Raw genomic sequence first — 111537 nt, 5'->3', positions numbered from 1 at the left:
AGTTCTTATCTAGAAAAGTTCTTAAGCAGAGATTAGGTAGAGGTACCACTATATCTACAGTACAATGTGCTATTGGTTCTTGGATGCTGCAGTACCTGGATCAGGCCCCTGAGGGAGCCCTTCACCCTCCTTTCCCAATTCTGTTAATGTATAAACACTATGACCAGGTTTGCTATACTGTACACAGTATTTTCATTTGATTGTGTGAACATTGTGTTCACCTGCAGTTTAGTCTATTTTACAAAACTGTGGCTGCGAACGTGCCCCAGGGAGCATTTCAAGGCTTCATGGTATACCTCCTTCGTAGTATCATGGAGAGCTGGATGGCATGCCATTTCAATAGACCATATCAATAGGCAGATTGACCTTGGTTTAAAATGTTATATATACAGCATACCCTCATTTTGGTGTGGGGTTTGAATGTAGTCTAATTGTGGGTGCACAGATCAATGAGCACTGTGTTGCGTATAGTGTGTATGTTTTTATTATTATAAAAAATAATAAAATTTATTTTTTTTAAAAATAGACCACGATTCTTCATTGAATCCTGGTTTCATCATGGTCCAAGGGATGAGGGCACCTATCTCTAGGGGTGCCCTACTCCAAGGTTGGGGGCTCAACTTAATCCTGGTTAGTGCTAGCCGCTTTCTCCAGTTAAGCCACAAGCCAGGATTGACCGATTGATAAGGCTGGGCTTGCCCAATTTTACTGTAAGCCTGAATCAAACCATGATGATTAGTTAATATGTTGAGAAGGAGAAGGTGTGAAGCTTGAAAGAAAGACTGCATTTTGCAGCCTTCTCCTTCTTGTCCCTTTTAAGGGCCACATCCAACTGTCAACCGGACCCCGGAATCCTGCAGAGCCATCGTCTGATTGGCTCCCACCACCAGGCATCATTTCCAGGCCTAGTTTGTTGGTCATTTACTTAGGCCTTGAATCCGTTTGGTGCAGGACGGGTAGTGACCGGGCCCTCTGGCCTTCAAGAGGAGGCCACCCAAGCCTTGGTTGAACCCAAAGTCTGGCTGGTAAGGAACTGAGTTGGAGAGGGGGAGGGGGCTGAGAGGCTGTCTGGCCTAGTGGGCGAAGAGGGACATTGAAAAAGGAGAGGCAGAGCGGGAGGGGAGGTGTTAGAGAAGAGAATAAAGTAAAATATTAAGTTTGGGGGGGAAGCCAAACATTTTTGAATGGCCTCTAAGTAAGCTCCATCCTTCCCCCTCTACCCCTTCTTTCCTTCCTTCCTTCTTGTTGTCACCTCCCTCCTTTCTTCCTCCTTCTTGTGTTTCCTTCCTCCTTCCTCCCTCCTTCCCTCCCTTCTGTATTTCCTCCCTCCCATTTCCATCTCCTCCCTCCTCCCTCCCTCCTTCCATCTCTTCCCCTGCCTTCTTTCCTTCCTTCCACCTTCCTTCCACCCACCCTCTCTCTCTCCTGTTTCCTTCCTTCCTTCCTTTTTTCATTCTTACCTCCTTCCTTCCTTCTTTCCTTCTTTCCATTCTTACCTCCTTCCAGTCTTCCTCCCTCTCTCCTGTGTTTCCTTCCATCCATCCATCCTTCCTGCCTGCCTGCCTGCCTGCCTGCCTGCCTTCTTCCTTCCCTCCCTCCCTCTGCAACCCTCATTAGTTGCCGAGTGTATGAATTCCCACAAAATCATCTGCTACAACATCCTTCCTGTCAACAACTACTTCAGCTTCAACCACAACAATACATGAGCACATAACAAATTGAAACTCAGAGTAAAACGCTCCAAACTCAACCGTAGGAAATACAACTTCAGCAAGTGAGTGGTTAATGCCTGGAACTCACTACCAGATTCTGTAGTTTCGTCACCACCACCCTTCAAAACGTTTCCCTTAGACTATCCGCTGTTGACCTCTCACTGATTCCTAAAAAGCTAATAAGGGGCGTGCATAAGCACACCAGCATGCCTACTATCCCTTTCCTAATGTTTCCCTCTTATTGGTACCTATCTCATGTATACTACTTCAGCTTCAACCGCAACAACACACGAGCGCACAACAGATACAAACTTAAAGTAAAAACCGCTCTAAACTTGACTGCAGGAAATATGACTTTAGTAACTGAGGAGTTGATGCCTGGAACTCACTACCTGACTCTGTAGTATCATCACCTAACCCCCAAAAAACTTTATTGTTAAACTATCCACTGTTGACCTCTCTCGATTCCTAAGAGGTCAATAAGGGGCGTGCATAAGTGCACCAATCTTGTCACCCTGAAAATGCTTTATAGAAACATAAAAGATTAACGGCAGAAAAAGACCTCCTGGTCCATCTAGTCTGCCCTGATGCTATTTCCTGTACATTTTATCTTGGGATGGATCTATGTTTATCCCAGACATGTTTATATTCAGTTCCTGTGGATTGACCAACCACGTCTGCTGGAAGTTTGTTCCAGGCATCTACTACCCTTTCAGTAAAATAATATTTTTTCACGTTGCTTCTGATCTTTCCCCCTCAGAGAAAGGCGGCATACAAATCTAATAAACTATAACTAACCTCAGATTGTGCCCCCTTGTTCTTGTGTTCACTTTCCTATTAGAAACACTTCCCTCCTGAACCTTATTTAACCCTTTCACATATTTAAATTTTGGGGTCATGTCCCCCCTTTTTCCCTTCTGTCCTCCAGACTCTACAGATGGAGTCCATGAAGTCTTTCCTGATCAGTTTGATGCTTAAGACCTTCCACCAATTTTGCAGCCCGTCCTTGGACCCATTCAATTTAATCAATCTCGTTTTGTAGGTGAGGTCTCCAGAACTGGACACAATATTTCAAATGGGGTCTCACCACCAGCGCTCTGTTCTCCTTTTTTTCCCCTTCCCAGGTAGCTTGTTGTGATGGACGACCTCGCAAACCCACCTTCCTCAAAAGGAATCATGGAAAGCAGGCCATATATTGATAGTAAAATGATTAGGACCGAGTGGGCCCAGGTGAATGTTATTTTTTTCGGGCTAGAGATCAGAAGAAATAATAATTTATTAAATGTATTTGCATTTTGGGCTATGGGCCTTCTCTGAGCCAGGCAGCGAAATTTGGCCAAAATGTTATCTCTATAAAAAATTCCTCTTCCCTCCCCTTCCTCCCTCCCTCCCTTTCTTCCTCCATCTCTCCTTCCTCCACCTCTCCTTCCTTCCTTCCTTTCTATCTTTCTTCCTTCTTTCCAATTTTCCTTTTTTCTTTCCTTCCTTCCTCCATCTCTCTTTTCTTCCTTCCTTCTCTCCCTCCCTCTGTTTCCTTTCCATCCTTCCTTCCTTCCTTCCTTCCTCCATCTCTCTTCCCCTTTTTCTAAGATGCGATCCCATCTTTATTTTGGTCCTTGCATAAACAACATTATCCTTCCTACCTAAAACTATTACTGCTTGGACACTTTCTATAGCTGCTTCTTTAATTTTTCCGAATTCTCCCATATCACTCCTTATTAGTAGATGCTTGGAACAAACTTCCCGCAGACGTGCTTTGTAAATCCACAGTAACTGAATTTAAACATGTCTGGGATAAACATAGATCCATCCTAATAATAAAATACAGGAAAGAGTATAAGGGCAGACTAGATGGACCAGGAGGTCTTTTTCTGCCGTCAATGTTCTATGTTTCTATATTACTAATACTGCCCTCTCCTTTGTAATCACCCATTTTATGTTTAACATCCTATTAATTTCCTCTTGCACCTCTTTCCAGAATTCCTGCACTTCCAAACATTCCCAAAACATGTGCATAAGCACCCCTCTCCCCTGGCATCCATGCTAACAGACACCCTTAACATTCCCATAAAAGTACGCAAGTTGTGCAGGTGTATGTTACCAATTGTGGAAAGTTTTTCTCTTCATTTCTCTAACCGTTGCATTCTTCATTTTCCTTATAGTCCCCACTATATTCTTCATCTCATCTTCAGCAGATATACAGTGGTACCTGTACTTATGAACTTAATTTATTCCGTGACCAGGTTCTTAAGTACAAAAGTTTGTAAGAAATAGCAATTTTTCCCATAGGAATCAATGTAAAAGCAAATAATGCGTGCGATTGGGGAAACCACAGGGAGGGTGGAGGCCCTATTTCCTCCCAGGAGATTCCTAGAGAGGCCCCATGGAGGCTTTTCCCCGCCTTTTCTGGCGCTGTTTCCTCCCAGGAGATTCCTAGAGTGGCCCCACGGAGGCTTCTCCCTGCTTTTTCCGACCCTGTTTCCTCCCAGGAGATTTCTAGAGTGGCCCCACGGAGACTTTTCCCCACTTTTTCTGGCCCTGTTTCCTCCCAGGAGATTCCTAGAGAGGCTCCACTGAGGCTTCTCCCTGCCTTTTCCAGCCCTGTTTCCTCCCAGGAGATTCCTAGAGAGGCCCCACGGAGTCTTATCCCAGTCCTTTCCGGTTACAGTTTCGGAGGCTTGGGTTTGTAAGTGGAAAATGGTTCTTGAGAAGAAGCAAAGAAAATCTTGAACACCCGGTTCTTATCTAGAAAAGTTCGTAAGTAGAGGCATTCTTAGGTAGAGGTACCACTGTATTTGTAATTCACTTTGCCATCATCTAGTTAATCCCTGGTTCATGCACCCATCTTCAGCAGATATATTCTCATTGATAGAAAATGGACTGTCTTTTATTTATGCTTAAAAACTAAATGGAGATCTGCGTTCAAGTTGAGACCTCTCCTTGTCTTTTCTTCTTTGAAGCTTACAGAATCCTGTCGCCAGCTCATCTTTGTAACGGGCCTAGCATCGCTCCAACTGGGTTACAACCACTGGTTCTGCTACGCGGACACTACGGTGAGTGGCCTTTGCAAAGCAGGTGCCAGCTAAGAATGCAACAAATTGGATGTTATTTGTCATCTTTGTTTTGTTTTGTTTTTTTAAATCCATTGGTTAGTTTAAAAGTTCTAGCAACTTAGAACTAAGGAGAAATTTCCTGACAGTTAGAACAATTAATCAGTGGAACAACTTGCCTCCAGAAGTTGTGAATGCTCCAACACTGGACATGTTTAAGAAGACGGATAACCATCTGTCTGAAGTAGTGTAGAGTTTCCTGCCTACGCAGGGGGTTGGACTAGAAGACCTCCAAGGTCCCTTCCAATTTTAATATAATGTTATTCTGTTATTTTATTTTATTAACTATGTTGTTGTTGTTGTTATCTCTTTTATTCATTAAATATGAAATTCAGTCAACTGAACATTTAAACATGTATCACAAGTATTATTGACCAGTGCTGATGGTTGATAGGGGTTGCTGCCTGCATACTAGGTCAGGGGTAGGCAAAGTTGGCTCTTCTATGACATGTGGACTTCAATTCCCAGAATTCCTGAGCTAGCATGATTGGCTCAAGAATTCTGGGAGTTGAAGTCCACAAGTCAGAGAAGAGCCAACTTTGCCTAACTCTGTCCTAATTTAAGTCTTCAATGAAAAACGCTGCCGCAGGATTTCTTGTAAAATATATATTTTACTTTTCCTCTTATCAAAATGCTTCTCTAAATAAACTGTCACTCTTACATTTAACCACTGTAACAAACTATCCACAATACTATTATATAACTCTTATTACATCCACCACTACCAACACTAAGCACTAAGCACTAACTACAAACCACCCAGCACAAAACCACTCTATAACAAACCACTCTATAATATACCACTCTCTACTATAAGAAACCACACCCATACAAGGGTGTTACTCCTTATATAGGTTACAGCCAATCAGGTTGCAGCACATTTAGCAAACCCATGATTACATGCTGATTGTGGCTTACATCAGCTTTTCCTATGGTTACAAGCCATTTCCTTGCATTGTAATATTACCTCCAGAAATACACTTATTTCTGACAACTGCTGCTGCTGCTGCTACTGCTACTACTATTTTTAGGGAATTAGCCTAAAAGGAGCCTGCTCAGTGGAGCAGAAGTGCTAAGTCAATGTTGCCCTAAGGGCTATACCTGGTGGTCTCTATTTCAGCTGCTTCTTTCTTTCTTCCAGCTCATCGGACAATTTTATAATCTAACACGTTACAGCAGTGGGCAAAATGCCAGTGAAAGTGATAAAGTTTTCGATGAGAGGGTGGTCTTCTTCGCAAGCAGCCTGTTCCCCTTCGGAGCTATGATAGGGTCACTTCTAGTTGGAGTCCTGATGGATGCGTATGGCAGGTAAAGTGGATTCAGGGTGCTGGGAAGACCCCCTCCGTGCAGGCTGTTTTGGTGGTAGAGTGAATGAAGAAGGAGGGAGGAGGAGGAGAGAAAAAAGAAAAGTAATAGGAAGGGAAGAAGAGGAAGAGGAAGAAGAAGAAGAGGGGGAGGAAGAAGAGGAAGAGGAGGAGAAGAAAGAGAAGGAGAAGAGAAAAAAGAAAAGTAATAGGAGGGGAAGAAGAGGAAGAGGAAGAAGAGGGGGATGAGGAAGAGGAAGAGGAGGAGGAGAAGGAAGAGAAAGAGAAGAGAAAAAAGAAAAGTAATAGGAAGAGAAGAAGAGGAAGAAGAAGTAGAGGGGGAGGAAGAAGAGGAAGAGGAGGAGGAGGAAGAGGAGGAGAAGAGAAAAAAGAAAAGTAATAGGAGGGGAAGAAGAGGAAGAGGAAGAAGAGGGGGATGAGGAGGAGGAAGAGGAGGAGGAGAAGGAAGAGAAGGAGAAGAGAAAAAAGAAAAGTAATAGGAAGGGAAGAAGAGGAAGAGGAAGGAGAAGAGGAAAGGGAGGAGGAGGAGGAGAAGGAAGAGAAGGAGAAGAGAAAAAAGAAAAGTAATAGGAAGGGAAGAAGAGGAAGTGGAAGAAGAAGAGGAAAGGGAGGAGGAGGAGGAGGAAGAGAAGAAAAGTAATAGGAGGGGAAGAAGAGGAAGAAGAATAAGGGGGGAGGAGGAAGAGGAAGAGGAGGAGGAGGAGGAGAAGAGAAAAAAGAAAAGTAATAGGAGGGGAAGAAGAGGAAGAGGAAGAAGAAGAAGAGGGGGAGGAAGAAGAGGAAGAGGAGGAGAAGGAAGAGAAGGAGAAGAGAAAAAAGAAAAGTAATAGGAGGGGAAGAAGAGGAAGAAGAAGTAGAGGGGGAGGAGGAAGAGGAAGAGGAGGAAGAGGAGGAAGAGGAGGAGAATAGAAAAAAGAAAAGTAATAGGAAGGGAAGAAGAGGAAGAGGAAGAGGAAGAAGAAGAGGAGGAGGAAGAGGAAGAAGAAGAAGAGGAAAGGGAGGAGGAGGAGGAGAAAAATAATAGGAGGGGAAGAAGGAGGAGGAGGAGAACATGGTTTAAGATTCCAGATACTTTAGTCATAAAACTGATCAATGAAAATATCACTTCTTGGTTTATATCGTTGGGGAGTGTTGTGTGAACTCAGAGAGTGTTGGCTTGAATGAATAAACCGTGGTCAAAGCATCTCTTAGATCAGTGGTTTCTCAACCAGCTCCCCCCAGAGATTAGGATTGCCCCCACCCTCCTTGCCTTTCGCAAACTCCTTAAAACCCACCTCTGCCGTCAGGCATGGGGGAACTGAGACATCTCCCCCAGGCCTATATAGTTTATATATGGTATGCTTGTGCTGTATGTTTCTTTTTTAAAATAATGGGTTTTTAGATTTTTTAAAATATTAGATTTGTTTATTGTATACTGTTTTATTGTTGTGAGCCACCCCAAGTCTTCGGAGAGGGGCGGCATACAAATCTAATAAATAATAATAGTAATAATAATAATAATAATAATAATAATAATAATAATAATAATAACAACAACAACAACAACAACAACAACAACCTGGGAGTGTCAGGACCTCTTTGGGGCGGTCAAACGACCATTTCTCAGGGGTCGCCTAAGACCAGGGGCAAAGACAAATTTCTCATAGTGTTAGGAACTAAAGCTTGCATTCTGGCGCCTTGGGACATATTTTTTTACAATCTGACCAATCAGGCATTTACAGTGGGGGTGTCCCTCTGACCTTCCTGCCAATCAACTTCAAGCTCTATTGGGAGAATTGGTGTTCGACTTATGGTTGGGGGTCACCATAAGGGGTTGCGGCATTAGAAAGGTTGAGATCCACTGTCTTATATAGTTGCTTACCATCGCTGGGCAAGTTAAACCGAAGCAATTGGTCCCTAAAATGAAATCTTCCGCCTCATTAGGACCTCCCAATTTTGTCCCCAACCACCAATTCTTGTCTTCTTCTCCAATGCTGCCCAAGATGGAAGGAGCCTCTCAATCCCACCTTTTTTTTTTCTGTTGTGCCTTCAGGAAATGGACCATGATGTTCGATAATTACATTTCCTTGGTGTGTACCATGTTGATGGTTTGTGCCAACCTCCAACACGGATTTATCTTCGCCATGTTTTCGCGTTTCTTTATTGGCATCTCAATGGGTGAGTTTGGGGTGGGGGTGTCGGGGTCATTTCGCATGGAACAACCTCCAAGCGAAGAGAAAAGGGGCCCAGCGAAAACAACGCCCACTGTTTAATATTTGGTGGGCCGAAACATATAAACATAGAAGATTGACGGCAGAAAAAGACCTCATGGTCCATCTAGTCTGCCCTTATACTATTTCCTGGATTTTATTTTAGGATGGATCTATGTTTATCCCAGTCATGTTTACATTCAGTAACTGTAGATTTACCAACCACGTCTGCTGGGAGTTTGTTCCAAGCATCTACTACTCTTTTAGTCAAATAATATTTTCTCACGCTGCTTCTGATCTTCCCCCCAACTAACCTCAGATTGTGCCCCCTTGTTCTTGTGTACACTTTCCTACTAAAAACGCTTCCCTCCTGGACCTTATTTAATCCTTTCACATATTAAAATGTTTAGATCATGTCCACCCTTTCCCTTCTCTCTTCCAGACTATATAGATGGAATTCATGGAGTCTTTCCTGATCAGTTTTATGCTTAAGATCTTTCACCATTTTTGTAGCCCGTCTTTGGACCCCATTCAATTTCATCAACATGTTTTTGTAGGTGAGGTCTCCAGAATTGAACACAGTATTCCAAATGTGGTCTCACCAGCGCTCTATATAGCGGGATCACAATCTCCCTCTTTGCCACCCCTAAATCCTTCTCTTCTGAAGCTTTTGCTAACACAGAACTGCCAATACAATACTCAGGCTGAGAATTCCTTTTGTCCAAGTGCATTATTTTACATTTGGAAACATTAAACTGCGGTTTTCATTGCTTTGACCACTTATCTATTAAAGCTAAATCATTTGCCATATTACAGACACCTCCAGGGATATCAACCCTAAATGAGACCCTTACCAATGAATAGGATTATGTCAGCGGTAAAATCGACTTACCTTCGTTACTGGTTCAGAAGGGGAGTTGGTTCCAGAGGGCCTGGGCCACAACAGAGAAGGCTCTACCCCTGCAGTCCCGCCAGCTGATGGGACTGGGAGGAAGCCGACTCTGTGTGACCTAATGGATTGCTGGGATGTGTTAGGCAGAAGATGGTACCATAAATAATGTGGTCCTAAGCATATGCGGCTTTATAGGTGATAACCAATGCCTTGAATTGCATTTGGTAGACCAATAGGAAGCTTGTGCAGCTCGTGGAGTGTTGGACTAATATGGATGTATCTAGGTACATCCCATCATAGCTCGCGTGGCTGCATGCTGGACAAGTTGCAGTCTCCAAATATTCTATGCTTGGCTGCATAGCTAGAGGTATAACAAGCAGGAAGAGAGATACTGTGATTCCGCTGTATAGAGCGCTGGTGAGACCACATTTGGAAGACTGTGTTCAGTTCTGGAGACCTCACCTACAAAAAGAGATTAGTAAAATTGAACGGGTCCAAAAATGGGCTACAAAAATGGTGGAAGATTTTAAACATAAAACTGATCAGGAAAGACTTCATGGACTCAATCTGTAGAGTCTGGAGGACAGAAGGGAAATGGGGGGGGGCCTGATTGAAACATTTAAATATGTGAAAGGGTTAAATAAGGTTCAAGAGGAAAGCTTTTCTAATAGGAAAGTGAACACAAGAACAAGGGGGCACAATCTGAAGTTAGTTGGGGGAAAGATCAGAAGCAACCTGAGAAAATATTATTTGACTGAAAGAGGAGTAGATGCTTGGAACAAACTTGCAGCAGACGTGGTTGGTAAATCCACAGAAACTGAATTTAAACATGCCTGGGATAAACACAGATTCATCCTAAGATAAAATACTGGAAATAGTATAAGGGCAGACTAGATGGACCATGAGGTCTTTTTCAACATATTTAAATGTGTTAAAGGGTTAAAGAAGGTTCAGGAGGGAAGTGTTTTTAAATAGGAAAGTGAACACAAGAACAAGGGTCCACAATCTGAGGTTAGTTGGGGGACAACTTACAGTCTCCAGATGTTCTTCAAGGGTAGCCCCAAGTGGAGATCATTGCAGTAATCAAGCCTCGATTTTGTTCCCCAGGTATTTTCTCCACCTTGATTCCCGTGTATCTCCTGGAGACCTGCCCACTGATTTTGAGGGGTTCTATTGGCATGATACCCCATTTTTGTTTTGTGATCGGGGTCCAACTGGCTCAGATATTTGAATATCCTGAACTACTGGGTACCGTAGAAGGTAAAGTCCGTTTCCTCTTGATAAAGGGTAGGGTGGTGGGGGCAGTGTTGGGATGACACCACCCAAACTTCTCCTTTGACCATTCGTTTCCGTTCACGCAGCTTGGCCAGTACTGGTGAGTTTGCCCGGGCTGTTGGCTATCTGGCAGATCGTCCTGCTTCCTTCTTGCCCCGAAAGTCCCAGATACCTGTTGATACAGAAGAATGAAGAAGAAGAAGCCAGGGAAGGTATCTTCTAGGAAGTTGGCATGGACCAGAGAAGGGCTGTACCATTTTTTACTACTATGCTCTGGGCGTGGCTTATTTTGTGGGTGTGGCTTGCCGGCCATGTGACCAGTTGGGAGTGGTTTGACGATCATGGGTTAAAGGTCATGTGACTGGCTTAAAGGTGGCCAATTTGACATTACTCATGTCAAGGATTTGATTTAGGGTTAGAGTGCCTCCTCTCCTCACCTCAAAAAGATAAAAAATTCCCTATCTATTTACCATTACTGGACATCTAAAATATACTTTGAATTTACCAACCACGTCTGCTGGAAGTTTGTTCCAAGTAGTAGATGGGTTAAAGGGTTAAATAAAGTTCAGGAAAGAAGTGTTTTTAATAGGAAAGTGAACACAAGAACAAGGGGGCACAATCTGAGTTGTCTTTGGGAAAAGATCAGAAGCAACGTGAGAAAATATTATTTGACTGAAAGAGTAGTAGATGCTTGGAACAAACTTCCAGCAGACGTGGTTGGTCAATTCACAGGAACTGAATTTAAATATGCCTGGGATAAACATAGATGCATCCTAAGATAAAATACAAGAAATAATATAAGGGCAGACTAGATGCACCATGAGTTCTTTTTCTGCCATCGGTCTTCTATGTTTCTATTTTTCTATACTTGTTTGTATGTCTCAGTATGAAACCTTCAACACACATTAAGCAGAGTTGTTGTGCTGTAGGAAAATGTGGGTTAGCCAGAAAATGACTCAGACTTAGTATCAATGTATATACAACGATATTATTATTTACAAATATATAGAATCAACAATATAATAGGTGTAAACTCTAATACTGTAGTTTACAAATTACGCACACAGCAAGAATACAGCTCACAGCAAATATATTTATTTTATTTATTTTTATTTTATTAATCAAATTTGTATGCCGCCCCTCTCCGCAAACTCGGGGCGGCTAACAACAGTAACATAAATAAATCTAATATTTAAGTTAATTTAAAAAGAAACCCCAATTTAAGAAACCAATCATACATACAGACATACTATGCATAAATTTTTGATAAGCCTAGGGGGAAGGGAATATCTCAATTACCCCATGCATGACAACAGAGTTGGCTTTTAAGGAGCTTACAAAAGGCAAGGAGGGTGGGGGCAACTCTGATATCTGGGGGGAGTTGGTTCCAGAAGGCGAGGGCCGCCACAGAGAAGGCTCTTCACCTGGGTCCCACCAAACAGCATTGTTTAGGTGACGGGACCCAGAGAAGGCCAACTCTGTGGGCCCTAACTGTGGTCGCTGGGATTCGTGCGGCAGAAGATGATCCCGGGGGTATTCTGGTCCGATGCCATGAAGGGCTTTATAGTTCATAACCAACACTTTGAATTGTGACCGGAAACCGATCGGCAACCAATACAGACTGCGGAGTGTTGGTGTAACATGGGCATACTTAGGAAAGCCCATGATTGCTCTCGCAGCTGCATTCTGCACAATCTGGAGTTTCCAAACACTTTTCAAAGGTAGCCCCATGTAGAGAGTGTTACAGTAGTCGAGCCTCGAGGTGATGAGGGCATGAGTGACTGTGAGCAGTGACTCCCGGTCCAAATAGGGCCGCAACTGGTGCACAAGGCGGACCTGGGCAAATGCCCCCCTCGCCACAGCTGAAAGATGTTTCCCTAATGTTAGCTGTGGATCAAGGACGCCCAAGTTGCGGATCTTCTCCGAGGGGGTCAGTGATCCCCCCCCAGGGTAATGGACGTACAGATGGGATTGTCTTTGGGAGGCAAAACCCACAGCCACTCCATCTTATCAGGGTTGAGTTTGAGTCTGTTGACACCCATCCAGACCCCAACACTGTCCAGACACCGGCACATCACTTCCACTGCTTCACTGACTAGACAAGGGGTGGAGATGTAAAGCTGGGTATCATCTGCATACTAATGATACCTCACCCCATGCCCTTGGATGATCTCACCCAGCGGTTTCATGTAGATATTAAATAGTAGGGGAGAGAGAACCGATCCCTGAGGCACCCCACAAGGGAGAGACCTAGAGGTCAACCTCTGACTCCCCACTAACATTGTCTGCGACCGACCGGAGAGGTAGGAGTAGAACCACTGAAGAACAGTGCCTCCCATTCCCAACCCCTCCAGTTGGCGCAGATGGAGACCGTCGTCGATGGTATCAAAAGCCACTGAGAGGTCAAGGAGCACCAGGACAGAGGATAAGCCCCTGTCCTGGGCCTGCCTGAGATCATCCATCAGAGCGACCAAAGCAGTTTCCGTGATGTAGCCGGGCCTGAATCCTGACTGCTGAGGGCCTAGATAATCGGCTTCTTCCAAGGACCGCTGGAGCACCACCACCTTCTCAACAACCTTGCCCATAAAGGGAAGGTTGGAGACCAATGTTCCCTCTAATTTTTTTCCGGTGTGGGCGGAGGCTGTTGGGGTCTGGATGGGTGTCAACAGACTCAAGCTCAACCCGGATAAGACGGAGTGGTTGTGGGTTCTGCCTCCCAAGGACAATTCCATCTGTCCGTCCATAACCCTGGGGGGGGAATTACTGACCCCCTCAGAGAGGGTCCTCAGATTGGGCATCCTCCTTGACCCACAGCTCACATTAGAGAAACATCTTTCAGCTGTGGCGAGGGGGACATTTGCCCAGGTTCGCCTGGTGCATCAGTTGCGGCCCTACCTGGACCGGGACTCACTGCTCACAGTCACTCATGCCCTCATCACCTCGAGGTTCGACTACTGTAATGCTCTCTACATAGGGCTACCTTTGAAAAGTGTTCGGAAACTTCAGATTGTGCAGAATGCAGCTGCGCGAGCAATCATGGGCTTCCCAAGGCATGCCCATGTTACTCCAACACTCCACAGTCTGCATTGGTTGCCAATCGGTTTCTGGTCACAATTCAAAGTGTTGGTCATGACCTATAAAGCCCTTCATGGCATCGGACCAGAATATCTCCAGGACCGCCTTCTGCTGCACGAATCCCACTGCGACCGGTCAGGTCCCACAGAGTTGGCCTTCTCCGGGTCCCGTCGACTAAACAATGTCATTTGGCGGGACCCAGGAGAAGAGCCTTCTCTATGGCGGCCCCGACCCTCTGGAACCAGCTCCCCCCAGATATCAGAGTTGCCCCCACCCTCCTTGCCTTTCGCAAGCTCCTTAAAACCCACCTCTGTCGTCAGGCATGGGGGAATTGAAATGTTTTCCCTTCCCCCTAGGCTTATAGAATTTATATATGGTATGCTTGTTTGTATGATTGGTCTCTTAAATTGGGGTTTTTTAGATTATTTTTTAATATTAGATTTGTTACATTGTTTTCTTTATTGTTGTTAGCCGCTCCAATTCTTCGGAGAGGGGTGGCATACAAATGTAATAAATAAATAAATAAATAAATAAATAAATAAATAAATAGTGTCTGAGTGGCAGTCCCTTTGGGACTGGGCGGCATAGAAGTACAAATAAATAAATAAATAAATAAACAAACAAACAAGCAAGCAAGCAAGCAAGCAAACAAGCAAACAAATAAATAAACAAGCAAACAAATAAATAAATAAACAAGCAAACAAATAAATAAATAAGAAAAAATTACCTTCTTTTTTATTAAAATAAATTAATAATAAAACAAAACCAAAATCTATTACTATTATTACTATCTTCTCTTTTTCCATCCCTGTCTCCTCCCCCCCTTGTGTGTGGTGTGTGTGTGTGTTAACTCTTGCACCATTTCCAATAACAGGTGAGCTATTGGAAATGGTTCAAGAGTTCACACACACACACACACACACACACACAAACGGCTGGGGTTTTTTTTTCTGTGTTATTATTTGGGTGCTTTTTACCATATGCTTTAAATCAAGAGTCATTTCTCTCTTTCTCTCTCCCCCTCTTGCTCTTTCTCTCTTTTTCTCACTTTCTCTCGCCCTCTTTCTATGTCGCTCTGTCTGTTGCTCTCTCTCTCTCTCACACACACACACTCTTTCTTGTTTTCTTTCTCTCTCTCTATTACTTTCTTTCTCTCTCACTCTTTCTTTCTATGTCTCTTGCTTTCTTTCTCTTGTTCTCTCTCTTGCTATCTCTCTCCCCCCTTTCTCTCTCTCTCTCTCTGTCAGCGAGGGGGCTGCGAGAGCGCTTTCTCCTAGCGCTTCGGGAACGCCTGCCCTGCCTCTACTGCAGCCCCCTTGCTGAAAGTCCGGGATGAAAGCGCTCCCAGCAAGGGGGCTGCGCGAGGGGCAGGGCAGGCATTCCTGAAGCGCATGGAGAAAACCCTCTCTCGCAGCCCCCTGGCTGGGAGCATGTATGAGAAGGAGAAGAAGCCGTAGGAACCGCCATGGGAGAAGTTGCGCCCCAAGGCAGGAGGCGGATCGGGGGCGGATCGGGTGGGAGAGGGGCAGCGCCGAGAGGTCAGGGGCGCGAGGGGGCCAGAGGCACTGTGGGGAGGCAGGGGTGGCCGCGGCTCCCTTTCCTTCTACTGCTGGCGCCTCCCTGCCCCCCCCCCGGCGGGCTTGCAGGGGATAGGGAGCGCACGCCCGTGTAAAAGGGTGTGCGGAGGGTATTTTGCAGCGCGCGAGGGCGCACGAGCACAGCCTACAGGGAACACTGGGTGATAGTTGGACACTGGGTGATAGTTATTGAGAATGGCTGGGTCCAGGGAAGGCTTCTTGAGGTGGGGGCACACGTGCCTCCTTGTAGGGATCTGGAAAGGACCCCCTCCTCAGAGAAGCATTGACAATCTCCTGGACCCAGCTCCGTGTCACCTCCATGCTGGCCGAAACCAGCCAGGAGGGACACGGATCCAGTAAACAGGTGGCAGAACTCACAGCTCCAATGGCCTTGTCCACTTCATCAGGTGTCACCAGATCAAACTCTTCCCAGACAGATGGACAAGTACGGGCCCCAGTCACTCGACTGACTCGTTGTCAGTTGACTCTGTTTTCCAATTGGAGTCGAGGTCCACTCAGATTCGAGCGATTTTATCAGCGAAAAACGTGTTAAAATCCTCAGCACTACTCTGTAAGGGCTCCTCAACTCCCCTCTGGTTAAGAAGGGAGCGGGTCACCCTAAACAGAGCGGCCGGGCAGGATTCCGCTGATGCAATTAGGGCGGTATGATACACGCATCTTGCCGCCTTGAGTGCCACTTTGAAGGCTTAATATGAGCTCTTACAAATGTTCGATCGGATTCGGACTTACTCTTCCTCCATCGCTTCTCTAGACGTCTCTTCTGGCGTTTCAACTCCCGGAGCTCCTCGTTGAACCATGGAGCTCTACGGGGTCTAGTGCCACAGAGAGGTCGCAATGGCGCAATTCGGTCAAGAGCCTCCACTGCAGCCTTGTTCCAGGCCTCAGCCAGAGACTGCCGAGCTGTGGACGAGTGTACCTGAAACCCACTGGATCCATCAGGCGTCTGGGGCGGAACAACCTAATCGATTCCGCCTCCCTGCAGGGAAGGATTGGAGCCAGGAAGTCAAGCCGCAGTAGAAAATGGTCAGAACATGACAAAGGCAACACCTCTAAGCCCCTTAGTCTCAGACCATTACTCAATTGCTCAAAGAATACCATGTTGGGTGCATGACCCCCTTGTTCTACTTGGGTCAGGTCCATGGCTGTCATGGTGGCCATGAACTCCTGTGCCAGTCCAGAGGTTTCACCGAGTGACGGCAGGTTAAAGTCCCCCAAGACAATAAGTCTGGGGAACCCCACTGCCAACCCGGCTACCTCCTGGAGTAGCACAGGCAGGGCTTGTGTTGTGACACGCAGCTGGGAGGCAGGTACATGAGAAACAAGCCCACCTGAACCCCTAAGTCCAACTTCACCAGAAGGGACTCGCAACCCGCAATCTCTGGAGCAATGAGTCTACGTAGGCCAAGGCTCTCCCTGACTATAATAGCCACTCCTCCCCCCCCCTTCCCTGGGGTCGAGGCTGATGCCATATCTGAAACCCAGCTGGGCAGATTTCAGAGAGAAGAACTCCTCCCTCCGGGCCCAGCCAGGTTTCAGTTACACATGCCAGGTCGGCCTCCTCATCCAGGATCAGATCCCAGATGAGGAGAGCTTTATTTACCACCGACCTGGCATTGAGTAGCAGCAGCCTGAGCCCAGGGCCAGAATTACACTCATCACCAGTGCCCAGGGCTGGGTTCACAGAGCCGGAACAAGGGATCATTATTAAGCAGCGATCCCTCATTGCCCTGGAACGGCTAGCTCTGTGGCCCCCGCCATATCTGCCTCTCCCCAGCAAGACCGGGATATTCCGACTCTCCGCCACCCCAGACGTTGGTGCCCCCTCCCCTCCTGCCTCTCCAGTGTCAGATAGGCTAATTAAATCATTCATACCATTCTCATTTGTTTCATCCATACCAAAATCCCACCCAGCCCACCCATAACAGTCACTCATTTCATACATATTACCACAACCACTCCAATAATCCATCTAATTTAAATCGCCCCTCCAATAAACTAGCTAAAATATTAATAACTAAAAACACTATATAAAATCTTATTAATAATTAATATAAACATCAAATTAGCCTAAAACTAAAATACCAAATTACACTAAGTTACTCTTAAAGTCTTAAAAAGAATAACATATTAATTATCAAAAATTTATAAATTTATAAAGTGCAAGATTATAAAGTGCTGAAAATATAGGAAATAATTAAAATCAATTGTCCATCAAACCAGCAATATAGCACCAGATCTAAAAGGTGAGTTCTGGGGAAAAGGATCAATGTTCAGGGAGAAGTCCTAGCACATTGTTCTTCAGGGTCTTTGGTGCCAGCCACTGCCACTGGCTGGCACTCTCAGGCCTTTCACTGGGTCCAGAATCATAGTTCCCTCTAAGCTGAGCAGTGAGCAATCGCTCACTTAAAAATCATCATCAACTCAGAGTTTTCCAAACCTGCCCAGAAGCCGAGAGGGAAAGAGTGAGAGGGAAGGAGAGAGAGAGGAAGAGAGGAAGAGAGAGAAACAGATAGAAAAAAGAGAGGAAGGAAAAGAGAAAGAAAAAGAATGGGAGTAAGGAAGAGAGAAAGAAAATCAAAATCTAGTTTGAAACTAGCTCAACTATTTAAGTGGCATTTTGATATTGATAGAGTTGCCCTATTATGAGCTCACTGTTATAGACACTCAGTACAGTATTTTATTTTGAAATTCTCGGAGGCAAAACAGGGTGGGTTTTTGTTTGTTTGTTTGTTTGTTTGTTTGTTTGTTTGTTTGTTTATTATTTCTGTGCCGCCCAGTCCCGGAGGGACTGCCACTCAGGCATTATACTTTTCCGCCCACCCCCCCAAAAAATTAGAGGGAACACTGACTCTCAGGCCTTTCTCTGGGTCCAGAAGAATCACTTTCACGCCTCTGCTCTTACAGTATTTCTGCAAGAGTAGGTTACATTCAACACTAACCATACTATTTATTTCTATGTATATATGCCACGTGCGTACATACGTATTACACACAGGCACACAAAAATATTCATTATCTACTCCAACACTGGAAGTTTTTAAGAACAGGTTGGATAGACATTTGTCTGAAGTACTGTAGGGTTTCCTGCCTAAGCAGGGGGTTGGACTAGAAGACCTCCAAGGTCCCTTCCAATTCTGTTATTCCATATCTAACTGTCTCTCCCCCTCCCCCCCCACCTCCGCAGAATAAATTTCCCTGGTTGGCAATCTTCAACAACGTCCTTATCAATATTTACTTGGTCATCCAAGCCATGGGGCCAAGTAAGTACTGTATTTGTGTTTGTGGGTAGGTGGACGCCTCTATGTGGGTTGGCTAGATTCGCACCCGGGCCTGGGATTTCCCCACCCACAGGGGAAGAAAATCCAGAATCACTTTCACTCCTCTGCTCTTACAGTATTTCCAAGTCTCCAGTCCCTCTGAGGTCTTATATGATTTTAATACAGACTCCATGTGGTCTCAGTAAGGCGAGCCTCAATCTCCGTCCCGGCCTCCTCCTTCCTCTTTCTTCTCCTTCCTCCCACTAGTAGTCCGGTGGAGCGGTAATTCCACCCCCTCCTTCCTGCTTCCCCCAACGGAACCGGAATACAGTGTTCCCTCGATTTTCGCGGGGGTTGCGTTCTAAGACCTCCTGCGAAAGTCGAATTTCAGTGAAGTAGTGGTGCGGAAGTAAAAACACCATCTGCGCATGCGCACCCTTTTCCAAGGCCACGCAAGGGCTTGAAGTTGGAGGCGGGGAGCGACGAAAGTGCGGAGGCTGGCAAAGATAGTTTTTAATGTCGGTCACCCACCCAGCGCCTCCGGCCTCCTCGCCGCTACCCCCCGCCCTCCTGATTTGCCCCTCTCACCGGCTTTTTTGGGGCACGAGTCCTCCTGCAGCAGCGCTGGCGGCTACGGCTTCTCGGCCTCCTCATTTGTCCGCTAGCCGCTCTGAGTGCTTTGAGAATGCCCACCCCACCCCTCTCGTAGTCCCTTGGCTGAGAGTGCTTTTGTCCCAGCTGTCAGCGAGGGGGCTGCAGGAGGCGGGACAGGCGTTCTCACAGAGAGCAACAGACAGAGCGAGATGGAAAGGAGAGAGGGAGAGAGAGAGGGAGAAGGAGAGAGAGAGAGAGCAAGAGGGGGGAGAGTGGAAGGTAGAGAAAGAGAGAGAGAAATTATAGAAAAAAGGGGAGGAAAAAGAGAAATGAGAAAATGATTGAAGCAGAGAATGACAGGAAAGAGAGAGAAAGAGAGAGAGAAGTGACTCTTGATTGAAAGCATACAGTATGGTAAAAGCACTTAAATAATGACAGAATAAAAAAACCCAGCCCTCACCTGTGTTTGAAAATGGTTCAAGAGTTCACACAGAAACACACACACACACAGGTGTGGGGGGGAGATTTACATACAGGTACAATATTCATTCATTCACTCATTCATTCATTCTGCTATGTCACTCAGTCCCAACACTTTCAACCCATAATTTACCATTTCCCATCCCCTTAATTACCATTTCCCCTTCCCATTACTGTACTGTACTGTACACTGTACCTCTACCTGTACCTGTACCTGTACTCACCATTGAATAAGACACTTAGTCATCCTGATAGTTATAAATTATAATTATTTATTAACAATTTTTTTGTGGGGGGGGTTTATTTGCAAAAATTATTAGCATAACTAGGGATCTTCTTCTATCACCATTTCATCGGGCACTTCTACAATGGACGCTGAAGGTAATGGTGTGACAGACCTCTTGGTTTTCGTGACAAACATAGTTATGGGCAGTTGTTGGCGCAGTTTCTTTTTCTGGGCTAACATGGCTCTGTATGGTGCAGTGATGTTGTCAAGGGAGGCCTTAAAGTGTATAGAGCGAGTCATGTTGGGATCCCAAAGTTCCACAATCTGTTGGAGATGTGCAGCAGTTCTGTGCACTTCTGCAAGCCGCTCAAGCGTTAGGCCAACATCTTCTTCTTCCTCAGCTTGTTCAGCTTCCTCTTCTTCCTCTGCTTCACTCGCTGACCTGGTCAGCTCCTCCAGATCTTTGTCTGTCAGTGGTAGGCCATGCTCATCAAGCAACCCATGGACTTCATCTGGTGTCATGTCACTGAAGCCTTCTCCACCCAGTGCCTGTGCCAGCTTCACAGATTTCTGGACTGCAGCATGTTGAATTTCTTCGGGAGCAAATCCCTTGTAATCATGCACCACTTCTGGCCACAATTTCTTCCAGCAGGCATTCATTGTCTGTGACTTCATATCCATTAAGGCATTCTGAATGTTCTTCAGACATGATGTGATCGTGTACTGACGCCAGTAGCCCTTCAATGTGAAGTTTTCATCAGCATCCATTGCTTCCATGAGGCTTCCAAGGGAATTGCGTGTGTACAGTGCCTTAAATGCGCGGATAACACCTTGAACCATCAGCTGGATAAGCGATGTGTTTGGTGGCAAGAATTCGACTTGTACCCCATCATGTTCATGTGCCAGGTCATCATGGCCTCCAGCATTATCCATTAGGAGAAGCACTTTGAAATTGAGTCCTTTGCCAGCCAAATAATCCTTCACCTGTGGGATGAATAATCCTTCACCTGTGGGATGAAGCACTGATGAAACCAGACCCGCGTGAGGGCTTTTGTAATCCATGCTTTAGGATTATGCATCCAGTACACTGGCAATGCATTCTTATTTCTGTTCTTGAGGGCTCTTGGATTTCGGGACTTATAAATTAGCCCCGTCTTCTGTCCTAATGTCTCTCTTATATTTCTACTTCCTCCAAGTATATGAACTCTATTATTCCCAGTGATTATTTCTTCTATATTATTCCTAATGTCTTTCCTTCTATTCTTCTATTGATGTATTTTACTATGATTATATCCTCTGAAACTTACATTATGTATTAGACTAAATAATCAATCAAACAAACAAACAAATAATTAAATAAATGGCTGAATTCGATGACCTGCTTTTTTTGAGTCCATCGATATGGGTGTTGTTTTGTGGTTCTTGGGAAAACCCTTGGTCAAGTCACATGATTGTCAAGCCACTCCCATCTGGTCACATGGTCAGCAAGCCACACCCACAAAATAAGCCACGCCCACAGCGTGGTAGTAAAAATTTTGGTAGCCCTTCACAGCATCGATTCCAGTTGGTCTTCCTCTGCAGATTCAGGCTTGGAGGTTTTCTTCTTATTTTTCTTTCCTCCCCTCAGCTCTGAAGCTCCTCAGGCACGACGATGATGTCGAGAACGAAGTGGAGGAACTCCGACAGGAGGACCTATTTGAGAAGGATGAGAAGAAAATGAACACCGTGAGGTTGCTGAAGTATCATGGGCTTCGTTGGCAAGTGGCTTCGGTGGCGATCATAGAAATAGGCCAGCAGCTTTCCGGTGTCAATGTGGTAAGGAGTCTCTAGAACCCATAAGAAGTGAAGCTAGACTCTAGTCCACGAATGTTAGTTAGTTAGTTAGTTAGTTAGTTAGTTAGTTAGTTAGTTAGTTACTTAGTTACTTAGTTACTTAGTTAGTTACTTAGTTAGTTACTTAGTTACTTAGTTACTTAGTTACTTAGTTACTTAGTTACTTAGTTACTTAGTTACTTAGTTACTTAGTTACTTAGTTACTTAGTTACTTAGTTACTTAGTTACTTAGTTACTTAGTTACTTAGTTACTTAGTTACTTAGTTAGTTGATTGAATGGGAATGAGAAGGTTTTTTTTAATGGTTTTAGGGTTTTAGATTAATTACATTAAGCTAATTGGATTTATTGTTGTTGTCATTATTATTATTATTATTATTATTATCATCATCATCATCATTATTATTTATTAGATTTATATGCCGCCCTTCTCCAAAATCTTTGGGCAGCTCACAGAATAAATATAGAAACAAAGCATACAAAACGAATCTAATACATCAAAAAACTACAGCTAAAAACTCAATCAGACAATCCAGGATGTGATATTTATTTATTTATTTGTTTGTTTGTTCCAGCAGATGATAGATAGATGTTAGATAGATAGATAGATAGATAGATAGATAGATAGATAGATAGATAGATAGATAGATAGATGACAGACAGACAGACAGATAAAAATAAAATAAAATTAAATTAAAATAAAATAAAAAATAATAATAAAAAAAATAAAAAAAATAACCAATGATGTTGAAGGTCTTCTGAGCATGTCTGGAGAGTGAGTCCTTTTCTTCTGCTGGTTTTCTTTCAGATCTACCTCAGCACTGAAGAAATGCTCAATTCGACAGGGCTAAGCGACAAACAGGCCCGTTATTTCAAAATGATAAACAATTCCCTCATACTCCTGGCTATCTTATGCGGGGTGAGCTCTCCTCCTCCTCCCACCTCCTTATTGTCTTCCTCTATTTTTAATCCTGTTTTGTTAAAGAAACCAGATGCAGCATTTCAGCCAAGCGAAATAGCCATCCTGACTTGAAATCAAACTAGCGGCTTTGGCTTTTGGGGAGGCGGGTGCGTGGGAGCTTAATGGAGGTGGAAAACAGACCACCAGGTGATCTCTGTTCTGACCTAGGAGATAAACCAGCGGGTGGTGATTCCATTTTCCTCCCCCATCCCCCATTTTGCAGATGTACATTGTTGACAGAAAAGGACGGAAAATCCAGTTTCTCGTTGGGTTTGGGATGGCCACATTCTTCACCCTCTTGCTGATGTCAACCCAAGACTTACAGGTAACGTAACATGGGAGAAGTTGTTCACAAAGGATGGGATTTTAGAATTTAGAATAAAAAGAGTTGGAAGGGACCCTGGAGGTCTTCTAGTCCAACCCCCTGCTTGGGCAGAACACCCTACACCACTTCAGACAGATGGTTATCTTCTTAAGAACTTCCGGCATTGGAGCATTCGCAACCTCTGGTGGCAAGTTGTTCCACGGATCAATTGTTCTAACTGTCAGAGAATTTCTCCTTAGTTCTCAGTTGCTTCTCTCCTTATTTAGTTTCCACCCATTGCTTCTTCTTCTACCCTCAGATGCTTTGGAGAATTGCTTGACTCCTTCTTCTTTGTGGCAACCCCTGAGATACTGCAAGGCTGCTATCATGTCCCCCCTAGTCCTTCTTTTCATTAAACTAGCCATGCCCAGTTCCTGCAACCGTTCTTCATGTGTTTTAGCCTCCAGTCCCCTAATCATCCTGGTTGCTCTTCTCTGCACTCTTTCTAGAATCTCAACATCTTTTTTGCATCATGGCGACCAAACCTGGATGCCATATTCCAAGTGTGGCCTTACCAAGGCCTTATAAAGTGGTATCAACACTTCATGTGATCTTGATTCTATCCCTCTGTTGATGCAGCCTAGAACTGTGTTGGCTTTTTTGGCAGCTGCTGCACATGGCTGGCTCATGTTTAAATTTATTTGCTTGTTTGTTTATACACCCTAAGGACTATATTAAAATATATAAAAAATGAGCAATTTAAAAAGACAATTAAAACCGCTAATAAACCCCTCGTGTGTGTTCTGCCTGGCTTCTAGCCACCCAAGAGCAAAGTAATAAATCAAACACACAACATGGGAGCAATAAAACAAAAAGGTTTCCTTTATATATGCCTCTGGGAATGCACAAGCAATGCTAGGTTATTAGTTCAGAAGGTCAGAGTTACTCACTCAAGTCCATACAATACTTTCAAGCTTGTGCCAGAGCAATGCTGAGTTATTAGTCCAGAAGGTTACTCACTCAAGTCTGCACAGTACTTCCTGCTTGAGTGTCAAAGTGTTCACAGAAATCCAAAATCCAAAATGAAACCACAATGCATCAATGTCTCTTCTTCAAAGCTCAAACGATAATCTCCCACACAGCTCACTCCAACCCTCCCTTTTTTATCAAGGTTACAGCAGCGTCATTAAATCTTATAAGCTGTGTCCTATTGTTTGTTTCTGCGCTTGCGCAGCTGCTCTTGTCTTTCCAACATTCTTCATACTTGAGGATTCAGAATAGGATTATTCATTAATTCATCCCCTTCTAAGTCCGAGGAACCTGTGGCTGGAGGGCTGGCTGAATCCATTCCCCTCTCTTTCTCTGCTGTCCTTTCCTGCTCCCTGTCTTTATTTTATTTTATTTATTTATTTATTTTATCTAATACATAATGAAGGTTAATGAGATTAACCATGTAGAATATATATCAAAGAAAGGAAGGAAGGAAAGAAAGAAAGGAAGGAAGGAAGGAAAGAAAGAAAGAAAGAAAGGATAGGAGTGAAGATATAAGAATAAAATTCAATACAACAATGGAGGATAGAGGAAGAGATATATGGGTGGAAGAAAAGAAATATGAGATATAGGAGAGACAATTGGACAGGGGACGGAAAACACCCTGGTGCACTTATGCACGCCCTTTACTGACCTCTTAGAAATCTGGAGAGGTCAATAATGGATAGTCTAAGGGGAAAATGTTGAGGGTTAGGGGTTGCCACTATGGAGTCCGGTAGTGAGTTCCACACTTTGACAACTTGATTGCTAAAGTCATATTTTTTACAGTCCAGTTTGGAGCGGTTAATATTAAGTTTGTATCTGTTGCGTGCTCTTGTGTTGTTGCAGTTGAAGCTGAAGTAGTCTTTGACAGGCAGGACGTTGTAGCATATGATCTTATGGGCAATACTTAGATTAAGGTGTCGTAGTTCTATGCTTTCTAGACCAAGGATTGTAAGTCTGGTTTCGTAGGGTATTCTGTTTCGAGTGGAGGAGTGAAGGGCTCTTCTGGTGAAGTATCTTTGGACATTTTCAAGGGTGTTGATGTCCGAAATGTCATATGGGTTCCAGACAGATGAGCTGTATTTGAGGATGGGTCTGGCGAAAGTCTTGTAAACTCTGGTAAGTAGAGTGAGATTGCCGGAATAGAAGCTATGTAGGATCAGGTTAATAACTCTTGAAGCCTTTTTGGCGATGGCGTTGGCACTTATGTCATTAGATATTAGTATACCAAGGTCTTTTACCGAGTGGGGGTTGTCTGGGAGATTTTGTTTATTCAGTTTATATTTGAGGGTCGGATTCTTTTTGCCAATGTGGAAGACAGAGCATTTTTGGTTGATAGTTGAAGTTGCCAGGTGTTGGACCAATCAAAGACAATGGCAGGGTCTTTTTGGAGAATAGCTGAATTGTCCGTGGTGTTGAAGAGTTTTACATCATCAGCGAAAAGAAGACAGTTGCTAGTGATATGATCGCAGAGGTTGTTGATGTAGAGCAGTGTTTCCCAACCTTGGCAACTTGAAGAGATCTGGACTTCAACTCCCAGAATTCCCCAGCCAGTGAATGCTGGCCGGGGAATTCTGGGAGTTGAAGTCCAGATCTCTTCAAGTTGCCAAGGTTGGGAAACACTGATGTAGAGGATGAAAAGAGTAGGTCCTAGTACGCTGCCATGGGGAACGCCATTTTTTCTCCCTGTGTCATCTTCTGATTCCCTGTCTGACTCATGTTGCAGCCAGATGGGTCTTCTGGAAACAGACAGCTCTCTGATGCCAACCACAACACCGTGTATCTTTTATTTGTCAAAACGTATACAAGATAATAAGTATGGTATAAACATAATAGGTCCCACAGAGTTGGCCTTCTCCAGGTCCTGTCAACAAAACAATGCCGTTTGGCGGGACCCAGGGGAAGAGCTTTCTCTGTGGTGGCCCCGGCCCTCTGGAATCAACTCCCACTGGAGATTAGGACTGCCCCCACCCTCCTTGCGTTTCGCAAGATCCTGAAAACTCACCTTTGTCGCCAGGCATGGGGAAATTGATTCCCCTCGGCTGCTTCATTTTATGTATGGTTTGTTTGAGTTGTATGATTGTTTTGAATTAAGGGTTTTAAAACTGTTTTTGCTTTTAACATTGGATTTGTATGTTGTATTACTGTGGTGAGCCACTCCGAGTCCTCGAAGAGGGGGCGGCATACAAATCTAATAATTTATTATTATTATTATTATTATTATTATTATTATTATTATTATTATAGGTAAATTTGGACAATGGGACAGTAGGACAGGGACGGTAGGCACAATAGTGCACTTATTCACGCCCCTTACAAACCTCTTAGAAATGGGGAGAGGTCGACTGTAGACAATCTGAGAATAAGGTTTTTGGGGTTTGGGGGAAGAAACCACAGAATCAGGTAGTGTATTCCAGGCATTGATCGCTCTGTTGCTGACGTCGTATTTTCTGTACTAGGAAACTAGATTTGTCCACTCGGGCTCAAAGATCCCTCTCGCAGTTTATTGAGTAAGGTACCACAAAATGGACAATGCAAAACTGGTATAGGTACATGGTGGACCATAGTCAATTTCAAATTATGGATAAAAGGATAAATTTGGATAATGAAACTAAATTGGGACAAGTGATGGGACGGTGGGACAAGCTAAGACGATATATGATGAGCAGAATCCGAGACCAAGCTACAAGAAATAAATTGGAATCACTCTATAATATGTAAATAGATATATTGCTCTTGGGTCAAGTGGACTATATAAGAAACACCCCCGATTTGGTGGTGGGGTATGTTTGTGTGTCTGGGTGGTGGGCACTTTTCACTATGCACTGTTTTATGTTGTGTGTATATTAAACTTGTTAAAAATTGATAAAAATATTTTTTAAAAAAAGATTAAGGTACCACAAATACGGTACCTAGTACATTTTGTTTTTCTTATCTAAATCTTGTGGCCTGCAAGACAACTTTTAAGGGGAGTTGGCTCCAGAGATGCCCAAAATCTGGATTTTTAAAATTTTCTACTACCTCAGGACGGTTTGAGAAAATAAATGCTTACTTGAGTCAGGAGTTTTGGTCAGAGGTAACGTAAGGCCGTGGCTTCTTATTTTGCTAAAACCCAAATTTGTGAACACTCCAATTCTGGACGTTTTTAAGGATCATGATAGCAGCCTTCCAATATCTCAGGGGTTGCCACAAAGAAGAGGGAGTCAACCTATTCTCCAAAGCACCTGAGAGTAGGACAAGAAGCAATGGGTGGAAACTAAACAAGGAGAGAAGCAACTTAGAACTAAGGAGAAATTTAGAACAATTGATCCGTGGAACAACTTGACACCAGAAGTTGTGAATGCGCCAACACTGGAAGTTTTTAAGAACAGGTTGGATAGACATTTGTCTGAAGTAGTGTAGGGTTTCCTGCCTAAGCAGGGGGTTGGACTAGAAGACCTCCAAGGTCCCTTCCAATTCTGTTATTCCATATCTAACTGTCTCTCCCCCTCCCCCCCCCCCACCTCCGCAGAATAAATTTCCCTGGTTGGCAATCTTCAACAACGTCCTTATCAATATTTACCTTGTCATCCAAGCCATGGGGCCAAGTAAGTACTGTATTTGTGTTTGGGGGTAGGTGGACGCCTCTATGTGGGTTGGCTAGATTTGCACCCGGGCCTGGGATTTCCCCACCCACAGGGGAAGAAAAAAACAACTCCTCCACTCAATTGCTTTTATCGAAAGGCTGCCAAGAAAAAAGACTTCAAAATTCTCCAATTGAAGTAGCCCTCGGCTATCTGGTTTTAGTGACTGGAAAAATAATGGGGCCAGTTTTCGTATCAGCATCCCTCGGGGGTGGCGGTGTCATGCGATCAAAATTGGCAGCTGGTATACCAGTGGTACCTCTACCTAAGAATGCCTCTACTTACAAACTTTTCTAGATAAGAACCGGGTGTTCAAGATTTTTTTTTTGCCTCTTCTCAAGAACCATTTTCCACTTACAAATCTGAGCCTCCAAAACTGTAGCTGGAAAAGGAAGGGAGAAGCCTCCGTGGGGCCTCTCTAGGAATCTCCTGGGAGGAAACAGGGGCAGAAAAGGTGGGGAGAAGTCTCCATGGGGCCTCTCTAGGAATCTCCTGGGAGGAAACAGGGCCGGAAAAGGCAGGGAGAAGCCTCTGTGGGGCCTCTCTAGGAATCTCCTGGGAGGAAACAGGGCCGGAAAAGGAAGGGAGAAGCCTCTGTGGGGCCTCTCTAGGAATCTCCTGGGAGGAAACAGGGTTGGAAAAGGCAGGGAGAAACCTCTGTGGGGCATCTCTAGGGATCTCCTGGGAGAAAACAGGGCCAGAAAAGGCAGGGAGAAGTCTCCATGGGGCATCTCTAGGAATCTCCTGGGAGGAAACAGGGGCGGAAAAGGTGGGGAGAAGTCTCCATGGGGCCTTTCTAGGAATCTCCTGGGAGGAAACAGGGCTGGAAAAGGTGGGGAGAAGCCTCTGTGGGGCCTCTCTAGGAATCTGCTGTGGTTTCCCCAATCACATGCATTATTTGCTTTACATTGATTCCTATGGGAAAAATGGCTTCTTCTTACTAACGTTTCTACTTAAGAACCTGGTCACAGAACAAATTAAGTTTGTTAGTAGAGGTACCACTGTACATTTTTGCGACCCCCCACCCAAATCTTTTCCTTCCTTCCTTCCTTCCTTACGTCCTTCCCTCCCTCCTTCCTTCCTTCCCTCCTTCTTTCCTCCCTCCTTTTCCTCTCCCTCCCTCCTTCTTTTCCATCCCTCTCTCTCTCTCCCTACCCCTCTCCTTTTCCCCCTCCCTCCCTCCTCCTTTTTTTTTCTGCCTCAGGTGCCCTGATCAACCTCCTGGTTGGAGAGCTCTTTCTACAGTCTTCCAGAGCCTCTGCTTATGTCATCGGACAATTCTTACACTGGTGCTTCAACTACCTATCTGTCATAAACCTTGTCTACGTGGAGGTGAGTCAACCCACACCTATTTTTTCGGACATCTCTCAAAAGTAAGACATTAAAAACCAGTGGTCCAATCTACTTACCTTCCCTACCGATTTGGAGGCCTAGGAAATGGCGACCTCTGGGCAGGTGGGCGGAGCCTCACGCTGCTGCCATTACTGATTCGCCAAACTGCTGCCGGCCGCTGCTACCAGTTCGCCTGAATTGGGCCGAACTGGTAGGATTTCACCACTGATAACCCACCCAGAAATCAGGAGGGCCAACAAACCATGAATTATTGGGGGGATTTTCTCTGGCTAAGAAGGGAGATTTATAGCTTGGGGATCCATATTCTGGGTAAATGGAAGCTGTAAACGCACATTTTTCAAGCTTGATAAGTTTAAGAGATAGGGACTTTAGCTCCCAGAATTCACCAGCTGACCATCTTAGGGAACTCTGGGAATTCTGGGAGTTGAAGTTATCACACTTTAGAACCTGCTGGTTGGGGAAATCTGGGAGTTAAAGTCCACATACCCGAAAACATGCTGGATGGGGAATTCTGGGAGATGAAGTCCATGCACTTTAGAACCCGCTGTCTGGGGAATTCTGGGAGTTGAAGTCCACACACTTTAGAGCTTGCTGGATGGGAAATTCTGGGAGTTGAAGTCTACATACTTTAGAACCTGCTGGCAGGGAAATTATGGGAGTTGTAGTCCACATACTTTAGAACCTGCTGGCTGGGGAATTCTGGGAGTTGAAGTCCACTCATCTTAAACTCCCTTTGGACATTAACTTTCCCTCCTTTTGTTCTCCAGAGGTACACCGGGCCTTACAGCCTCATCCTTGGCAGCCCGGTTAGCTTGGTTACCTTTTTCTACATCTGGAAGGTTATCCCTGAAACTAAAGGCAGGACCTTTCTGGAGATCAGGGGCCTGATGCCGTGGTACAAGGTGAGCAAAGAAATCAGGAGAAAGAAATCAGCGCTTTCCACTCAAATTTCAGTTTAATAAGGAGCGACTGTCGGCTTTTTTGCAAGCGCCCAGCTCTGCTTCCCTCTCCGTTCGATTTTCTACAAAGTCAACATCGCTTTCCATATTCTTGGATTGTGGCAAGATGGTGGCACACCGTTCTTTGGGTCGTTCTCTTGTAAATACAAAAAGTTTTGTGTGTGTGTGTTTGCTTTCTTTTCTTTTTTTCAAAATTTCTTCATTGAGTTTTCACAAATAATTCAACTCACAATTTATTCCATTTTACAGATCATAAACCATCTTTGTTAATGTTTTTTAGTAGAGTTTTTTTACCTGGACACATTCCATTGCATACATTAAACTATATACATTTATTTTCTAATATTTATTACATTCACTAAATGATAAATGAAACTATTTACAAGGTAACTGTAGTTTGTTTCAATTGTACTGTTCATAGTATATTATTTCTATATGTTTGCTTTCATTAAAGTATTTTTTTCATGAGGGGGATGTAAACGTGGAGTGTCTGTTCCGTTGTCACCCACAAGCACACAACAGATACCATCTCAAAGTCAACCGCTCTAAACTTGACTGCAGGAACTACGACTTTAGTAACCGAGTAGTGGATTCATGGAACTCACTACCTGACTCTGTAGTATCGTCACCTAACCCCCTCCCAAAACTTTACACTTCGAATGTCCACTGTTGACCTCAACCAATTCCTAAGCGGTCAGTATAGGATGTGCATAATAATAATAATAATAATAATAATAATTATTATTATTATTATTATTATTATTATTATTATTATTATTTAGATTTGTATGCCGTCTCTCTCCGAGGACTCGGAGCGGCTCACAACAGAACAATACACAATATACAAATCCAATGTTAAAAATAATTTTAGAAAACCCTTATAAAAATAATCATACAACTCAAACAAACCATACATAAATTATAATAGCTAAGGGGTATATTAATTTCCCCATGCCTGGCGACATAGATGAGTTTTCAAGAGTTTACAAATGGCAAGGAGGGCAGGGGCAGTCCTAATCTCGGGGGGGGGGAGTTGGTTCCAGAGGGTCGGGGCCTCCACAGAGAAGGTTCTTCCCCTGGGCCCCACCAGACGACATTGTTTAGTCGATGGGACACGGAGAAGGCCAACTCTGTGGGACCTAATCGGTCGCTGGGATTCCTGCAGCAGAAGGCAGTCCCGGAGGTACTCTGGTCCGATGATGACATGAAGGGCTTTATAGGTCATGACCAACACTTTGAATTGTGACCAGAAACTGATCGGCAGCCAGTGCAAGCCGTGGAGTGTTGACGAGACATGGGCATATCTGGGAAGGCACATGATTGCTCTCGCGGCTGCATTCTGCACGATCTGAAGTTTCAGAACACTTTTCAAAGATAGCCCCATGTAGAGAGTGTTGCAGTAGTCGAAGCTCGAGTTGATGAGGGCATGAGTGACTGTGAGCAATGACTCTCTGTACAAATAGGGCTGCAACTGGTGCACCAGGCGAACCTGGGCAAACGCTCTCCTCACCACAGCTGAAAGATGGTGCTCCAATGTTAGCTGTGGATCGAGGAGGACGCCCAAGTTGCGGACCTCCTCCAAGTGGGTCAATAATTCCCCCCCCAGGGTAATGGATGGACAGATGGAATTGTCCTTGGGAGGCAAAACCCACAGCCACTCCATCTTATCAGGGTTGAGTTTGAGTCTGTTGACACCCATCTAGACCCCAACAGCCTCCAGGCACCAGAACATCACTTCCACTGCTTCACTGACTAGACATGGTGTTGAGATGTACAGCTGGGTATCATTAGCGTACTAATGTTACCTCATCCCATGCCCTTGGATGATCTCACCCAGAGGTTTTATGTAGATATTAAATAGCAGGGGGGAGAGGACCGACCCCTGAGGCACCCCACAAGGGAGAGACCTAGAGGTCAATCTCTGACCCATCACTAACACCAACTGCGACCGACCGGAGAGGTAGAAGAAGAACCACTGTAAAACAGTGCCTCCCACTCCCAACCCTTCCAGCTGGCGCAGAAGGATACCATGGTCGATGGTATCGAAAGCTGCTGAGAGGTTAAAAGCACCAGGACAGAGGACAAGCTCCTGTCCTAGGCCCACCAGAGATCATCCCTCAGCGCGACCAAAGCAGTTTCCTTGCTGTAGCCGGGCCTGAATCCTGACTGCTGAGGGCCTAGATAATCGGCTTCTTCCAAGGACCACTGGAGCTGGAGCAACACCACCTTCTCAACAACCTTCCCCATAAAGGGAAGGTTGGAGACTGGACGATAGTTGTTAAGCATGGCTGGGTCCAGGAAAGGCTTCTTGAGGAGGGGGCGCATGAGTGCCTCCTTGTAGGGAGCCAGGAATGAAGTGTTGACAATCTCCTAGACCCAACTCCGTATCATCTCTCTGCTGGCCGAAACCAACCAAGAGGGACACGGATCCAGTAAACAAGTGGCGGAACTCACAACTCCAATGGCCTTGTCCACTTCATCAGGTGCCATTAGGTCAAACTCTTCCCAGACAGATGGACAAAGACGGACCCCAGTCACCTCGTTGTTGCCTACACTGCAATCCAATTGAGTCAAGGTCCATCCGAATCTGAGTGACTTTATCAGCGAAAACTGAGTTAAATTCCTCGGCACTACTCTGTAAAGGCTCCCCAGCCACCCCCCATTGAGAAGGAAGCGGGCCACCTGAACAGAGCAGCCGGGTGGGATTCTGCTGATGCAATCAAGGTGGCATGATACGCGCATCTTGCCACCTTGAGTGCCACTTTGTAAATTTTAATATTAGCTCTTACAAGTGTTCGATCAGATTCAGATTTACTTTTCCTCCATCACTTCTCTAGACGTCTCTTCTGGTGTTTTAACACCCAGAGTTCCTCGGTAAACCAAGGGGCTCTCTGGGGTCTAGTGCCGCAGAGAGGTCGCAACAGCACAATCTGGTCAAGAGCCTCCGCCACGGGTTTAGGACATTTTGCCTCTGCCAGTTGGACGAAGCTCTTTCTTCCGCAGCAGCGGATCGGCCGCTGCCTTCTCTCCCTCGGCCAAAGGGCCCTAGCTCTTCACCCCAGCCCTTTCGTCACAAAAATCCACATTCAGTCACAGCCTTTTCTTTTTTTTCTCTCTCTCTTCTAGGCTCTGGACATGATTTTCCTATTGCAGTTGAATGTGTATAATTTTAGAAGAGCTGTACACTTCATATAGTAGATCAGTGTTTCCCAACCTTGGCAACTTGAAGATATTTGGACTTCAACTCCCAGAATTCTGGGAGCTGAAGTCCAAATATCTTCAAGTTGCCAAGGTTGGGAAACACTGTAGATAATGTATATTTTTGTGTGCCTGTGTGTAATATGTATGTACACACATAGCATATATACATAAAATTAAATACTGTAGTATATTTTGGATGTTCAGTAATAGTAAATAGAGACGGAAATTGTATCTCTTTGAGACGAGGAGAGGCCAGGCACCCTAACCCTAACCCTTGACATGAGTGACGTCAAGTTGGCCACCTTTAAGCCAGTCACATCCCCCGGTCACATGATTGTCAAGCCACTCCCACCTGGTCACATGGCTGGCAAGCCACACCCACAAAATAAGCCACGCCCCATAGTGTGGTAGTAAAAAGAATTGCAGCCCTTCACTGGGGTTAGTTTGTGTCTTCTGAGCAAATGTGTTTTGTCCATCACTTAGATTGTCTCAAATTGATTGATTGATTGATTGATTGATTGATTGATTTAATATATTAAAGATATTTATGTGCCACCCAACTGCCGAAGGACTCTGGGCGGCTCCCAACAGATTGGGGGGACCAATTTCAGAAGGTCTGAGATAGCAAAGTGTGGGGTCATCCTCCTTTCCTTATAATGACCGCTCCAGCGGTCCTTGGAAGAAGCCGATTATCTAGGTCCTCAACAGTCTGGATTCAGGCCCGGCTACAGCACGGAAACTGCTTTGGTCGCGTTGATGGATGATCTCTGGCGGGCCCAGGACAGGGGCTTGTCCTCTGTCCTGGTGCTTCTTGACCTCTCAGCGGCTTTCGATACCATCGACCATGGTATCCTTCTGCACCGACTAGAGGGGTTGGGAGTGGGAGGCACTGTTCTTCAGTGGTTCTCCTCATACCTCTCTGGTCGGTCGCAGTCGGTGTTAGTAGGGGATCAGAGGTCGACCTCTAGGTCTCTCCCTTGTGGGGTGCCTCAGGGGTCGGTCCTCTCCCCCCTGCTATTTCATATCTACATGAAACCGCTAGGTGAGATCATCCAAGGGCATGGGGTGAGGTATCATCAATACGCCGATGATACCCAGTTATACATCTCCACCCCATGTCCAGCCAACGAAGCAGTGGAAGTGATGGGCCGGTGCCTGGAGGATGTTAGGGCTGGATGAGTGTCAACAAGCTCAAACTCAACCCAGACAAGACGGAGTGGCTGTGGATCTTACCTCCCAAGGACAACTCCATCTGTCCGTCCATTACCCTGGGGGGAGAATCACTGGCCCCCTCAGAGAAGGTTTGCAACTTGGGCGTCCTCCTAGATCCACAGCTCACATTAGAGAAACATCTTTCAGCTGTGGCGAGGGGGACGTTTGCCCAGGTTCGCCTGGTGCACCAGTTGCGACCCTACTTGGACCGGGAGTCACTGCTCACGGTCACTCATGCCCTCATCACCTCGAGGCTTGACTACTGTAACGCTCTCTACATGGGGCTACCTTTGAAAAATGTTCGGAAACTTCAGATCGTGCAGAATGCAGCTGCGAGAGCAATCATGGGCTTTCCCAAATATGCCCATGTTACACCAACACTCCGCAATCTGCATTGGTTGCCGATCAGTTTCCGGTCACAATTCAAAGTGTTGGTTATGACCTATAAAGCCCTTCATGGCACCGGACCAGATTACCTCAGGGACCGCCTTCTGCTGCACGAATCCCAGCGACCAGTTAGGTCCCACAGAGTGGATCTTCTCCGGGTCCCGTCAACTAAGCAATGTCGCCTGGCGGGACCCAGGGGAAGAGCCTTCTCTGTGGCGGCCCCGGCCCTCTGGAACCAACTCCCCCCAGAGATTAGAACTGCCCCCGCCCTCCTTGCCTTTCGTAAACAACTTAAAACCCACCTCTGCCGCCAGGCATGGGGGAATTGAGATCCTCTTTCCCCCTAGGCCTTTACAATTCTATGCATGGTATGTATGTATGTATGTTTGGTTTTTATATTAATTGATTTTTAATCATCAATACCAAATTACTATTGTACACTGTTTTATTGTCGCTGTTAGCCGGCCCGAGTCTCTGGAGAGGGGCGGCATACAAATCCAATAAATAAATAAATAAATAAATAATCCACTGTGGGGTGGATTTCTGGGCAACTGAATGGAGCCAGCATAATGTTTTACTCGCTGGATGCTCTACCTATCGCCGCTGTGGAGTCTTGTTCGGCGGATATATTCTCCATGTGCCCAAAGAGAGAAATATTTGCCTCTACCTAGGATCGAATCCACAGCCTCCTGACTGGGAGGCAAGAGCTTCACCTCTGGGCCACTGGGCCACTCATAGCAAAGCGTGGGATGCGCCCCCTCCACAATCGCATAATTTCTGGCAACTCTGTTGTCCTGCTGGATGGACCTTAAAATTTGACATTTTATGAACCAGTGAGATAGCCGAGGCGGGAGGGGGGGGGAATACAGGTACTTAATCTATATAAATAAAATGCAAATGTTTGTTCAAAATCTTAAATCTCTGAAAGTTCTTCACTGATTGCTTTGAAATTTTGACACAACATTGCATTTGAATACACACATGTTTTTATATTTGATTCATCTATCTATCTATTTATCTATTTATCTATCTATCTATCTATCTATCTATCTATCTATCTATTTATCTATTATTTATCTATTTATTGGATTTGTATGCCGCCCCTCTCCGAGGACTCAGGTTGGCTCACAACACGTCAAAAAAACAATATAATAATATTGTTAATATTATTATATTATAGTTAATAATAATATAATAACATATATTATATAGATGTCACACCTGTGACAGGTAAAAACATACAGGTGCTTAAAAGGGGGCCTTCTTCGCCAATTGCTTTGAAATTTTGACACAATGTTGCCTTCGAATACATGCATACATTTAGATCTACACACGGATTGCTTCTCACATGGACAATTATATGTTGCGTGTTAGAGTCGGCAAATCAGACAAACCAGACTGAGCCACAACAACACGTGGTGGGTATAGCTAGTAGTAGTAGTAGTAGTAATAGTAGCAGCAGCAATAATAATAATAATAATAATAATAATAATAATAATAATAATAATAATAATGTGGTCCCAGAGGTCTTTGGCACGCTGGGTGCAGTGCCAAAGGATCTCAGCGGACATTTGAAAACCATCGGAATTGACAAAATTGTTGAGGGATGGATTTTTAATTAGTACTCGGCAGGCAGGAATCAAAGTAAAACAAACTTTATTTAGAAAACAGGAAGTAAAATAGAGTGTGCCAGGAGTGGCACTTTATAAGCAGCTGTAACATGGCTGAACACAGAAGAATACAGATTGGAATGCTTGCCTACGTAAGCAGGTGGATGTGACATGTAGGAAAGATATGAATTGTGGGAGTGATGTATGAGGGGGTGTGATCAGAGGGGAAAAACACACATTAACTCTTTAACTACTGAATGTCTCTGTTGGCTGGCAATTCTCAGCGTGACACCCCTTATTTGGTAGTCATCAGGGACATTGGTTCACATAAGGCACATTTTCTCGGAGAGGTATTCGTGTTGGTCAGCTGGCAGTTGTTTATTCAGCACGTCAGCGATCTGTTCATTTGTAGGCACATATTGTAGTTTCACGAATCCTTGTTGCACATATTTTCTAGCATTCTTATATCTTAAGTTGATGTGCCGTGAACGGGCTCCCACATATTCAGCTTCAGCAATGAATTTTACTGAAGTATTGTCCTCCATAATAACAATTGGCTTCATTGGATCAGCCCAGATACTATTAATGAGAGCAGAAACATTGATTAAATCATTACAACAGTCAGAAACACAAGCATATTCGGACTCAGTGGAGGAACAAGAAATAAATTTCTGCTTTCTAACTTTCCAATAAATTGGACAACCATTCAAAAACATTATAAAACCAGAAGTACTTTGACGAGTTTCAATGTCACTCGCCCAATCAGAATCTGCATAGCAAATCAATTCAGGATACTTGTTGTGTTCTGGTTCCAGGAACAACTTCATGTTCATCGTGTGCTTCATGTATCTGAGCAATCTCTTTATGCATGTCCAATGAAATGTAGTTGCATTGCCTACGTGTCGTGACAACAAATTCACACTAAGTGAAATGTCGGGTCTTGTCCAACTGCTAATGTATAACAGTGACCCAATGACTGAGCGATAAAGTGTTTGGTCCTTAAACAAAGGACTGTTTTGGTATGTCAACTTGTAAAAGTCTGTCTGCATTGGAGACCGACATGGGCGTGTATCAGCCATGTTGCATTGTTGCAAAAGTTGATCAATTTTGTTTGCTTGTGAGAGGCTAAACCCCTTCTGAGTTTTCTGAATCTGAACTCCCAAGTAAGCATGAATGTGTCCTAAGCTTTTCAGTGTAAATTTCACGCCTTTCACGTAGATTTCTTCATCTAGATCAGCATTCAGATAGGCAGTTTCGACATCGAACTGGAAAACTTCTAAATTCAGGGCAGCGGCAGTTGTTAAGGTGATTTTGACACTTTCATTTCTGACAGTAGGTGAATAAGTATCGGTGTAATCATCTGGAAAAGTCTGAGAGAAGCCTTGTGCTACTAATCTTGCTTTGTATAGTTCCTCACCATTTGGCTTTCGCTTAATTCTGTAGACCCATCATGTACCAATAACTCTTTTGTCGTCTGGAGGTCAACGTGTTTGTACACCTTAAGTTTCTTTAAACTGTCAAGTTCAGCTTGCATGGCATCATACCATTTTTCTTGTTCAGGTTCAGGTAAATGTCTTATTTGATAAAAATTATCAGGACGAAGTAAAACATTGTTGCAAATAACAGGAAACAGTTTTTGAGTTACTTGCGCTTGATATCTCTGAGGAGGAACTCCTTTTGTGGTTCTCTTGGAACGTCTTAGAACCGTGGTCCATTCATTTTGGTCATCTCCGTCTTCATTTACATCGCTAGTAACATTCTGCGACTGGTGAAGACTGTACATCAGGAACAACTGGAACATCTGGAACAACTGGAACATCTGGAACAACTGGAACAACTGGAACAACTGGAACAGCTATCTGAGAATCAGGTTGCGCTGTACCTTGGACATCTTTAGGAAAATAAACTGAAGTATCATTACTGTGTATTCTGGACCAATTTGTATCTTCCTCAAATTTTGCTGAATTGGAAATAACACCTCTGTAGTTAGAGTCAGTAAATTTGTAGTACTTGGAACTATCATCAAAACCTATAAATCTCAGTCTTTCTGCCACTGGACCGCCCTTCTTTCTTTGAGCCAATGGAATGCTAACCATGGCATATGAGCCAAAAATGTGAAGGTTTTGAATGTCGGGTTTCTTCCCATAGAACATGCAGTACGGAGTTTGTTTTAAAACACTGCTCCAAGTACGATTAACAAGGTAGTTTGCATACCTTAGTGCTTCGCCCCAGTAAGCATTGTCGAGATCAGCGTCTTCTAGGAGACAGCGATACGTAGTCTGTAGAACACCTTGGCGTCTCTCAGAAATCCCATTGTGGGCTGGAGTGTAAGGAGCTGAAGCTTGGTGCCGTAGTCCTTTGCGTCTCATCCAGTTCTGGAATCGCTGAGACATGAACTCACCGCCACGATCACATTGGATTCTTCTGATACGGACACCGAATTGATTGAAGACCTGTGCAGCAAAGTCTGTAAAGATCTGAAACGTCTCTGATTTTTGTTTCATTAGACACACAAAACCATATCGAGAAAAACTATCAACAATTGTTAAGAAATACTTATTGTTACCCCTAGTAGGCCGAAATGGACCGACAATGTCGGTATGAACCAAATCAAAAATGCGTGAAGACAAACGAAGGGCATGCTTAGCAATGGGGGAAGCTTTTGATTTAGATTTGTTGCAAACAAAACAGTCGAGATAAATAGGACAATTACTATCGACTTTGAAACCGTTTACGCACTCGGGCATCTTGGATAAGACATCATATGAAGCATGGCCCAAGCGTCGATGCCAATGGTGGATGCACCTGGAATGAAAAGGTTTATTTGTTAGTACAGGTTTAGCATTTGCAACATCATGCGGAACACCTTGAGATTCATTGGCTTTATGAGCCTCTGATTTTATAATAGCAGCAGGTTTTCTCTCTGGGCCTGTGCTTTCATGGTTTGGAACGCTTATACTTACATCTACCAGTGAACGAAAATTTGGCTTCAGGTAGAAGACACCACCAATCGGAATGGCATATGCGACAATAGTTCCATTTCTAATAAGATTGATATCATAGTTCAAGAGCATAGCTTTGTAGCCTAAGTCTTTGTTTAGGCGATGAAGGCTGAGTATGTTGCTTTCAGATTTTGGAATGTAGAGAACACGTGGAATCATCTGGTCCAGTTCATCTATGTAGATAGTTCCTTCTCCTTCGACTCGGGATAGGTTATTAGAGAATCCATACACCTCCTTTATGTCAGACTCATGTAATTCAGTAAAAAGTTCTTTTTGGTGAGTAATGTGAAAAGCAGCTCCGCTGTCTAAAGTCCATAAATGTTTTGTGCTGTACTCACAATTTGAATCAGAAACATTTTTAAGAAGCACGGTATTGATTGTAGAGTGTGATTCGCTTCCGGAATCTCGTTGAGCTGATTTGGAGTTACTGGGACTCCTGCGTTCCAAATTAATGCCTTCTTCTTCTTTTAATGGCGGCAAGGCGGAAAATTGCTCGAGTTGCAGCCGGCATCTGTTTCTGTAGTTGAGGACGTGGTGCCAATAATGGCTGAGCCGACTGAAGTAGAATTTGCGCCGGTTGCACGGGACTAGCAGGAACTTGTGGCGGTTGTACCTTTGATAATTGCACCCCTTGACTTGGTTGGGGTACTTGTTGCAAAAATGTCTGTTGAGGTACAAACCTTTCTTTGTCTGCAGAGTAGAATTGTCCTGCTGAAGCTTCTTTATTTATTTGGAAATCTGAAAAGAAATCCTTTTGGCGTAAATCAACATTTTTCTTCTGAACTTGAAGCGGTTGTACCTGTGAGAATTGCACCCCTTGACTTGGTTGGGGTACTTGTTGCGAAAATGTCTGTTGAGGTACAAACCTTTGTCTGCAGTATAGAATTGTTCTGCTGAAGCTTCTTTATTCATTTGGAAATCTAAAAAGAAATCCTTCTGGTGCAAATCAACATTTTTCTGGCCATCTAAATTTTCTGGTGACTTGCATTGCTTAAAATGGTCACTGGATGGCGTTTCTGAGCTTTCTGGCAATAAAATAACATTTTGGTGCAGTTGCTTAATTTGGCCACCAGGTGGCGCATTTTGGATCTGGCTTGGAAATTAGCCAAATTCCTGAGGATAAGTTGAACTGGGTATTTTCTAAATTTGGCCACTGGGTGGTGCTGCACCTAATTCCTTGAGTGCAAAGGAATGCATGATGTCATTGGGTTGTCTTTGGACAGACTTCATTTTCTTCCTTTGTTCTGGTAAACCACATATTTCTCCTTGGCAAAACATTAATTGCATGCTTGTTATCTCATCAAGTTTAATCTGTTTTCTGATTAAATCAGTACTATAAAAGTCTATAAGATCCTTCTTATGCTGTGGTAAATCATATGCATTCTTGTCTAGCTTCAATTGTAATAAAGATTTCTGCATCATATTAATTTCAAGCCTCAAATTATTTGCTAAAACATTTGCAGTTTGCATATTAATACATTGTAAGAAAGGCTGACATTCTTTTGAAGCTGACTCGGAAAGCTTTGGCAGAGCTCCAAGGATATTTTGCATAATTTCTTGCTGATAAGAATTTGTTTCTGTTTCAGTGGCTTCAATAGTGCATTTTAAATTAGTCTGTGTGCTTCGCTCAAGATTCAAAACATTTGTTTTTTGTAATGCCACTGGATTAATATTGCTTGCATAATTCTTCAGAGGACACTGTTTTTCACAGAGAAATGCTTTTTGCTTTGCAGAGAAGTTAGGAACATCAGGGACAGTTTGACTGTCTTTTAATTCAGGCAAGCAATAAATTTTTGTAAAAGAGTCATTGTTAGAAGCGTCATTGTTACTCACATTTTGCTGAGCTCTATCTGGAATCAGAGATAAGATTCTTTGAGAAGAAATTCCTTGTGCTTTGGAAATAGGCATAGTGTTTCCAGCAGGAATGTTGTTTTGAGAGAAGCTAGGCAGCTGTTGAGCTGAAGTTGTGAATCTTTCTTTGGAGGCATCTCCTGCCGAGGTCTCCATGTTTGTAAATCTTTCTTGCAGGCATTTCTGCCTGATTAGTTTAAAAATAAACAACCATCGTCTCTGCTTCCATGTTGAGGGATGGATTTTTAATTAGTACTCGGCAGGCAGGAATCAAAGTAAAACAAACTTTATTTAGAAAACAGAAAGTAAAATAGAGTGTGCCAGGAGCGGCACTTTATAAGCAGCTGTAACATGGCTGAACACAGAAGAATACAGATTGGAATGCTTGCCTACGTAAGCAGGTGGATGTGACATGTAGGAAAGATATGAATTGTGGGAGTGATGTATGAGGGGGTATGATCAGAGGGGAAAAACACACATTAACTCTTTAACTACTGAATGTCTCTGTTGGCTGGCAATTCTCAGTGTGACAATTGCAAAAGGCCACTTTACTGGGATCGGCAAACATAATTCGCTGCAACATCACGCAGTCCTAGGTGCTTGGGAAGCGCCCGACTGGTGATGAAATACGAAATCCAGCATAGTGATCTCGTCTGCTGTGTTGTAATGATGATGATGATGATGACGACGACAACAACAACAACAATAATATTATGATGATGAAATATGAAATCGAGCAGTGATCTTGTTTGCTGTGTTGTATTGATAATAATTATAATATAATAATAATGTGTTTATGTATAATTGTTTGTCTTAAGTGTTTATATGTTCTGTTTTTAAAGTATATATTTCAATAAAAAAATATTTTTTTAAAGTAAAAAATAAATTTGGGGGCTCCATTGCAGCCATAGGTCGAGGGCTACTGTAATTAAGATTTCACCGTTCATACCTTTGGTTTATAGTTTTCTCCTTTTTAAAACGATCCTTGTTCGTTTTAATTGCTCTTGTGTTTTTTGGAAACACGTCCTGCAAATTGAATAAATAAATTATCAATAAACTTCCTCCAACAGATGACGATTTCCTGGCTGTCTTACGTCACGTATATTTTCATGCTCATCTTCCTCATCGGACACGTCTTAGGTCCAGGTAGGGCATTTTCATCTGGGGGGCAGGGGGTAGGGCTGGGCCCCCACCCACTGAGTCGGAGGATAATTGGGGGTGGGCCCCTCTGACTGCCATCTTTCCCTCTTCCTCCTCCTCTTTCATCCCCTCCCCATCTCCCACCTTCCCCTCCCCTTCTTTCTCTTCTCTTCCTCTTCTTCCTACAACTCCCCCCACACCCCACCTCCTCCCCTTCTTCCTCCTTCCTTCCTCCTGCTCTTCCCCTTATTCCTCTCCTCCTCCTCTCCTCTTCCTCCCCCTCATCTTTCCCTTCTTCCTCCTCTTCCTCTCCCTCTCCTCTCCCACCTCCTCATCTTCTTCCCATTCTTCCTCTTCTTCTCCTCCTCTTCCCCTCTTTCTTCTCCTCTTCCTCCTCTTCTTCCCCTTCTTCCTCTTCTTCCTCTCCATCTCCCACCTTCTCCTGTACCTCTCCTCCTCTTTTCCCCCTTCTTCTTTCCCTTCTTCCTCTCCCTTCTCCTCCTCCTCTTTCGCCCCCTCCCTTCCCTTCCTCACCTTCCCCTCTCCTTCTCCTCATTCCCTTCATGCTCTTCTCTTCTTCCTCCCACTCCTGTCTCCTCCTCTTCTCCCCCCTCTTCTCTTCCTACTCCTCTTTCCCTTCTTCCTGCTCCTCTCCTATCCACCACCTTCTCCTCCTCTTCTTCCCCTTCTTCCTCTTCTCTTCCTCCTCCTGTCCCTTTCTTCCTTTCCAATCCTCCTCTTCTTCTTCCCATTCGTCCTCTTATCTTCCTCCTCTTTCCCTTCTTCTTCTTCCTCCCCCTCTCCTCCTTTCCTCCTCTTTCCCCCCTTCTTATTTCCTTTCTTCCTCTTCTCTTTCTCCTCCTCCTCTTCCCCTTCTTTCTCTTCTTTTCCTCCTCTTCCTCCTCCTCTCCTCTTCTTCCTCCCCTCCTTCCTCCTCCTCCCCTTCTTCCTCTTCTCTTTCTCTTCCTCTTCTCTTCCTCTTCCTCCTCTCCTCCTCTTCTCCCTCTTCTCTTCCTCTTCTTCCTACCCACCCCCACCTTTTCCTGCCGCTATCCTTCCCCCTCCTCTCATCTCCTCCCTCCCCTTCTTTTCCCCCCTTCTTCCTCTTCTCTTCCTCCTCACCCCCTCCCCTCCTCCTCTTCCCCCTCCTCCTCTTCCTCCTCCTGCAGGTCCATTACCAAATATCATCCTAGCTGAACTGTTCCTTCAATCATCCAGGTCAACGGGACTTGCCCTCGGGTGTTTTATCCATTGGTTTCTAAATTTTGTAACTGGGGTTGTGGTCCTTCAGGTGGAGGTGAGTGAATCTTAACACACACACACACACATACACACACACAAATATATATCCCCAGGAATGTTTTCAGTCATCCAGGTTACAATTCTCCCAAAAGCGTTTTTTCAAGAGGCAACTCAACTTTCTTAATCCTATTTGAAGACCATTATTATCTCTCTCCTTCTGACCCTTTGAGTCTTAATTTTTTTAAAAATACCCTTTCAGTCTACTAAGAGTGAGGGCATTTTTAAAAAAAATAACCTTGCTTTTTAAAACCTCCATCCAGTTCATTTTCCATTTTCCCTTAACAACAAAAGGAACAGAATAGAATAAGGAAGAGGAGAGAATATGGAATAGAATAGAATAGAATAATGAATAGAATAGACTAATGAATAGAATAGAATAGTGAATAGAATAGAATAGCATAGCATAGCATAGAATAAAATAGATTAGAATAGATTAGAATAGATTAGAATAGAATAGAATAGGAGTGTGGTGTGGAAGGAAAGGGAAGAGAAGAGAATATAGAAGAAAATTCCTATTTTGACCACTTCTTGTCTGTTTGACAGGAATGCTGTAATCCAGCTGTGGAGGGATCCTGAGATGCCATAGGATTTGAGTTTTAGGAGTAGTTTGTCATGGACCACTGAATCAAAGGCTTTGCAGAAGTCGATATAAATTGCATCTTTAGATTTTCCTTGATCTAGATGAATTGTCCATATGTTTGTGCAGTGGAGGAGTTGCAGGTTGCAGGATAGTTTTTTTCTTAATCCCAATTGTTTGTTAGAGAGCAGATTATTAGGTTCGAGGTGGAGAGTAATTAATTGGTTTATAATTGATTCCATGACTTTGCATGGGATGCAGCATAGTGATATTGGTCTGTAGTTATCGACAAGACCAGGCTCTCCTTTTTTGAAGATGGGGATGACCCTTGCTTTTGACCATAGCTTGGAAAGTGTGCTGGTTCTGAAGGATTTTTCAAAAATTATGTTTAATGGTTCAGCTATGGCAGAACAGAGCTTTTTTAGGAAGTAAGCACATAGACCGGCTGGTCCGACTGATAGAGAAGGTTTGAGGTCATGTGATGCTTTTTCAACTCGGTCTTCAGTGAAGTCTATTTGGGTTAGGTCATTGAAAGAGTTTGAGATGCGATTGGTGAAATTGGGTATGAGCTGTTACTGTTAACAAAGACAGATCCAAAGAATGAGTTGAGGAGGTTAGCTTTGGATGAATCATTGTGATGTTATTTGTTGTTGGGTCCTTTGAGAGGTGGGATAGGTCTAGCGTCCTTGAGTTTGTTGTTGACAAAGTTGAAGAAGGCTCGATTAGATTTGGTGCACAGGAGGTTTTCCTCTTGATTGCTGTGGTAGTTGAGACATTCTGCTTTTATTTGATTGCGTATGCTTTTATATCATGTTTTGAAGTTGGCTACTTGTCCTTTTTTTGTTTTTCCACCAGAGAGATTTTTTTCTTGTTTGTAATTTTCTTATTGAGATGGGAAGTTTATTTTTCCTGTTTGTGGTAGATGTTAGTGGTATGTGAAGTCTGATAATTATTACGTTATTTTCATTTCAAGCAAGAATGTGTTGTAGAGAACATCAGTAGAGTTGCAGTCAGAGAATAGAGTTTGCCCGGGTCCACCTGGTGTACCAGTTGCGGCCTTACTTGGACAAGAAGTCTTTGATCATGGTCACTCATGACTTTATCACCTCGAGCTTCGACTACTGCAATGCTCTCTACATGGGGCTACCTTTGAAGAGTGTTCGGAAACTTCAGCTCGTCCAAAATACAGCCGTGTGAGCAGTCCTGGGCCTCCCAAGAAATATCCATATCTCACCATCACTCCGTGGACTGCATTGACTACCAATCTGTTTCTGGGCACAATTCAAAGTGTTGGTTCTGACTTACAAAGCCCTACATGGCATAGGACCAGACTATCTCCGAGACCGCCTTCTGCCACACGAATCCCAGCAACCACTCAGGTCCCATAGAGTTGGTCTCCTTAGGGTCCCGTCGACCAAACAATGTTGGCGTATGATTGATTGTGTGCTTGTTTTTTATATATTGGGGTTTCTTTTTTGGACTTTTTAACCTAAAACTGTAATTTAGATTGCTAAATATTAGATTTGTTACTATGTACTGTTTTTACCATTGTTGTGAGCCGCCCCGAATCTGTGGAGAGGGGCGGCATATAAATCCAATAAATCTAATCTAATCTATGGGAAGAGCCTTCTCTGTGGGGGGCCCGGCCCTCTGGAATCGGCTCCCCCCGGAGATTCGCATTGCCCCCATCCTCCTCGCCCTCCGAAAGAGTTTAAAAAATCATCTTTGCCGCCAGGCCTGGGGTTCCTTAGATCTCCCCCCCCTGACCAATGAATGTTTTCAATATGATTGTTGAATGATTGGTTTAATAGGTTTTCTTTTAGCTAGAATTTTAATGATTGTTTTAATGTATTATTAATTGGATTCATATTATTGTTCTGTTTTTGCACATGCTGTGAGCCGCCCCGAGTCCTTGGAGAGGGGCGGCATACAAATCCAATTAAATAAATAAAAATAAGAGATGGGCTTCAATGAGTTCATAGTTCGCTTTTTTGAAATTGAAATTTATGCTGACCGCTGTCACTTTTTGCTCAATTTTTCCTTCCAGAGCAAGATTGGGTCCTACAGCTTTCTACTCTTCTCGCCTCTCTGCCTCGTCTCCTTCATCTTTATCTTTAGGACCATCCCTGAGACCAAACAAAAGACTTTTCTGCAGATCTGGAACCTCCTGGCCATCCAGAGAATCAAAGTCCGGGGGTCTCATCGGACCTCCAATCCATTCCGAGGGCTGAACAGAGGCAGGCCTAAAAAACCCAGGACCTTAATGTCCCAAGTCCCATCCGTGCCTGCAATTTAAAGATGGGGGCCCTTTCGTCTCCCGCTCGGTTGAGGTTATTTCTACTTCTCTTGTTTGGAATTTTAAAAATAAAATGAGTTTTCTTTCTTGCGAGAGAGAATTGCTTGCCTTGATGTCCGGGTTTGGTCGAGGTGGATGGGGGAGACAGGTGGGAGAGAAGCCAGCAGGGATAACTGGATGCCTCAGCCCACAAAGGACAGGGGGAAGAGGTAGGTGGGAATCAAAGAAGAAATTACCTTCCCCCAGTCCAAATGGTCCCCAGATACATCTGTTTAATGACTTAAATGACTCCGATGAAGGAGTAGGGTAGATTATAGTAGAGTATAGTGGAGTGGAGTGGAGTGGAGTGGAGTGGAGTGGAGTGGAGTGGAATGGAAGGGAAGGGAATGGTATGGAATGGTATAGAATAGAATAGAATAGAATAGAATAGAATAGAATAGAATAGAATAGAAATCTATCGCTATCTAACAAAATGAAATTCAAGGGTGAAAAAAGTAAGCTTCCACATTTAGGCAAGAAAAACAAAATGCACAGGTACAGTATGTATGTATGTATGTATGTATGTATGTATGTATGTATTTATTTATTTATTTATTTATTTATTCTATTTTTATGTTGCCCTTCTCCTTAGACTCAGGGCGGCTTACAACATGTTAGCAATAGCACTTTTTTAACAGAGCCAGCCTATTGCCCCCACAATCCGGGTCCACATTTTACCCACCTTGGAAGGATGGAAGGCTGAGTCAACCTTATGTGGTACATTGCTCAACAGTAGTAACTACGAGAGGGATCTTGGAGTCCTGGTGGATAACTGTTTAAATAGGAGCCAGCCGTGTGCAGCAGCTGCCAAAAAAGCCAACACAGTTCTAGGCTGCATCAACAGAGGGATAGAATAAAGATCATGTGAAGTGTTAATACCACTTTATAAGGCCTTGGTAAGGCCATACTTGGAATACTGCATTCAGTTTTGGTCGCCACAATGCAAAAAGGATGTTGAGACTCTAGAAAAAGTGCAGAAAAGAGTGACAAAGATGATTGCGGGACTGGAGGCTTAAACATATGAAGAACGGTTGCAGGAACTGGGTATCTCTGAAAAGAAGGACCAGGGGAAACATGATTTATTTTATTTTATTTTATTTTATTTTATTTTATTTTATTTTATTTTATTTTATTTTATTTTATTTTATTTTATTTTATTTTATTTTATTTTATTTTATTTTATTTTATTTTATTTTATTTTATTTTATTTTATTTTATTTTATTTTATTTATTTTTTTATTTTATTTTATTTTATTTTATTTTATTTTATTTTATTTTATTTTATTTTATTTTATTTTATTTTATTTTATTTTATTTTATTTTATTTTATTTTATTTTATTTTATTTTATTTTATTTTATTTTATTTTATTTTATTTTATTTTATTTTATTTTATTTTATTTTATTTTATTTTATTTTATTTTATTTTATTTTATTTTATTTTATTTTATTTTATTTTATTTTATTTTATTTTATTTTATTTTATTTTATTTTATTTTATTTTATTTTATTTTATTTTATTTTATTTTATTTTATTTTATTTTATTTTATTTTATTTTATTATTTTTTTGTCCAATAATACACAATGAAGGCCATAGAGGAGAGAATAGAAGAAAAGATATAGGTATAGAAAATATGGCTTATTCCACAAGGACTGTCACTGACATGGAAATCAACAAGATACAAGTTGGAGAATTTGGATCAAGCAAGAGACTTTTATGAAAATAGTGGAATAAGCGAAATGGAACAGCTAACAAGAGAACTGGAAGCAATGCAGGCGGAAGCCATGGGGGCATCTGCACAAGTGGAGGAGCAGGACCACGGGGCCAGAAGAAAGCAATCCCAGCAGGAAACCAAGAAGTACAATAAATGACCACATCGAGAGACTTAAAAATTTTCTCAGTAAATGTTAATGGACTAAACGAACCAAAAAAAAGTAAACAAATATTTTCTAAAATTAAGAACCAAAAGGCTCAAATTGTTATACTTCAAGAAGTACATATTAAAAAAAGTAATCGGAATTTATTGCTAAATACTAAAATTGGAAATATGTATGCTGCATTAGCAGATCAAAGGAAAAGAGGAGTAGCAATGTATGTTGAGAGTTCTATAAATTCCAAACAATTATTTAGTGACAACGAAGGTAGAATTTTGATTGTCCAGGTTAATATTGAACCTAGACCTCTTGCTATTGTTTCTATATATGCCCCAAATGATGATCAAATTGCATTTTATAAAAAATTACATCAAAAAATTATAGAGTTAAATTTGGAAAATATGTTAATTATTGGAGATTTTAATGCCATAACAAATAGGCAATTAGACCACTCGGGGGAGAAGAAAAATAGTAAAAAGAAAAAAAAGAATTTATTACCCTCCACTTTTCAAAAAATGAAAGCAGAATTACTATTGAATGATATTTGGAGGGAAAGACATCCCCAAAGAAGGCAATATACTTTCTACTCAAACCCCCACAAAACTTGGACTAGAATAGATATGGTGTGGGCTCCCAAAACAACAGCAGAGTATATACAAGAGCTGGAAATAGATGTTAATACTTGGGTGGATCATAACCCAGTTATAGTCTATATGAGAAATAGTAAAAAGCATTATAATTGGCAAATGAATAGAAATATTTTGAAAGAGAAGAATATAAAGAATGGATTGAGAAGGAATTAAAAATATTTTTTGAAATTAATAAAAATACAGATACTACTCTCCAAAATTTATGGGATGCAACTAAAGCACACATAAGAGGATTAACAATATCCTACACAGTAAAATACAACAAAGAAAAGAAAAGAAAATATGAACAATTAACGAATGAATTAAAACAATTAGAATTTATATCACAACAAAATATGAAAAATAAGGATTTGGGGGGGGGGAATTTAATTAAACATAAAATTAGACTGGAAGAACAAAATCAAATACTGGAAAAAATAAAAAGAGCTAAGCAACAATATTTTGAACATGCCAATAAATCAGGTAGATGGTTAGCATATAAACTGAGAAAACAGAGACAATCTAAATTAATTAAACAATTAGAAGACAAAGATGGAACAATAAAATATGATACAGAAGAAAAAGCAAACATAGTACAAAGTTTTTTTAAAGAATTGTATAAAGACGATAATATTGAGGAAGATGAAGTATTTAAATATTTAGAAAGTTCAGAGTTACCATAATTAACAGAAGAACAACAGGAGAGGATGGAGAGTCCTATAACAATGGAAGAACTCCTTACAACTATTAAGAAGCAAAAAAATAACAAAGCCACAGGACCAGACGTTATCCCAGCAGAGTGGTATAAAATAGAAAATGAAACATTAAGAAATAATATGTTGCAAATCTTTAATGAATGCAGGTTAGATGGTAAAATTCCTAAATCATGGTCTGAATCTTTGATAACTTTAATTCACAAATCGGATACAGCAATGGAAAAAATTAAAAACTATAGACCAATATCATTATTAAATGTAGACTATAAAATATTTATTGCAATATATGCAGATAGGTTGAAAACGGTAATAAATAGTAAAATCCACTCAGACCAAAATGGTTTCCTGCCAGGCAGACAAATTAAAAATAACCTTAGAACAATTATTAATGTATTAGAATATTATGAGCAACATCCAGATAAAACATTATCATTAATGTTCTTAGATGCTCAAAAAGCTTTTGATAATGTTAATTGGACATTTATAAAAATGCAACTAAATAAAATGAGATTTGGCCCTAAATTTGTTAATTTAATAGACGCTATCTATTCAGAACAAACAACAAAAATCATATTAAATAATGAGCAATTGGAAGCGTTTAAAATAAATAAAGGAGTTCGACAAGGATGTCCTATTTCACCCCTCCTGTTCATTATGACTTTAGAAACACTATTAATAAAAATAAGAGCAGATTTAAAGATAAAAGGGTTAACAGTTGGAAAAGAGATATATAAAGTCCAGGCTTTTGCAGATGATCTGACCTTTATAATGGAAGATCCGATAGTTACAGCACCAAGATTAATCCAGACAATAGAACAATATGGTAAGGTAGCAGGTTTGAAAATAAATAAAAATAAAACACAATTTATAACAAAAAACATGAATAAATCACAAGAAAGCAATTTAGAATGTATTACTGGAATACAAATAGTTAAAAAAGTAAAGTACTTGGGAATATGGCTAACAGCCAAAACAATAACATTAAAAAATGATAATTATATAAAATTAATTAATGAAATTAAAAAGGATTTAGAAATATGGAATAACTTAAAAATATATTTTCTGGGAAGAATTGCCAAAATTAAGATGAATATCTTACCCAAGGTTTTATTTTTATTTCAAGTGATCCCAATAAATCCAGGGGCAAATTTTTAAAAAAATTTAACAAATGTGGTTAGAAAATTTCTATGGCAAGGCAAAAAGGCAAGAATCAAGATAAACATGTTAGAAGATATAAAAGAGAGGGGAGGTTTTGCCCTCCCAAATTGGAAATTATATTACCAGGCAGCCGCCTTAACATGGATTAAAAATTGGATAACCTTAGAGGATACGAGAACATGAAAATTAGAAGGACATGATCTTATGCTTGGCTGGCATGCCTTTGTATGGTATGATAAAGACAAAAATCATTCTTATTTTAAAAGACATACACTAAGAAAATACTTATTTGATGTATGGAAAGACATAAAGAAAAACCACTTCTTAACAATTCCGGACTGGGTTGCCCCATTAGACGCAATAATACATCCAAATTCTATTAAGGATACAAGAATAATAAGATATAAAGATTTGTTAGATGATCAAATGAAATTAAAAACTAGAATTAAATTACAAGACGAAGGGATACAAATCGATTGGTGGCACTATGCACAGATTAGATCTAGATACCAGAAAGACAGTATACTTTATATATTTAATAAAAATAAAAATCTATTAAGTGGTTTAATTACTAAAAATCAAAACAGGGTAATTGGGAAAATATACAAATACTTGATTGCTCACAAGAATATTGATTTAACATTAAAAGATAGTATGATACTGTGGTGTAGAAATATAGGCAAAGAAATAGATTTAGACACATGGGAGAAAGTTTGGATGCACAATTGGAAGATGACAAAATCAGTTTCTTTAAAAGAGAATCAAATTAAAATGTTCTATAGATGGCATCTCCCACCAAGTAGAATAGCAAAAATGTTTCCCAAGACATCACCTTTGTGTTGGAAATGTAAGAAAGAAATAGGATCCTACTACCACCAATGGTGGACATGTAATAAAGCTAAAATGTACTGGAGAATGATAGAGAAAATGACAAAAGAGAATACAAAGCAAAACATAGAAATTACCCCGGAGTTCTGTTTACTAGGAATTACTAACCAAAATTACAAAAAAGAAATTTTGTACTTAATCATACATATTTTTACAGCGGCAAGGATTATTTACACGCAAAATTGGAAAGGGGAAAATATCCCCAAAGAAGAGGAAGTTATCACAAAAATATTAGATTGCGTGGAGATGGATATGATGACAAGACGCTTAAATGATCAAGAAGAAACGAAATTTTATGAAACATGGAACAATGTTTATGTATGGATAGATAAGAAAAAAACAACAACAGAAGATTAATAATAAGTATAGATGTTTGGTTTAAATCTTTCTTTTTCTTTTATTAAGAATAATATTAGAATTAGTTTATATACATAGAATTGATAAGATTGTTTGGTTTTATATTAGTTATAACTATCTTTCTTTTTTATAATATCACTTTTTCCTTATTAGATATTTTGTATGAGTAGTATTGAACTATGCATTTAACTATGTATTCCTTTTTCTGTATCTGCATTTATACTTTTGAGAGAAGCGGGGAAGATACATCCCCACATTTTATGTTGAATGTTTGTAAGTCTGTGTGTTATTTTAAGAAAATTAATAAAAAAATATTGAAAAAAAAAAGAAAAGAAAATATATATGAGATATAAACGAGATAGGAAAAAGATATATGAGAAGTGATGGGTGAACTCAATGGTGTTCGGGTTCAGCAAGTTCGGACAAACTTTGTGCAAAATTCGGCCGAACCCAAACCCGAACAGTTCGTGGCACCAAAGCTCTGCCCCCGGAATCCCATCATTTTTTATTTTTATGGATTTTTTAAAATTTCTTTTTATTTTTACGAAAAAGGACGCTGCAGTAGTGCCGCAAGCAAAGGGTGGTCCTTTCACGTGAAAATAAAAACTTTTATTTTTACATGAAAATACCTCCCTTTGCTTGCGGCGCCGCTGTGGCGTCCTTTTTCGTAAAAATATTTTTTTTAAAAAAATGAAAAGACCTCCCTTTGAAGGAGCTGGGGAATCCGTCCCACAAAGAGATTCCGGGGGTGGAGCTTTGACATCACGTATACCGGCAGGTTACTAAGGATGCCAAAGTGATCACTTCCTGGATTCCATGGTGCATACGCTCTCAGTGTACATACATTGTCAAGAATCATGAGATACAACACTTAATGATTGTCACAGGAGTCAAATAAGCAATCAGGAAACAATCAATATTAATATAAATAGTAAGGATACAAGCAAGCAAGTTACAGCCATACTGTCATAAGTGGGAGGAAATGGGGTATAGGAATGATGAGAAGACTTAGTAGTAGTAACGCAGTAGGTCACTTTTTCAGTGCTGGTATAACTTTGAATATTCACTAAATAAGTTTTGTAAATCAAGGACTATCATTGTAGTTGCATCATTAATAGGTTCTCCTGCTTGGGCAGGGGGGTTGGACTAGATGACCTACAAGGTCCCTTCCAACTCTGTTAATCTGTTAAACCTGCTTGTGATTATTTTAACCCTGCTGCTCATTTCAAACAAACTCCCTAATCTTATGTTCCGGGGTCTATTTGACCCTGACTGCAAATTGATCATTTTATGTACTTATATTTGGTCTTTTTGAAAGCTTTTTTCACCTGGAAACAAGTTTGAACATTTCTGCACATAATGGAATGAAAATTGAACTGACAAAATTAATCCTTATTGGTTTATTTTGCACATAAATGTGCCTCCCCCCCAGTGTTTGTGGATTTTTTTTTAGGTTTATAAGGCCGGGGGGGGGGCTTTTGTGGCAAAAATAAACCAATAAGAATCATTTTTTTCAGTTCATTTCTATTTTTCATATGTTCAGGATTGTTCAATTTAGTATATCAAAACTTTTGGGGGAATATTCCTTAGAGATTTGTAGCCTAAAAAAAGTATAATTTGAAACACAATTCATGGGGGGAGGGGCTTTTTGATAAAAATAAAAATATAAGCCTCAATTTTTTCAGTTCAATTTTCTTTTCTTTTTTTTCTTTTTTTCTTTTTTTTTGAAAATAAATTTATTAAATATATACAATAAAAACCAAATACAGAAAGACAAAAGAGATATACATATTGTACATTTTAACATTTACACTCTACTTATGTAGTAATTGGGGAGTGGGAGAAGGGGGTTATGAAGGGAGGGAAGTAGATATAGAAGGAAGGGGGATAGGGAAAAGAAGGAGTGGGGGATAGAGAAGCGAAAACCAGCGTTAGAGCTGGGTCTTTCATGATTTGCTGCCTGTAGTTTGAGCTCGTAGTTGGTGTATTTTACCCTAAGGCTTTATCAATATGTTTTGTATGTAGTTTTTAGTGCCAATATGTATAATTGATTTAGGGGTTTATTTTCTTTGTAAAGTTGGAGTTCGTGTCGATCGATGTTTACAGTTTGTTGTTTCAATTTGATGTTATGATTTGTGGTGTAAATTGCTATTTTTTCAAGTTGTTTTTGTTGGATATTTTTCTTGATGAATAATTTTTAGATAATTCCTTTTTTTTAACCAGAGGTACCATTTATCCCAAGCTTTGTAGAAATCTGTCTCATCTTTGTTTTGCAGTTCCATTGTTAGTTTGGACATTTCTGCGCATTCCATTATTTTAATCAAGAGTGATAGGGTAGTTGGGTTTTTTTCTTGCTTCCAAAATTGTGCATATAAAATCCGTGCGGCTGTAATAATATGGATTATAATATATCTGTTTTCTTTACTAAAATTTTGTCTTGTGATTCCTAGTAGAAATAGTTAGGGTTTCGCATGGATAGTCTGAGAAGTAATTTGTTCTAGTATAGTTTTAATTTTTCCTAATATTTTTGGGTGGTTTCACATGTCCACCAGATGTGGTAATATGTACCTGGTTTTTCCCTGCATTTCCAACATAATGGTGATAGATTTGGATACATTTTTGCAAGTCTAGCAGGTGGCAAGTGCCATCTGTAGAACATTTTATAGTGGTTTTCCTTATATGAGGTTGCCATCGTTAGTTTATAGTTAGCAGTCCAAATTTTTTCCCATTCGTTTAAATAAATTGTGTACCCAAAGTTTTGTGACCACGCTATCATGGTTCCTTTAACTATTTCTTCAACAGTATCATGTTGAAGGAGGATATTGTATATATTTGATATTTGCTTTTTTTGTGGACCAAAAATTATTTTATCGAGGGGGTTGTTTTTTTTGGAAGCCTGATTTGTTCTTATCTTCATTATATTTTGATTTTATTTGTAGGTAGTGTAACAAATCTACTTTAATACCTTTTTCCATGAGTTTTTGCTTAGAGATTAGTTCATTATTTTCGTTTAGTAGTTGGTCGTATGTTATAATTTTATCAGGGGTTAATGCATTCGGGTATATAATGGCTTCTGTTGGTGAAATCCATTTTGAGATGCAGAGGTAGTGGTATTTTAATGAAGTGCCAGGTGTTAATTAAGGTTTTTCGGATGTAGTGTGATCTGAAATATGTTGGTATTTTATCTATGTCTGTCATCAGAAACTTGTGCCACCCGGATTGAAGGTCATAGCCTTCAAGTGTTAATATTCTAGAATTTTTAAGTATTATCCATTCTTTCAGTAGGTTTACAATTGAGGCATGGTAGTATAGTTCCATGTTTGGTAACCCAAATCCACCCCTTGACCTATGGTCTTGTAGGTCCTTAAGTTTTATCCTGGCCTTTTTTTTTGTCCATATGAATTTACGAATTTTTTTATGTAAGTTTTTGAAAAAGGTCCTGTTTAGTTTAATGGGTGCAGTTTGGAAAAGGTATAGAAATCTAGGAAGTATATTGCTTTTAATTACAGCAATTTTCCCCATTATAGAGAGTGGGAGTTTTGACCATCTGCAAAAATCTTTGTCCATTTCATTGATTAGTTTATCATAATTGTCTTCCTTGATAGTGCTGCAATTTGCGGTAATCCATAATCCTAAGTATTTAACTTTTTTGGCGGTTTTTATTTTAGTGGATTCTTCTAATTTCGATATCTGCTGTTTTGTCATATTTTTGTTATCATTTTTGTTTTTTCTCTATTAATTTTTAATCCAGCAATCTCTCCAAATTTATTTATTTCATTAATTAGGATAGGTGCAGATTTTAAGGGGTCTTGTACAATGAACACCATGTCATCAGCAAAAGCTTGAAGTTTATAGTGTTCATTTTTAATTTTTAATCCTTGGATTTCCTTGTTGTGTCTTATTTTATTTAGTAGAACTTCTAGTGCAAAGATAAAGATCAGGGGGGCTAAGAGACAGCCCTGCCTCACTCCTTTTTATATATTTATTGTTTCTGTCATATCATTGTTTATCAGTATTTTGGCTGTTTGTATTGAGTATATAGTTTTAATGAGTTCTGTAAATTTATTACCAAATTGCATTGACACTATTTGTGTTGTAAAGAATTGCCAGTATAAACTATCAAAAGCTTTCTGTAGATCTACGAATAGGAATGCTACTGGTTTATCTATATTTTTATCGTAGTATTCTAAAGAGTCCAAAATAATCCTTGTGTTTGTTGTTATGTTTCTTGCCGGAAGGAAGCCATTTTGGTCTGTATGTATTCTAACAGTTAATATTTGTTTAAATCTTTTGGCTATGATGGATGCAAAGATTTTATAATCTGAGTTAAGCAGGGATATTGGGCGATAATTTTGAATGTAAGCTCTATTTTGAATGTAAGCTCTATCTTTAGGTATTAAAGTTATGTAGGCCTCGTTCCAGGAGGAAGGAAGTTTTGAACCCTCGAGAATTTCATTAACAAGGGGTAACATTATAGGCTCCAGAATTTCTTGAAATTGTTTGTAAAATTCGGCAGGTATACCATCTGTGCCCGGGGTTTTATTATTTTTTTTGTTTTGTAATTGCATTAGTTAGTTCCATTGATGTTATTTTATCATTTAGCATATCCTGATCTTCCTTATTTATTTTTTCTGTATTTTCTAAGTTCTTGAATAGGTTATTTATTAGTTGTTCATTTACGTCATCTTTTTTATATAATTCCTCAAAGAAAGATTTAATTATTTGTTTTTTATCGCTGAGTGTTGTTTTTAAAGCATCTGTATGATCATATAATGCCTCTATAATTTTATCTGCTTTTTGGTGAGCGAGTTTTGAGGCTAACCATCGCCCAGGTTTGTTTGCAAATTCAAAGTACTTTTGTTTGGCAATCCTTAATTTATGTGAGAGTTCTTCTTGGGTTTGCAGGTTTATGTAATGTTTTGTAATATTCAATTCTCCTAAAATTTCGGCGTTGTCTGGTTTCATTTGTAGGGTTTTTTCGAGGTTCTGAAGTTTTATTTTTAGTATGGATAGGCTGTTTTGTTTCTGTTTTTTCTTTTTATTTTGGTATGCAATATAGGTTCCTCGCACATAGGCTTTCATTGTGTCCCATAGGTTTTGTGTGGAAGTGTTACCATCATTGTTAATTTGGAGAAACTCACCCAATTGTTGTTTTAACATTTTTTGAAAGTTTTCTTCTTTAAATATTGTTTGGTTCATAGTCCATCGTCTTGAATGATTATTAGTTGAATCAGTTCAATTTTCATATCATTATGTTCATAAATGTTCAAACTAGTTTTCCACTTGAAAAAGTTTTCAAAAAGATCAAATTCAAGTACCTAAAAAAATTCTTTTTGGTCCGGTCATATACGACCAGAAACAGACTCGAAGTGATTTTTTTTTGCCCAGAAAAGAATTAGCCACCACCCCAAACATATTGTTTTGATGATCAGCAATGTTAAATTGAATAAATGAATGCATAAGATATTAAAAATATTTCGGATTTGAAGCTTGCGTAAATAAAAAAGTGAAAATGTTTGCAAGCAGCCAAGGGGGGGGTATTTATGATTGTAAACAACCAATAAGAAACATTTCTTTCAGTTCATTTATATTTTTCTTATATTCAGAAATGTTCAAACTACCAATCCCGCACCAACTTTAGTAAAATTGAACACATTTTGCAAGCAAAACTATCCATAAATTGAAAAATATTTCACAAAAAACGGGGGAGCACGCATTCTATCAGCAAAATAAACCAATAAGAATTACTTTTTTCATTTCAATTTTAATATTGTGTGCAGAAATGTTCGGACTACTTTCCAAGTGAAAAAAGTATTCAAATTGACCAAACATAAGCACTTCAAATGAAGAGTTTGGCTTCGGGTCACATACGACCTGAACTGAGCAGTATTAAATACAGTGGTACCTCTACTTACGAACTTAATTCATTCCGTGACCACAGGTTTGTAAGAAGAAGCAATTTTTCCCATAGGAATCAATGTAAAAGCAAATAATATGTGCGATTGGGGAAACCACAGGGAGGGTGGAGGCCCTGTTTCCTCCCAGGAGATTCCTAGAGAGGCCCCACAGAGGCTTCTCCCCGCCTTTTCCGGTTGCAGTTTTGGAGGCCCGGGTTTGTAAATGGAAAATGGTTCTTGACAAGAGGCAAAAAAATCTTGAACACCCAGTTCTTATCTAGAAAAGTTCTTAAGCAGAGATTAGGTAGAGGTACCACTATATCTACAGTACAATGTGCTATTGGTTCTTGGATGCTGCAGTACCTGGATCTGGCCCCAGAGGGAGCCCTTCACCCTCCTTTCCCAATTCTGTTAATGTATAAACACTATGACCAGGTTTGCTATACTGTACACAGTATTTTCATTTGATTGTGTGAACATTGTGTTCACCTGCAGTTTAGTCTATTTTACAAAACTGTGGCTGCGAACGTGCCCCAGGGAGCATTTCAAGGCTTCATGGTATACCTCCTTCGTAGTATCATGGAGAGCTGGATGGCATGCCATTTCAATAGACCATATCAATAGGCAGATTGACCTTGGTTTAAAATGTTATATATACAGCATACCCTCATTTTGGTGTGGGGTTTGAATGTAGTCTAATTGTGGGTGCACAGATCAATGAGCACTGTGTTGCGTATAGTGTGTATGTTTTTATTATTATAAAAAATAATAAAATTTATTTTTTTAAAAAATAGACCACGATTTTTCATTGAATCCTGGTTTCATCATGGTCCAAGGGACAAGGGCACCTATCTCTAGGGGTGCCCTACTCCAAGGTTGGGGTCTCAACTTAACCCTGGTTAGTGCTAGCCGCTTTCTCCACTTAAGCCACAAGCCAGGATTGACCGATTGATAAGGCTGGGCTTGCCCAATTTTACCGTAAGCCTGAATCAAACCATGATGGTTAGTTAATATGTTGAGGAGAAGGTGTGAAGCTTGAAAGAAAGACTGCATTTTGCAGCCTTCTCCTTCTTGTCCCTTTTAAGGGCCACATCCAACTGTCAACCGGACCCCGGAATCCTGCAGAGCCATCGTCTGATTGGCTCCCACCACCAGGCATCATTTCCAGGCCTAGTTTGTTGGTCATTTACTTAGGCCTTGAATCCGTTTGGTGCAGGACGGGTAGTGACCGGGCCCCCTGGCCTTCAAGAGGAGGCCACCCAAGCCTTGGTTGAACCCAAAGTCTGGCTGGTAAGGAACTGAGTTGGAGAGGGGGAGGGGGCTGAGAGGCTGTCTGGCCTAGTGGGCGAAGAGGGACATTGAAAAAGGAGAGGCAGAGTGGGAGGGGAGGTGTTAGAGAAGAGAATAAAGTAAAATATTAAGTTTGGGGGGGAAGCCAAACATTTTTGAATGGCCTCTAAGTAAGCTCCATCCTTCCCCCTCTACCCCTTCTTTCTTTCCTTCCTTCTTGTTGTCACCTCCCTCCTTTCTTCCTCCTTCTTGTGTTTCCTCCCTCCTTCCTCCCTCCTTCCCTCCCTTCTGTATTTCCTCCCTCCCATTTCCATCTCCTCCCTCCTCCCTCCCTCCTTCCATCTCTTCCCCTGCCTTCTTTCCTTCCTCCTTCCTTCCACCCCCCCTCTCTCTCCTGTTTCCTTCCTTCCTTCCTTCCTTTTTTCATTCTTACCTCCTTCCTCCCTATCTTTCTCCCCCTCTCCTGTGTTTCCTTCCTTCCTTCCTTCTTTCCTTTTTTCCATTCTTACCTCCTTCCATTCTTCCTCCCTCTCTCCTGTGTTTCCTTCCATCAATCCATCCATCCTTCCTTCCTGCCTGCCTTCTTCCTTCCCTCCCTCCCTCTGCAACCCTCATTAGTTGCCGAGTGTGTGAATTCCCACAAAATCATCTGCTACAACATCCTTCCTGTCAACAACTACTTCAGCTTCAACCACAACAATACATGAGCACATAACAAATTGAAACTCAGAGTAAAACGCTCCAAACTCAACCGTAGGAAATACAACTTCAGCAAGTGAGTGGTTAATGCCTGGAACTCACTACCAGATTCTGTAGTTTCGTCACCACCACCCCTCAAAATGTTTCCCTTAGACTATCCGCTGTTGACCTCTCACTGATTCCTAAAAAGCTAATAAGGGGCGTGCATAAGCACACCAGCATGCCTACCATCCCTTTCCTAATGTTTCCCTCTTATTGGTACCTATCTCATATATACTACTTCAGCTTCAACTGCAACAACACACGAGCACACAACAGATACAAACTTAAAGTAAAAACCGCTCTAAACTCGACTGCAGGAAATACGACTTTAGTAATGGAGGAGTTGATGCCTGGAACTCACTACCTGACTCTGTAGTATCATCACCTAACCCCCCCAAAACTTTATCGTTAAACTATCCACTGTTGACCTCTCTTGATTCCTAAGAGGTCAATAAGGGGCGTGCATAAGTGCACCAATCTTGTCACCCTGAAAATGCTTTATAGAAACATAGAAGATTAACAGCAGAAAAAGACCTCCTGGTCCATCTAGTCTGCCCTGATGCTATTTCCTGTACATTTTATCTTGGGATGTGTTGTATCCTGAAATGGCTACCTTGTATTTCCTGTAAATAGTTTGTTCCGTCTTCCAGCGCTGTCTGAGCTGAAGCAGGAAGTCGCTCCTGATTGGCTCAGACGCGGCTGGCTCTTGCTTTGGTGGGAGCCGCAAATGTATAAAAGAAACGTCTTTTCCAAGCAGAGTCAGTCGGTACTCGCTGAATTGTCACTTTACCTTGCTGAGCTGTCACTTGTTCTCTGAGCTGAATAAAAGTACCGATTTGCTTGAACCCTGTCTCTGGGTCTACTTCACTGGCGACGAACGGACGGAAGAAAATCGCGTGCAACATGAACAAAGTCCAGATCGGCCAGGCTCCGGAACTCTTCGATCCCGAAAAAACGTCCTGGGACGAATACATGGCCACCTTCGAGATCTTCCTCGAGGCGGCAGGGATACAGGACGCCGAAGCCGATCGCAGACGGGCTATCTTTCTGAATTACTGCAGCCCAGAAATCCGTGGCCTTGCCCAGACTCTCACCGACCCGCAGCCAGCAAGAACCGTAGCTTGGGACGTCCTACAGGAAAAGCTAGCGAGCCATTTCAAACCGACCAAACCAGCCATGGTTTTTCGGCATCAGTTCTCCATGATGGCTCAGAAGGAAACTGAATCAATCAACCAATTCACAACGCGACTTCGGACGGTACTTGCTCAATGCAAGTTTAAAGACCCGGAAGCTCGCCTCACCGATGCCCTAGTTTTCGGCATGAAAAGCGCCACGGTGAGAAACAAACTCCTCACCGAAGAAGAGCCGACTCTACAAACCGTGATTAAACTAGCGCAAACCGCAGAAGCCGCCGACGCAGCAGTTAGAGAATTAAAAGAACACGGAAGGCGAGAACTCATTGCAAAGATTGACTCCGCGTCTCCTCGCACCGTGGAATCAGACGACCCCAGCCAACCAGCTCACAACGGGGACAACTGTTTCCTGGTACAAGACCAGCCGAGACACCACAGAGCTACTCACCCAGCCCCCTGCGCGGGCTGCCGGGGAAACCACCAGCGCCATCGATGCCCTTTCCGAGACGCCACATGCCGCCGCTGCAACCGTCGAGGCCACATCGCCATCGCATGCAGAGCAACGGCACCAGAGGAGACATTCGCCACACCGCAATACCAACGACCACAAAACCAGACCCCCCAACCGCGAGAAAACAGACCGTTCCGCTATTCGGGTCAAAGGAACTACTCAACCACTAACCGCGACTACTATAGAGGTAACGCTAAATTTTCCGTGAATAACACGGCAACAAAGAAGGGGGCTAAAATTGTTATCTCACTGTTACTAAATAACCAACCATGCTCGATGGAGCTTGATACTGGGTCTAGGTATACCATTATGCCTTGGGAGAAGTTTAAACTGTATATGCCCAACATGTCTAAATCTGATTTAAAACAAACCTCTTTGGTAATCAGAGATTTTCAAGGGGGGGTAATCTCGGTCCTGGGAACAGCAAATGTACCTATTGTATTCAAGAATGTCAAATGTACCCTACCCATGCTTATTGTAACGGGGGCTAAGCACTCTCTCTTGGGGTTGGCTTGGATGGAACCTTTGGGGATTGAAATTTCGGGTGTGTGTAATGTAAACTGTGATAATATGCCTAACTTTGTGCAAGAGTTCCCTGAGGTGTTCAGCCCCGCCTTAGGTTCATATAAGGGGCCCCCTATATCGTTTTCTATTGACCCCAAGGTCCCACCAGTCAGGCTAAAACCTCGCAGGGTCCCCCTTCCGCTTCTCCCCAAACTAGACCTGCAGCTTGATAAACTTATAAGCCAAGGTATTTTGGTCCCTGTGGAACAAGGACCATGGGAAACCCCCATAGTTACGCCTATGAAGCCAGATGGGTCTCTAAGAGTCTGCGCAGACTATAAATCTACCCTTAATAAGGCCCTCCAACACCACCCCTACCCCATCCCGGTGGTACAGCAACTCCTTCACTCCCTGGGGGAAGGGAAAAGGTTTGCAAAGATCGACCTCGCGCAAGCTTACCAGCAACTTCCGGTCGATGAACAAACAGCAAACGCACAAACAATTGTAACGCACAGGGGAGCTTTCAAATGCATGAGGTTACAGTTTGGGGTAAGCATAGCCCCAGGAATATTCCAGAGCATCATGGAACGCCTATTGTCAGGGGTAAATGGGGCCATTCCATATTTTGATGACATCTTAATTGCAGGGGAAAACCAGGAACAAGTAAACAAAAGAATAAGGGAAGTACTTAAGAGGTTACAGGACAAAGGCTTAAGAATCAAGCCTGACAAATGTGTCTGGGGAACTAACAGTATAGAATTTCTAGGATATAAAGTAGACAAAGAAGGTATCCACCCCACAACAGAGAAGCTAAGAGCCATTAGGGAAGCCCCAGAGCCACGAGATAAGAATGAGCTGCAGGCATTTTTAGGCCTTCTTAATTTTTATTCCGTTTTTTTGAAGCAGAAGGCAACAGTAGCAGAGCCTCTACATCGTTTACTCCAGAAGGAAGCCCGCTGGACCTGGGGGGAAACTGAACATGAAGCCTTTTTCCAAATAAAGGAATTATTAACTTCTAAAAGCGTAGTAGTCCAATATAGTGCTTCACTACCCATTAGGCTCACGTGCGACGCTTCACCGTACGGCATAGGAGGAGTCCTAGCTCACGTTCTGCCCAATAAGACAGAGGGCCCAATAGCATTTTTCTCAAGAACCATGATCAGTACAGAAAGGAATTATAGCCAGTTAGACAAGGAGGCTCTAGCTTTAGTGGCAGGGGTAAAGAAATTTCACAATTACATTTTTGGTAGAAATTTTGAATTAGTCACTGACCACAAGCCTTTACTAGGTCTGCTAGCCCCCAACAAGCCCACTCCGCCTTTTATGTCTCCAAGACTGATCAGATGGGCTCTTTTCCTCTCAGGGTACCAGTATGATCTCACCCACAAGGGGGGGAAGGAAATTAATCACGCAGACGGCCTCAGCAGGTGCCCCATAACCGACTTAGTGGAGGACCCTGTTCCTTCCACAGATGTACTAATGATAGAACTCGAGGATAACCCACTAACCACGGCCAAAGAGGTAGCTGCACACACGCAGCAAGATCAAACCCTTAAACAAGTGGTAAACTGTGTACTTAAGGGATGGCAAAATGATATTGTGAAACCTGAATTGTGTGACTTCAAAACCAAAAGACTTGAGTTATCTTATGTAAAGGGTTGTCTGCTGTGGGGAGATAGAGTGATCATCCCCAAAAGCCTAAGGGAAAAGGTACTCAAAATGTTACATGTGGGCCATCCTGGGATTGTCAGGATGAAGAGCCTAGCAAGAGGGCATTTATGGTGGCCAGGTCTGGATGCTGAAATTGAGAGCTGGGTTTCGAAGTGTGAACCATGCCAAGAGTCACGGCCTAATCCCCCCAAAACAACCCCGGCTGAGTGGGAGCAGCCTGCTGGTCCTTGGTCCAGAATCCACATTGACTTTGCTGGTCCAGTGGGGTCCCAGTATTTCTTAATAGTGGTTGATGCGTTCTCCAAATGGGTGGAAATAATAGCAATGAATAACATAACCACAAGTGCCACCATCAAGGTATTGAGTAGACTGTTTGCCTCCCATGGTTGCCCAGATATCTTAGTGTCTGACAATGGGCCACAGCTAACAGCCAGGCAATTCGAATTGTTCCTAGATGGCCTAGGGGTTAGACATGCCCTCATCTCGCCTTACTCGCCTTGGGCTAATGGATTGGCAGAATGTTACGTTCGTGTGGCAAAGGAGGCATTGCGCAGGTCAGGCCCTGGGGATGTACAGCAAAACTTGGACCAATTCTTACTCACCCAACACATCACCCCTAACTCGCACACACATGTAAGCCCTGCAGAATTATTAATGGGGAGGAAATTAAGGTCACCACTAGATAGGCTGAACCCAAGGTTCTGTATTAACAATAACCAAATATGTATAAAACCTGAGAGAGAAATGTATTTGGGACAAAATGTATATGTAAAAAGTTTTGATGGAAATGTAAACTGGATGAAAGGAATTGTTGTTAAGCAAAATGCACCAAAGACTTATATTGTAAAACTAGAGGATGGCCGTTTGTGGAAACGACACATAGACCACATTCGGAAGCGAACAGAAAACCAATTGCCACAAACCGCTGACATGGACTCTCCCCCTTCAACAGACTTTAACACATTGCCCGAACTAAGAAACACGCAAATAGACTTATCGGGCCTAGGGGAGCCATCCAGCGACGCCGAGCCTTCCTCCTCCTCCGAAGCCTTCGTTGGGCCCGCCAGGCCAAGTCCGCCGCGCAGGGAACACAGCAGCGAGCCATCCTCCACCGTCGGTGTCGAAGGCGAAATTGAACTGCGCAGGTCAGAGCGAGCTTCACGGAGGCCCCATCGATTGGACGACTTTGTCACGTGGCTTTCGTGATGGATGTGTCCAACTATGAGGGGAGGGGTGTTGTATCCTGAAATGGCTACCTTGTATTTCCTGTAAATAGTTTGTTCCGTCTTCCAGCGCTGTCTGAGCTGAAGCAGGAAGTCGCTCCTGATTGGCTCAGACGCGGCTGGCTCTTGCTTTGGCGGGAGCCGCAAATGTATAAAAGAAGCGGCTTTTCCAAGCAGAGTCAGTCGGTACTCGCTGAATTGTCACTTTACCTTGCTGAGCTGTCACTTGTTCTCTGAGCTGAATAAAAGTACCGATTTGCTTGAACCCTGTCTCTGGGTCTACTTCAGGATGGATCTATGTTTATCCAAGGCATGTTTACATTCAGTTCCTGTGGATTGACCAACCACGTCTGCTGGAAGTTTGTTCCAAGCATCTACTACCCTTTCAGTGAAATAATATTTTCTCACGTTGCTTCTGATCTCTCCCCCTCAGAGAAAGGCGGCATACAAATCTAATAAACTATAACTATAGCTATAACTAACCTCAGATTGTGCCCCCTTGTTCTTGTGTTCACTTTCCTATTAGAAACACTTCCCTCCTGAACCTTATTTAATCCTTTCACATATTTAAATATTTGGGTCATGTCCCCCCTTTTTCCCTTCTGTCCTCCAGACTCTACAGATGGAGTCCATGAAGTCTTTCCTGATCAGTTTGATACTTAAGACCTTCCACCATTTTTCTAGCCCGTCTTTGGACCCGTTCAATTTGATCAATCTCGTTTTGTAGGTGAGGTCTCCAGAACTGGACACAGTATTTCAAATGGAGTCTCACCACCAGCGCTCTGTTCTCCTTTTCCCCCCTTCCCAGGTAGCTTGTTGTGATGGACGACCTCGCAAACCCACCTTCCTCAAAAGGAATCATGGAAAGCAGACCAGATATGGATAGTAAAATGATTAGGACCGAGTGGGCCCAGGTGAATGTTATTTTTTTTGGACTATAGATCAGAAGAAATAATAATTTATGAAATGTATTTGTATTTTGGGCTATGGGCCTTCTCTGAGCCAGGCAGCGAAATTTTGGCCAAAATGTTATTTCCAAGTTGATCAAGTTCGCACCCTGACTTGCCCAGATTTAAATTTAAATTTATGTTCATGTTATGTAAAGACCCTAGTAGAAATGGGGGGAGGGAGGGGAATTTTAAATATATAGATATCTTTAATGTCAAATTTGGTTATTGATTCTGCTTTTTATCTTCGGGGGCCGTTGGCTGAAATATTGAATGGGGTTACTGCCTATTTCCTGCACCCTGAAAAGGAGGGTAACCGTCTTGGAAATGTATGGGTTACTTTTGACCAGATTTGCATGAGTTCCCCTAGCTAACTTGGTTAGCTGTAATCCTGGTTTGTGTAAGTTGTTTGCTACAAATATTGCCTAGCAAGCCTGGATTTCTTTGATATCTCTATAAAAAATTCCTCTTCCCTCCCCTTCCTCCCTCCCTCCCTTTCTTCCTCCATCTCTCCTTCCTTCCTTCCTTCCTTCCTCCATCTCTCTTCCCCTTTTCCTAAGATACGATCCCATCTTTATTTTGGTCCTTGCATAAACAACATTATCCTTCCCACCTAAAACTTCGACACTTGGACACTTTCTATAGCTGCTTCTTTAATTTTTCCGAATTCTCCCATATCACTCCTTATTAGTAGATGCTTGGAGCAAACTTCAGGCAGACATGCTTGATAAATCCACAGTAACTGAATTTAAACATGCCTGGGATAAACATAGATCTATCCTAAGATAAAATACAGGAGTATAAGGGCAGACTAGATGGACCAGGAGGTATTTTTCTGCCGTCAATCTTCTATGTTTCTATATTACTAATACTGCCCTCTCCTTTGAAATCACCCATTTTATGTTTAACATCCTATGAATTTCCTATTGCACCTCTTTCCAGAATTCCTGCACTCCCAAACATTCCCAAAACATGTGCATAAGCACCCCTCTCCCCTGGCATCCATGCTAACAGACACCCTTAACATTCCCATAAAAGTACGCAAGTTGTGCAGGTGTATGCTACCAATTGTGGAAAGTTTTTCTCTTCATTTCTCTAACCGTTGCATTCTTCATTTTCCTTATAGTCCCCACTATATTCTTCATCTCATCTTCAGCAGATATACAGTGGTACCTGTACTTATGAACTTAATTTATTCCGTGACCAGGTTCTTAAGTAGAAAAGTTTATAAGAAATAGCAATTTTCCCCATAGGAATCAATGTAAAAGCAAATAATGCGTGCGATTGGGGAAACCACAGGGAGGGTGGAGGCCCTGTTTCCTCCCAGGAGATTCCTAGAGAGGCCCCATGGAGGCTTTTCCCTGCCTTTTCTGGCGCTGTTTCCTCCAGGAGATTCCTAGAGTGGCCCCACGGAGGCTTCTCCCCACTTTTTCCGGCCATGTTTCCTCCCAGGAGATTCCTAGAGAGGCTCCACTGAGGCTTCTCCCTGCCTTTTCCAGCCCTGTTTCCTCCCAGGAGATTCCTAGAGAGGCCCCACGGAGTCTTATCCCAGTCCTTTCCGGTTACAGTTTCGGAGGCTTGGGTTTGTAAGTGGAAAATGGTTCTTGAGAAGAAGCAAAGAAAATCTTGAACACCCGGTTCTTATCTAGAAAAGTTCATAAGTAGAGGCATTCTTAGGTAGAGGTACCACTGTATTTGTAATTCACTTTGCCATCATCTAGTTAATCCCTGGTTCATGCACTCATCTTCAGCAGATATATTCTCATTGATAGAAAATGGACTGTCTTTTATTTGTGCTTAAAAACTAAATGGAGATCTGCGTTCAAGTTGAGACCTCTCCTTGTCTTTTCTTCTTTGAAGCTTACAGAATCCTGTCGCCAGCTCATCTTTGTAACGGGCCTAGCATCGCTCCAACTGGGTTACAACCACTGGTTCTGCTCCGCGGACACTACGGTGAGTGGCCTTTGTAAAGCAGGTGCCAGCTAAGAATGCAACAAATCGGACGTTATTTGTCATCTTTGTTTTGTTTTGTTTTTTAAATCCATTGGTTAGTTTAAAAGTTCTAGCAACTTAGAACTAAGGAGAAATTTCCTGACAGTTAGAACAATTAATCAGTGGAACAACTTGCCTCCAGAAGTTGTGAATGCTCCAACACTGGACATGTTTAAGAAGACGGATAACCATCTGTCTGAAGTAGTGTAGAGTTTCCTGCCTACGCAGGGGGTTGGACTAGAAGACCTCCAAGCTCCCTTCCAATTTTAATATAATGTTATTCTGTTCTTTTATTTTATTAACTATGTTGTTGTTGTTATCTCTTTTATTCATTAAACATGAAATTCAGTCAACTGAACATTTAAACATGTATCACAAGTATCATTGACCAGTGCTGATGGTTGATAGGGGTTGCTGCCTGCATACTAGTTCAGGGGTAGGCAAAGTTGGCTCTTCTATGACATGTGGACTTCAATTCCCAGAATTCCTGAGCTAGCATGATTGGCTCAAGAATTCTGGGAGTTGAAGTCCACAAGTCAGAGAAACATAGAAACATAGAAGTCTGACGGCAGAAAAAGACCCCATGGTCCATCTAGTCTGCCCTTATACTATTTTCTGTATTTTATCTTAGGATGGATATATGTTTATCCCAGGCATGTTTAAATTCAGTTACTGTGGATTTATCTACCACGTCTGCTGGAAGTTTGTTCCAAGGATCTACTACTCTTTCAGTAAAATAATATTTTCTCATGTTGCTTTTGATCTTTCCCCCAACTAACCTCAGATTGTGTCCCCTTGTTCTTGTGTTCACTTTCCTATTAAAAACACTTCCCTCCTGGACCTTATTTAACCCTTTAATATATTTAAATGTTTCGATCATGTCCCCCCTTTTCCTTCTGTCCTCCAGACTATACAGATTGAGTTCATTAAGTCTTTCCTGATACGTTTTATACTTAAGACCTTCCACCATTCTTGTAGCCCGTCTTTGGACCCGTTCAATTTTGTCAATATCTTTTTGTAGGTGAGGTCTCCAGAACTGAACACAGTATTCCAAATGTGGTCTCACCAGCATTCTATATAGCGGGATCATAATCTCCCTCTTCCTGCTTGTTATACCTCTAGCTATGCAGCCAAGCATCCTACTTGCTTTCCCTACTGCCTGACTGCACTGTTCACCCATTTTGAGACTGTCAGAAATCACTACGCCTAAATCCTTTTCTTTTGAAGTATTTGCTAACACAGAACTGCCAATACAATAGTCAGATTGAGGATTCCTTTTCCCCAAGTGCATTATTTTACATTTGGAAACATTAAACTGCAGTTTCCATTGCTTTGACCATTTATCTAGTAAAGCTAAATCATTTACCATATTGCCGATGCCTCCAGGAATATCAACCCTATTGCACACTTTAGAGTCATTGGCAAATAGGCAAACCTTCCCTACCAGACCTTCCCCTATGTCACTCACAAACATATTAAAAAGAATAGAACCCAGAACAGACCCTTGTGGCACACCGCTTGTAACCTGACTCTGCTCAGAATACTCGCCATTCACAACAACCCTCTGGCGTCTATGCTTCAGCCAGCTGCAAATCCATTGAACTATCCAGGGATTAAGTCCAATCTTCACTAATTTATCTATCAGCTCTTTATGTGGAACCGTATCAAAGGCTTTGCTGAAGTCCAGGTAGGCAATATCCACGGCACCACCTTCATCCAACACCTTTGTGACATAGTCAAAGAAATCAATGAGATTAGTCTGACATGATTTGCCTTCAGTAAAGCCATGCTGATTTGGGTCCAATAAGTTATTGTTTTTTAGGTGCTGATTTATCCTCTTTTTCAGTAGAGTCTCCATCATTTTAACGACAACTGATGTCAAGCTAACTGGCCTGTAGTTACCAGCTTCTTCTCTACTGCCCTTCTTGTGGATAGGCACAACACTTGCCATTCTCCAATCCTCAGGAACATCTCCTGTTAACAAGGATTGGTTAAACAAATCAGTCAGGGGGGTAGCAATGACAGATCTGAGTTCTTTAAGAACTCTGGGGTGGATGCCATCTGGACCCATTGCCTTATTTATCTTTAATCGTTCAAGTTCTTCTAAGACATCGGCTTCTAAGATCACTGGAGCTGAATCCGTACAGTTGGAAGCAATGCTATATCCCTCTATAGTATTATTTTGTAAGGTGTCTTTTGAGAAAACTGAACAGAAGTAGCTATTGAAATGGTCAGCGATCTCCTTATTCCCATTAATGCATGTATTTTTCCCGGTACTAAGCTTCGTGATGCCGCAGTTTTTCTTCTTCTTATCACTAATATATCTGAAGAAGGTTTTATCCCCCTTCTTTAGAGATTTGGCAATTTCTTCCTCTTTTGAGGCTTTAGCAGCATATATTATCTGTTTCGCCTCCTTCTGTCTCATTTTATACACCTCCCTATCAGCTATACTTCCAGACTCTTTATACCTCCTATAGGCAGCCTTTTTTTCATTGACTATAGTCCTTACATCATTGCTAAACCATAGCGGTTTCTTCTTCCTTTTACCTTTAGTTATTTGTCTTACATACAGTCCAGTGGCTTTTAAGATGGCCTTTTTAAATACAGTCCACTGGGTGCTCGCTCCTGCCATTTTATCCCTCCCCTTTAATTCATTTTCTAAATATTCCCCCATTGCATTAAAATTTGTTTTTCTGAAATCCAATACTTTGGTTGCATTATAGGATTGCTCACAATGAGTTTTTACATCAAACCACAAACATAGATGGTCACTGCAACCTAAATTTTCTCCCACCTTGACATCTGAAACCCAATTCCCATTCGTAAAAACTAAATCTAGAATATTCTCCCCTCTAGTTGGTGTCTTAACCAGCTGTGCCAGAGCTGCTCCTGTAAAGGCCTCTACTATATTCTTACTTTTGCATGTAAGGGCACTGGGGATATTCCAGTCAACATCAGGCATGTTGAAATCACCCATAACCACAATATCTCCCTTTACTGTCATTTGGGTAATTTCATCCACCATCTTGTTGTCATATTCCTCAGATTGCCCTGGAGGCCTATAGATCACCCCAATTCTAATGACAGAACCGTCTTTATTTTGCATGCAAATCCAGAGGGTCTCTAGATCTTGACATTTGAATTAGTGTTGTTTTTAGAGTTTCTTTAACATAAATAGCTACTCCACCTCCCCTTCTCTCTATTCTATCCTTCCTATACAGTGTATATCCTGGTATGGATATTTCCCATTCATTAGAATCCTTAAACCATGTCTCAGTTATGGCAACCAGGTCCAAATTATCTCTAGATATTATGGCCATTAATTCACAGAGCTTGTTGCTCAAGCTTCGAGCATTCGTGCACATTACACGAAGAACATTATTTTCATTATTAGTTTGCCCCTTATCATCAACAACTACATCTATTTTATTTGCAGCTCCCTTTTCATAAGCTTCCAAAAACTGCTTTATCCTCATTGGTCGGGGACAGAAATCACCCACATCAGTTACATCTCTGTCCCCTTTACCTAGTTTAAATGCCTGTCCAAAAAAGTTCTGAATTCCTCACCGAGTACCTGGGTACCTCTGTATGATGGATGCAAACCATCCCTCTTAAACAACTCCCTATTAGACCACCTACTGACATCATGACTTACATAGCCAAAACCTTCAGCTTTACACCACTGCTTTAACCACACATTAAACTCTATGATACACGTTGTTTTATCCTCTTGGCCACAAACCGGTAACACCTCTGAGAAAGTCACTGAATCTGCTATTTTACCCAGCTCCACACTTAGACATTGAAAATCTCTTTTTACTACATTGACATTTCTCTGGGACAAATCATTTGTGCCAAGATGCACCACCACATCAATGTTATTACCTTTACTCACAGCCTTGACAATGTTTGTAATCCTCCTCCTGTCCCTGCTGGCAGTGGCCCCTGGGAGACACGTCAGCACCTTCACCACGTCCTTACTCTGTCCCAAATCAACACCTCTAACAGTCGAATCACCCACAAGAAAATGTGTCCTCTTTATATTTCTACTAACTGCACTTGATGGTTTGGTGACATTTACAACAACTTCCCCTTTGAATATCCCCTCATTCTCTGCCTGAGGGGCCTTGCTAATATCTCCAACATCCTTACTATTTAAATCCGCAAGAACAGTATAGGAATTCGATAAAGAGAGACCAAAATTACTATGTTTTTGCTCAACTGCACGCAATCTTCCTGAACCGACAGTTGTCCACACAGCCCTCCTCCTCGGGGGGCGCTGTGGAAGTGGAGGCTGGACACATGGCTGCATTACAGCACGTGACTGGGACAATCTTTCCACTTCTGACTGCAAGCTACAAACTAAGGACTGCAATCTAGAGATCTCGCCATCTAACCTAGATGTCCTAATGCAAAGAGGGCAGTACCCCAAGTTCCACAAGGTACTACGGAAGACAACAGCCAAACAAGTGTTACACTGCACCAAGCCAGTCATCTTAACAATGTATTGAAATACAAGTACTTAGCAATAAAATCCACAACCCCTATTGCTACCAATAGGGGAAGAGCCAACTTTGCCTAACTCTGTCCTAATTTAAGTCTTCAATGAAAAACGCTGCCGCAGGATTTCTTGTAAAATATATATTTTACTTTTCCTCTTATCAAAATGCTTCTCTAAATAAACTGTCACCCTTACATTTAACCACTGTAACAAACTAACCACAATACTATTATATAACTCTTATTACATCCACCACTACCAACACTAAGCACTAACCACTAACTACAAACCACCCAGCACAAAACCACTCTATAACAAACTACTCTATAATATACCACTCTCTACTATAAGAAACCACACCCATACAAGGGTGTTACTCCTTATATAGGTTACAGCCAATCAGGTTGCAGCATATTTAGCAAACCCATGATTACATGCTGATTGTGGCTTACATTAGCCTTTCCTATGGTTACAAGCCATTTCCTTGCATTGTAATATTACCTCCAGAAATACACTTATTTCTGACAACTGCTGCTGCTGCTGCTGCTGCTGCTGCTGCTGCTGCTGCTGCTGCTGCTGCTGCTGCTATTTTTAGGGAATTAGCCTAAAAGGAGCCTGCTCAGTGGAGCAGAAGTGCTAAGTCAATGTTGCCCTAAGGGCTATACATGGTGGTCTCTATTTCAGCTGCTTCTTTCTTTCTTCCAGCTCGTCAGACAATTTTATAATCTAACACATTTCAGCAGTGGGCAAAATGCCAGTGAAAGTGATAAAGTTTTCGATGAGATGGTGGTCTTCTTCGCAAGCAGCCTGTTCCTCTTCGGAGCTATGATAGGGTCACTTCTAGTTGGAGTCCTGATGGATGCGTATGGCAGGTAAAGTGGATTCAGGGTGCTGGGAAGACCCCTCCGTGCAGGCTGTTTTGGTGGTAGAGTGAATGAAGAAGGAGGGAGGAGGAGGAGAGAAAAAAGAAAAGTAATAGGAGGGGAAGAAGAAGAGGAAGAGGAGAAGGAGGAGGAGGAAGAAGAGGAGGAAGAGGAGGAGGAGGACGAGGAGGAGAAGAAGAGAAAAAAAGAAAAGTAATAGGAGGGGAAGAAGAGGAAGAGGAAGAAGAAGAAGAGGGGGAGAAGAGGAAGAGGAGGAGGAGAAGGAAGAGAAGGAGAAGAGAAAAAAGAAAAGTAATAGGAGGGGAAGAAGAGGAAGAAGAAGTAGAGGGGGAGGAGGAAGAGGAAGAGGAGGAGAAGGAAGAGGAGGAGGAGAAGAGAAAAAAGAAAAGTAATAGGAGGGGAAGAAGAAGAGGAAGAGGAGAAGGAGGAGGAAGAAGAAGAGGAGGAGGAGAAGGAAGAGAAGGAGAAGAGAAAAAAGAAAAGTAATAGGAGGGGAAGAAGAGGAAGAGGAAGAAGAGGGGGATGAGGAAGAGGAAGAGGAGGAGGAGAACGAAGAGAAAGAGAAGAGAAAAAAGAAACGTAATAGTAAGGGAAGAAGAGGAAGAGGAAGGAGAAGAGGAGGAGGAAGTGGAAGAAGAAGAAGAAAGGGGAGAGGAGGAGGAGGAAGAGAAGAAAAGTAATAGGAGGGGAAGAAGAGGAAGAAGAAGAAGGGGGGAGGAGGAAGAGGAGGAGGAGGAGAAGAGAAAAAAGAAAAGTAATAGGAGGGGAAGAAGAGGAAGAGGAAGAAGAAGTAGAGGGGGAGGAGGAAGAGGAAGAGGAGGAGAAGGAAGAGAAGGAGAAGAGAAAAAAGAAAAGTAATAGGAGGGGAAGAAGAGGAAGAGGAAGAGGAAGAAGTGGAAGAAGAGGAAGAGGAAGAGGAAGAAGGGGGAAGAAGAGGAAGAGGATGAGGAGAAGGAAGAGAAGGAGAAGAAAAAAAAGGAAAATAATAGGAGGGGAAGAAGAGGAAGAGGAAGAAGAGGGGGATGAGGAAGAGGAGGAGAAGGAAGAGAAGGAGAAGAGAAAAAAGAAAAGTAATAGGAGGGGAAGAAGAGGAAGAGGAGAAGGAGGAGGAAGAAGAGGAGGAAGAGGAGGAGGAGGAGAAGGAAGAGAAGAAGAGAAAAAAAGAAAAGTAATAGGAGGGGAAGAAGAGGAAGAGGAAGAAGAAGAAGAGGGGGAGAAGAGGAAGAGGAGGATGAGGAAGAGGAGAAGAGAAAAAAGAAAAGTAATAGGAGGGGAAGAAGAAGTAGAAGAAGAAGTAGAAGAAGAGGGGGATGAGGAAGAGGAGGAGGAGGAAGAGAAGGAAAAGAGAAAAAAAGAAAAGTAATAGGAGGGGAAGAAGAGGAAGAAGAAGAAGAGGGGGAGAAGAGGAAGAGGAGGAAGAGGAAGAGGAAGAGAAGAGAAAAAAGAAAAGTAATAGGAGGGGAAGAAGAAGAGGAAGAAGAAGTAGAAGAAGAGGGGGATGAGGAAGAGGAGGAGGAGGAGGAAGAGAAAGAGAAGAGAAAAAAGAAAAGTAATAGTAAGGGAAGAAGAGGAAGTGGAAGAAGAAGAGGAAAGGGAGGAGGAGGAGGAAGAGAAGAAAAGTAATAGGAGGGGAAGAAGGGGAAGAAGAAGAAGAGGGGAGGAGGAAGAGGAGGAGAAGAGAAAAAAAAAAAGTAATAGGAGGGGAAGAAGAGGAAGAAGAAGTAGAGGGGGAGGAGGAAGAGGGGAGAAGGAAGAGGAGGAGAAGAGAAAAAAGAAAAGTAATAGGAGGGGAAGAAGAGGAAGAAGAAGTAGAGGGGGAGGAGGAAGAGGAAGAGGAGGAGAAGGAAGAGAAGGAGAAGAGAAAAAAGAAAAGTAATAGGAGGGGAAGAAGAGGAAGAAGAAGTAGAGGGGGAGGAGGAAGAGGAAGAGGAGGAGAAAAAGAGAAGAAGAGAAAAAAGAAAAGTAATAGGAGGGGAAGAAGAGGAAGAGGAAGAAGAGGGGGATGAGGAAGAGGAAGAGGAGGAGGAGAAGGAAGAGAAAGAGAAGAGAAAAAAGAAAAGTAATAGTAAGGGAAGAAGAGGAAGAGGAAGGAGAAGAGGAGGAGGAAGTGGAAGAAGAAGAGGAAAGGGAGGAGGAGGAGGAGGAGGAGGAGGAGGAGAAAAGTAATAGGAGGGGAAGAAGAGGAAGAAGAAGAAGGGGGAAGAGGAAGAGGAGGAGGAGAAGAGAAAAAAGAAAAGTAATAGGAGGGGAAGAAGAGGAAGAGGAAGAAGAAGTAGAGGGGGAGGAGGAAGAGGAAGAGGAGGAGAAGGAAGAGAAGGAGAACAGAAGAAAGAAAAGTAATAGGAGGGGAAGAAGAGGAAGAGGAAGAAGAAGTAGAGGGGGAGGAGGAAGAGGAAGAGGAGGAGAAGGAAGAGAAGGAGAACAGAAGAAAGAAAAGTAATAGGAGGGGAAGAAGAAGAAGAGGGGGAGAAGAGGAAGATGAGGAGGAGAAGGAAGAGAAGGAGAAGAGAAAAAAGAAAAGTAATGGGAGGGGAAGAAGAGGAAGAGGAAGAAGAGGGGGATGAGGAAGAGGAGGAGAAGGAGAAGAGAAAAAAGAAAAGTAATAGGAGGGGAAGAAGAGGAAGAGGAGAAGGAGGAGGAAGAAGAGGAGGAAGAGGAGGAGGAGAAGGAAGAGAAGAAGAGAAAAAAAGAAAAGTAATAGGAGGGGAAGAAGAGGAAGAGGAAGAAGAAGAAGAGGGGGAGAAGAGGAAGAGGAGGAGGAGGAAGAGGAGAAGAGAAAAAAGAAAAGTAATATGAGGGGAAGAAGAAGAGGAAGAAGAAGTAGAAGAAGAGGGGGAGGAGGAAGAAGAAGAGGAGGAAGAGGAAGAGGAGGAGGAGGAGAAGAGAAAAAAAGAAAAGTAATAGGAAGGGAAGAAGAGGAAGAGGAAGAAGAAGAAGAGGGGGGGAAGAGGAGGAGGAGGAAGAGGAGGAGAAGAGAAAAAATTAAAGTAATAGGAGGGGAAGAAGAGGAAGAAGAGGGGGAGGAGGAAGAGGAGGAGGAGGAGGAGGAAGAGAAAGAGAAGAGAAAAAAGAAAAGTAATAGTAAGGGAAGAAGAGGAAGTGGAAGAAGAAGAGGAAAGGGAGGAGGAGGAGGAGGAGGAAGAGAAGAAAAGTAATAGGAGGGGAAGAAGAGGAAGAAGAAGTAGAGGGGGAGGAGGAAGAGGAAGAGGAGGAGAAGGAAGAGAAGGAGAAGAGAAAAAAGAAAAGTAATAGGAGGGGAAGAAGAGGAAGAAGAAGTAGAGGGGGAGGAAGAAGAGGAAGAGGAGGAGGAGGAAGAGGAGGAGAAGAGAAAAAAGAAAAGTAATAGGAGGGGAAGAAGAGGAAGAAGAAGTAGAGGGGGAGGAGGAAGAGGAAGAGGAGGAGAAGGAAGAGAAGGAGAAGAGAAAAAAAGAAAAGTAATAGGAGGGGAAGAAGAGGAAGAAGAAGTAGAGGGGGAGGAGGAAGAGGAAGAGGAGGAGAAGGAAGAGGAGGAGAAGAGAAAAAAGAAAAGTAATAGGAGGGGAAGAGGAAGAGGAAGTAGAGGGGGAGGAAGAAGAGGAAGAGGAGGAGGAGGAAGAGGAGAAGAAGAGAAAAAAGAAAAGTAATAGGAGGGGAAGAAGAGGAAGAAGAAGTAGAGGGGGGGAGGAAGAGGAAGAGGAGGAGAAGGAAGAGAAGAAGAGAAAAAAAGAAAAGTAATAGGAGGGGAAGAAGAGGAAGAGGAAGAAGAAGAAGAGGGGGAGAAGAGGAAGAGGAGGAGGAGGAAGAGGAGAAGAGAAAAAAGAAAAGTAATATGAGGGGAAGAAGAAGAGGAAGAAGAAGTAGAAGAAGAGGGGGAGGAGGAAGAAGAAGAGGAGGAAGAGGAAGAGGAGGAGGAGGAGAAGAGAAAAAAAGAAAAGTAATAGGAAGGGAAGAAGAGGAAGAGGAAGAAGAAGAAGAGGGGGGGAAGAGGAGGAGGAGGAAGAGGAGGAGAAGAGAAAAAAGAAAAGTAATAGGAGGGGAAGAAGAGGAAGAAGAGGGGGAGGAGGAAGAGGAGGAGGAGGAGGAGGAAGAGAAAGAGAAGAGAAAAAAGAAAAGTAATAGTAAGGGAAGAAGAGGAAGTGGAAGAAGAAGAGGAAAGGGAGGAGGAGGAGGAGGAAGAGAAGAAAAGTAATAGGAGGGGAAGAAGAGGAAGAAGAAGTAGAGGGGGGGAGGAAGAGGAAGAGGAGGAGAAGGAAGAGAAGGAGAAGAGAAAAAAGAAAAGTAATAGGAGGGGAAGAAGAGGAAGAAGAAGTAGAGGGGGAGGAAGAAGAGGAAGAGGAGGAGGAGGAAGAGGAGGAGAAGAGAAAAAAGAAAAGTAATAGGACGGGAAGAGGAAGAAGAAGTAGAGGGGGAGGAAGAAGAGGAAGAGGAGGAGGAGGAAGAGGAGAAGAAGAGAAAAAAGAAAAGTAATAGGAGGGGAAGAAGAGGAAGAAGAAGTAGAGGGGGGGAGGAAGAGGAAGAGGAGGAGAAGGAAGAGAAGGAGAAGAGAAAAAAGAAAAGTAATAGGAGGGGAAGAAGAGGAAGAAGAAGTAGAGGGGGAGGAAGAAGAGGAAGAGGAGGAGGAGGAAGAGGAGAAGAAGAGAAAAAAGAAAAGTAATAGGAGGGGAAGAAGAGGAAGAAGAAGTAGAGGGGGAGGAAGAAGAGGAAGAGGAGGAGGAGGAAGAGGAGGAGAAGAGAAAAAAGAAAAGTAATAGGAGGGGAAGAAGAGGAAGAAGAAGTAGAGGGGGAGGAGGAAGAGGAAGAGGAGGAGGAGGAAGAGAAGGAGAAGAGAAAAAAGAAAATTAATAGGAGGGGAAGAAGAGGAAGAAGAAGTAGAGGGGGAGGAGGAAGAGGAAGAGGAGGAGGAGGAAGAGGAGGAGAAGAGAAAAAAGAAAAGTAATAGGAGGGGAAGAAGAGGAAGAAGAAGTAGAGGGGGAGGAGGAAGAGGAGGAGAAGGAAGAGGAGGAGAAGAGAAAAAAGAAAAGTAATAGGAGGGGAAGAAGAGGAAGAAGAAGTAGAGGGGGAGGAGGAAGAGGAAGAGGAGGAGGAGGAAGAGGAGGAGAAGAGAAAAAAGAAAAGCAATAGGAGGGGAAGAAGAGGAAGAAGAAGTAGAGGGGGAGGAGGAAGAGGAAGAGGAGGAGAAGGAAGAGGAGGAGAAGAGAAAAAAGAAAAGTAATAGGAGGGGAAGAAGAGGAAGAAGAAGTAGAGGGGGAGGAAGAAGAGGAAGAGGAGGAGGAGGAAGGGGAGAAGAAGAGAAAAAAGAAAAGTAATAGGAGGGGAAAAAGAGGAAGAAGAAGTAGAGGGGGAGGAGGAAGAGGAAGAGGAGGAGAAAGAAGAGAAGGAGAAGAGAAAAAAGAAAAGTAATAGGAGGGGAAGAAGAGGAAGAAGAAGTAGAGGGGGAGGAAGAAGAGGAAGAGGAGGAAGAGGAGGAGAAGAGAAAAAAGAAAAGTAATTGGAGGGGAAGAAGAGGAAGAAGAAGTAGAGGGGGAGGAGGAAGAGGAGGAGGAGGACGAGGAGGAGAAGGAAGAGAAGGAGAAGAGAAAAAAGAAAAGTAATAGGAGGGGAAGAAGAGGAAGAAGAAGAAGAGGGGAGGAGGAAGAGGAGGAGAAGAGAAAAAAAGAAAAGTAATAGGAGGGGAAGAAGAGGAAGAAGAAGTAGAGGGGGAGGAGGAAGAGGAGGAGGAGGACGAGGAGGAGAAGGAAGAGAAGGAGAAGAGAAAAAAGAAAAGTAATAGGAGGGGAAGAAGAGGAAGAAGAAGAAGAAGAGGGGAGGAGGAAGAGGAGGAGAAGAGAAAAAAAGAAAAGTAATAGGAGGGGAAGAAGAGGAAGAAGAAGTAGAGGGGGAGGAGGAAGAGGAAGAGGAGGAAGAGGAGGAGGAAGAGGAGGAGAAGAGAAAAGAGAAAAGTAATAGGAAGGGAAGAAGAGGAAGATGAAGAAGAAGAGGAGGAGGAAGAGGAAGAAGAAGAAGAGGAAAGGGAGGAGGAGGAGAAGAAAAATAATAGGAGGGGAAGAAGGAGGAGGAGGAGAAGATAGTTTAAGATTCCAGATACTTTAGTCATAAAACTGATCAATGAAAATATCACTTCTTGGTTTATATCGTTGGGGAGTGTTGTGTGAACTCAGAGAGTGTTGGCTTGAATGAATAAACCGTGGTCAAAGCATCTTAGATCAGTGGTTTCTCAACCAGCTCCCCCCAGAGATTAGGATTGCCCCCACCCTCCTTGCCTTTCGCAAACTCCTTAAAACCCACCTCTGCCGTCAGGCACGGGGGAACTGAGACATCTCCCCCAGGCCTATATAGTTTATATATGGTATGCTTGTGCTGTATGTTTCTTTTTTAAAATAATGGGTTTTAAGATATTTTTTAAATATTAGATTTGTTTATTGTATACTGTTTTATTGTTGTTGTGAGCCGCCCCAAGTCTTCGGAGAGGGGTGGCATACAAATCTAATTAATAATAATAATAATAATAATAATAATAATAATAATAATAATAACAACAACAACAACAACAACAACAACAACAACCTAGGGGTGTCAGGACCTCCTTGGGGCGGTCGAACGACCATTTCTCAGGGGTCGCCTAAGACCAGGGGCAAAGACAAATTTCTCATGGTGTTAGGAACTAAAGCTTGCATTCTGGCGCCTTGGGACATATTTTTTTACAATCTGACCAATCAGGCGTTTACAGTGGGGGTGTCCCTCTGACCTTCCTGCCAATCAACTTCAAGCTCTATTGGGAGAATTGGTGTTTGACTTATGGTTGGGGGTCACCACAAGGGGTTGCGGCATTAGAAAGGTTGAGAACCACTGTCTTAGATAGTTGCTTACCATCGCTGGGCAAGTTAAACCGAAGCAATTGGTCCCTAAAATGAAATCTTCCGCCTCATTAGGACCTCCCAATTTTGTCCCCAACCACCAATTCTTGTCTTCTTCTCCAATGCTGCCCAAGATGGAAGGAGCCTCTCAATCCCACCTTTTTTTTTTCTGTTGTGCCTTCAGGAAATGGACCATGATGTTCGATAATTACATTTCCTTGGTGTGTACCATGTTGATGGTTTTTGCCAACCTCCAACACGGATTTATCTTCGCCATGTTTTCGCGTTTCTTTATTGGCATCTCAATGGGTGAGTTTGGGGTGGGGGTGTCGGGGTCATTTCGCATGGAACAACCTCCAAGCGAAGAGAAAAGGGGCCCAGCGAAAACAACGCCCACTGTTTAATATTTGGTGGGCCGAAACATATAAACATAGAAGATTGACGGCAGAAAAAGACCTCATGGTCCATCTAGTCTGCCCTTATACTATTTCCTGGATTTTATTTTAGGATGGATCTATGTTTATCCCAGTCATGTTTACATTCAGTGACTGTAGATTTACCAACCACGTCTGCTGGGAGTTTGTTCCAAGCATCTACTACTCTTTTAGTCAAATAATATTTTCTCACGCTGCTTCTGATCTTTTCCCCAACTCACCTCAGATTGTGCCCCCTTGTTCTTGTGTACACTTTCCTACTAAAAATGCTTCCCTCCTGGACCTTATTTAATCCTTTCACATATTTAAATGTTTAGATCATGTCCCCCCTTTCCCTTCTCTCTTCCAGACTATACAGATGGAATTCATGAAGTCTTTCCTGATCAGTTTTATGCTTAAGACCTTTCACCATTTTTGTAGCCCATCTTTGGACCCCATTCAATTTCATCAATATCTTTTTGTAGAGATATCTCCAGAATTGAACACAGTATTCCAAATGTGGTCTCACCAGCGCTCTATACAGCGGGATCACAATCTCCCTCTTCGCCACCCCTAAATCCTTCTCTTCTGAAGCTTTTGCTAACACAGAACTGCCAATACAATACTCAGAATGAGGATTCCTTTTGTTCAAGTGCATTATTTTACATTTGGAAACATTAAACTGCAGTTTTCATTGCTTTCACCACTTATCTAGTAAAGCTAAATCATTTGCCATATTACAGACACCTCCAGGGATATCAACCCTAAATGAGGCCCTTACCAATGAATAGGATTATGTCAGTGGTGAAATCGACTTACCTTCATTACTGGCTCAGAAGGGGAGTTGGTTCCAGAGGGCCTGGGCCACAACAGAGAAGGCTCTACCCCTGCAGTCCTGCCAGCTGATGGGACTGGGAGGAAGCCGACTCTTTGTGACCTAATGGGTTGCTGGGATGTGTTAGACAGAAGATGGTCCCATAAATAATGTGGTCCTAGCCATAGTTCCCTCTAAGCTGAGCAGTGAGCAATGGCTCACTTAAAAATCATCATCAACTCAGAGTTTTTCAAACCTGCCCAGAAGCCGAGAGGGAAAGAGTGAGAGGGAAAGAGTGCCGCCCAGTCCCAAAGGGACTACCGCTCAGACACTATACTTTTCTGCCCACCCCCCAAAAAAATTAGAGGGAACACTGGTCCTAGCCATATGCGGCTTTATAGGTGATAACCAATGCCTTGAATTGCATTCGGTAGATCAATAGGAAGCCGGTGCAGCTCATGGAGTGTTGGACTAATATGGATGTATCTAGGTATATCCCATCATAGCTCGCGTGGCTGCATGCTGGACAAGTTGCAGTCTCCAAATATTCTATACTTGGCTGCATAGCTAGAGGTATAACAAGCAGGAAGAGAGAGATTGTGATTCCGCTGTATAGAGTGCTGGTGAGACCACATTTGGAAGACTGTGTTCAGTTCTGGAGACCTCACCTACAAAAAGAGATTAGTAAAATTGAACGGGTCCAAAGATGGGCTACAAAAATGGTGGAAGATTTTAAACATAAAACTGATCAGGAAAGACTTCATGGACTCAATCTGTAGAGTCTGGAGGACAGAAGGGAAAGGGGGGGGGACACCTGATTGAAACATTTAAATATGTGAAAGGGTTAACTAAGGTTCAAGAGGAAAGCTTTTCTAATAGGAAAGTGTACACAAGAACAAGGGGGCACAATCTGAGGTTAGTTGGGGGGAAGATCAGAAGCAACCTGAGAAAATATTATTTGACTGAAAGAGGAGTAGATGCTTGGAACAAACTTGCAGCAGACGTGGTTGGTAAATCCACAGAAACTGAATTTAAACATGCCTGGGATAAACACAGATTCATCCTAAGATAAAATACCGGAAATAGTATAAGGGCAGACTAGATGGACCATGAGGTCTTTTTCAACATATTTAAATGTGTTAAAGGGTTAAAGAAGGTTCAGGAGGGAAGTGTTTTTAAATAGGAAAGTGAACACAAGAACAAGGGTCCACAATCTGAGGTTAGTTGGGGGACAACTTACAGTCTCCAGATGTTCTTCAAGGGTAGCTCCAAGTAGAGATCATTGCAGTAATCAAGCCTCGATTTTGTTCCCCAGGTATTTTCTCCACCTTGATTCCTGTGTATCTCCTAGAGACCTGCCCACTGATTTTGAGGGGTTCTATTGGCATGATACCCCTTTTTTGTTTTGTGATCGGGGTCCAACTGGCTCAGATATTTGCCTATCCTGAACTACTGGGTACCGTAGAAGGTAAAGTCCGTTTCCTCTCAATAAAGGGTAGGGTGGTGGGGGCAGTGTTGGGATGACACCACCCAAACTTCTCCTTTGACCATTCGTTTCCGTTCACGCAGCTTGGCCAGTACTGGTGAGTTTGCCCGGGCTGTTGGCTATCTGGCAGATCATCTTGCTTCCTTCCTGCCCCGAAAGTCCCAGATACCTGTTGATACAGAAGAATGAAGAAGAAGAAGCCAGGGAAGGTATCTTCTAGGAAGTTGGCATGGACCAGAGAAGGGCTGTACCATTTTTTACTACTATGCTCTGGGCGTGGCTTATTTTGTGGGTGTGGCTTGCCGGCCATGTGACCAGTTGGGAGTGGTTTGACGATCATGGGTTAAAGGTCATGTGACTGGCTTAAAGGTGGCCAATTTGACATTACTCACGTCAAGGGTTTGATTTAGGGTTAGAGTGCCTCCTCTCCTCACCTCAAAAGGATAAAAAATTCCCTATCTATTTACCATTACTGGACATCTAAAATATACTTTGGATTTACCAACCACGTCTGCTGGAAGTTTGTTCCAAGTAGTAGATGGGTTAAAGGGTTAAATAAAGTTCAGGAAAGAAGTGTTTTTAATAGGAAAGTTAACACAAGAACAAGGGGGAACCATCTGAGTTGAGTTGGGGGAAAGATCAGAAGCAACGTGAGAAAATATTATTTGACTGAAAGAGTAGTAGATGCTTGGAACAAACTTCCAGCAGACGTGGTTGGTCAATCCACAGGAACTGAATTTAAATATGCCTGGGATAAACATAGATCCACCCTAAGATAAAATACAAGAAATAGTATAAGGGCAGACTAGATGCACCATGAGTTCTTTTTCTGCCATCGGTCTTCTATGTTTCTATTTTTCTATACTTGTTTGTATGTCTCAGTATGAAACCTTCAACACACATTAAGCAGAGTTGTTGTGCTGTAGGAAAATGTGGGTTAGCCAGAAAATGACTCAGACTTAGTATCAATGTATATACAACGATATTATTTACAAATATATAGAATCAACAATATAATAGGTGTAAACTCTAATAGTTTACAAATTACGCACACAGCAAGAATACAGCTCACAGCAAATATATTTATTTTATTTATTTTTATTTTATTAATCAAATTTGTATGCCGCCCCTCTCCGCAAACTCGGGGCGGCTAACAACAGTAACATAAATAAATCTAATATTTAAGTTAATTTAAAAAGAAACCCCAATTTAAGAAACCAATCATACATACAGACATACTATGCATAATTTTTTTATAAGCCTAGGGGGAAGGGAATATCTCAATTACCCCAAGCATGACAACAGAGTTGGCTTTTAAGGAGCTTACGAAAGGCAAGGAGGGTGGGGGCAACTCTGATATCTGGGGGGAGTTGGTTCCAGAAGGCCAGCGCAGCCACAGAGAAGGCTCTTCACCTGGGTCCCACCAAACAGCATTGTTTAGTTGACGGGACCCAGAGAAGGCCAACTCTGTGGGCCCTAACTGTGGTCGCTGGGATTCGTGCGGCAGAAGATGGTCCCGGAGGTATTCTGGTCCGATGCCATGAAGGGCTTTATAGTTCATAACCAACACTTTGAATTGTGACCGGAAACCGAACGGCAACCAATACAGACTGCGGAGTGTTGGTGTAACATGGGCATACTTAGGAAAGCCCATGATTGCTCTCGCAACTGCATTCTGCACAATCTGGAGTTTCCAAACACTTTTCAAAGGTAGCCCCATGTACAGAGTGTTACAGTAGTCGAGCCTCGAGGTGATGAGGGCATGAGTGACTGTGAGCAGTGACTCCCGGTCCAAATAGGGCCGTAACTGGTGCACAAGGTGGACCTGGGCAAATGCCCCCCTCGCCACAGCTGAAAGATCTTTCCCTAATGTTAGCTGTGGATCAAGGACGCCCAAGTTGCGGATCTTCTCCGAGGGGGTCAGTGATTCTCCCCCCCCCCCAGGGTAATGGACGGACAGATGGGATTGTCCTTGGGAGGCAAAACCCACAGCCACTCCATCTTATCAGGGTTGAGTTTGAGTCTGTTGACACCCATCCAGACCCCAACAGTCTCCAGACACCGGCACATCACTTCCACTGCTTCACTGACTGGACAAGGGGTGGAGATGTAAAGCTGGGTATCATCTGCATACTGATGATACCTCACCCCTTGCCCTTGGATGATCTCACCCAGCGGTTTCATGTAGATATTAAATAGTAGGGGGGAGAGAACCGATCCCTGAGGCACCCCACAAGGGAGAGACCTAGAGGTCAACCTCTGACTCCCCACTAACATTGTCTGCGACCGACCAGAGAGGTAGGAGGAGAACCACTGAAGAACAGTGCCTCCCACTCCCAACCCCTCCAGTTGGCGCAGATGGAGACCGTGGTCGATGGTATCGAAAGCCACTGAGAGGTCAAGGAACACCAGGACAGAGGATAAGCCCCTGTCCTGGGCCTGCCTGAGATCATCCGTCAGAGCGACCAAAGCAGTTTCCATACTGTAGCTGGGCCTGAATCCTGACTGCTGAGGGCCTAGATAATCGGCTTCTTCCAAGGACCACTGGAGCACCACCACCTTCTCAACAACCTTGCCCATAAAGGGAAGGTTGGAGACCAATGTTCCCTCTAATTTTTTTTCGGTGCGGGCGGAGGCTGTTGGGGTCTGGATGGGTGTCAACAGACTCAAGCTCAACCCGGATAAGACGGAGTGGCTGTGGGTTCTGCCTCCCAAGGACAATTCCATCTGTCCGTCCATAACCCTGGGGGGGGAATTACTGACCCCCTCAGAGAGGGTCCGCAACTTGGGCATCCTCCTTGACCCACAGCTCACATTAGAGAAACATCTTTCAGTTGTGGCGAGGGGGACGTTTGCCCAGGTTCGCCTGGTGCATCAGTTGTGGCCCTACCTGGACCGGGACTCACTGCTCACAGTCACTCATGCCCTCATCACCTCGAGGTTCGACTACTGTAATGCTCTCTACATAGGGCTACCTTTGAAAAGTGTTCGGAAACTTCAGATTGTGCAGAATGCAGCTGCGCGAGCAATCATGGGCTTCCCAAGGCATGCCCATGTTACTCCAACACTCCACAGTCTGCATTGGTTGCCAATCGGTTTCTGGTCACAATTCAAAGTGTTGGTCATGACCTATAAAGCCCTTCATGGCATCGGACCAGAATATCTCCGGGACCGCCTTCTGCTGCACGAATCCCACTGTGACCGGTCAGGTCCCACAGAGTTGGCCTTCTCCGGGTCCCGTCGACTAAACAGTGTCATTTGGTGGGACCCAGGAGAAGAGCCTTCTCTATGGTGGCCCCGATCCTCTGGAACCAACTCCCCCCAGATATCAGAGTTGCCCCCACCCTCCTTGCCTTTTGCAAGCTCCTTAAAACCCACCTCTGTCGTCAGGCATGGGAGAATTGAATTTTTTTCCCTTCACCCTAGGCTTATAGAATTTATATATGGTATGCTTGTTTGTATGATTGGTCTCTTAAATTGGGGTTTTTTAGATTATTTTTTAATATTAGATTTGTTACATTGTTTTCTTTATTGTTGTTAGCCGCTCCAAGTCTTCGGAGAGGGGTGGCATACAAATCTAATAAATAAATAAATAAATAAATAAATAAATAAATAAATAAATAGTGTCTGAGTGGCAGTCCCTTTGGGACTGGGCGGCATAGAAGTACAAATAAATAAATAAATAAATAATAAATAAATAAATAAATAAATAAATAAATAAGCAAGCAAGCAAGCAAACAAATAAATAAACAAGCAAATAAATAAATAAATAAATAAGAAAAAATTACCTTCTTTTTTATTAAAAGAAATTAATAATAAAACAAAACCAAAATCTATTACTATTATTACTATCTTCTCTTTTTCCATCCCTGTCTCCTCCCCCCTTGTGTGTGGTGTGTGTGTGTGTGAACTTTTGAACCATTTCCAATAACAGGTGAGCTATTGGAAATGGTTCAAGAGTTCACACACACACACACACACACAAACGGCTGGGTTTTTTTTTCTGTGTTATTATTTGGGTGCTTTTTACCATATGCTTTAAATCAAGAGTCATTTCTCTCTTTCTCTCTCCCCCTCTTGCTCTTTCTCTCTTTTTCTCACTTTCTCTCTCCCTCTTTCTATGTCGCTCTGTCTGTTGCTCTCTCTCTCTCTCTCACACACACACACACACACTTTCTTGTTTTCTTTCTCTCTATTACTTTCTTTCTCTCTCACTCTTTCTTTCTATGCCTCTTGCTTTCTTTCTCTTGTTCTCTCTCTTGCTATCTCTCTCCCCCCTTTCTCTCTCTCTCTCTCTCTGTCAGTGAGGGGGCTGCGAAAGCGCTTTCTCCGAGCGCTTTGGGAACACCTGCCCTGCCTCTACTGCAGCCCCCTTGCTGAAAGTCCGGGATGAAAGCGCTCCCAGCAAGGGGGCTGCGCGAGGGGCAGGGCAGGCATTCCTGAAGCGCGCGGAGAAAACCCTCTCTCGCAGCCCCCTCGCTGGGAGCATGTATGAGAAGGAGAAGAAGCCGCAGCAACCGCCATGGGAGAAGTCGCGCCCCAAGGCAGGAGGCGGAGAGGGGGCGGATCAGGTGGGTGAGGGGTAGCGCCGAGAGGCCAGGGGCGCAAGGGGGCCAGAAGCACTGTGGGGAGGCAGGGGTGGCCGCGGCTCCCTTTCCTTCTACTGCTGGCGCCTCCCTGCCCCCCCCCGCGGGCTGGCAGGGGATAGGGAGCGCACGCCCGTGTAAAAGGGTGTGTGGAGGGTATTTTGCAGCGCGCGCGTGCGCACGGGCACAGCCTACAGGGAACACTGGGTGATAGTTGGACACTGGGTGATAGTTATTGAGAATGGCTGGGTCCAGGGAAGGCTTCTTGAGGTGGGGGCACACGTGCCTCCTTGTAGGGATCTGGAAAGGACCCCCTCCTCAGAGAAGCATTGACAATCTCCTGGACCCAGCTCCGTGTCACCTCCATGCTGGCCGAAACCAGCCAGGAGGGACACGGATCCAGTAAACAGGTGGCAGAACTCACAGCTCCAATGGCCTTGTCCACTTCATCAGGTGTCACCAGATCAAACTCTTCCCAGACAGATGGACAAGTACGGGCCCCAGTCACTCGACTGACTCATTGTCAGTTGACTCTGTTTTCCAATTGGAGTCGAGGTCCACTCAGATTCGAGTGATTTTATCAGCGAAAAATGTGTTAAAATCCTCAGCACTACTCTGTAAGGGCTCCCCAACTCCCCTCTGGTTAAGAAGGGAGCGGGTCACCCTAAACAGAGCGGCCGGGCAGGATTCCGCTGATGCAATTAGGGTGGTATAATACACGCATCTTGCCGCCTTGAGCGCCACTTTGAAGGCTTAATATGAGCTCTTACAAATGTTCAATCGGATTCGGATTTACTCTTCCTCCATCGCTTCTCTAGACGTCTCTTCTGGCGTTTCAACTCCCGGAGCTCCTCGTTGAACCATGGAGCTCTACGGGGTCTAGTGCCGCGGAGAGGTCACAATGGCGCAATTCGGTCAAGAGCCTCCACTGCAGCCTTGTTCCAGGCCTCAGCCAGAGACTGCCGAGCTGTGGACGAGTGTACCTGAAACCCTCTGGATCCATCAGGCGTCTGGGGCGGAACAACCTAATCGATTCCGCCTCCCTGCAGAGAAGGATTGGAGCCAGGAAGTCAAGCCGCAGTAGAAAATGGTCCGAACATGACAAAGGCAACACCTCTAAGCCCCTTAGTCTCAGACCATTACTCAATTGCTCAGAGAATACCATGTTGGGTGCATGACCCCCTTGTTCTACTTGGGTCAGGTCCATGGCTGTCATGGTGGCCATGAACTCCTGTGCCAGTCCAGAGGTTTCACCGAGTGACGGCAGGTTAAAGTCCCCCAAGACAATAAGTCTGGGGAACCCCACTGCCAACCCGGCTACCTCCTGGAGTAGCACAGGCAGGGCTTGTGTTGTGACACGCAGCTGGGAGGCAGGTACGTGAGAAACAAGCCCACCTGAACCCCTAAGTCCAACTTCACCAGAAGGGACTCACAACCCGCAATCTCTGGAGCAATGAGTCTACGTAGGCCAAGGCTCTCCCTGGCTATAATAGCCACTCCTCCCCCCCCCTTCCCTGGGGTCGAGGCTGATGCCATATCTGAAACCCAGCTGGGCAGATTTCAGAGAAAAGAACTCCTCCCTCCGGGCCCAGCCAGGTTTCAGTTACACATGCCAGGTCGGCCTCCTCATCCAGGATCAGATCCCAGATGAGGAGAGCTTTATTTACCATCGACCTGGCATTGAGTAACAGCAGCCTGAACCCAGGGCCAGAATTACACTCATCACCAGTGCCCAGGGCTGGGTTCACAGAGCCGGAACAAGGGATCATTATTAAGCAGCGATCCCTCGTTGCCCTGGAACGGCTAGCTCTGTGGCCCCCGCCATATCTGCCTCTCCCCAGCAAGACCAGGATATTCCGACTCTCCGCCACCCCAGACATTGGTGCCCCCTCCCCTCCTGCCTCTCCAGTGTCAGGTAGGCTAATTAAATCATTCATACCATTCTCATTTGTTTCATCCATACCAAAATCCCACCCAGCCCACCCATAACAGTCACTCATTTCATACATATTACCACAACCACTCCAATAATCCATCTAATTTAAATCCCCCCTCCAATAAAATAGCTGAAATATTAATAACTAAAAACACTATATAAAATCTTATTAATAATTAATATAAACATCAAATTAGCCTAAAACTAAAATACCAAATTACACTAAGTTACTCTTAAAGTCTTAAAAAGAATAACATATTAATTATCAAAAATTGATAAATTTATAAAGTGCAAGATTATAAAGTGCTGAAAATATAAGAAATAATTAAAATCAATTGTCCATCAAGTCAGCAATATAGCACCAGATCTAAAAGGTGAGTTCTGGGGAAAAGGATCAATGTTCAGGGAGAAGTCCTAGCACATTGTTCTTCAGGGTCTTTGGTGCCAGCCACTGCCACTGGCTGGCATTCTCAGCATAGTTCCCTCTAAGCTGAGCAGTGAGCAATCGCTCACTTAAAAATCATCATCAACTCAGAGTTTTCCAAACCTGCCCAGAAGCCGAGAGAGAAAGAGTGAGAGGGAAAGAGAGAGAGAGGAAGAGAGAGAAACAGATAGAAAAAAGAGAGGAAGGAAAAGAGAAAGAAAAAGAATGGGAGTAAGGAAGAGAGAAAGAAAATCAAAATCTAGTTTGAAACTAGCTCAACTATTTAAGTGGCATTTGGATATTGATAGAGTTGCCCTATTATGAGCTCACTGTTATAGACACACAGTACAGTATTTTATTTTGAAATTCTCTGAGGTAAAACAGGGTGGGTTTTTTATTTATTGTTTGTTTGTTTGTTTGTTTGTTTGTTTATTATTTCTGTGCCGCCCAGTCCCAAAGGGACTGCCGCTCAGGCACTATACTTTTCCGCCCACCCCCCCCCAAAAAAAATTAGAGGGAACACTGTCCAGAATCACTTTCACTCCTCTGCTCTTACAGTATTTCCAAGTCTCCAGTCCCTCTGAGGTCTTATATGATTTTAATACAGACTCCATGTGGTCTCAGTAAGGCGAGCCTCCATCTCCGTCCCGGCCTCCTCCTTCCTCTTTCTTCTCCTTCCTCCCACTAGTAGTCCGGTGGAGCGGTAATTCCACTCCCTCCTTCCTGCTTCCCCCAACGGAACCGGAATACAGTGTTCCCTCGATTTTCGCAGGGGTTGCGTTCCAAGACCTCCTGCAAAAGTCGAATTTCAGCGAAGTAGCGGTGCGGAAGTAAAAACACCATCTGCACATGCGCACCCGTTTCCAAGGCTGCGCAAGGGCTTGAAGTTGGAGGCGGGGAGTGACGAAAGTGCGGAGGCTGGCAAAGATAGTTTTTAATGTCGGTCACCCACCCAGCGCCTCCGGCCTCCTCGCCGCTACCCCCCGCCCTCCCGATTCGCCCCTCTCACCGGCTTTTTTGGGGCACGAGTCCTCCTGCAGCAGCGCTGGTGGCTACGGCTTCTCGGCCTCCTCATTTGTCCGCTAGCCGCTCTGAGTGCTTTGAGAATGTCCACCCCACCCCTCTCGTAGTCCCTTGGCTGAGAGTGCTTTCGTCCCAGCTGTCAGCGAGGGGGCTGCAGGAGGCGGGATAGGCGTTCTCACAGAGAGCAACAGACAGAGCGAGATGGAAAGGAGAGAGGGAGAGAGAGAGGGAGAAGGAGAGAGAGAGAGAGCAAGAGGGGGGAGAGTGGAAGGTAGAGAGAGAGAGAGAGAGAGAGATTATAGAAAAAAGGGGAGGAAAAAGAGAAATGAGAAAATGATTGAAGCAGAGAATGACAGGAAAGAGAGAGAAAGAGAGAGAGAAGTGACTCTTGATTGAAAGCATACAGTATGGTAAAAGCACTTAAATAATGACAGAATAAAAAAACCCAGCCCTCACCTGTGTTTGAAAATGGTTCAAGAGTTCACACACAAACACACACACACACAGGTGTGTGGGGGAGATTTACATACAGGTACAATATTCATTCATTCACTCATTCATTCATTCTGCTATGTCACTCAGTCCCAACACTTTCAACCCATAATTTACCATTTCCCATCCCCTTAATTACCATTTCCCCTTCCCATTACTGTACACTGTACCTCTACCTGTACCTGTACTCACCATTGAATAAGACACTTAGTCATCCTGATAGTTATAAATTATAATTATTTATTAACAATTTTTGGGGGGGGGTTTATTTGCAAAAATTATTAGCATAACTAGGGATCTTCTTCTATCACCATTTCATCCGGCACTTCTACAATGGACGCTGAAGGTAATGGTGTGACAGACCTCTTGGTTTTCGTGACAAACATAGTTATGGGCAGTTGTTGGCGCAGTTTCTTTTTCTGGGCTAACATGGCTCTGTATGGTGCAGTGATGTTGTCAAGGGAGGCCTTAAAGTGTATAGAGCGAGTCATGTTGGGATCCCAAAGTTCCACAATCTGTTGGAGATGTGCAGCAGTTCTGTGCACTTCTGCAAGCCGCTCAAGCGTTAGGCCAACATCTTCTTCTTCCTCAGCTTGTTCAGCTTCCTCTTCTTCCTCTTCTTCACTCGCTGACCTGGTCAGCTCCTCCAGATCTTTGTCTGTCAGTGGTAGGCCATGCTCATCAAGCAACCCATGGACTTCATCTGGTGTCATGTCACTGAAGCCTTCTCCACCCAGTGCCTGTGCCAGCTTCACAGATTTCTGGACTGCAGCATGTTGAATTTCTTCGGGAGCAAATCCCTTGTAATCATGCACCACTTCTGGCCACAATTTCTTCCAGCAGGCATTCATTGTCTGTGACTTCATATCCATTAAGGCATTCTGAATGTTCTTCAGACATGATGTGATCGTGTACTGACGCCAGTAGCCCTTCAATGTGAAGTTTTCATCAGCATCCATTGCTTCCACGAGGCTTCCAAGGGAATTGTGCGTGTACTGTGCCTTAAATGCGCGGATAACACCTTGAACCATCAGCTGGATAAGCGATGTGTTTGGTGGCAAGAATTCGACTTGTACCCCATCATGTTCATGTGCCAGGTCATCATGGCCTCCAGCATTATCCATTAGGAGAAGCACTTTGAAATTGAGTCCTTTGCCAGCCAAATACTGTAATCCTTCACCTGTGGGATGAATAATCCTTCACCTGTGGGATGAAGCACTGATGAAACCAGACCTGCGTGAGGGCTTTTGTAATCCATGCTTTAGGATTATGCATCCAGTACACTGGCAATGCATTCTTATTTCTGTTCTTGAGGGCTCTTGGATTTCGGGACTTATAAATTAGCCCCGTCTTCTGTCCTAATGTCTCTCTTATATTTCTACTTCCTCCAAGTATATGAACTCTATTATTCCCAGTGATTATTTCTTCTATATTATTCCTAATGTCTTTCCTTCTATTCTTCTATTGATGTATTTTACTATGATTATATCCTCTGAAACTTACATTATGTATTAGACTAAATAATCAATCAAACAAACAAACAAATAATTAAATAAATGGCTGAATTCGATGACCTGCTTTTTTTGAGTCCATCGATATGGGTGTTGTTTTGTGGTTCTTGGGAAAACCCTTGGTCAAGTCACATGATTGTCAAGCCACTCCCACCTGGTCACATGGCCGGCAAGCCACACCCACAAAATAAGCCACGCCCACAGCGCGGTAGTAAAAATTTTGGTAGCCCTTCACAGCATCGATTCCAGTTGGTCTTCCTCTGCAGATTCAGGCTTGGAGGTTTTCTTCTTATTTTTCTTTCCTCCCCTCAGCTCTGAAGCTCCTCAGGCATGACGACGATGTCGAGAACGAAGTGGAGGAACTCCGACAGGAGGACCTATTTGAGAAGGATGAGAAGAAAATGAACACCGTGAGGTTGCTGAAGTATCATGGGCTTCGTTGGCAAGTGGCTTCAGTGGCGATCATAGAAATAGGCCAGCAGCTTTCCGGTGTCAATGTGGTAAGGAGTCTCTAGAACCCATAAGAAGTGGAGCTAGACTCTAGTCCACGAATGTTAGTTAGTTAGTTAGTTAGTTAGTTAGTTAGTTAGTTAGTTACTTAGTTACTTAGTTACTTAGTTACTTAGTTACTTAGTTACTTAGTTACTTAGTTACTTAGTTACTTAGTTACTTAGTTACTTAGTTACTTAGTTACTTAGTTACTTAGTTACTTAGTTAGTTGATTGAATGGGAATGAGAAGGTTTTTTTAAATGGTTTTAGGGTTTTAGATTAATTACATTAAGCTAATTGGATTTATTGTTGTTGTCATTATTATTATTATTATTATTATCATCATCATCATCATCATCATTATTATTTATTAGATTTATATGCCGCCCTTCTCCAAAATCTTTGGGCAGCTCACAGAATAAATATAGAAACAAAGCATACAAAACGAATCTAATACATCAAAAAACTACAGCTAAAAACTCAATCAGACAATCCAGGATGTGATATTTATTTATTTATTTGTTTGTTTGTTTGTTTGTTTGTTCCAGCAGATGATAGATAGATGTTAGATAGATAGATAGATAGATAGATGACAGACAGACAGACAGATAAAAATAAAATAAAATAAAAAAAAAATAAAAAAAAAATAATAATAAAAAAAATAAAAAAAATAACCAATAATGTTGAAGGTCTTCTGAGCATGTCTGGAGAGTGAGTCCTTTTCTTCTGCTGGTTTTCTTTCAGATCTACCTCAGCACTGAAGAAATGCTCAATTCGACAGGGCTAAGCGACAAACAGGCCCGTTATTTCAAAATGATAAACAATTCCCTCATACTCCTGGCTATCTTATGCGGGGTGAGCTCTCCTCCTCCTCCCACCTCCTTATTGTCTTCCTCTATTTTTAATCCTGTTTTGTTAAAGAAACCAGATGCAGCATTTCAGCCAAGCGAAATAGCCATCCTGACTTGAAATCAAACTAGCGGCTTTGGCTTTTGGGGAGGCGGGTGCGTGGGAGCTTAATGGAGGTGGAAAACAGACCACCAGGTGATCTCTGTTCTGACCTAGGAGATAAACCAGCGGGTGGTGATTCCATTTTCCTCCCCCATCCCCCATTTTGCAGATGTACATTGTTGACAGAAAAGGACGGAAAATCCAGTTTCTCGTTGGGTTTGGGATGGCCACATTCTTCACCCTCTTGCTGATGTCAACCCAAGACTTACAGGTAACGTAACATGGGAGAAGTTGTTCACAAAGGATGGGATTTTAGAATTTAGAATAAAAAGAGTTGGAAGGGACCCTGGAGGTCTTCTAGTCCAACCCCCTGCTTGGGCAGAACACCCTACACCACTTCAGACAGATGGTTATCTTCTTAAGAACTTCCGGCATTGGAGCATTCGCAACCTCTGGTGGCAAGTTGTTCCACGGATCAATTGTTCTAACTGTCAGAGAATTTCTCCTTAGTTCTCAGTTGCTTCTCTCCTTATTTAGTTTCCACCCATTGCTTCTTCTTCTACCCTCAGATGCTTTGGAGAATTGCTTGACTCCTTCTTCTTTGTGGCAACCCCTGAGATACTGCAAGGCTGCTATCATGTCCCCCCTAGTCCTTCTTTTCATTAAACTAGCCATGCCCAGTTCCTGCAACCGTTCTTCATGTGTTTTAGCCTCCAGTCCCCTAATCATCCTGGTTGCTCTTCTCTGCACTCTTTCTAGAATCTCAACATCTTTTTTGCATCATGGCGACCAAACCTGGATGCCATATTCCAAGTGTGGCCTTACCAAGGCCTTATAAAGTGGTATCAACACTTCATGTGATCTTGATTCTATCCCTCTGTTGATGCAGCCTAGAACTGTGTTGGCTTTTTTGGCAGCTGCTGCACATGGCTGGCTCATGTTTAAATTTATTTGCTTGTTTGTTTATACACCCTAAGGACTATATTAAAATATATAAAAAATGAGCAATTTAAAAAGACAATTAAAACTGCTAATAAACCCCTCGTGTGTGTTCTGCCTGGCTTCTAGCCACCCAAGAGCAAAGTAATAAATCAAACACACAACATGGGAGCAATAAAACAAAAAGGTTTCCTTTATATATGCCTCTGGGAATGCACAAGCAATGCTGGGTTATTAGTTCAGAAGGTCAGAGTTACTCACTCAAGTCCATACAATACTTTCAAGCTTGTGCCAGAGCAATGCTGAGTTATTAGTCCAGAAGGTTACTCACTCAAGTCTGCACAGTACTTCCTGCTTGAGTGTCAAAGTGTTCACAGAAATCCAAAATCCAAAATGAAACCACAATGCATCAATGTCTCTTCTTCAAAGCTCAAACGATAATCTCCCACACAGCTCACTCCAACCCTCCCTTTTTGATCAAGGTTACAGCAGCGTCATTAAATCTTATAAGCTGTGTCCTATCGTTTGTTTCTGCGCTTGCACAGCTGCTCTTGTCTTTCCAACATTCTTCATACTTGAGGATTCAGAATAGGATTATTCATTAATTCATCCCCTTCTAAGTCCGAGGAACCTGTGGCTGGAGGGTTGGCTGAATCCATTCCCCTCTCTTTCTCTGCTGTCCTTTCCTGCTCCCTGTCTTTATTTTATTTTATTTATTTATTTATTTTATCTAATACATAATGAAGGTTAATGAGATTAACCATGTAGAATATATATAAAAGAAAGGAAGGAAGGAAAGAAAGAAAGGAAGGAAGGAAGGAAGGAAAGAAAGAAAGAAAGGATAGGAGTGAAGATATAAGAATAAAATTCAATACAACAATGGAGGATAGAGGAAGAGATATATGGGTGGAAGAAAAGAAATATGAGATATAGGAGAGACAATTGGACAGGGGACGGAAAACACCCTGGTGCACTTATGCACGCCCTTTACTGACCTCTTAGAAATCTGGAGAGGTCAATAATGGATAGTCTAAGGGGAAAATGTTAAGGGTTAGGGGTTGCCACTATGGAGTCCGGTAGTGAGTTCCACACTTTGACAACTTGATTGCTAAAGTCATATTTTTTACAGTCCAGTTTGGAGCGGTTAATATTAAGTTTGTATCTGTTGCGTGCTCTTGTGTTGTTGCAGTTGAAGCTGAAGTAGTCTTTGACAGGCAGGACGTTGTAGCGTATGATCTTATGGGCAATACTTAGATTAAGGTGTCGTAGTTCTATGCTTTCTAGACCAAGGATTGTAAGTCTGGTTTCGTAGGGTATTCTGTTTCAAGTGGAGGAGTGAAAGGCTCTTCTGGTGAAGTATCTTTGGACATTTTCAAGGGTGTTGATGTCCGAAATGTCATATGGGTTCCAGACAGATGAGCTGTATTTGAGGATGGGTCTGGGGAAAGTCTTGTAAACTCTGGTAAGTAGAGTGAGATTGCCGGAGTAGAAGCTATGTAGGATCAGGTTAATAACTCTTGAAGCCTTTTTGGCGATGGCGTTGGCACTTATGTCATTAGATATTAGTATACCAAGGTCTTTTACCGAGTGGGGGTTGTCTGGGAGATTTTGTTTATTCAGTTTATATTTGAGGGTCGGATTCTTTTTGCCAATGTGGAAGACAGAGCATTTTTGGTTGATAGTTGAAGTTGCCAGGTGTTGGACCAATCAAAGACAATGGCAGGGTCTTTTTGGAGAATAGCTGAATTGTCCGTGGTGTTGAAGAGTTTTACATCGTCAGCGAAAAGAAGACAGTTGCTAGTGATATGATCGCAGAGGTTGTTGATGTAGAGCAGTGTTTCCCAACCTTGGCAACTTGAAGAGATCTGGACTTCAACTCCCAGAATTCCCCAGCCAGTGAATGCTGGCCGGGGAATTCTGGGAGTTGAAGTCCAGATCTCTTCAAGTTGCCAAGGTTGGGAAACACTGATGTAGAGGATGAAAAGAGTAGGTCCTAGTACGCTGCCATGGGGAACGCCATTTTTTCTCCCTGTGTCATCTTCTGATTCCCTGTCTGACTCGTGTTGCAGCCAGATGGGTCTTCTGGAAACAGACAGCTCTCTGATGCCAACCACAACACCGTGTATCTTTTATTTGTCAAAACGTATACAAGATAATAAGTATGGTATAAACATAATAGGTCCCACAGAGTTGGCCTTCTCCAGGTCCTGTCAACAAAACAATGCCGTTTGGCGGGACCCAGGGGAAGAGCTTTCTCTGTGGTGGCCCCGGCCCTCTGGAATCAACTCCCACTGGAGATTAGGACTGCCCCCACCCTCCTTGCATTTCGCAAGATCCTGAAAACTCACCTTTGTCGCCAGGCATGGGGAAATTGATTGCCCTCGGCTGCTTCATTTTATGTATGGTTTGTTTGAGTTGTATGATTGTTTTGAATTAAGGGTTTTAAAACTGTTTTTGCTTTTAACATTGGATTTGTATGTTGTATTACTGTAGTGAGCCACTCCGAGTCCTCGAAGAGGGGGCGGCATACAAATCTAATAATTTATTATTATTATTATTATTATTATTATTATTATTATTATTATTATTATAGGTAAATTTGGACAATGGGACAGTAGGACAGGGACGGTAGGCACAATAGTGCACTTATTCACGCTCCTTACAAACCTCTTAGAAATGGGGAGAGGTCGACTGTAGACAATCTGAGAATAAGGTTTTTGGGGTTTGGGGGAAGAAACCACAGAATCAGGTAGTGTATTCCAGGCATCGATCGCTCTGTTGCTGACGTTGTATTTTCTGTACTAGGAAACTAGATTTGTCCACTCGGGCTCAAAGATCCCTCTCGCAGTTTATTGAGTAAGGTACCACAAAATGGACAATGCAAAACTGGTATAGGTACATGGTGGACCATATTCAATTTCAAATTATGGATAAAAGGATAAATTTGGATAATGAAACTAAATTGGGACAAGTGATGGGACGGTGGGACAAGCTAAGACGATATATGATGAGCAGAATCCGAGACCAAGCTACAAGAAATAAATTGGAATCACTCTATAATATGTAAACATTTGTCTGAAGTAGTGTAGGGTTTCCTGCCTAAGCAGGGGGTTCGACTAGAAGACCTCCAAGGTCCCTTCCAATTCTGTTATTCCATATCTAACTGTCTCTCCCCCTCCCCCCCCCCCACCTCCGCAGAATAAATTTCCCTGGTTGGCAATCTTCAACAACGTCCTTATCAATATTTACCTTGTCATCCAAGCCATGGGGCCAAGTAAGTACTGTATTTGTGTTTGTGGGTAGGTGGACGCCTCTATGTGGGTTGGCTAGATTTGCACCCGGGCCTGGGATTTCCCCACCCACAGGGGAAGAAAAAAACAACTCCTCCACTCAATTGCTTTTATCGAAAGGCTGCCAAGAAAAAAGACTTCAAAATTCTCCAATTGAAGTAGCCCTCGGCTATCTGGTTTTAGTGACTGGAAAAATAATGGGGCCAGTTTTCGTATCAGCATCCCTCGGGGGTGGGGGTGTCATGTGATCAAAATTGGCAGCTGGTATACCAGTGGTACCTCTACCTAAGAATGCCTCTACTTACAAACTTTTCTAGATAAGAACCGGGTGTTCAAGATTTTTTTTTTGCCTCTTCTCAAGAACCATTTTCCACTTACAAATCTGAGCCTCCAAAACTGTAGCTGGAAAAGGAAGGGAGAAGCCTCCGTGGGGCCTCTCTAGGAATCTCCTGGGAGGAAACAAGGGCAGAAAAGGTGGGGAGAAGTCTCCATGGGGCCTCTCTAGGAATCTCCTGGGAGGAAACAGGGCCGGAAAAGGCAGGGAGAAGCCTCTGTGGGGCCTCTCTAGGAATCTCCTGGGAGGAAACAGGGCCGGAAAAGGTAGGGAGAAGTCTCCATGGGGCCTTTCTAGGAATCTCCTGGGAGGAAACAGGGCTGGAAAAGGCAGGGAGAAGCCTCTGTGGGGCCTCTCTAGGAATCTCCTGGGAGGAAACAGGGCCGGAAAAGGTAGGGAGAAGTCTCCATGGGGCCTTTCTAGGAATCTCCTGGGAGGAAACAGGGCTGGAAAAGGTGGGGAGAAGCCTCTGTGGGGCCTCTCTAGGAATCTGCTGTGGTTTCCCCAATCACATGCATTATTTGCTTTACATTGATTCCTATGGGGAAAATGGCTTCTTCTTACTAACGTTTCTACTTAAGAACCTGGTCACAGAACAAATTAAGTTTGTTAGTAGAGGTACCACTGTACATTTTTGCGACCCCCACCCAAATCTTTTCCTTCCTTCCTTCCTTCCTTCCTTCCTTCCTTCCTTCCTTCCTTCCTTCCTTCCTTCCTTCCTTCCTTCCTTCTCTCCCTCCTTCCTTCCTTCCCTCCTTCTTTCCTCCCTCCTTTTCCTCTCCCTCCCTCCTTTTTTTCCATCCCTCTCTCTCTCTCCGTACCCCTCTCCTTTCCCCCTCCCTCCCTCCTCCTTTTTTTTTCTGCCTCAGGTGCCCTGATCAACCTCCTGGTTGGAGAGCTCTTTCTACAGTCTTCCAGAGCCTCTGCTTATGTCATCGGACAATTCTTACACTGGTGCTTCAACTACCTATCTGTCATAAACCTTGTCTACGTGGAGGTGAGTCAACCCACACCTATTTTTTCGGACATCTCTCAAAAGTAAGACATTAAAAACCAGTGGTCCAATCTACTTACCTTCCCTACCGATTTGGAGGCGTAGGAAATGGCGACCTCTGGGCAGGTGGGCGGAGCCTCACGCTGCTGCCATTACCGATTCGCCAAACTGCTGCCGGCCGCTGCTACCAGTTCACCTGAATTGGGCCGAACTGGTAGGATTTCACCACTGATAACCCACCCAGAAATCAGGAGGGCCAACAAACCATGAATTATTGGGGGGATTTTCTCTGGCTAAGAAGGGAGATTTATAGCTTTGGGATCCATATTCTGGGTAAATGGAAGCTGTAAACACACATTTTTCAAGCTTGATAAGTTTAAGAGATAGGGACTTTAGCTCCCAGAATGCACCAGCTGGCCATCTTAGGGAACTCTGGGAATTCTGGGAGTTGAAGTTATCACACTTTAGAACCTGCTGGTTGGGGAAATCTGGGAGTTGAAGTCCACATACCCGAAAACATGCTGGATGGGGAATTCTGGGAGATGAAGTCCATGCACTTTAGAACCCGCTGTCTGGGGAATTCTGGGAGTTGAAGTCCACATACCTGAAAACCTGCTGTCTGGGGAATTCTGGGAGTTGAAGTCCACACACTTTAGAGCTTGCTGGATGGGAAATTCTGGGAGTTGAAGTCTACATACTTTAGAACCTGCTGGCAGGGAAATTATGGGAGTTGTAGTCCACATACTTTAGAACCTGCTGGCTGGGGAATTCTGGGAGTTGAAGTCCACTCATCTTAAACTCCCTTTGGACATTAACTTTCCCTCCTTTTGTTCTCCAGAGGTACACCGGGCCTTACAGCCTCATCCTTGGCAGCCCGGTTAGTTTGGTTACCTTTTTCTACATCTGGAAGGTTATCCCTGAAACTAAAGGCAGGACCTTTCTGGAGATCAGGGGCCTGCTGCCGTGGTACAAGGTGAGCAAAGAAATCAGGAGAAAGAAATCAGCGCTTTCCACTCAAATTTCAGTTTAATAAGGAGCGACTGTCGGCTTTTTTGCAAGCGCCCAGCTCTGCTTCCCTCTCCGTTCGATTTTCTACAAAGTCAACATCGCTTTCCATATCCTTGGATTGTGGCAAGATGGTGGCACACCGTTCTTTGGGTCGTTCTCTTGTAAATAGAAAAAGTTGTGTGTGTGTTTGCTTTCTTTTCTTTTTTTCAAAATTTCTTCATTGAGTTTTCACAAATAATTCAACTCACAATTTATTCCATTTTACAGATCATAAACCATCTTTGTTAATGTTTTTTAGTAGAGTTTTTTTACCTGTACACATTCCATTGCATACATTAAACTATATACATTTATTTTCTAATATTTATTACATTCACTAAATGATAAATGAAACTATTTACAAGGTAACTGTAGTTTGTTTCAATTGTACTGTTCATAGTATATTATTTCTATATGTTTGCTTTCATTAAAGTATTTTTTTCGTGAGGGGGATGTAAACGTGGAGTGTCTGTTCCGTTGTCACCCACAAGCACACAACAGATACCATCTCAAAGTCAACCGCTCTAAACTTGACTGCAGGAACTACGACTTTAGTAACCGAGTAGTGGATTCATGGAACTCACTACCTGACTCTGTAGTATCGTCACCTAACCCCCTCCCAAAACTTTATACTTCGAATGTCCACTGTTGACCTCAACCAATTCCTAAGCGGTCAGTATAGGATGTGCATAATAATTATTATTATTATTATTATTATTATTATTATTATTATTATTATTATTATTTAGATTTGTATGCCTTCTCTCTCCGAAGACTCGGAGCGGCTCACAACAGAACAATACACAATATACAAATCCAATGTTAAAAATAATTTTAGAAAACCCTTATAAAAATAATCATACAACTCAAACAAACCATACATAAATTATAATAGCTAAGGGGTATATTAATTTCCCCATGCCTGGCGACATAGATGAGTTTTCAAGAGTTTACAAATGGCAAGGAGGGTGGGGGCAGTCCTAATCTCGGGGGGGGAGTTGGTTCCAGAGGGTCGGGACCTCCACAGAGAAGGTTCTTCCCCTGGGCCCCACCAGACGACATTGTTTAGTCGATGGGACACGGAGAAGGCCAACTCTGTGGGACCTAATCGGTCGCTGGGATTCATGCTGCAGAAGGCAGTCCCAGAGGTACTCTGGTCCGATGATGATATGAAGGGCTTTATAGGTCATGACCAACACTTTGAATTGTGACCAGAAACTGATCGGCAGCCAGTGCAAGCCTTGGAGTGTTGACGAGACATGGGCATATCTGGGAAGGCACATGATTGCTCTCGCGGCTGCATTCTGCACGATCTGAAGTTTCAGAACACTTTTCAAAGATAGCCCCATGTAGAGAGTGTTGCAGTAGTCGAAGCTCGAGTTGATGAGGGCATGAGTGACTGTGAGCAATGACTCTCTGTACAAATAGGGCTGCAACTGGTGCACCAGGCGAACCTGGGCAAACGCTCTCCTCACCACAGCTGAAAGATGGTGCTCCAATGTTAGCTGTGGATCGAGGAGGACGCCCAAGTTGCGGACCTCCTCCAAGTGGGTCAATAATTCCCCCCCCAGGGTAATGGATGGACAGATGGAATTGTCCTTGGGAGGCAAAACCCACAGCCACTCCATCTTATCAGGGTTGAGTTTGAGTCTGTTGACACCCATCTAGACCCCAACAGCCTCCAGGCACCAGAACATCACTTCCACTGCTTCACTGACTAGACATGGTGTGGAGATGTACAGCTGGGTATCATTAGCGTACTAATGTTACCTCATCCCATGCCCTTGAATGATCTCACCCAGAGGTTTTATGTAGATATTAAATAGCAGGGGGGAGAGGACCGACCCCTGAGGCACCCCACAAGGGAGAGACCTAGAGGTCAACCTCTGACCCATCACTAACACCAACTGCGACCGACCGGAGAGGTAGAAGAAGAACCACTGTAAAACAGTGCCTCCCACTCCCAACCCTTCCAGCTGGCGCAGAAGGATACCATGGTCGATGGTATCGAAAGCTGCTGAGAGGTTAAAAAGCACCAGGACAGAGGACAAGCTCCTGTCCTAGGCCCACCAGAGATCATCCATCAGCACGACCAAAGCAGTTTCCTTGCTGTAGCCGGGCCTGAATCCTGACTGCTGAGGGCCTAGATAATCGGCTTCTTCCAAGGACCGCTGGAGCTGGAGCAACACCACCTTCTCAACAACCTTCCCCATAAAGGGAAGGTTGGAGACTGGACGATAGTTGTTAAGCATGGCTGGGTCCAGGAAAGGCTTCTTGAGGAGGGGGCGCATGAGTGCCTCCTTGTAGGGAGCCAGGAATGAAGTGTTGACAATCTCCTAGACCCAACTCCGTATCATCTCTCTGCTGGCCGAAACCAACCAAGAGGGACACGGATCCAGTAAACAAGTGGCGGAACTCACAACTCCAATGGCCTTGTCCACTTCATCACGTGCCATCAGGTCAAACTCTTCCCAGACAGATGGACAAAGACGGACCCCAGTCACCTCGTTGTTGCCTACACTGCAATCCAATTGAGTCAAGGTCCATCCGAATCTGAGTGACTTTATCAGCGAAAACTGAGTTAAATTCCTCGGCACTACTCTGTAAAGGCTCCCCAGCCACCCCCCATTGAGAAGGAAGCGGGCCACCTGAACAGAGCAGCCGGGTGGGATTCTGCTGATGCAATCAAGGTGGCATGATACGTGCATCTTGCCACCTTGAGTGCCACTTTGTAAATTTTAATATTAGCTCTTACAAGTGTTCGATCAGATTCAGATTTACTTTTCCTCCATCACTTCTCTAGACGTCTCTTCTGGTGTTTTAACACCCAGAGTTCCTCGGTAAACCAAGGGGCTCTCTGGGGTCTAGTGCCGCAGAGAGGTCGCAACAGCGCAATCTGGTCAAGAGCCTCCGCCACCGGTTTAGGACATTTTGCCTCTGCCAGTTGGACGAAGCTCTTTCTTCCGCAGCAGCGGATCGGCCGCTGCCTTCTCTCCCTCGGCCAAAGGGCCCTAGCTCTTCACCCCAGCCCTTTCGTCACAAAAATCCACATTCAGTCACAGCCTTTTCTTTTTCTCTCTCTCTTCTAGGCTCTGGGCATGTTTTTCCTATTGCAGTTGAATGTGTATAATTTTAGAAGAGCTGTACACTTCATATAGTAGATCAGTGTTTCCCAACCTTGGCAACTTGAAGATATTTGGACTTCAACTCCCAGAATTCTGGGAGCTGAAGTCCAAATATCTTCAAGTTGCCAAGGTTGGGAAACACTGTAGATAATGTATATTTTTGTGTGCCTGTGTGTAATATGTATGTACACACATAGCATATATACATAAAATTAAATACTGTAGTATATTTTGGATGTTCAGTAATAGTAAATAGAGAGGGAAATTGTATCTCTTTGAGACGAGGAGAGGCCAGGCACCCTAACCCTAACCCTTGACATGAGTGACGTCAAGTTGGCCACCTTTAAGCCAGTCACATCCCCCGGTCACATGATTGTCAAGCCACTCCCACCTGGTCACATGGCTGGCAAGCCACATCCACAAAATAAGCCACGCCCCATAGTGTGGTAGTAAAAAGAATTGCAGCCCTTCACTGGGGTTAGTTTGTGTCTTCTGAGCAAATGTGTTTTGTCCATCACTTAGATTGTCTCAAATTGACTGATTGATTGATTGATTGATTTAATATATTAAAGATATTTATGTGCCACCCAACTGCCGAAGGACTCTGGGCGGCTCCCAACAGATTGGGGGGACCAATTTCAGAAGGTCTGAGATAGCAAAGTGTGGGGTCATCCTCCTTTCCTTATAATGACCCCATAATCCACTGTGGGGTGGATTTCTGGGCAACTGAATGGAACCAGCATAATGTTTTACTGGCTGGATGCTCTACCTATCGCCGCTGTGGAGTCTTGTTCGGCGGATATATTCTCCATGTGCCCAAAGAGAGAAATATTTGCCTCTACCTAGGATCGAATCCACAGCCTCCTGATTGGGAGGCAAGAGCTTCACCTCTGGGCCACTGGGCCACTCATAGCAAAGCATGGGATGCGCCCCCTCCACAATTGCATAATTTCTGGCAACTCTGTTGTCCTGCTGGATGGACCTTAAAATTTGACATTTTATGAACCAGTGAGATAGCCGGGGCGGGAGGGGGGGGGAATACAGGTACTTAATCTATATAAATAAAATGCAAATGTTTGTTCAAAATCTTAAATCTCTGAAAGTTCTTCACTGATTGCTTTGAAATTTTAACACAACATTGCATTTGAATACACACATGTTTTTATATTTGATTCATCTATTTATCTATTTATCTATTTATCTATCTATCTATCTATCTATTTATCTATTTATCTATTATTTATCTATTTATTGGATTTGTATGCCGCCCCTCTCCGAGGACTCAGGTTGGCTCACAACACGTCAAAAAAACAATATAATAATATTGTTAATATTATTATATTATAGTTAATAATAATATAATAACATATATTATATAGATGTCACACCTGTGACAGGTAAAAACATACAGGTGCTTAAAAGGGGGCCTTCTTCGCCAATTGCTTTGAAATTTTGACACAATGTTGCCTTCGAATACATGCATACATTTAGATCTACGCACGGATTGCTTCTCACATGGACAATTATATGTTGCGTGTTAGAGTCGCCAAATCAGACAAACCAGACTGAGCCACAACAACACGTGGTGGGTATAGCTAGTAGTAGTAGTAGTAGTAATAGTAGCAGCAGCAATAATAATAATAATAATAATAATAATAATAATAATAATAATAATGTGGTCCCAGAGGTCTTTGGCACGCTGGGTGCAGTGCCAAAGGATCTCAGCGGACATTTGAAAACCATCGGAATTGACAAAATTGTTGAGGGATGGATTTTTAATTAGTACTCGGCAGGCAGGAATCAAAGTAAAACAAACTTTATTTAGAAAACAGAAAGTAAAATAGAGTGTGCCAGGAGTGGCACTTTATAAGCAGCTGTAACATGGCTGAACACAGAAGAATACAGATTGGAATGCTTGCCTACGTAAGCAAGTGGATGTGACATGTAGGAAAGATATGAATTGTGGGAGTGATGTATGAGGGGGTGTGATCAAAGGGGAAAAACACACATTAACTCTTTAACTACTGAATGTCTCTGTTGGCTGGCAATTCTCAGCGTGACACCCCTTCTTTGGTAGTCATCAGGGACATTGGTTCACATAAGGCACATTTTCTCGGAGAGGTATTCGTGTTGGTCAGCTGGCAGTGGTTTATTCAGCACGTCAGCGATCTGTTCATTTGTAGGCACATATTGTAGTTTCACGAATCCTTGTTGCACATATTTTCTAGCATTCTTATATCTTAAGTTGATGTGCCGTGAACGGGCTCCCACATATTCAGCTTCAGCAATGAATTTTACTGAAGTATTGTCCTCCATAATAACAATTGGCTTCATTGGATCAGCCCAGATACTATTAATGAGAGCAGAAACATTGATTAAATCATTACAACAGTCAGAAACACAAGCATATTCGGACTCAGTGGAGGAACAAGAAATAAATTTCTGCTTTCTAACTTTCCAATAAATTGGACAACCATTCAAAAACATTATAAAACCAGAAGTACTTTGACGAGTTTCAATGTCACTCACCCAATCAGAATCTGCATAGCAAATCAATTCAGGATACTTGTTGTGTTCTGGTTCCAGGAACAACTTCATGTTCATCGTGTGCTTCATGTATCTGAGCAATCTCTTTATGCATGTCCAATGAAATGTAGTTGCATTGCCTACGTGTCGTGACAACAAATTCACACTAAGTGAAATGTCGGGTCTTGTCCAACTGCTAATGTATAACAGTGACCCAATGACTGAGCGATAAAGTGTTTGGTCCTTAAACAAAGGACTGTTTTGGTATGTCAACTTGTAAAAGTCTGTCTGCATTGGAGACCGACATGGGCGTGCATCAGCCATGTTGCATTGTTGCAAAAGTTGATCAATTTTGTTTGCTTGTGAGAGGCTAAACCCCTTCTGAGTTTTCTGAATCTGAACTCCCATGTAAGCATGAATGTGTCCTAAGCTTTTCAGTGTAAAGTGTTTTTCTAAACCTTTTGCAAAAATCTCACTCATACGTTGATTTGGACCAATGTAAACAATATCATCAACATAAACAAGAACAATTTCATAAACATTACCTTGCCCTTTTGTAAACACGCATTCATCAGAGTCGGACTTAATAAAGCCCATTGAATTTAGCTTGTCAATTAGACATCTATGCCACTTTAAACCAGATTGCTTCAATCCGTACAGACTCTTTTGCAGGCGCCAAACACGTCCTTCCTGGTCCTGGAATCCGGGTGCGCCTTTCACGTAGATTTCTTCATCTAGATCAGCATTCAGATAGGCAGTTTCGACATCGAACTGGAAAACTTCTAAATTCAGGGCAGCGGCAGTTGTTAAGGTGATTTTGACACTTTCATTTCTGACAGTAGGTGAATAAGTATCGGTGTAATCATCTGGAAAAGTCTGAGAGAAGCCTTGTGCTACTAATCTTGCTTTGTATAGTTCCTCACCATTTGGCTTTCGCTTAATTCTGTAGACCCATCGTGTACCAATAACTCTTTTGTCGTCTGGAGGGTCAACGTGTTTGTACACCTTAAGTTTCTTTAAACTGTCAAGTTCAGCTTGCATGGCATCATACCATTTTTCTTGTTCAGGTTCAGGTAAATGTCTTATTTGATAAAAATTATCAGGAGGAAGTAAAACATTGTTGCAAATAACAGGAAACAGTTTTTGAGTTACTTGCGCTTGATATCTCTGAGGAGGAACTCCTTTTGTGGTTCTCTTGGAACGTCTTAGAACCGTGGTCCATTCATTTTGGTCATCTCCGTCTTCATTTACATCGCTAGTAACATCATCTGCGACTGGTGAAGACTGTACATCGGGAACAACTGGAACATCTGGAACAACTGGAACAACTGGAACAACTGGAACAACTGGAACAACTGGAACAACTGGAACAACTGGAACAACTGGAACAACTGGAACAACTGGAACAACTGGAACAACTGGAACAACTGGAACAACTGGAACAGCTATCTGAGAATCAGGTTGCGCTGTACCTTGGACATCTTTAGGAAAATAAACTGAAGTATCATTACTGTGTATTCTGGACCAATTTGTATCTTCCTCAAATTTTGCTGAATTGGAAATAACACCTCTGTAGTTAGAGTCAGTAAATTTGTAGTACTTGGAACTATCATCAAAACCTATAAATCTCAGTCTTTCTGCCACTGGACCGCCCTTCTTTCTTTGAGCCAATGGAATGTTAACCATGGCATACGAGCCAAAAATGTGAAGGTTTTGAATGTCGGGTTTCTTCCCATAGAACATGCAGTACGGAGTTTGTTTTAAAACACTGCTCCAAGTACGATTAACAAGGTAGTTTGCATACCTTAGTGCTTCGCCCCAGTAAGCATTGTTGAGATCAGCGTCTTCTAGGAGACAGTGATACGTAGTCTGTAGAACACCTTGGCGTCTCTCAGCAATCCCATTGTGAACTGGAGTGTAAGGAGCTGAAGCTTGGTGCCGTATTCCTTTGCGTCTCATCCAGTTCTGGAATTGCTGAGACATGAACTCACCGCCACGATCACTTTGGATTCTTCTGATACGGACACCGAATTGATTGAAGACCTGTGCAGCAAAGTCTGTAAAGATCTGAAACGTCTCTGATTTTTGTTTCATTAGATACACAAAACCATATCGAGAAAAACTATCAACAATTGTTAAGAAATACTTATTGTTACCCCTAGTAGGCCGAAATGGACCGACAATGTCGGTATGAACCAAATCAAAAATGCGTGAAGACAAACGAAGGGCATGCTTAGCAATGGGGGAAGCTTTTGATTTAGATTTGTTGCAAACAAAACAGTCGAGATAAATAGGACAATTACTATCGACTTTGAAACCGTTTACACACTCGGGCATCTTGGATAAGACATCATATGAAGCATGGCCCAAGCGTCAATGCCAATGGTGGATGCACCTGGAATGAAAAGGTTTATTTGTTAGTACAGGTTTAGCATTTGCAACATCATGCGGAACACCTTGAGATTCATTGGCTTTATGAGCCTCTGATTTTATAATAGCAGCAGGTTTTCTCTCTGGGCCTCTGCTTTCATGGTTTGGAACGCTTATACTTACATCTACCAGTGAACGAAAATTTGGCTTCAGATAGAAGACACCACCAATCGGAATGGCATATGCGACAATAGTTCCATTTCTAATAAGATGGATATCATAGTTCAAGAGCATAGCTTTGTAGCCTAAGTCTTTGTTTAGGCGATGAAGGCTGAGTATGTTGCTTTCAGATTTTGGAATGTAGAGAACACGTGGAATCATCTGGTCCAGTTCATCTATGTAGATAGTTCCTTCTCCTTCGACTCGGGATAGGTTATTAGAGAATCCATACACCTCCTTTATGTCAGACTCATGTAATTCAGTAAAAAGTTCTTTTTGGTGAGTAATGTGAAAAGCAGCTCCGCTGTCTAAAGTCCATAAATGTTTCATGCTGTACTCACAATTTGAATCAGAAACATTTTTAAGAAGCACGGTATTGATTGTAGAGTGTGATTCGCTTCCGGAATCTCGTTGAGCTGATTTGGAGTTACTGGGACTCCTGCGTTCCAAATTAATGCCTTCTTCTTCTTCTTTTAATGGCGGCAAGGCGGAAAATTGCTCTTGAGTTGCAGCCGGCATCTGTTTCTGTAGTTGAGGATGTGGTGCCAATAATGGCTGAGCCGACTGAAGTAGAATTTGCGCCGGTTGCACGGGCCTAGCAGGAACTTGTGGCGGTTGTACCTTTGATAATTGCACCCCTTGACTTGGTTGGGGTATTTGTTGCGAAAATGTCTGTTGAGGTACAAACCTTTCTTTGTCTGCAGAGTAGAATTGTCCTGCTGAAGCTTCTTTATTTATTTAGAAATCTGAAAAGAAATCTTTTTGGCGTAAATCAACATTTTTCTTCTGAACTTGAAGCGGTTGTACCTGTGAGAATTGCACCCCTTGACTTGGTTGGGGTACTTGTTGCAAAAATGTCTGTTGAGGTACAAACCTTTGTCTGCAGTATAGAATTGTTCTGCTGAAGCTTCTTTATTCATTTGGAAATCTAAAAAGAAATCCTTCTGGTGCAAATCAAAATTTTTCTGGCCATCTAAATTTTCTGGTGACTTGCATTGCTTAAAATGGACACTGGATGGTGTTTCTGAGCTTTCTGGCAATAAAATAACATTTTGGTGCAGTTGCTTAATTTGGCCACCAGGTGGCGCATTTTGGATCTGGCTTGGAAATTAGCCAAATTCCTGAGGAGAAGTTGAACTGGGTATTTTCTCAATTTGGCCACTGGGTGGTGCTGCACCTAATTCCTTGAGTGCAAAGGAATGCATGATGTCATTGGGTTGTCTTTGGACAGACTCCATTTTCTTCCTTTGTTCTGGTAAACCACATATTTCTCCTTGGCAAAACATTAATTGCATGCTTGTTATCTCATCAAGTTTAATCTGTTTTCTGATTAAATCAGTACTATAAAAGTCTATAAGATCCTTCTTATGCTGTGTTAAATCATATGCATTCTTGTCTAGCTTCAATTGTAATAAAGATTTCTGCATCATATTAATTTCAAGCCTCAAATTATTTGCTAAAACATTTGCAGTTTGCCTATTAATACATTGTAAGAAAGGCTGACATTCTTTTGAAGCTGACTCGGAAAGCTTTGGCAGAGCTCCAAGGATATTTTGCATAGTTTCTTGCTGATAAGAATTTGTTTCTGTTTCAGTGGCTTCAATAGTGCATTTTAAATTAGTCTGTGTGCTTCGCTCAAGATTCAAAACATTTGTTTTTTGTAATGCCACTGGATTAATATTGCTTGCATAATTCTTCAGAGGACACTGTTTTTCACAGAGAAATGCTTTTTGCTTTGCAGAGAAGTTAGGAACATCAGGGACAGTTTGACTGTCTTTTAATTCTGGCAAGCAATAAATTTTTGTAAAAGAGTCATTGTTAGAAGCTGTAACATGGCTGAACACAGAAGAATACAGATTGGAATGCTTGCCTACGTAAGCAGGCGGATGTGACATGTAGGAAAGATATGAATTGTGGGAGTGATGTATGAGGGGGTATGATCAGAGGGGAAAAACACACATTAACTCCTCCTGTCCCTTTCTTCCTTTACAATCCTCCTCCTCTTCTTCCCATTCGTCCTCTTCTCTTCCTCCTCCTCTTTCCCTTCTTCTTCTTCCTCCCCCTCTCCTCCTTTCCTCCTCTTTCCCCCCTTCTTATTTCCTTTCTTCCTCTTCTCTTTCTCCTCCTCCTCTTCCCCTTCTTCCTCTTCTTTTCCTCCTCTTCCTCCTCCTCTCCTCTTCTTCCTCCCTCCTTCCTCCTCCTCCCCTTCTTCCTCTTCTCTTTCTCTTCCTCTTATCTTCCTCTTCCTCCTCTCCTCCTCTCCTCCCTCTTCTCTTCCTCTTCTTCCTACCCACCCCCACCTTTTCCTGTCGCTATCCTTCCCCCTCCTCTCATCTCCTCCCTCCCCTTCTTTTCCCCCCTTCTTCCTCTTCTCTTCCTCCTCAACCCCTCCCCTCCTCCTCTT

The 111537-nt window shown here is 42.9% G+C and overlaps 2 protein-coding genes across 2 annotated transcripts; one reads left to right on the top strand and one right to left on the bottom strand.

Moving 5' to 3' along the window:
* The first annotated feature begins 883 nt into the window (after nucleotides 1–883).
* Nucleotides 884–101340, top strand: LOC139170759 (uncharacterized). The gene is made up of 27 exons (XM_070758258.1): nucleotides 884–1025; nucleotides 2837–2942; nucleotides 4673–4765; nucleotides 5964–6130; nucleotides 8180–8304; nucleotides 10336–10488; nucleotides 10590–10715; nucleotides 21361–21548; nucleotides 22373–22483; nucleotides 22749–22850; nucleotides 27373–27448; nucleotides 28689–28816; nucleotides 29605–29739; nucleotides 42130–42205; nucleotides 43369–43496; nucleotides 65819–65920; nucleotides 67814–67906; nucleotides 73152–73318; nucleotides 80348–80472; nucleotides 82706–82858; nucleotides 82960–83085; nucleotides 93161–93348; nucleotides 94083–94193; nucleotides 94459–94560; nucleotides 98427–98502; nucleotides 99722–99849; nucleotides 100685–101340. Exons 2-27 carry the CDS (start codon nucleotides 2850–2852, stop codon nucleotides 100874–100876), a joined length of 3264 nt encoding a protein of 1087 aa, XP_070614359.1. The 5' UTR covers nucleotides 884–1025; nucleotides 2837–2849; the 3' UTR covers nucleotides 100877–101340.
* LOC139171312 (uncharacterized) lies at nucleotides 36236–41215 on the bottom strand. The gene is made up of 3 exons (XM_070759419.1): nucleotides 41042–41215; nucleotides 38920–39928; nucleotides 36236–36785 (listed from the first exon to the last, which is right to left on the bottom strand). Exons 1-3 carry the CDS (start codon nucleotides 41213–41215, stop codon nucleotides 36766–36768), a joined length of 1203 nt encoding a protein of 400 aa, XP_070615520.1. The 3' UTR covers nucleotides 36236–36765.
* Nucleotides 101341–111537: the final 10197 nt, after the last annotated feature.

The sequence above is a fragment of the Erythrolamprus reginae genome, chromosome 8, assembly GCF_031021105.1.
Source record: "Erythrolamprus reginae isolate rEryReg1 chromosome 8, rEryReg1.hap1, whole genome shotgun sequence".
Lineage (NCBI taxonomy): Eukaryota > Metazoa > Chordata > Lepidosauria > Squamata > Dipsadidae > Erythrolamprus > Erythrolamprus reginae.
This window is presented reverse-complemented; position numbering and strand designations above follow the sequence as displayed.

Excerpts from the sequence above, each read along its gene's own strand:
- LOC139170759 (XM_070758258.1), top strand. The coding sequence starts at position 2,850 with ATGGACGACCTCGCAAACCCACCTTCCTCAAAAGGAATCATGGAAAGC. Across the intron at positions 21,549-22,372 it reads AGCTTTCCGGTGTCAATGTG|ATCTACCTCAGCACTGAAGA; the intron begins GTAAGGAGTCTC and ends GTTTTCTTTCAG. Across the intron at positions 98,503-99,721 it reads CATCCAAGCCATGGGGCCAA|GTGCCCTGATCAACCTCCTG; the intron begins GTAAGTACTGTA and ends TTTCTGCCTCAG.
- LOC139171312 (XM_070759419.1), bottom strand. The coding sequence starts at position 41,215 with ATGGAGACCTCGGCAGGAGATGCCTCCAAAGAAAGATTCACAACTTCA. Across the intron at positions 39,929-41,041 it reads CAGATAGAGCTCAGCAAAAT|AAGCTTCAGCAGGACAATTC; the intron begins GTGAGTAACAAT and ends AAATAAATAAAG. Across the intron at positions 36,786-38,919 it reads AAACGGTTTCAAAGTCGATA|TATCTGGGCTGATCCAATGA; the intron begins GTAATTGTCCTA and ends TCTCATTAATAG.